This window comes from Stegodyphus dumicola, chromosome 7 (genome assembly GCF_044657685.1).
Source record: "Stegodyphus dumicola isolate Sdum_Otavi_A_Nest chromosome 7, ASM4465768v1".
In the NCBI taxonomy this organism is placed as follows: domain Eukaryota; kingdom Metazoa; phylum Arthropoda; class Arachnida; order Araneae; family Eresidae; genus Stegodyphus; species Stegodyphus dumicola.
Window position 1 is genome coordinate 157,451,727 of NC_140774.1, and position 124,900 is coordinate 157,576,626.

At 32.5% G+C, this 124,900-nt stretch overlaps 1 protein-coding gene across 10 annotated transcripts; it reads right to left on the reverse strand.

Moving 5' to 3' along the window:
- Positions 1-2,416: 2,416 nt before the first annotated feature.
- On the reverse strand, positions 2,417-112,048 carry LOC118204556 (uncharacterized). Of its 10 annotated transcripts, none has more exons than XM_085820964.1 (31): positions 111,854-112,048; positions 110,273-110,444; positions 101,233-101,483; positions 92,843-93,068; positions 87,406-87,752; positions 87,077-87,183; positions 86,828-86,983; positions 78,639-78,698; positions 78,319-78,556; positions 76,670-76,873; positions 74,827-75,048; positions 71,187-71,318; positions 69,499-69,799; positions 65,499-65,666; positions 60,845-61,004; positions 59,739-59,889; positions 57,369-57,529; positions 55,545-55,672; positions 53,350-55,429; positions 50,668-50,765; positions 47,727-47,869; positions 33,249-33,411; positions 27,549-27,892; positions 25,671-25,790; positions 25,211-25,345; positions 20,652-20,837; positions 17,660-17,853; positions 8,446-8,719; positions 8,057-8,350; positions 5,202-6,065; positions 2,417-4,740 (listed from the first exon to the last, which is right to left on the reverse strand). In XM_085820964.1, exons 2-31 carry the CDS (start codon positions 110,385-110,387, stop codon positions 4,441-4,443), a joined length of 8,322 nt encoding a protein of 2,773 aa, XP_085677090.1. In that variant the 5' UTR covers positions 110,388-110,444; positions 111,854-112,048; the 3' UTR covers positions 2,417-4,440. The 10 variants fall into 10 exon arrangements, with proteins under 10 accessions (XP_085677090.1, XP_085677089.1, XP_085677084.1 ...); XM_085820963.1 differs by having other exon boundaries at positions 20,652-20,879; positions 78,319-78,535; positions 86,828-86,980; positions 111,854-112,046; XM_085820958.1 differs by having other exon boundaries at positions 20,652-20,879; positions 86,828-86,980; positions 111,854-112,046.
- Positions 112,049-124,900: the final 12,852 nt, after the last annotated feature.

Sequence of the window (124,900 nt, forward strand, 5' to 3'; positions counted from 1 at the left end):
CGACCGCTGCTTTAGAGATTAAAATGTGAAATTTTGCAAGTATTTTCTCCTTAGCAGAAATCCCTCCAAAACTGCACCTACAATTCCAGTGGAAGTTTGAAGGATCATTTATTCAGTTCGATAACTTGACTGATTCAGATTTAATAAGATAATAACCAGATACTAGTTGCAAATGTTGCACGTAAAAACTTTAAAATCTAAGAGATCATCCAATAAATTCACCAAAACTAGCGACACATAATTCTAGTGTTCAAATATCCTTAATGGAATACAAAATAAAACTGTTACCTTTATGAACTCAATGCCACATAAATATGAATCTAAGTAGTGCCATACTACTCCACAATAACTTTATTGTGCCACCTTGACAAGTACTAATCTTGTAATGCTTTGGTTTTGGGGGATTATGGAATAGGATGGCGAGGGCTATGACACCATCACACTAGGGCACTTGCATGGAATTGCTTAACATAACCTTGTGTAAGTGGCACAATAATGATGAGCAGTAATAGTACAGTTAATGCTCCAAGTACTTGATCAGGACAACCACTTTTCTATGCATCTTGCCATTTTAATTGCTCCGAGATGTCGGCAAACTTATTCTACTCACCAGCACAACCATTGCAAGAAAATGTCATCTGCCTACACTCTAAGGATAAAGTGTTCCCTACACAATAATTGCTTTTCAAATGCTGATGTAACCTTTTTTTTTTTGTATCTACCTACATACATTTTTATATACATATGTAATAAAGGTAGAATATACAATGCCTAAAACTTGCTGCAAAATTTAAAACTTCTAAACATCCCATTTGCTTACTTTAAATGCTCTACTCACTTTCAGTGCATTTTTTAATTCAAATATACCTGCAAATAAGTTTTTATTATTTGACCCACTAATAAGCTGAACTAATTTTCAAGACACAAGAAACTATTTAAGAGATAATTTAAAAACCACACTATCTACAGTTTGGCTGAAACAATGAATGAGTCATAGATAATTAATTTTTAAGCCCTGAAAATTTATCTATTACATTAATTATATAGTTATCCTAGTTAGATAACTATATAATTATATATTTATATACAATTGTTAAATCAATTACTAACTGGCCTTCAATTTCTTTTGGTTATGCCTCACTAGCTTAACATTATTGGAACCTTAAAAAAAAAAAAAAAAAAAAAAAAAAAAAAGAGAGAGAGAGAGAGAGAGAGAGAAGAAGATGATCCCTGAAATAACATCTGAGCAATACCACATTATTTACTTTTTTTCTTTCATTAGGAGGAAAATAAATTTTAATGGCACTGAATATGTATCCATTCAGGGAAAAAAAAATCATTCTCAGAAATATGCCTGAGGTAAATAAAGAGAAAATGTCATGTTTCATTTATTTATAACAAGGTTAAAAAATATGCTGGTCATTTAGATAACATCTAGAATTAATTATAATCCTTACTGTGACTTCATTTTTTCTAATATGTTTAATTTATTCCTCTAAGGAAAACAAGATTGCAGTTTCTGATGCATCCTTGCTTGTTGATTATACACTCCCACAACAGGTTTGAATTTTAGGGAATACAACTTGAAGTCTGAGCAATAAAACGCATCACTTAAATAATTAAAATTTTCATTATTCTAATGGATTATGAAGTGAAATACAGTCAAATAATTAAAAAATTATTTAAATTCTAATAAATCAAATTTATTTGAAAAATTTTAGAGCAACGAGAATTTTACAATTGCACGATATTTCATATTAACAAAAGAAATGCATTAAATGAACATTTAAATGTGTAAAAGTATAAAAAAAATACGGCATGATAGCATATAACATGTTATCCAAAACCAAACTTTATGAAAATAGACTCATTAAAATTCACAGGCATAAAAAATCATGCCAGACATAAAACACTCACTAAACTGAGTATCCTGGATAGAAAAATCTAGTACAAAGCAAATTTCTTCACAATACAGACATATTGTAGGAATTAAATGTTAAAATGAAATATTTTGGTTTCATCTGCCTCTAAAAAAACTAATGATTTCTTTTTAGAAAATTCAGTTATTTGAATAAGTACTGCTATATGATTTTGTCAGTAAACTGAGAGCTTTTACACATGACAAACGCAGAATGGAAACTTTTACGCTGCTACAACTTTTTATTAAAAATAAATTTTCCCTTTATTCGATAATTTAATTACAATAAAAAGGTTTAAATTTCAACTGTGTAGACTTGCGATAAATAGAAATCAATTAATCTACCATTTTTAATATCAAAATGAACTGCAGTTTTTACAGAATGCATAAACTTTTTGAAAAAAGATTACCAATAAAAATGAGAGATTATTATCTTTCTCATACAAGAAGATATTTTAATATTTTGCCAAACTTTCTAAGTATTAAAAAGACTAAGTATATTTTAGACAAGCCTTTTTTTATTAAAACAAAAAAACGTATTTACATGTTACATACTTTGCCAGTTTACAAAATCATCACATAGTTAATATATATAATTTTAAAGTAAACAGTGAATTTTAAAAAATAAATTTCTAACAAATAAATGTAAAATGTGGTAGTCTTCCAATTTTTGCATGAATTTATGCATGCATGAAATAAATTTTTACTGAAGTCTAATATCTTGGTAGCAAAATCTTATTTTAAAATTCATTCTCAGTTTTTTTTAGTTGAAATCACCCTGGAACTATTTGCATTGTTTTCTGAATAATGAATGAAAAAAATCATACAGATTATTATATCTGAAACTTACTGCTGACCTTAAATCCCAATTGAACGTAAAGATATCCATATATATATTTCTACATGGCATGTGAAATTAAAATGTGTGTAAAAAAAACAAAGCAGTTACAAGTGGAAGTGTTAATGTTCAAGGCAAAAATTACACGCAAAATTTACATACTTTACAGTGCTTTATTGCAGCAAAAGTCAACTACATACAACAGTCTTCTGATGGGGGAAAGCAAATGTTTGATCTTTATTTCGAAAAATTATTCACCATACACCTCTGAAGGTTCATAGGTGCATAATGCACATTACAGTCAACATTAAAAGCATGCAACTGTAGAATGATTAAAAGGAAAATGAATCTAACTAAACCCCACAGAATTACTTGGCCGGCAGTGTCTCACACAATGTGGTATGTATACATGAATGAAATCTGATAAAGATTGCTTTACACAGTTCATGATTCTTAACAGTACCACTGCATTAAAGCACTGTCACAAATTGGCTGTGCTCCACTTTATACTTGAGATACAGGAAGTGAATGAATATTTTGTCAAAGCAGCCTTAACAACTCCCAATAAAAAATTTCGGGCACCTCTGCCTGAGAGTATATGGCTCAGAGCTTTATTTTAGTAGTAAGCAAAGATAAATAAGAGCTCCTCATGAAGTCATTCATTTTACATACAGGCATCAGTGTGCATCACTTCCCACAATACATACAAGAATTAAATAACAGTGTAAACTAAAAATGTTATTTCTCCACTGTTGTGAGAACTGGCATGCCAGATCACCTAAAGGAAGAGAAAAGTTCCCGGCATTACTGCATTCGACTCACAAGTATGCATGGAATTGCTACACGGAGAATAAATCACAACACACACATGGGGGGGGGAGAGAAATTAATAGAAGCAAAAGCATCTCAAACACTTGCAGTAAAGATTGTACTTTTGTTCGCCATTTTGGTCCACTTCTTGAGATTTCACTTTGGTACCTTTTATGTCTGACATCCATGAATCACTTGTGCCAAAAGCAAAGTTACTTAAGAAGGTAAGTATTTCAAGCAAAAATTAGCCCGGCCACTTCACATACCATATTTTAAAATTACTTATTACACTCTTGCACTCATAATATACAGATACACTTTTTAACTTCAATATCCCATCTAACATCAAAATAATACATCCCCGCACTGGCTAACTGGCCAGAAACTTATAACATACAGAGGACAAACTCCCCATCAGCTTTCTAATTCTTTTTTTTAAAATAAACCTATTAGCCATACCCATAGTCCAACACACGCATACAAAACATTCATTACTTACAATTTATAGTAGTGAAAACTTAAAGGTATCTTTTTATATAGAAAATTGAACAGTCCAACAAAATACTAACTACCAACTCTGAGATGCTATCAGTTCTTTGCAGATAAATGGGTTACTAGATATGCCACAGTTAGAATAACTTGAAAGTCCCTTTTGTATACGGAAAGATAAATACAGAAAAAGTGTCAATTTTCAAAGCTTGTTGGCGTAGTTTGCAGAACATTACATGCAATGTTGTGATAGTTAAATCTGAATGACAAACCCTCATTTAAGATGCAATAGCTACACCAATATCTGTGAGCATAACATCTTTTATTTTTGTTAAAGCCCTTAACAGGCCAAAAATCTCAAACCAGAGTATTATATTCTGTTAGTTCATTCTTCACTAGCAGGTAAGTCTCCTCCATCATTAGTATCCTTGCCTTCATTAGACACAGAAGTGTCACTTGCAGAAGATACACACTGCTTTTCTTTTTCCTCTTCTGAGCCTGTATTAGCCATTGATAATTTTTGTACAGAGCTACCTTGCATGTTGCTCTTCTCTTGTGAAAGAATGCTGGGCACATTTTCTTCATGTTTCCCAGTTTTAGACTGAGCAAAAAACATATGGGTTTGTTGAACTGCTTCAGCCCTTAGTTTAGCTTGTTGTGCAGATGTCAGTTTACCACCTGGAACCTGCAAAACAGAAACCAGTGTTCATGCAGTGCTTCAATATAATGTGAAACAAGTAATCTAATACACAAAACTTTCTTTAATAATGTTAAAAGCTGTTTTATTACCTAAATAAAAATACAAACATCCAAAATGGTAGAAATAACCGAAATAACTGATTTCAGACTTTTATACACTTTTTCAAAACTAATTACAAGGACAAAAGGACCATATATTGCAGACAACAGACACAAAGAATTGATCCCATTTTTTTTTCTGTAATATTTACAAGACACATATAGTATGAAATTTAAAAATTATTTTATTTTAAAAGCATGACTTACAATAAAAACATTGATTTGAACTCTCTGTCTTTATATGTATATATATATAGGGGGAAAACTATGTAATTTCAAAACAACTATGCAATTTTAAAACTGTGTTAAATGTGTAGTATACAAGTTGACTGGAAAACAGTCACATACCAGAACACTGCCTTGTGGTCTGATTGCCATTTTGGGAGGTGGTTGAGAGGCAGCTTGAGCCACAGCAGGTCCTGGTCTTTGAATAGGAGGAGGATAATGCAAATTGGAAGCAGCAGCAGCAACAGCAGGCAGTTGCTGATGATGGGAATTTCGTACCACATTAGGAAACAAAACTTGTGGTGCTCTAACCGTGCTTGATTGCACATGGCTGAATTTCTGCTGCCCAAAAGGATAATAGGGTTGCTGAGATTGAGGCAAAGAATATTGGGAAGTTTTTCCAGGTGCAGAATTGATTCGGTTAGTGGGCAATGCAGTTCCTTGTGGTTGACCTATCTTGCCCACAGCAGAACTGGACATGGGAGGAACTGCAGCAACAGGAGTAGTATTCATTGTAGTTGAACCAGCAGTGCTGACACCAAACATGTTCCTATTAGTTGCAACATCTATAGTGGGAGATCTAGTTGTTGATCTCAGAGAGGCAGCTTCAGGCACAATATTGTTCATTACACTATTAGGAGCTTTATATTGATGACTTCCAAAATTACGGAAGTTTGGTGTAACTGTAGCAGTCTGTGGGAGCACATTTAAAGCTGATTGCGATCCATAACTTTGATGCGATGGATATTGAGGTTGTTGTTGCATAGGTGAGCCAGGAGTTGCAGGAGGCTGATGATAATAATTAGCAGTTTGAGGCTGTGCAGATGTTGAAAAGTAAGATGTTTGTGGTGCTGGTTGAACCGCTTGTAATCCATGAAGATTTTGCAGATGAGGAGCAGCAGGAGAAGGACCGGCAGTAGGTCTAGTCTGAACAAGCTGAGAACCCAAAAGGTGAGAACTTGCAATGTTCTGCTGAGCACCCAAAACCTAAAAGAAATATCTTAATCATTAATAATATAACCTAAATGAATACAACTTTTAGCACAGATTTCTCTCCCTTGAAGATAAAGCAATTAAACACATGTTATGCTAAATTCAATAAACTTATTATATTCAGCTCAATATTCTTGAAAGAACATAGCAAACATGTAAACTCAAGGTAGCTTACTTAAAGGTATTAGATAGTATGATTTCTGAATAAGACCAGTACTTCATACATAAAGCTTTCAAACAATCTTAATCCAATGCAATTTGATTAAATATGAGTAAATATATTACAAACGATTATTTTAAGGAAATCAAGTACATTATCTGGTGGCAAATCTATATAACATATAAAAAGAAAATGAATGACTTAATGTTTGTTTTTAATTGGGTACACATACAAAAAAAGGGGGGCAAACAATCTTAAAATCCAATGCAATTTGATTAAATATGAGTAAATATATTACAAACGATTATTTTAAGGAAATCAAGTACATTATCTGGTGGCAAATCTATATAACATATAATAAGAAAATGAATGACTTAATGTTTGTTTTTAATTGGGTACACATACAAAAAAAGGGGGGGCTGCTGCTTAAGAGTAAATTGGCTTGTAATTATGCTATATATGGGAGAAACCATTAAAACAACTGCATATAAATTTAAGTCATGATTGAAATATTGAATTAATCAAAGTTCATTCTTATTTTTTAAGTGTAAAAGGTAACACCTTTTTGACTGAAAAGAGCTGGACACTTACGTTTATTCAACTGTTTGCAGTACATGTAAGCATTAACAGTTTGTTTTTAATTGGGTACACATACAAAAAAAGGGGGGGCTGCTGCTTAAGAGTAAATTGGCTTGTAATTATGTTATATATGGGAGAAACCATTAAAACAACTGCATATAAATTTAAGTCATGATTGAAATATTGAATTAATCAAAGTTCATTCTTATTTTTTAAGTGTAAAAGGTAACACCTTTTTGACTGAAAAGAGCTGGACACTTACGTTTATTCAACTGTTTGCAGTACATGTAAGCATTAACAGTTTGCTCTCAGTAGATCTCATTATATACCCTCAGGATGCAGTCCTTTTTTAATGTTGGAGGAGCAGATCCTGCTTTGTGAGACAGTCCAACATCTGACATTACAGTATCCATTTCTCATAACACATCATTCCAAAAATGATCCATTTCAGAATGACGCAGAAAAAACACAGGTACTTGTTCTGACACGCCACTGTTTTTCAAAAAGTTAATGTGGAACACAATGATCCCGCCTTGTAATGAAGTAAAGAACGTGCATTCATTTTTAAGCTGTTGCTTCGAATAAAAAGTTTTCTCTAATTCAAACAGTTGCATGCAGTGCTTGATATAGCTTACAGAATCTGCTAAAAAAAAACCAATGATGATGATCATTCAGAATGCTATTTGTCTTTACAGCTTCTGGCTTACATCTCTGGACTTTCGAAAACAGCAATCAATTGGATATTGCTTTAGCTGCAGTGCTCCTTCTGTCAAACCCATATAACACACAATGTCTAATATGCTTCTTATCCTTTGTCATTTTGTAATTTAAACCATTTGAAATTTTTTAAGAAATGATTTATGATTACAAGTATGTTTCTCTAGTATGCTATTAGCCTATGTTTTATTGACTGAAAATTCAATATTCATAGCATCACATATAGCATGAGATGGTATGAATATTGAAAATATGTCAAATTCACTAGCAATTTGAATTAGTAAAGGGAAGAGAACTCTGCATGAACCCAATACTGTTCTCAGCAGTCGAATCCATCTGCCCAGTGACTGGGCTAATTTAATTTTAAAGTTTTTACATATAGTTCTTGGAGAGGGAGGAGATTAAAAAAACTCAGCTGTTACCTCGACCTAGGAGACAGGACTCTAATATCTACTATAACACTATAATATATCCAAGGTTGAGAAAACGCTTTACATGCACAATGCATGCAACAAATGAATTAATTTACCTGATTAGAAGAAATATGCTGACTTTGGGGATATGGTGGTTGTACCCGATACTGATTTGATGAATATATATCTTGACCCTGGTGAGTGGCAGGAGGTTGGACAAAGAGTGATTGCTGACCATATGCATTGGACAACTGAGGATTAGGAGGTGGTTGGTGAGATAGACCATATGTGCCTAATGGAGCATAACCATGAGGTGATTGTGAAAACTGCACCATTGCTGCTGCAACAGCTGCAGCAGGTGTCTGACGACTATCCATTTGAAGAGGCTGATACATACCAGTCTGTGGCATCTAAAAAGGAAAATATATTATAGTTTTAATGAACTGAAATAACAATATAAAATACAAAATGCTACAAATTTCAGTTTCAAACCAATTTTACTTACCGGCTGAGAAGAGTTAAAGAGTACTGTTGGTGGACTTGGAATTGCTGGTATTCCAGCTACTTGAACTGAACTAGCCAGTCCTGCAATGGTTCGTATACCAGTCATAGTTTCCAATCCACCCATTAAGGGAGGACTAAGAGGCCCAGCACAATGAGGTCCTGCCATAGCATTATGTTGTGCAAGCTGAATATGGGACTTTACAGAAGAAACATTATGATCGATATTTTTTGGCAGTCCTGAGTTTGCACATGATTGCTGCAAAGGTGAACTTTCCCTAAAAAGAAAAGTGTTCTCAGTAAGCATACCTTTTCCCACACATTTGTAACAATTAAAAAGATATACTTTGGTATGCATAATTTTACATTATCTGTGAATGAATTTACTTAACTTGTAATAATATTGTATTTGCAAAAGTTAGAAAAATAAGTACCAAAAAACTACCGTATTTATGCAAATCTAATGCGCCATCGAATCTAATGTGCATCAATGGTATGAGGAATTTATTAAATCTTATTTTATACAACAATGGATTTGTATATAAACTATCAATCAATGGTATGATAATTTTATTTAAATTTAGATACCATATTTTATACAACAATGGATTTATACATAAAGTAACAGAACATAGAATTAACGTATTAGTAGGCTTTTGTTATGTGAAACAATCATTGTTAATTACCACTACCGTATATACGGTACATATCGTAAAGTATGAACATGAAATAAATCGTAACATTTCTAGCTAGCTAACAGTTTCTACAATCAGTGATTTATAGTAAACTTCTTTATTCACTATTTTGATGATAACTTTTTTAGTCCCCTTCTCCGTAATGGTGTAGTTACGAGGCATATCAAACCAAATTGGCGTCTCGTCAGCATTGCCAATTTGCCCCATTGAAAAATTCTTTTCCTTCCGAAGTGTGATGACATACCGCTAAAATGTTAGTAGTTTTCCCTCAAAATCTGCAGGAAGCTTTTGGCATATTGTTGTACGGCGTCTTAGAAATAAGCCCATCCGCTTCATAAACCGATCCACCCATCGACGGCTAGCTTTAAATTCTCGTTTCGGTATTCCAAGAACTTCAGCCTCCTCTTTTGCTTCATTTCTTATAGTGTCGCTAGTCACAGGTTGTCCATTCTTCCTCCTTTCATGTACAAATTCCAAAACTTTTCCTTCAATTTTAGGGTGTCTTCCTTTGCGAGGGCCAGTGAATTTCTTTCTACTAGTTTTAGTTGCAAACAGTGCCAATTTCTGTTGCCGCCACAAGCGAACATTGCTCTCAGCTACGTTAAACTCTCTCCCAGCCTTTCTATTGCCATTTCTTTCAGGATAAAGAATTACTTTACGTTTGAAAGTAGCGTCATATGACATTCTTCTCGGCTTGCCCTCCATTTCGTGACTACGTACTCTGCAGTATGCAATAACGTGTCAACGATAAATGTAGTCGAGAAATACAGTAATCCATTGTTACGATTTAAATTCTGTTGACGTCATCAGCGAACTTTGCACTCGAATCTAATGCGCACCCCAATTTTGAGTACTACATTTGGCCAAAAACGATGCGCATTAGATTCGTGTAAATACGGTATATATGTATGAAATTTGAAGTTGCTGAATTTGGCTGTTAAGAAGGCATTATAATATTCTACAGAAGAAATAAAAGAACAATTTAAAATCTTGGACAGCATAACTTGAAATAAAATTAGAAAATAATAGAATCAAAGCACTTTCAGCACAATGCATTGTAGGTTTTTAGCACCTAAATGTCTTACAAGTTTATCATGAAATAAGCATGACTTTGGTTTCTTGGTCTACCTTCAAGCTTTATTTAACACTAAATAAGCATGACCTTAAAATGTCCCGTGCATTATTTTCTTACAATTAAAAAAATTAAAATTTAGAGAATTATATTTAATTTTTTACTTCAAAAGATGTTTGGGACGAAAAGTATTTCCTTCAAAGTTTTCTGTAAGGTGAACTTAGTTTTTCCTCGATTATTTTGCTACTGAATAAGCATGCCTGTGCCTATACATACGAGGGTTGGAACTTTAATAGTGGCAACTATTTATTTACAAGGAATACAAAAGTGATTCATGTCACCATGTTTTACAGTCCTTCAATATAGTCGCCAGCATTGTGTACAAGCCGTTTCCAACAATGTGGAAGTCGCAGAATACCTGTAGCAGCACCTGTTTTGTTGATAGTTTGAATGGACCGGCCTACTGCCGCAAGAATCTCAGGAACAGTTTGGAAGCAAGTGCCACGAAGTGGTTCCTTCATCTTAGGAACTAAGTCATAGTCACATGGGCTTAGATCTGGGGAGTACGGTGGATGGTAAAGCACTTCCCAGCCCCATCGCTTGAACAAATCAGTCACAGCTTGTGCTGCATGCGGCCAAGTATTGTCATGCAAAACGAGAGGAGCGTTCTGCAGAAAGTGTCGCCGTTTTTTTTCTCAAAGCTGGTCGGAGATTGTGCTCCAAAAATGAGCAGTAACACTGCGCAGTGATGGTCTGCTGTGGGGGAATGGTATGCGTTAGTATAACACCATCACAGTCGTACACGAGAATCATCATAACTTTCACATTGCTGGGGTTCTGACGAAATTTCGAACGTCGTGGTGACGCCATTCGTTTGATTGGCGTTTTAGTTCTGGGCGGTACGATCGGGCCCAAGTCTCATCCAGCGTAATGATACGGAGTAAAAAAGCATCTCCTTTGTGCTCATAGCGCTCCAGGTGGGTTCGGGCAGCATCGTATCGTAGTCATTTCTGCATTTCCGTCAATTGATGTGGAACCCATCGTGAAGCAATTTTTCTCATGGACAGGCGTTCCAGAATGTGCAGCATAGTCGTATGCGCTAATCCTGTTTGTCCGGCCAGCTGATGAATCGTTTGGCGGCGATCACTATCCATTAGTGCGGCAAGAGCTTGCACGTCTGCATCGATAACACTCAGACGACCTGGCTGCAGCATGTCTGCCACGTTTTGGCGTCCTTCACTGAATGCTTTCACTCATCTTGCTACGGTTTTGTAAGGCAATGCAGATTCCCCGCAAGCCTCTTGAAGCCCTTGATGACACTCTCGTGCTGTACAACCTCTGGCACATTCAATTTTTATCTAACATCGTTGTTCTTGTTTTGAAAACATCCTGACAACACTTACTTTAGACCGCGAGCTAATACAAGGACCTGTTCTTCGCGTCACTCCGCATGCGTGTGACATAGGCAGGACGAGTCTTTTTGCTGAGAGGTAAGGTAGGTATGTAGTTCACTTGTGGTATACGCGATATTCTTTGGTTTTGTTGCATAGCGTTTTTTCAGCATTGTTGCCACTATTAAAGTTCCAACCCTCGTATGAGAACTAAATATTCTTTGTGTAATTCTGCAATTCTCTGACCATATAGCATAGGTGAACAGCGTGTCCTCACTTGTTATTGTTAAAATTAAATTCCTTAAATTAGTGTAACAAATATCAAATCACGAGGGCCTTATGTGGATACTTCTGTGACGTGTTTTTTCCATATTTATTTGCGGTCCGGTAGAGAGGAGATTCAGTGGTACTAATAAACTGAATAACTGTTATCTCTTGGAATTTGTGTGCTGTGGATAACATGTCAGTGAAACTACTACTAGGAGTATTATAACCTAATTAGTAAATCTGTTTTATTTATTTACTTTATTATGAAGCAATTACATTTACATAAACGTGTGGTTAAAGGTATCTTAACATGGCACAAAGCAATGAAATATTGGTTAGAGGTCTCAAAAAAAAAATAAATAAAAATAAAACCAATCAAATATCTGAAGAATTAAAGCAATTTTGATTTGACTGTTGCAAGCTGTAAAGAAGGATGAATTTATTGCAGACAGTGAAATTACTCAAGATATCACTGACAAAATTTAAAAAAACCTGGCAAATCTGAAGACATATTTATCCAAGAAAGAAAAGCAAATGAACTTTTTCTTAAATACGCATCCGAGATATACAGGAGATACGACTGCCATCTAAGAAATCACGTGAAAAGTAGAGAGAACCAAAACAACAAGCAATGAGAGATACCAGACTTTAAAGAGAAAGCTATTCGCATCACCCTAAGACTGGACTTCATACAGAAGTACACATGGATCTAATATATACAGAGAATTATGGAGATTCAAGAGTATGCATCAAAAGATATCTAACTGCTACACCATGTAGGGATAAAAGAATTGAATGCAATAACAAAATTAAAAAGTTATGGTGTGTCGACGAAGTCCTCGCGATATTTCACACCAGATGGTGTATTTAAGCTGGGTCTAACAGCAGAATAGCTATTCCATATTCTACTTAGATTATGCATATTTCCAATCACAATTTCTGCCAATATTGAGAAAATGCTTCAAAAAGTGAAGATATGAATTATCAAACAATTTTTGGAAAGATGATACATTAAAAGATAACAGATTAAAAGTGACTTATGGAATGCCATAGCATCATTTAGTTTTACTATAGATATTATACAGTTAGCTATTGATGAGGACCATTTTCCCAGTTTCAAAAATCGTGCAAAAAACAGATTTTTGCGTCGATGAACTCATAATTGATATGGTGATAGTAGATGATCATAGAAAGTTGAACAGAGAAAAATTTGTGTTAAGAAAGTGAATATTGAACGTTTTAGATGTGTTAATACATATTTCAAATGAACTGATGAATGCTGAATACACAATGGTCATACAGAAAATGCAATAAAAATCCAACAATACAACACAACACATAGTTTTTACAATTTTCATTTCAAATGATGAGGCAGTTACAAAAGAACTATTCTTACTGAAATAGCACAAATCTATGATCTTAAGGCTGACTTGTACATTGTGTAGTTTTTATGAAAAACAACTATGGAAGGAAAGATTCTCTTAAAATTACACTTCATGGAACAGACAGAATGCAATTTCTTTGCTGTGAATGATGAAAATTCCACAATTAATCACAGATCCCATTAAGTCAACTACAGAATTACGTGCATTGTGAGGAGTCTTATGTCTGATCAGTATCCACTTATTCCAAAATTACGGGAAAAAATTTTTAACTTCTAAAACTCAAGCAGCAAAACTAAAAATCCAATCTTTATCCAGATTAGAATTCCTAACTTACTGAAAATTGATTTTCAGTATTGAGATTCCAATTAAAGGAATACACAATTGGACTGACTCTGGAGTTGCACTATCATGGATAAACTCAGAACTTGAAGATCGCAAACTTCTGTGGCTGATGGAATTGCCCAAGTCTAAGTAAGAATCCCTGAAGTGTGATTGGACTTTGTACATGGAAAGGTAAGCCCCCATATCATCTCTAAACATCCTAAGTCTGCCAAAGGAAAAAAAAAACCACAAGGAACAAAGAAAATCCATAAAAAACGGCAATTGGAGTCACTAAAGATGACAGCACCTTCAGCAGATATTCATCTTGAATAAGACTGATAAGTGCATTTTCTTGGTATTAAGAGATTTAGGGGGAAAAGAAGTTTCCAGAACTCCTGTGCACAGATATATGGATTTCTTACCTACAAAAGAGCTGCATGATATTGGGGGGGGGAAGGCAACATTAAACAGCTCTAGTAGTTAATTTTTCCAGTGAATTATACTGTCCAAGATCAGAGAAGCCTGTACATATCAGTAGCAAAACTCCTTGCCTACTGAGAGTAGAAGGCAGACTGAGAAATGCTCACATTTTAGGGAACCAGAAACATCTAATTTTGCTTTCTAAAAATTATCCATGTCTGAATTGTTGTTCCTGAAGAATATGCACCGTTGTCATATGCTTCTGCAAGAATAAGTGGATTGTAAAAAAAACTGTGTGTACGAAGCAACTGCCTTCAAACTTCGCAACAAGTTATGGCTGACTTCAATCTAATGTATTCTAGGGTATAGGTGTTGATTTCTCTAGACCTTTTAGAGATAAATATTTTAAGAGAAGAGGAAAAGGCACTACAAGATGTAACATTTGCATGTTCGAATACTTTGCAACAAAGGTAGTTCATCTGGAATTGGTGAATGATCTTACATTAACGGAAAATGCCAAAGGAGATTTGTTTCCCGTCAAGCAAAGCCATAGGAAATCTACAGTGATTATAGTACAAACTTTTGTGATGCAAGAAGGTTGGTAAAAAAATTGCCACGCTTTGGTAAAATGAAACAACCTTTAATTTTCTAATTTATGAAAATATACAATGGTTAATTAAGCCGCCTTCAATCCTCCATTTTGATAGTTGGATGTTGAAGTGAGATCCCTGAAATTTCGTCTCAAATGTACAGCAGAGCCTTATGCATGAAAAACTTGCAACTACTAATGCAGATCGAGACATGCCAAAATTCCAAACTGCTTTCTCAAATGATCCTAAAGACCTCTGTTCTTACTCCTGACCACTTTAATAAAGTAGAAGGCACAGACATGGTGCCTGAAAAAAATCTCCTTCATGGTAACATTAATAGACTGTAGAATCATACAACATTTGGAAAAAAATGATTTTCAGAACATTAAGTGGCACAAAAAAATATAGAATGGATATCACTTGAAAAAAATATATAAAAAATAAAATAAATAATTACGTATAAAAATTTATCCCCTATGTAGTAGAAATAGGATTATATTATAAAAACATACCCTAAACACAACACAGTGCACGTCTAACAAACTAAAAATGGAAAACTGAAAAAATAGCAAAGCTTTGCTCATTACCAACACTTTGGTTGAGAACTAATACAAACTCTGAGACCTTTTTGATCTACAAATTTATGGACGTTTTTTAATAAATGAAACACTTGTTTCAGTATTGTATGTTTTGTTTTAACAACCCTTTTTTTAATGTTAATTTCATCTACTGACTAAAATTTGCACTTGGGTGTTTCAAGGGAGGCAATGTGTTAGATGTTGTTGTTTTTCAGCTTTGTCAAGAATCCCAAGAAGTTATGCATGTTAGTTCATTATAAGTAAAAATAATTTTTAAATTTATAAAGTTTAATTCATAAACTGTTAGTGAATAGTTAAGTTGGACAATGTGTCCCTAACTTGTTCCTGTGAAAACTATTGCCTTAAATTAGTACAGTCAAAAGTCATCCGGACCTCAAAAGCTTTCTGAACATGCACATATGCCTTTACGCATGTGCATTTAACGTATAACCAATGGTATAAGTTAAGCTAAAAATTATCTAATTATCTATTTCAGTTGTGTTATTACAGATTGCGTTGTTCCTTAATCTTCGAATTGGAAACTTTATAAAAGTAAGCTTGAACTTTCAATTATGTCAAATAGAATTTTTGATTCTGCAGCTGCCAACAAAAAGTGGAATTGCTGCAAAAAATGGATAAAAGCATGAAGTGACAGAGAGGTGATTTGCTTCTCTAACCATTCCGAAATCTGTTTATCGATTTCATGCTGCTCTGCTGCGGACTTTGGGGGGGGGGGGTTGCGACGCACAATGAACTGGAAGTTGATCTGTCAGCACTATCCTCATTTTCAGGGCAGTTGTTTTTATTTTATTCTGTTTACAATTCCTTACTAAATGCAGTGTTTCATCTCGATGTACTCCGATATGATTTAAATAAATTTCCTCATCATTATAAATATCACGAACACGCATAAAATAGTTTTTTGGTTGCAATTTTCTAATTTCGACTATGCGCAATGTATGCTTTATGCATGCGCATGTTGAAAGAAATGTTTAATAAAGCAAATATTAAGCTCTTTTTTTTTTTTTTTTTGTTAAATTCTGATACCCTTTAGAACACAACTGCTCTTTATTTCATAAATTAAGATTTCATATTTTGAAGTGTATAATTTTTGCATGCCATCTTACCAGATTTAAACTGATGATCTATAATCCGGAATCGCCGAAGTCCTGACGAGTCCGGATTAAAGACTTTTGACTGTATAACAATGTTAGAGTATTAAATAACCAATGATCTATGGAACTTTGACGTGTATTTTCCTTAACAACCACATTATTTGCTAAATTTCTCACCCTCAGATTTAACTATTCTTCTAAAATCAAGATGGTCATAGGGAATCAACATTTTCAGACAAAACTATTCAACATGTCCCAATGACTATTCTACAACATCTCAAATGCAATAGGATTATTTACATAATGACAAAGCATTCAAAGGCTAGAAGGAAAACTTCTTACGGAAAATAGTTCATATTCACATTACAATTGAGGAGAAGGGTGCTATGCACTATGAACTCCCATGCAGTCAGATGTTCAAAGGAATTGGAACTTGGGTCAAACTACCAATGTTCAGTGGTTTTACCTTTTGGCCGTGGTGGCCTATAAGAAGTTTTGAGAATTTTTTAATCACAGCATGATGATTATATGAAAACAGATAAATATGTGAAAAAACTATACCCATCAGCTGTTACATATAACAGCACACTTTCACCACTGACATTAGCAATTAATTAAAGAATTTAAAGAGGAATATGAATGCAAAAACAAGGGGGGAAATAACTGCAATTTCATTGTACCAGATGAGAAATTACAAACAAAAAGCCAAGTTCCATAAGCCAGTACATAAAATATTAATCAATATTTCCACAACACTATCGGTTAGCATCAGTCACCATTTGCAAAGAAAAAAATTATAATCTCATTAACAAATAATTTGAAGTTCAGATACTACTACTGGATTAATTCACAAGCGTTATCCTTTTTGCCTTGCACACATACAGATATATAAAACGGGAGAGGAGAAAAAGCACTTTGCCCACGTGTATGGCCATGCCTTAAAAACATACCTTTAAAAAGCCACTTAGCTAATATCTTTTTCTCAATGTACCAAATGTAGTACAATACTCTTGCACACATCCCACATTTGCTCCAGCAAAATAATAACTTACTATCCAGTTGCCCCTTTTCCACAGGATTAAAAATCATTAGTAATAGGTATAATTGCTACTTCATTAATGTGCAGCAGATGTCTCTGACAGTAGGTCTACCAGTTTCTGCATATTACCTTAAATGTACTGTGCTTTCTACTGAAAGTGAAGCAAAATTATCTTAGTTTTCTAAAAATCTATTTAGAAATTAAGTCCTTATTTAAAATTAAAAAAAAACCCTAATTTCAAACTATTTGTTATTTTAGGTATCCACATTTATTTCTTTTATTAAATTAAAAACAGATGATTATTTTGTACAATGATCCATAAAAATGTTATGCTGAAAAATTTACCTGAATGAAATCTCTGCAGATTCGACTGCATCTTTTCTTGTCTGAGAACTGGTATCAACAGAAGTATTATATACACCAGCAGATGGATCTGAACCACTTGAAAATGATCCATATGATGTAGGACAAGTATTTTCTTCAGATGCTGTTTGTGGATGTTCCATCACTGTTGGGAGAGGAGGGTCATTTTCCCACACCTATAAAATAAATCAAAATTAGGACCTCTACTTTTAGTTCTTCGAAGGAAAAATAGTAGTGTGCATCAAAGATGATGTTGGATTTTTTTTAATACTGAAAACTGTGTACAGAATTCTTTCAGCAGATTCCTGTAATATTAATGCATTCACATACATATATACTCCCTCAACCAAATGCAATATTAAAATACTTCTGCAATAGGATTTTCAAGCCATTACAACTATCAGCAAAAAACTGATACGATAAAACGATAAAATGAGCTTGCTTTATGATATTTATTTAGTCCATCTGTCATCATTAAGAGAGGAACTTTTGCACAAGCAGGAATGTATGCCAAATTTACAAAGAAATAAATTGGTATCCAATGCTTGCTGCATATTTCCTTTTTACAACAATCTTGGCCGATTTTGTCTCGAGGCATGGATTTCACCAATAGAAAAGCTTGCCTGTTTGGTGGGGGGGAGGGGTCACTGCTTTTATTCTTCCAAGCTTTAACTTGTTAGAAATGGCAAATGCAGATAAGACATTTATTCTGAGCTTTATTTTGACCATTTAAGGCTTCAAAACATACTGCATTTTGAACAAAACAACTCTTAAAATAACAATAAAGTATTCATGCCTCACACATCATAATGAAAAAATTTTACTCATTACTAATGTTTCTTTGACCCAAAGTGAACAACAAAATCCGTTCTTTGCCCAAGTTATTTCTTACATGATCACAAAATTTATATATATATATATATATACATATGGCAGAAAACTGAATTTGTTTACACATACATCTATGTTAAAGAAAAAATATAGATAACATTTCATTAATTATTAAAAATGGATTGTAATTTGCATTTTTGAATTTAACACCTCTAAACAGAAGACATGTAAATTAAATACACATATATTTGCTTGACAATTCACGAAATGTTATAGATGTGTTTATACGTCCCCCCTTAAATTTAGTCAAAAGAGGACATTTGCCCAGAAGGACTATTAATTGCGTATTGGCATTTTGTGTTGATTCACTTTTCAAATTGTTGCCACTAAATATTATCGCCCTGTATTATATTTAAAGAAATTAAATAATGAAGAATCTGCATAAATGTATGCTTCTTGCATTTTGATAAAACAACGGTACCTAGAGCCATTAAATTTAGAATAACAATCTTTCAACCTAATATGGGCATCTGGTAGCACTAATTTGAAATTTGTTTTATCGATTTCATACTTTGTAAAACTTAAACAAATTTTTGATTAACGAACTCAGGGATTTCAGAGCGAACAATGGCAACGTTGTTTACAAAAAATTTATTTATTGATTTATTATCTCCAGCGAGACTGTAGCGAAAATCCTAAAGATATGCTCATTTTAAAATTATTTTGCGATATTGCTGTTGAACTGAATTTTAAGGAACATGATATTTAATGCAAGTCACACCAAAACGTTAAAAAAAATGCCCTTTGGAAGTAATTTAAAGTCTTAAACCTTTCAGATTTTTTTCAGCATCATGTTTTAATTTTGCACTACAGAAACTGGAAGAGTTAAATAGAATTTCTTTTTCTTCCACCAGTAAAACGCATCAAATATCATTTACGGTATTTAATGGTACATGTAATACATGATTTTAATAACCACAGCCCATGAAATTCTAAATTTTTAGAAAAAAAAATTATAAAAAAGATTAAAAATGCACCATAATATTAAATCATACAAAGTCAGAAATCGGACCACCAGCCCAGAAAAATAAAGAAGTCCCCCCCCCAAAAAGTCTGAATGGACAATGAAATACTCAACAAAAGGAAAAAATGTATGCTGCATACGCAATTTTTCTCCTGACTAAGCGAGGTTTCTGCACGTCACTTTCAAACACATGCTGGCTAGGCAGTTGCACCATGGTCTATAAGATCACGATGATTAACTCTGTCTTAATGTTAGCTAAGACCACACTTTTCAGGGCAGACACTATGTATTTTGGTACAAGTAAACTTTAAGTTCTGCTGCCCGTTATATACCCAAATTAACTCTGAGTGGCCAGGGTTTTCGCTAAGAAACCACAAATTTCCCAAAACATGAAAACAAAAAAATGAGTACAAATTATTTTTTTGATTTGAATGTAAACTCTCCTGAAAATACATACCTGGATTTGTGTGCTTTTGATATATTATATTGCCTTGACTTCTTCGACATATTTTAATATGCACGTATATACACGTTCTTACAGATATCACAAAAAATAATCTAAGCTGTATATATACGGCTTTGACGCTTAGAGGGTTAAAAATCTGTTGCCAGCTATAATTTTTTTTTTTTTTTTTTGGCTTACTGGTCTTCTAAATTCTGACACCCATGCAGCCACACTGGCCTTGTGAGGGAAGTTAATATTTTTCTATAAGAAAAACAAATAAGTAAAGCCCCAATGTTGTCATGCCTATCTGCCATCTTATCAGATTGATGATCTAAAATCTGAAAACTTCGGAAACCCATAAACACAGAAGTCTTGACCATTCCGGATCTTGCATTTTGTCCTGTATGAACTTGCTGTGTGTAAAAATGATATATGACAATTTTCTAAAAATTTATGCAAAACTTTTGAAACAATTTTTGTTTCTATCACATTTTTTTCTTTTAAATATTATTTCTACTTAGCAATCTACACATTATTAAACTGAAATGGTAAAAACTAAATAATGCTTGGATGTAAAATTAAAAAAATATCAAGGGAAATTTTTTTTAAATATTCAAGTAAAATATTTTTCACATATATTGCACTAATATTTATTCCAAAAACATGAAACTTACTTTTTTAACAGACTGTATTTTTAAATTCAAATCATCAGCAGAAGGTGAAATTGGAGACTGCACTCCAACTGGTGTTCCAGCTGATACTTCCATAGATCGCCCAATATTCATTGTTTTATTAGGCAGGTGAGAATTGCCATTTGAATTTCTAGAGGCTTTCTCATCTGTAAGTTGCTCCAATCCAGACTGAAAATTAAAATCCAGTTTCATCTCTGTTCCTTCCTCATTCTACACAAAAGAAATTTCATTTTAAATCTAAATAAAATAACCAGATACTACTGTGACATATATGCTACAATCAACAGCCTGTTGATTACATGTCAAGCCAATAAATGGTCTGGCTCAGTGATTGAAGTGTAACTGCATATTTATGTATAAAGTAAAACTAGCTTTTACAAGATTCTGACAGATAATTGCAAATGATTCATTACCCAGAAGTGAATGAGGCAATAACACTTCAATTTTTGAATAAATGCTTTTTTAAAAATTATTACCACATTGAAGAAACTTGCAAAAAATACATAATCTTAAATTGTACAATTTTTTTTTTTTTTTTCCAAAAAGCCAAACTGCTAGAAATAGAAATACATAATGACTATCTAAAAATTTCTGAAAACTACAGTGAAGAATCACTCACCAGCGTAAATATTAATGTTATACACATATTTTCCAAACAGGGTTGGTAGATATTTCTGCACATGGAAATTAAGTACCATTAAGAATCATTAATGAAAAAATTGATGGACGTATCAACAAATGGAAACAGAATAAATTCAATTAAAGATATTACCTATGCTGAACTTTAAATTTTTCATACTATTCTAAGAATAAAATAGATCCGCAAGATGGATACATGTTTAAATTTAATAAATCATAATTATAAAGAAAATTTTAGAATAAACTCAAATTCATAAAATTTATCAACTAGCATTAAATATTTTGCATTTATAGTAGTTGGACTTAGCACATAAAAACAAGTCAACAACAGCTCGTGGTGATGTAATTAAACAGGAACAGGCAAATTCAAGCTAAGAATCTGGATTAGTATTCAAAGACTGCATAATTTATTTTTAATCTAAGCTGACTCAGTAACTATATCATCATAACAAATCCTAATGTTAATAACACAAAGATGAATAATACAAATTATTAGAGGAACTAATGCAGAACGCAAGAGGAAGCCAGAAACACACCCTGTTTTGCAACCCAAAAACCTCAGTTTAAAAACTATATAACTGCTTTGCATTCTGGTAAGAAAATGGAAAAGGCAAGTTATACTAAAGGCTCAAATTATAAACAACTAATTAATTTACACGTAATATTAAGTGTACATATTTTTGAAGAATAATTATCTTTCTTTTTGTTCAATCAGTTTCTTTCTTCAACACATTCCTCTCCACTTTAGAATTTTTTGACTTAATTAAAGATTTCTGCAATTTAAATGCATTTGGAATGTACATAAAAAGCTGCTAATTTTATTTCGTTAGTAATACGAACATTCACAAGCTGGTTAGAGACGATGTGAATGTTTTCAGAATGTAGTGAGACATCCAGCAACAAAATCTAGAAATGGCACATGCAAAACTCAGAAAAGGCATTCAACTGACATTATGTTTTGGATATATGTGCTGGTATTGGCATGGAGTGAAAGTTAAAAATTAATTGTAAATGTATGTGGTCTGGAATGGAAACGAAGTTTCCTTTCATGCAAATATCATACACGAACAACATTCTGAAATATATAGTTTGCAATAATATACCTATCTTGTAGTAAATTGATATAGTTTTACACCAAAATAATGTATATTGTTACTTATTTTGATTCACTTAATGCCACGCGCCAGCGCATAATGCTGCCCTGCAGAAGTAGTTTTACCTCAGTGCTGATCATGCGTGGTAGTAATATTCTATGCTTAAATGCTTAGTAATCAATGTGGTACATATAATAATCTTTTATTATGTCCTTTAAACTGGGTTGCCACTCAAACAGGAGAATGAAATTCCCTGACTTTTCCAGGTATGTTTCGAGAAAATTCCAGTCCATCTGCGTAATGTACGTTGGCTGTGCTAAGAGGTAAATTAATTATGGTATTACTTGTACTGTGTAGCAAATTCACTTAATTATTCAATAAATCCCAGAGGACATTTATTCTTAATTATTCTTGGTACACTTTGTTTGATCATTTTGTTTACTTTTCCACTTACAAAACTTAATTTAAGATATATACATTGGATAACAATTGTACGTTTTATTTAATTATTACTCATGATCATCACCAGTTCAACATAAGGCTAATCCAGTTCTTATAAATCACAACGCAATGCTAAAAGTTAGGTTAGATTTTAGGTAAATTTAATTTGTGTGAGATGTATTCTTAAAAGGCACCTTAACACTTGAAAACACAAATATAATTATAATAGAAGTTGTTTTCTCCACTGAAGATTGAGATTAGAATCTGCCCAATCTAGAATAAAATAAGGCTTTTTTTGCAGACATTCTGCAGCTAAATGAAAGAAAGAAACCTATTTAATGATATTTTTTTACTAAATTTAGGTATTTTGTATTTATTTCGCAGCATACATAAGGAAAAAATATGTGCATTAAATTTTTTGATGTCATCATACTGCTAGAATTAATTTCAGGATTATGCCAGAGAAAATTTCCTGAAATTTGGAAATATTATTTACTAATAATAAATAAATTTAGAGGTAAGAAGCAACATTAAATGATATGAATAACATAAAAATAAAGATAATTACTAAAAAACTGAATTAGAATAATCAAAGATATTTTAGCGAATATAGTTAGCCTAAATGACTGATTACTATTTTTTTATTTTACTGCAAAATGACAAGGTATTTATTTATTAGTATAAAAGAAAAGAAACAAAAAAAGATTTTGCGGTAAAATCCTAGTATTCGCATGATTTTGAAAATTGTCGCCAAGAACAAAATGACCCGTTTACTGCTCATAACCATGTCGCCAAATCCCGCTGTACCATACATGGAGATTATTCTAACCAAAGAACGTCTATGTAAAGAAGAAAAGGTTCCATATATGTAAATGCTATTACGCCGCTAGAAAGCGGAGGGAAAATTTGCCAAGGAAATCGGCGACGGAACCTGGCGGCCAGAATTTCCCTCTCTGCGATGTGTACAGGAAATTGAGAAACACGTGTTAAGAAGAAACTTTCTTTGCCAAAAAAGAAAACTACGAAAATCCGGTTTTAAATTATTTCGAAAAATCCAAAAAACGTTTTATCAAAGAACGTTTTTTCTTGGATTTTTCGCAATAATTTTAAAAACGGATTTTCGTAGTTTTCCCCCTCTCAAAATAACTAATCCATGAATTAATTTACTTGCGCGAAAAAATATTTTCTTTTCCTTTAGAGTTTAAAGAAATTTTAAATTATATTCATTTTATGAACTCTTGATAATGTGACCTTCGAACTTTGACACCGGTTTCGAGCTTTGGCGACAGATATATCGCGCATGCACAGCTGTTTCCCTCTATGATGGAATGGAGCCACGTCTGCTGCAGAGAGGTTTTCCTTCTTTACAATACATATTTTTTTATTCTAACTTTCATGGTACCGTATACTAGGATTAAACCCATTTTGTTTTGTATAAGAACAGGTACTTTCTTTAGTTCATGCACTGCACATGCGATTCTCGAGGTTACTGGAAACCAAAAGTTGCTGAAAACTTGCTTTGCTTTTCTAAAGGACAATCAAATTGGAGCTGAAAAAATTGGCTCTATGCCAGCTACCCGAATGACACTCACGTGATACACAATTCGCCAAAAAAGTGCTCTTCTGATGTTGGCGCAAAACTCGCCTTTTTTGGCGGGATTGTTGTATGAAATTCCCTGACTTTTCCAGATTTTGACTAAAACACTTAAATTCCCCGACTTTTCCCTGAATTTTTGGTCAATTTCCGAATTCCCTGACTTTTTCCGGTTTTCCAGGTAGCGTGGCAACCCTGTTTAAATCATATTTCTTATGATAAGTAAGTCAGCATATGGGTACAATCTATTTCTATAACAAAATATTAACTATCATTACCTCACATAGCCGAAAACAAAGGTGTTACGTAATTTTTATTGTCTTATTTTTAACAACTAGTTGCTTTGAATGTTCTACTATAGAAAATAAAACATTACTAATAAAAATATCTATCAAACAAATTATCTATAATGCATCAGAACTTTTACGGCCCTCAACTAAAGCTAAATTTTCTTTTAGAAGACATTACACAAGAACTTTTTTAATGTTAAAAAATTATTCTGATAGTCAAAATGTGCCTAAGAATAACCCTGCTGTCACGAGATACCAAAATTTATGGCTTTATTTTTTCTCAAGTATCTTGGTAATTGAAAGTGAAAGGTTTAACATGCATATATATCATAGGACAAACAAGTTTTTTTTAAATAAATAATTTTTTTTTTACATCTGGAAAACTCTTCAAAAAATGTACCATTATAAGTAAAAATAAAATACATTATTTCACTATAAAGAACAGCATTATTTGAAAACACTATTTGCAACAGAACCTAATACCTTTGCAAATGATTCTTTTGCTGGAAAGGGTACAGATAGGCGAGATTTTTCATCAGGATCTGGAGATGCTTCTTTTGATTTTGACAAATTACCTCCAACGGAAGCCATATTTTCAGAGTTTGTATTAGTTATATCCTATAAAATTAGAAAGATAATTAAAAAATCAAGAGAAGATGGCAAAACATTTTTACTTTATTATACTGTGCTGAATTTTATAAACAACTGCTTTTGTGCCAAAACTTCTATGGCATGAATAAAATTCTTGTAAATATCAAAAGTATAATTTAAAACAAAATGAAAATCTTAAACAGGAGTCTTTCTCTGTATTTCTGAATTAAAATAAACAAAAATTTTAAAAAATATTTTATGGCTATAATGTGAACTAACAAAAATGTGCCGTGTGAATTTACAATTCTTTCCTCTTAACAATTCTCAATTTAATTATATTCCACGTACTTACCTTAACTGACTGACTTTTAGTTTGGCCACCAAATTTATCAAGAACAGCATTTTCAGCTTTGAAATTCTTATTTTCAAATACCACAGTACACATGGGTGTGCATGTGTCAATTTCAGTCACCTGAAGAACAGTTGAAACTCAATATAATTTACATGTTTTAAATGATTTAAGAAAGCATCTGATGAGATGGAGTATCAAACATGAAAATGGCTGACAAGTTTACTGGAGTTAATGTGAAAACAAACCAGTAAGAAGTAATGGCATAAAAACAGTTTTTTTATCACTTGGTAGAAAAATAAGTGTTATCACAAAATAAAAAATTTAAAAAAAAAAAAAAAGTTTAAATGAAGATATTTCGATATCTCAAGATACATTTCTTAGTTCTAAAAATGGCATATTATTTATATGATTCCCATACATATAGATATATATACATATATCCTGAATTTTACCATTATCAAAAGGATAAATATTCTGCTAATTTAATACTTCATCATTCAGCTAAAAGCCAATGTATCTGCTGCATCTAACACAAAACCTCTATTACAAATTTAAATGTAGTCATTAAAAACTTTACTAAAAGCCAGTGTACCTGCTGACTTGTGCAAATTTTTTTAGCCGAGTCTACTTCCCACTAGAAAACTTTCTAAAAGATAAGGTTTCATTACCTGCTGTACATCATGATCACCAAAATCAGGCCAGTAACAGACTTCCAAGTTAATACAGAGATAATTACTTATAACTGTTTACTAAAAACATAACTTCTTTTCTACTAATCAGACTGATAATTGTTTCATACTGATAATAAAGGATACACTACTGTACTAATTGAAGATGTTTGGAAATTCACAGAATGCAACTAAATTAAATTTATAGCAAGTTCAAATAAATGTAATTTGTAATAAATAATTATAATATAAAATACATAAATTATACAATAAAAATATTTTAATTCTAAAACTTTTCCCTGGAAATCTACATAAACTACAATAAATTAAGGGTTTACTTAGTCTGCTTCTTTTTAATCTCGGATTAGAAACTTATTCACCAAATACACTCCTTTAACAAATGAAATTACTGTTAAGAGAAGAAAATTTAGTTCTAAAATTATGTTGAGATTACTTCATAAAAGTCTTGAATCCCATTGACCAAAAACTCACGCTGAAAGATTTTCTGTTTTGTGCAGCAAAAACATTCTCACAGAAAGTAAGGAATCTGGTATTTATCTCTTTGAAAACCAAAGCCTTCCCTAGTATGTTATAATATTAAGCCGCCCCAAATATTTTGAGAGTCACAGCAATTTTCTCCCATCTTCATCCTTTAACGCAATAAGAAGTGTGAAGATTTCAAATGACATCCTTTCTAATTCTAACAAATATAAATTACAAACCACAAATAAATCCTTTTAGGACATGCTGTCTGCAATAAACTGATAAAATGCATTTGGGGAAACTGCACTGATTATTGCTACAGCATACCTTAGAGGAGAAAAGAAAACATTGGAATTTCAGCTGTTTGGGGCCATTTGGGAGCTTATGGTCTTCAAAGAGTTAAGATTAAAAAAAACAAAATGGAAGTTTTTAAGTTTGGGTTAAACCTTTTCGTAATGGAAAAGTTTTAAAAATACAGATTTAGATTAACAATAATTAGCCACAATCAGAACAGGAATAAAAAGTATTCTTTGCTGCTGAATAAAAAGTATTCTTTGCTGCTATAAGGAGCTTCTGATGAGTCGAGAGGAGGGAGCACTGGATCTTCCCAGCTTTAAAGACTCATTTGAAACAAGGTAAATATTTTCATTGTGTAACACAGCATTCATTTTAGAAGCATTTGAAATTTGTAAAATGCAGTTTCACTTTATATATTAAAGAACCTTACCAAATCTGATACTTCTCCAGCATTACTCTTCCCAGAACCCGTCGGAGTAAGTATTTTACAATCATTGCTTGGTGAAGAACGCTGGGAAGATGCAGCTGATGCAGGCTGATCACTTACATCAATACCACTATCATGCTGATCACTTCGATCAAAACTACTTGATTTTGATGTACTTGCAAGAATTTGAACATCTGACGACACAACTGAAGTACCAGAGCTAGTAATTGTACTTGCACTACTAGAAGCAGGAGTGATAGAAGTGACAATTGGAGACTGAGATCGTAAGGAATGATTTATTGGTTTTTCCCATGCATTTACAGATGGTGGAGGTGCTGGTGAAGCATCTAAAAGTAAACATTTCAACATTTATATCAAAATTTATTCTCAGATACATGAAATTTTCATAAAAAATTAAACATTACTCTTTTAGTCAGGTTTATTAATTTTTACATAGAGAAAACTCAAAACAAAAATCAAATGTATATGCAAGAACATTATGAATTACTTCATCACAATTATATATGTGTAGAATTCGCTTACTGAGAGAGGGAGAAGATCCCCCTTTTTTTAACTAGCTATTTTTCTTGTTCCACAATGATTTTTAACTCCTTCAGGACCAGCGACATGTATACGCGACGCAATGATTCGGTTCCTACGAGCCCTACGTAACATTAAAACGGATTAATTTATTTGAAGTTTTGAAAGACAGTAAATGTTGAGTGGCAATTGTTTTCACATGGGTTGATTCATACGGCATTTGACCTTCATATATTGACATTAGTTTCTGTTTTGTGCTTCTGGTTTTGAGAGATTTATTGAAATAAACAAACTGGAAATTGTGGCTCTTTATAAGTGCACCTGTGAATTAAAGAACAACTGGCGTTTTTGTTTATTTCGTTGGGATTTTCTTTTTTCTTTTCTTTTTGTTTTTCTATTTATTTTGAAACTTAATATAAGCTTTCTTGGTTAATTAAAAAGTAATCTTAAAACATTATTAAAGAAGGGGAAAGACTTTCAGCTTTGTCGACATGTAATGCACCTTGCTCACATTTCTCAGGAAAGAGCCATTTTTGTTTTTCTTAGTCGATTTAATAGGTCATTATACATAATGCCTTGAATGGTCATTATATGTAATGCCACAGGCATTATATATTGGTATATAATGTATTAACTTTACATATAATGTATATATTGGCATGATCAGTAACACATATCCCGCCAGTGGTTGTCTTTTCTTGATCACTTCCCGGTCATCGTGGAAGCTGTTTTTGATTTTAAAAAAAAAACAGGAAGTTCTCTAATATAAACCCCGATGTCACACAGGGTGTGAGGATGAAATATTTCTGAATGTCTTTTGAATAAGTTTTGGGACAAGTGCTGGGATTATATTCAGTTTCATTCTGTTAGCCATGGTTAAGAGACCTTACTTAAAAACTTAAATATTTGTCCAAAATCACCTGACGCTCCACCTTTCTGCCTAACTGGAAGACAAGTTTCTGAAAATTTACGTTGACGGAAAAGGTACTAAAGGTAGGAGAAGATGCAAAATGTGCGCTAAAATCAAGGAAAAGCGAAAGCAAACATATTTTGAGTGTGAAATATGCAATGTAGGACTGTGTGTCGACGCTTGTTTTCAATTATTCATACACAGTAGAATTTTTAAATTAGAATTTAATTACCTACAGGTAATTCTTGTTTTCTTTTTTTTATTTTGTATTTGTAAATTTTCTTCATGTTTATAGTATTTATTTCTGTTAGTTACGATTTTAGTATTTTGCATTCAAAAGGTGACTATCCATTCCAGTGGGTGCGGTCCCGTGAATGCGCTTCATTTTCCCGGCGCTGGTCTCCTTAAAGGGTTAAACGTCGTTCAAACTAGCATTTATCTGAGCAAATGGAGATAACTGACAGCCTATACAGTAGCAAGTTCAAAAGTCTGAACTGCAGGCATAGCAGAGCTATTCGACACATGGAACAGACTATGTTAGCCCAGTGTGACTACTTTAGCCAGTAGCTGACTATGTGAATGCCAGTAGCTGACTATGTGAATGCCAGTAGCTGACACTGTGAATGGCCCTTTAGGAAACCAAAATAGGAAAAAAGAAAACCAAAATATATTTCTACTTGTTCTTAACATACATAAATTTCATGTACTTCCTAAGGCAGTAATAATTGCTGAATTATCAACACAAAGTGCTACAGTGAAACAGCTAATTTTTACACCTAAAGGTACTTTCTCACTAAAGCGGCTTCATTTATAATGAACAGGAAAAGAAACAGTATTTTTAGTGATATTTATAAACATGCAATATGAGTGATTTTCTGTACGATCATATGCTATTCTTTCCTTTCCCACTCTTCTAAAATTATGACTATTTTTAATTTTCTATGAAGGAGAAAATAAGCAGCAATTTCTTTGCTACAATATTGTCTATTCTGTTGCACCACTTACTATATTATCTCCAGCAAAGTGTTAACTATGCTTAAATTACAATCTCAACTGAAAATGCTCCACCACTTCCCCCAAAAGCATGGAATTTTGCAAACTTGGTAAAACAACTGAAACGGTCATCAAATGAAATTATTTATTGGGAGGCAAAGTATTTGGTACATTACAGTTTCTCATTTTTTAAAAGTGGCTGCTTAAAAAAAAAGAAGGCATTATATAAAACGCATAGATGAGAATGAACTCTGCATCAGAAAAATGTAATACATATTAACATCATACATGAGTATCAAAATATTAATGAAGGCATTGTTTTTAAATGGCTGACTCTGCACTAACACATGCTGTTGGGAGATAAAAGGAAAATTTCATGATACATAAAATGACTTTTAGCAAGCTGTTTGGATGATATAATCTGACGCAACAAATGACGGATAAAATTAATTCAAGCTCTTTAGATGAAATTGTGCACTAAAACAAAATATCCTTAATTTAAACTTCAAACAAAACAAATTATTTTTGCAAATTTTCTCGGCATGTTTTTTTACCTTAAAATATCCTTGCTCAAGATATTGCATACCTTAGTTTAAAATACAGAATTTTTTTTTATGTAAAATGTCACTATGGTACTCATTTTCTACTCTACAACACAACTATTGAATGAAAAAAGCCTTATTTCTTGGAATAGTTATTAATTTTATTTTAGTTTCATTATTTAACTGTTTTTTTATTGATTAATTTTTTAATACACATACAGGAAAAAGTCCGAAATTCGGACGTCCATCATCCAGAATGATCTAAAATCCGGACCTCAAAACCACCAAAGTTTTTCTGGTAGGCTTTACACATTCGTGTAATAAAACATCTGGAGAGTACCAATTCTTAATTTCACTTCAACACTATATTAAATACCTTGTTCTTGAAGAAACAATCATTTTAGCATAAATTTGCACAATGAGTAATTTGGCTCTGTTGCTGCATATCTGCTCGGCACCCATCTCTAACTGAAACATTCCACATAGATACATCGTTGATCTGATGGCAATCTGGCGAATCATTATTTTTATTATACTTTCCTTTCATCACTGCATGTTCATCAAAACATGACAACTTGAATAATGATTTATATACCAGTGCCTAAACTTTTTTTTTATGTTAGTAAATGAATATTAAAAGAGTATGGTAACCTTTTATGTTGACATTACTCTTGGCGATAATTAGAGATTTAAGTTAAATGCACTAAAAATGTTGATGAGGAAATATTTACCAAAAATTTCTTTCCATATGCTAAAAAAAGATTTTGCTAATAAGGGCTATTTTGAATTAAGAATAACTGATTTGTTATTCACATAAAACCAGCTCGTATGACCAGCGACGGGCTCATATGGCATTACCGAGTTGCAGAATTTAGAACCACAGAGACTGACTGCATCAGGCGGAAAGATACCTAGCTCCAGCCCTCAATAAGGCTTAAGTATATGTGGGAATTGATTTATTCAGAACCCTGATAAGCCTTAAGCATGTACAAGAAATAGGCATAAGTATAATAAATAACTAAACTAATACAATTCAGGCTTAATTGGCGATAGAAGCATGATAAAATTTAATGGAACAACTCATGATGCATAGCAAAATATGTATGCTTAAAAATGGCTAAATTTGATGATGATAGCCTCCAATTTTAAAGGTTTTTGGATATCGCAAAACCAAGGGCGAAATTTTCCAATCAACGGATTTTGTAAAGAAATTTGGAGAAGCGGTAATAAATGAAGGTTATATAAAAGAAGTTTTTCATTGTGATGACAATGCTTCTCAATCATCAAGCAAGTAATGAATGAATGAATGGCAAAATTTGTAGTATGGTTCTAAATCCAGAAAATATTGCTACCGATAGTGAAGAAAGTGACAGAGAAGTTCCTGAAAATGAGAAACTTTCGACTGACTAGTCGGAATTCTTGAAACAGCAGTTACAGGACTTCACCAATGTAACTGAACAAGAGATTATGGCTGTCTAACAGAATTAAAAAGAAAGTATTAGCACAAAAACGAAGCAACTTAAATTGAGAGAAATATTTAATAAGGTAAACAAATAAAAATTAAACTTTTTTTTGTAAATTTTGATACTCTGTAGATCATAAATAATTCATTATTTCATAAATTACGATTTCATATTTTTAATTTTATAATTTCTACATGCCATCTTACTAGGTTTAAACTGATGATCTAATATCTGGAAAAACGCCAAATGCAGAATCGACGAATTTCGGACTTTGTTTGTATGTATTTTGTTCTCCAAAACTTCATATTTTCAGAAGGCACACAATGCATGGAAGTACCACTGTCAAAAACGTATTGACGCAAGAGCAACATACCTTTAAGGGTTTTTAAGGGACTGTACCGATGTGATCTATAAACACTAAAAAAAATATTCTGATGAATACATATGGGACACACCTTGTAAATGCAAAAAATTAAATTAAAACTTAAGAAAGAAAGACTAATGAGACAGAAGGTAGAAATTAAGGGATTAGTACATAATAAATTTCAAAGTTCTTTCCAGAACACGAAGAGGTTGATTGGAAAAGAAGGCAGACTAGAAAAAAATTACTAGTACTGAACATTTTAAAATATCTGATTGTGATTTCTGTGTTAATATGAGACTAAACGCATATTATGATGAATGCCTGATTCCAATTTTTCAGAGAGGAGGAGGGAAAGGTTGTTTATCATATTAAAAATGGAAAAAATTACTAAACAAAACCATTAATGTAACAACTGTTTACAAAATTTTAAAAAAAGAAAGAAAAATAGATGGTTAACAGATGAGATTTTCCACAACAGTCACAATACAGAATATATCTGTTAAAAGTAAACTGTTCAACCTTAACAGTCATACATTCTCTGTTCCACATGGCTCTCTTATTTAGGGGGGGGGGCACAGGAATGGCGAAAGCAATTTTAATTTATATACCAATAAAGTGAATATATTTTTTCAGATTAAATTACTTGAAAATACAGGTAACTCAATTTTTTTCCACTAACTGAATTAGGTATTTTTCTTTACCGTATTTTTTAAAGATTAACCACAAACAACTGTGGACACTGCCCAAGTTAATTGTCGACTAGACACATATATAACATCTACTCACTTAGCAGGATAAATTTCATTTAGTAAATTGATGTTGTAACTTATCATTCTACATCTGTAATTTAATATGATACTAGTTCAGTAAAATAACAAGTAGCATGCAAACCTTTTGTATTAGCAGTGGATGTCTTTGATGACATATCCGTATTCACATCCCAAGTTATTCCTTGTGCTGCAGAAGCAGACTTTACAAGATTTTCTCTCTGTTTTGCAAATCTTGGAGGAAGCCTTTGTCGAGAGCGAGAACCACTTTTATTACGAGCATGTGGCTACATAAAAAAATAAAAAATCAAATATGATATATTGCATGCATTATATAGCATTTCATTCTAATACAGCATTAGTACAAATACTCTTTTAATTTAGATTAGTATGTCAATCATAGTCAACCAAGCCAGCATTCCCCTTACTTTGGGATACTACTACTGTGTTTACTTGAAAATAAGACCTTATTAAAAAAAGTAAGCCATAGTTAAGATAGTTAGCTAGAGAGGCCCCTTATTGTCAAATGACTAACTGCAGATGCAACATGCATACTCATTTGAAACAACAAGATACGGTTGGGACAAATTAGAAACTTCAGTATTCGATATGCAAAATAAAAAATTACAAGAAAAGAACTGTGGAAGACTCCAAGTATAAAAATCTTACAGCTTTCTGCAACGTAAAGGAATCTACGACGAAGTAGAGTTGGATTTACCAATGGTCCGAAAAAGCAATTAGAGTATAATAACCTCAGTCGACAAGTCAACGAGGGAAATGCCACGAAGCGTAAGTGTGGATCAGGTCTGCAACTATTATTTCCGGAATTGGAATGTACCATTTGTGAATAGATTGCAGACAGAAGAGAGTATCCAGATCGCAGGGCCAATTTTCAAGATTGCGCCCTTGCAATGGCACCACAGCTAGACAAATTCAATGGATCACAACACTCAGTGGATGGCTTCCTTCAGCACTATGAACTAAGATTGACAACATTAAGCAAACTGAAAGATTCTGAAGTGATTAAGTGTGTACTTGCATTCAAGTGTTTTGTTGAAAGCATGACTTCTATTCTTCTAACTCTTCGAACATGATTACTATGGATGAATCTGCAGGGTTTATGGGTCAAAGGTCTCAAACTACCATTGATTAAAAGGGTACCTCAGCGATACAGTACATTCCCTTCACAGGCAGCAATGAGAAAATGTGTCAATTTATTACTCTGATTTTTTTGCGAGGCAGCCAAAGAGGTATGCTAGTGTGGGATTCCGCCAGAATTAACTGCACTGTGAGCATGAAGTTATTTGCCGAAAAAAGAATCAAATAATGATTCTTGCAGGAGTGGCTGCAAAACTCAAACTCTTGATATTTCAATAAACAATCCATTTAAACACCAATCACACATGGAAATCAATAACTATAATGAAAATATAATGGAGAGAAATAAACAAGGAAATTAATGCAATAACGGATCTTATTTTCAGGGAAACATGGTGTAAATGCTAAAATTATTATGAATATTTCTCATTTCAAACAGAATTTTACAGCATTTACTAAACATAAACAGTATAAACATTTTTCAGCCAGAAATTTCCTCAGTATTACTCAGTTGGGGAAAGAATACTGTCATCATTACGCAAATATTTCTTCACTGCAATAATAGGTAGGGAAACAGGCTTAATAACTCAAGTTTTCCGAATAATTCATATACAACATCTCCAGCCACCATAAAAAAAGGGAATACATAATATGCATCTTTCAGATCACTTCTGAATTTAACATGAAAATCTTAAATGGTCAATTCTTAAATCTTTTGTTTTTGATGTAACCCACAGGCCACTTTTTATCTAGAAACACAAGCATCATGCTTTGACTGTAGTTCTGATAGTGCACTTACTATGCATATTATTTCCATATACAGGACAATGATTTCTCAGAAAATAAATGTCATAAAAAATCATAGGATTGACAGATTTTAATATTTTCATCAATGAAATCCATTTTGCTATACGTACTTTATATTAGCACTGCAGTACGTAAATTTTAAGACACCTTTTGCTGCTAAGTCTTATAATTAGCATTATAAAAATCAAATGTTACTCATCACTATTTTAACAATTTCTAGGAATAAAAAAGCACTGCAAAATTTTGACAAATATCTTCACAGTATTTTTTCAGAGGAGCTTAAAACAAACTTTACTAAAAGGCCATGCAAAAATTTTCTAAAATTATGTCAGTATACTCAATGCATAAACAAATAGATGTATTCGACTAAGGGCAAGAAGGAAATTAATATAAGATCAGGCCTTATTTTCAAGGAAAACATGGTAAATGTAAAATTATGAATATTTTTCATTTCAAACAGAATTTTATAGCACCTACTAAACAGTAAAAAAGGTTTCAGCCAGAAATTTCCTCAGTATTACTCAGTTGGGGAAAGAATACTGTCATCATTAAGCAAATATTTCTTCAATGCAATATTAAGTAGGGGAAAGGACTCTCATGTGACAAGCATAATTCAAGTTTTCCCAATAATTCATATATCATATCTCCACCAAAAATCCCAAGCATTATGTGGTTTAAATGGCACACAACTTGGAAAGGTTATTAGCATCAGACACATGTTGAGAGTACACAGTTAAAACACACAAAACAATTAAGCACAATCACAAATTTAACACAACAGACATATAAAATCAAAACAAGAAATAAAATGATGAATATTTAGATGAAGTTACTCACGATTTATATAAAAATATAAAATGTGAAGCAGTGACTCATGATTTATATAAAATATGAAATGTGTTTAAATTACATTAAAATACATGGGTATTATCAAATTAGATGATAAAAACATGCTTCTTTCAAATACTGAAATTAGTATTGACCTCTTTCCCGATTATTCGGTCAAGAGGCAAGCCAGAGTCATTAAAATACATGCAGTCAACTAAAAAGTGACACAATATCAGAACACTCACACAGAAAGAAAAAACAGGTTCACTCTTGGCCTTTTGAGTCGCAACTCGAAAACCCACGCATAACGCTCTAACATATACAGTTGCAAAGTTCATAGTCGCCACATAACAACATAATAGAGTATTAGGAGAAAATCAGTAATGACATACGAGTGTGAAAATTCAACTACCGATACTAGTGGCCAATCAATACACCCCGCTGCCTGTGGCTCCAGCCAATCAGGCGGGTACTAAGTGCAAGCAGAAATAGTACAAGGAGGCGAAGTACGATAAGCAGTAGAGTTAAAAAGAAATGCCAGTGATTGCTTTCAGACGAGGTAAGACGTGACGGTGTGACCAGTAAATAATAATATAAATAATAGCAAAATAACAGAAACAGCAAGCCAGCATTAATACATCAATAATTAAAGTATCATAATAGAAATTGGATGAAGGTATCAAATTAATGCAACGTGGGACTCCAAAAAAAAAGGAGGGGAACAAGGGATGATGCACAGTTCATAGAATGTATTAACTATAGGGAATAACAATGGTTGATGGTGTAATTAAAAGTGGGAGATTAATTAATATTTGAAAGTTGAGATAACTCCTCAAGAAGGAGGTGTCTGTGTGTGAGATGAGAGTAACTAATTCTTAAAGGTGTTAACAACACTTCCTCCCTCCAGTTTCGCATGGAGTCCCAATATTCAATTAGAGGTTTCACACTTTAAAGTTTATTGAGAAACTGAGCATCCTGCAATCACTGCCACCTATTTAGGATTTTTCTCTTGACAACCTTGATTTAATATCCATCAGAGGACATGCAGGCTGCATAAGTCAACAGCAGATTTGGCTGCAATGTTTGACAGTTCGGTTTCCCGATACCAACATTGCCAGGCACTCGGCAGTGCAGAATTTTATAACCATGCTTTTGCAACAATAACTCGAGAATATCTACAACAGGACTGTGAGCAGCTTCTAGAAATTTCAAAGCATTGTACAAGTCTGTATAAATTATGAATTTTTTATGGCATAGATTTGATGTGTACAGATGCACAGAACATATAGCAGATAGTTCTGATGTTAAGACTGAGGAAGCGTAGTGCAAACTTCTGCTCTCAGTGTGGTCTTCAATTACAAATATTATCCCAACATGACCACTTTACTTAGATCCATCTGCATATATATAAGTCTTTAATCCGGACCTCAAAGATACAAACTTTCTGCGCACGCATAGCGTTTACGTATGTATAACGGACGGTATAAGCTAAGCTAAAATTATATATTTCAGTTAATGTTGCAGATTGCGTTGTTCCATAATCTTTTAATTGGATCTGGCTTATTATTTTTTGCAGATTGTTAGAGCAATTTTATAAAAAGCTTGAACTTTCGATTATGTCAAAAAGAGTTTCCGATTCTGGAGCTGCCAAAGGATCTACAAAGCGAAAGCATGTTTCGATGTCCATCAACAAAAAGTGGAATTGCTGCAAAAAATGGATAAAGGCATGAAGAAAGTGACACAGAAGTTAGTGAAAACGAAAAAATTTCAATTGACAAGTTAGTCGGTATTCTCGGCGCAGCAATTACAGGACTTGAACGGCGGAACTTTGTAACTGAACAAGAAATCATGTCTGTTTATAGAATTAAATAGAAAGTATTAGCACATAAAACGAAGCAACTTAAACAACTTACATTGAAAGAAATGTTTAATAAAGTAAACAAATATTAAGCTTTTTTTGTAAATTTTGATACCCTTTAGATCATAATTGCTGTTTATTTCATAAATTACGATTTCATATTTTTTATTTTATAATTTCTGCATGCCATCTTACCAGATTTAAATTGATCTATAATCTGGAATCGCCGAAGTTCCGTTGAGTCCGGATAAAAGACTTTGTACTGTATAGGAACATAACTGCTATATTTATGCCTGTGCTCAGCAAACAGTCTCATTAGTGTTTTACGTGGTTGCGGAAAACTTCCAAGATGATCACTTCTGTACTTTCCCAAGGTGGAATTTGGAAATGCTGTACTGCTTGGGGGTGGGATACGAGACAGAGTTCCTCAATCAGACTCCAAGCATCATGCTCTCACTATATTTCTGATAGTGCATTTACCATGCATTATATTTCTATTTACAGGACATAATGATTCCTCAGAAAATGAATGATGTCATAAAAAATCATAGGATTGACAGATTTTTAATACTTTCATCAATGAAAGCCATTATGTTTTGCTTTACGTACTTCATATTAGTACCGTAAATTATGACACTTTAGCGTACATAAATATACAAATTTGCAACCAAGTCATATAATTAGCATTACAAAAATCAAATGTTAATACTATTTTAACAAAATACCTCCACAGTATTTTTTTCAGTGGAGGATAATAAACACAAAATTCATTAAAATATCTAACAAAAATTTTCCAAAATTATATGTCAGCATAAACAAATAGATGGATAAGACCAAGTATTATTTTTCAAGGAAAACATGGTTAATGGTAAAATTATTATGAATATTTCTCATTTCCAACAGAATATTACAGCATTTACTAAACAGTATAAAAAATTTTCAGCCAGAAATTTCCTCAGTATTACTCAGTTGGGGAAAGAATACTGTCATCATTAAGCAAATATTTCTTCATCTAATATTAGGTAGGGAAAGGACTGATGTCACACACTTAATAACTCAAGTTTTCCCAATAATTCATATACATCTACAGCCACCATAAAAAAAAAGGGAATACATAATATGCATTTCTTTCAGATCACTTCTGAATTTAACATGAAAATCTGAAATGGTCAATTTTTAAATCTTTTGTTTTTAGTGTAACCCACAGGCCACTTTTTATCTAGAAATACAACAGGGTTGCCACTCAAACAGGAGAATGAAATTCCCTGACTTTTCCAGGTGCGTTTCAAGAAAATTCCAGTCTATCCGCGTAATGTACGTTGGCTACGCTAAGAGGTAAATTATGGTATTACTTGTACTGTGTAGCAAATTCACTTAATTATTCAATAAATCCCAGGACATTTATTCTTAATTATTCTTGGTATACTTTGTTTGATAATTTTGTTTACTTTTCCACTTAAGAAACTTAATAAAATTTAAGATATATACATTGGATAACAAATGTATGTTTTATTTAATTATTACTCATGATCATCACCAGTTCAACACGAGGCTAATCCGGTCCTTATAAATCACAACGCAATGCTAAATACGTAGTTAGGTTAGATTTTAGGTAAATTTAATTTGTGTGAGGTATGTTCTTAAAAAGCACCTTAACACTTGAAAACACAAATTATAATAGTTCTTGTTTTCTCCATTGAAGATTGAGATTAGAATCTTCCCAATCTGGAATAAAATAAGGCTTTTTTTGCAGACATTCTGCAGCTAAACGAAACAAAGAAATCTATTTTAATAAATTGAGGTATTTTATATTTAGTTCGCAGCATACATAAGAAAAAAATATGTGCATTAAATTTCTTGATGGTATGTCATCATACTGCTAGAATTAATTTCAAGATTATGCCAGAGAAAATTTCCTGAAATTTAGAAATATTATTTACTAATAATTAATAAATTTAGAGGGAAGAAGCATCATTAAATTACACGAATAACATAAAAATAAAGATAATTACTTAAAAATTGAATTAGAATAATCAACGATATTTTAGCGAATATAGTTATATTACATGGTTAGCCTAGATGACAGATTACTATTTTTTATTTTACTGCAAAATGGCAAGGTATTTATTAAAAAGAAAAGTTTAAAAAGATTTTGCGGTAAAATTCTAGTATACGGTAAGGCTTTGGCACGATTTTGAAAATTGTCAGCAAGACCAAAATGACCCGTTTACTGCGCATCATCATGTCGCCAAATCCATACATGGAGATTATTTTAACCAAAAAACGTCTATCCAAAGAATCTCTAATTCTTTGGTCTATGTAAAGAAGAAAATTTTCCATACAAGTAAAATGATTTTACGCCGCTAGAATGCGGAGGGAAAATTTGCCAAGGGATTTGGCGACGGAACCTGGCTCTCCGCGATGTGTACCGGAAATTGAGAAACGTGTTAAGAAGAAACGTTCTTTGACAAAAAGAAAGCTACAAAAATCCGTTTTTAAATTATTGCGAAAAATCCAAGAAGAAACGTTTTATCAAAGGACGTTTCTTCTTGGATTTTTCGCAATAATTTTAAAAACGGATTTTCGTAGTTTCCCCCCCCTGAAAATTACTAACCTATGAATTAATTTACTTGCGCCAAAAAATATTTTCTTTTAATTTAGAGTTTAACTACTTGCGCTAAGACTAAACTTCACGGTTGCGGTGCAGTGCGCTACAATATAGCAAGTGGTAAAGTGTCTCATTTATGCCGCTCCGCATCTGCGAGTGCAATCCAGAGCTGTAACTCGAGAAATAAACAATCTCGTTGTTAGGCGACGTGTGCACCATGTTATTTTCATTTTTGCGATAAATGCTTATCGACGTGGTGTTCACGTCGCTCGCAGTTTGCGACAAAAACATCTCGACGTGCGCACGTCTTTTTAGCGCAAGTGGTTAAATAATTTTAAAGGATATTCATTTAATGAACTCTTGATAACGTGACCTTCGAACTTCGACACCGGTTTCCAGCTTTGGCGGCAGATATATCACGCATGCACGGCTGTTTCCCTCTATGATGGAACGGAGCCACGTCTGTTGCAGAGAGGTTTTCCTTCTTTACAATACATATTCTTTGATTCTAACCTCCATGGTACCGTATACTATGATTAAACTCATTTTGTTTTATACGAGAACAGGTACTTTCTTTAGTTCATGCACTGCACATGCGATTCTCGAGAATACTGGAAACCAAAAGTTGCGGGAAACTAAAAGGCAATCAAATTGGAGCTGCGAAAATTGGCTCTATGCCAGCAGACACTCACGTGATAGACAATTCGCCAAAAAAGTTATCTCTTCCGCCGTCGGCGCAAAAATCGCTTTTTTTGGCGGGATCATTGTATGAACTTCCCTGACTTTTCCAGATTTTGACAAAAATACTTAAATTCCCTGACTTTTCCCTGAATTTTTTGGTCAATTTTCGAATTCCCTGACTTTTCCCGGTTTTCCAGGTAGCGTGGCAACCCTGATACAAGCATCGTGCTTTGACTATAGTTCCGATAAACACAATTTTTTACAGGGTTCATAGCCACATTTTAGTTAAAAAAATAAGCACCTATAAGCACTTTTCAAGCACATTTTAAGGAAAAAATAAGCACCTGTCTAATTACATTATACACAACTGCATAACCTTAAAAGAAAAATTAAGACTTGTAATTTAAAATATAAGCAATGCAATATTTATTAAGAAAATGAGCATTACTTCACAACCATGGAAAACAATTTTTTTTTTTAAATTTTAAATGACAGTTCAATTTACAGAATTAGTTTACAATGAGAAGGAAAAAAAAAAAAAAAACTATGCAGAACTAAATTATATTACAAGATTTAATGATGAAATTTCAGTTCAAAATATAGAAAATAAATAATCATAAGCCATATTAATTGTATTCGTTTGGCACCTAATAAAAAATACAATTTATTTTTCCACTCATATTAATATTTAAATAATTTAACTTAAATCCAAATTCTGAATAATTTCTAAATTTTCATTGCATAACAGTTTTCCTTAACATATATTCCAAGCAAAGTAATTTAAGTAAAAAAAGAGGCACATTTCTAAAATCAGAAGACGGGATCATGCAGTCTCCTTTAACAGTAAAAGCTTAACTAACCCGCATACTCGGAAATTGCCAAATATTCCGGATAGTAACTGGAAAAAGAGGAGTGGAGGAGATAGTAGCCGTTCTTTAGATTTCTCGGCTAAATAAATGATTTTGACATTTCGATATGTGCATCATATAAAAACAGACCAACGGAACTGAGAAATATTCTGCTTAGAAAAACTCTTTTAAGTGTTCATAAACAAATCTCAGACTGAACATCAAAATTAATTATCTCTGCAAAATACCGCAAACGTTATTGCACAATACGTGCGGTGTAATTCTTCCACATGAGATATTACGCAATCGGAATCAACAGCTGTCCGTATTCGGAGAATAAAGAACTAAATAAAGGAAAAGAAAGAGACTTACTAATTTCAGGTGTTTCTGATTTTAAGTTTCAACAGACTGCATTAAATTTCCGGAATAGAATAAATCTTCGCTTAGGTTGGGTAGACCGCAAAAACTTTTAGTCCTATTCAATCCAAATTGGACAGTGGTGGGGGGGGAGAGAAATTATTTTGACTATTCGATTACTTTCCTTTTATTTAAGCCATTCTGAATATTATTCCCTAGAAAGCTAATCTGTGTTAAAACACACCCATTTTTGGAAGTTTATCTATACTTCAGCAGTTACTGCAACTATATTATTATAAATATTCATGCATATACTCATAATATAAGCATAACGTTCATAATAAACACGAATATGAACTGACCACGTGGAACGAGAATGCAAATTATTAAAATATTGATAAATTCAAACGTGAGTAGTATTTGGGTGGGAGGAAAAGAATACCGAATGTAGAAGAATTTTCTACCATTTTCGCAATTCTTTGACCAATAGAACGACGTGCACCTGTCTGTACTCTCGTGCGCACCATAGGTTACAGTAATGCAGAGAAAGGGGAGGAAAAGCAATTTCCGGGAGTATGATTCACCATCTGACGTTGCATATAAGGAAGAAAAGTTGTTTATTTAGTTTCGACTTTGGTACAGAAAAAAAAAAAAAAAAAAAAAAAACACCACATTCATTTAAAAAAAAAAAGGATAAAAAAGCACTAAAAGCACAAAATAAGCACTAAAAATAAAAAAAATAAGGGCTTTAAAGAAAAAGTAAGCACCTATAAGGGCCTTTATATTTTATTTTCAAATATAAGGACTTATAAGCACTTGTAAGGACCGCTACGAACCCTGTTTTAGCTAAGTCATATAATTAGCACTACAAAAATCCTCACTATTTTAAAAATTCCTAGAAATAAAAAAAGCACTGCAAAATTTTTACAAATTATCTTCACAGTATTTTTTTCCCAATGGAGGATGATAAAACAAATTAATGAAAATGACATTGAGAAATTTTCCAAAACTTTTTGTCAGTACACTTAATGCATAAACAGATTCGACTAAGGGCAACCAGCCAATGAAGAAGTGTGCCTCTGTGGAAGACTTTAAGGGTAACTAACTCGCCTGTTGAAGCTATATGAGGGATGTAACAATTTCTTAGAAAATTATGTTACAAAAAATCATGAGCCAGACAAATTTTAATATTTCCTTCAATGAAATTTAGGTACTATATTAATATTGCATTATGTAATTAAATAATATTTTCAGATATAACAAACAATAACGGAATAAATGGTTATAATTAAACACCACAAATCAAAATGCTAAATTAATCATCATTTTAACAGCTTCTCAAGATTAAAAGTCAACACACAAAAGTCCTCACAGCTTTTCTGAGTTAGTCGAGTTAGTGAAAGAAAACTGCCAGCAATAAAAACAAAAGTAAGTTTTATCTTTTTTTACTGAATTTGAGATAAAAAGCATCAAACAAATTTTCAAAGTTTTCCTTATATTTGAAAATATTGTTTTTTTTTTTTTTTTTTTTTCCTGTTGGAGAAAGAAAATTGTCATTATTTAAAAAATAAAAGCAAGCTACATACATTTAACAGATATTGAATTCGATACTGAAAGTATTTAACAAATCTTCAGACAAAACATCTTCATTATTTTTTTTTTTCAGTTGGGGAAAGAAAATTGTCATCATAAGAAAAACAAAAGTAAGCTTTATCCCTTTAACAAAATTTAAATTTAAAAGCCTCAAACAAATTTTCAGGCAAAGCATCTTCACAATTTTTTCAGTTGGGGAAGGAAAACCGTCATCATAAAAACAGAAGTTTTATGTTTTTAAATGAATTTGAGATAAAAAAAGCGTCCCACAAATTTTCAGACAAAACAAATTCAATTTTTTCTGTTGGGGGGGAAAAATGTCATCGTTTAAAAAAATAAAGCAAGTTTCATACATTTAACAAATATTGAATTAAAAAAGAATTAAACAAAATTTCAGACAAAACATCTTCAATTTCCACACCCCAGTTGGGGAAAGAAAAATGGCATCCTAAGAAACAAAAGTATGCTTCAGCCTTTCAACATTATTCATATTTAAAAGACTACAATAAATTTTCAGACAAACCATCTTCACAGTCTTCTCAGTTGGGGAAAGAAAATTGTCATCATAGAACAGAAGTTCTTGGATTGAAAAGTTTAAAAGATAAAAACGATTTGCTGGAATAAGCAAAATCAAAATTCATGTAAAATACCCCGACTAATAAATTGTCTACAAAAGAAATTATTAAAACGCATAACTTTTCCTTTATTTATTGCAAACTGAAAATTTTTAATTTCATTTTTTGATGGAGAAAACGTATATTTTAAAAACAAAAATTCTTTCAAAATACGAGAAATAATCTTTGAACTGATGTTTTTGTTAACTTAGGTGATACTTGCTATATGTAAACAATAATCCTGAAAACTAACCACACACTAACATATTTTAAGCTAAATTTACTTGAAAAACTTCTTTCCAATTGTAGATTCAACATGTTTAAGATGCAGCAAAAATTAACCTTTTTATCTTACATTAAGATGTCTAACCCATTAAATTATAAATGTAATTTCTGCATTTTTGCCTCACCCTCTGAGTGGTGCAGGTTTTTGGACCTGTCATAGACCTGTATTTAAAAGAAATTTTAATAGCTAAGTTTGTACATTTACCTTTTTTGTCTCTATTTTCATAAACTAACTTGTAATGTAATTATATTACATTTAAAATCATATTTATATTACTAAAAGAAATTTTAATAGCTAAGTTTGTACATTTACCTTTTTTGTCTCTATTTTCATAAACTAACTTGTAATGTAATTAATTATATTACATTTAAAATCATATTTATATTACTAACCCATTCCGAACGGGCATACAGCCAACACATCACCAGAGAATGCACATAAGGGATGAGTGATGCATATGTGCATTTTAAGCTAAAACATTTTTCAAAGACCATTAGATGGCATTTTGTGTCCATTACTTTAAAAAAAGGCTTTAGGATCCTGACCTTCACTTTGATCACTTTCTGCATAACAATGGGGGAGGGAAAGAAAGCATAATGTAAACAAACAGAGCTTCTTTCTGGTTTAAAAAAAAAAGGATAAAAGATTCAATGGGATTACTATGTAGGATTCTATTATGCTTTGCAATGTTTTATATCTTGCTTACTTCCCTTTTTATTTCCTAAAACATCAACTTGTTTAACATTGCGAGAAAGCATTATTTATGGGGAGGAAGAGATATCTCGCTTGGTAAATGAGCTAATTAAGGACTTGGATGAAAGTGATGATTCGTTTCCTAAGATCCCAATCACATTATTTTTCATCTACGTGGGAATTGACGGAGAAAGGGACAATTCTCAGAACCCGCACAATTCCAGGAAACCCACGTAGCTAGGTTATCATTTTCACTTACTACAAAAACTTGAATGCCACACAATAATTGATTACCGTTCATATTGGGATCATGTAATGCTTCAGAAGCAGAACTTTTATCTGATTGGTTGTCTCTACCCGGAACAGAGGTCCAGCCCAGACATTTTCGGCGAGGTTTGAAAAAATCCTGTACAACATTGTTTCCGTAGCTAGGTGGGACTCTTTTTTCTAGGAATTCTCCCGTTTAAACCAGTGCTTCCAGAACCTCATTTCTCAGTAAAGTCCCTATGTGTGATAACCTCTTAAAGCGATATTTCTAGCGATTTATGTATAAACACGGTATCAGAGACTGAACTCTGAACTCACAGAGTGTATACTTCTCATTGAAAGATTTTGTTACTGCTTGTAAATACTCCTTTCTTGATTTTTTTTACTAATTTTAAAGTTTAATGTAATTTGTCAGTTATAATTTTGGAATAATTTGAATGATGCTTGCAAATTATTTCTGAAGGCAAGCAATTTCTTAAAAAACATTTTCTTGTGAACTAAAAGAAAAAGATTATTAAATACTAATTTTAGCATATATGATAGCTTAAGTAACAATCTACAAAAATTATGATTTTACGGCATAAACCTTTTTTGGGAGGCAATTTTTTTTTAAACTTGTCCCATGGGATGATTCCTTTTGACTTTCCCAAGGGAGGGTCTTAAAAAAAGACCCGCCTTCTCGAAAGGGTTAAGATATGCAAGAAAGAAAAATATCTTAAATTATAAGCTAATATATATATCAAATGACAAAAAATCTCATGACCAAAAGACAGTGATGGCACTCAGAGGGTTACACAAAAGTCTATAAATGATTTCTCAGAAAACGAACTGTCATAAATCACAGGACTGACAGACATACTTTTATCAAATTTTTTAAACTCAAAATTTTGTTTGATGGCAACATTTATTAAAACTGTATTACAAAATAGCACAAATAAATAACACACAAGACTTTTCCTTTTTTTCTATTTTCAGACAAAAATTCTTCATGGTTTTCAGTTGGGGAAAGAAAATTGTCATCATCAAATAGCAAAAGATTATGGAGTTTAAAAATTCAAATCTACTTCCAGCACTTAACATTTCACAAAATGCAGGCACCTAAATTTTTAAATAACATATTTATATTATAAAATGAAGTGGAAATATATGTAGCATAATCTGCTCATTTAGAAATAAGACTTCGCATTTCTAACAAATGACATGATTTAATTTTTTTAAATTATGGAAAATTAAAGCATAGCTGCAAACCTTGAAATAAGGAAAACAGTTTCGAGGAGTTTATGCAGCACCATATAAAAAGAATTTCACACCTTCTCTTAAGCTTAGTGAAAGGGCCTAATCTTATTCCTTAGGGGGGGGGGGGGAAGACAACTTTTTCTATATTTTTATATTCAGTTTTCATGAATAAGAAAACTTTTATTCACGTTGTGCTATTTATAAATATTTTTTATACATTTCGTCTTTTTAATTTTTAAAAGCAACATTAATCTATATGTATTTAATGAGGTTTGTTAAAGTGAGGTTAATGATCTTGCAATGGTGAACGAATGCATTGAGCAAAAAGAAATTGAGAACCATTGTACTACCATGTTTAACCTACAAGCTGGATTTCATTAATAATATAAGTCTCTAGCTATATAGTGAAGTTATTTCAATAATTTCCTGAATTGCTTTCCATAATAAAATTATTCAAACCTAACTTCTATTAACAAATCAATAAAATTTTTGTAATATTTCAGCTCATTTCATATCAATAAATTTATTAAAGAATGAAATAAATTACAGGGCCTAATAATGAAACAAATTGACAACACAAGACACAACATTCTCAGCATTTCCTTTTTTTATCACTGGAAATCAATGGATTGACAGATAAATTCATCATGGAATGTCATGTTCTTGTTTACAAGAAGTGGTCAAATAGCATATTTTAAAAATTTAGTAAAACCTTTTATATGTTTGTATATATTTCTAACAAACATTATAACAACCAAATATTAATTAGAATGTAGCTTTCTATAAAATTTAACTAACACTAACTTCACACAAACACACTATCCTTACCTCTTTCTTCATTTTTTTAACTTCATTTTCTATCATCACTTTATGCCGTTTTTTGGATGTTACTTCTTGGAAACCATCATCAGTGCCACATAATAAATTAGAATCATCTCCTACTTCAGGATGGTCATCAATTATAACAACGCCTGCATCATAATAAAAATGTTAGCATATCCAAAAGCAAAATGAGGTATGTCACATAACCTTGTTATCAAAAATAATTAAATATATTTCAGTCGAAGACTTGCTTAACATTAACATAAAAATTTTTGTTGCTTTTCAATTCATAGGCAGCACTTGTGCCAAAATGCTAAATGTGGTTATTTCATATTACAAAAATTTTAAGTTGCTTTCTTGTCATAGTGCTCTTTAAAACAGGAAGCGAACCAACATGAATTATGTAACCTGTCAACTGCTAAATGATAAACAGTACTGATTAAATAAATTCTAACATAAAAAAACCACCTATATTGAAAAATTTGAATAATACATCAAAAATGATACTGCAACTAAAGATCATGCGGTAAGAACAAAGGTTTAGACAGCAGATACTACTTCAAAGGATTTGAACATTCCTTTTCTGAGAGATAGAAATTTATTTACCATAAGTACCAAGAGTTCACACACTGATAAAATTCGGTCTACTGAAATAATGAATGTATCACTGTACAACTGCCGACTGGAATAATTACATATCTTTAGTATGTCTTTCTTCTTTATTTATATTTTTATTATTTTCTTAATTCATAAATATAATTATTCATTTCTAAAAATTATGCATCATTATCATTAGCATTTCTATTCTTTCTTATACTTTATGCGAACATTTACTGCTGGTAAGTGGTGCCCCATTAACCAAAATGTATCGAGTTATCCAAAAAGTTGTGTCTCTGACGAAGCCCATTCAATAGTGACATGGGCAAAGATGACAGCCACGGCAATCTGCAAAATGCTATCATAGAGGTTCGATCTTGTAAACAAGGCCCAATTTTTTCAAATTTAGTACGGACAGCTAGACAATCAAAAGTGTGTGCAGTTGTCAATTTTGTGTCCAGGCCATGTATATCTACCAAAGATTCCATGTATATCTTCTGACTTTTAAGTCGCAGAAAATGGAGTCCTTTTGCTTGCTCAAATGAGAATCTACACATGCCAAGAGCTTTCAAGTGAAGTTAGAAACTATGGTTCCAGTGCCACTTTAGTATCTTTATCAAGGTTAAGGTGAACGTCATTCACATATAACAGGAAGAGAAGAACACTCAAAACAAAATCATGCAGAACACCTGCAAGGATTTTCTTGCCCTTAAATAGATATCCATTATAGCATACTTTAATTTTTCTACCCCTCAAGAAATCATTTATTAAGATCAGGGCATTTCCTCCCATAACCATAATGATGTACACGTTTTAAGAGTTTTTGTCTGCACAACAGTCAAATGTAGAAAACATATCAATAAAAATAGCAGTGGTCAATTTTGGTAGTCGTTCCTGGAAATCATTGAAATTGGTCTTCAGTGGCATGTTGTGTTCTGTTGAAATTCGGTGTTCAAAAATGTATTTTCTTGCTTTTTCCATGATTCTGGAGAGAATAACTTGTTCCTATCACCCTGCAAAGGATGCTCATGTGCATGATATGCCTACAGTTCTTTATTCTATAGCAGATTCATTTGCTTTGGGTCATGATGTGCTACAGATGGTCAATAAGCATTGTTGTATTTTCACCAAGATCCAACCATTTCTCCAAAAATAAATTAATTTTCTGGTGATTTATTTCCTTTCATAGTGTGGATAGCAATATCTAGTTCAACTAAAGTGACGTACGCTTGAACACTCTTGCCACCAGGAGCAATTTTTTGGGAGAACTTTTTATCTTCTTTCTGGTAATAAATTTTACCAACACTAGATATATGTAAAAAGTCCTGTAATATTTCTAATGATAAATACAAATGAAGAAGCATAAAATTATTTAAAAATTGTATTGATTTACAAGAACACGATTTTGATCTGCGACATTTTGACATCTCTTCGGCAGCCGGAAAATTCCTTTTTTAACAGATTAATTCATAATGAAGTTATGAGGCTTCCACCCATACTCAACAGCTCTTTGATATCCATTGAAATGAAGGGCTGAACACCATCATCTGGGAAGACAACACACCTTGATGACTGCTTAGTTCCGGGCAATTTGCTTTCAGTAACCCCCCAATTTTTTTCGATTTAATTGCAAAAGTTCAAAATACATAACTCCTTTGTAGCAACTTGTTTATTAATTTTAATTAATGCCTCACTAGTGTTCTGAAGAAAAATATATTAATGCATCTGTAATGTTCTTGTCAACATTTTGATTAAAAAAAAACTTTTGAACATAAATACTTAAATCAGTAGGGCTTGACAAATATCCAATCCTCTTTTTAAATCAAGCTAAAAAAGTAACTCTATTTTAGTGGTTTTTTGGGGGGGGGGAATTCAAGAGCAATGAGATATAGGTCCCTTTTCTTCAGATGGGAAAAAATAAAAACTTAAGCAAAACTATCAATTTCGATCAGTTCCTCTTCAAGAGTAAAAAATTCCGATTTTTGGCAGAATTTTTTTTTTCTGAAGATCACTGTGATTACCCCCAAATATACAGTCTTATTTAAATCTTAAAGGCAAAATACAGTTCTTTTTCGTCTAATTTCAGAATTTTGTTGATTTCATATACCTTAGTTCAAATGCAAAAATTTACAAGTCAAAATTTTATTGTTTTTTCTCTACTAAGAATATATAAGCATTTAATGAGACTCGTAAAAAAACAGAAACAGGAAGCTGCAACTACTAGCTTCAATAGAAAAATATGAAAATTATAAATGTATTCATAAAAACTAACACAAAAGTTTAATAAATCGGTTTAAAATGCATTCAACATAAAGGAACTACTATAGGTATGCAAAATTTTCCAACATACTTGCATAATTATTTAAGTCATAGCCTTCTAAACTACTGGACTTATCCTTTTCACTCTTGGAAACTTTGGATACTGCAACTTCTGCCTTCATATTCCTTCTGCAATAAGAAATTTATTATGCATAATTTTTAAAAAGCACAAGTTCTGCAAATGTGTCTATAATAAATTAAGTCAATTCAAATGAAATAAAATAAGAAAAATAATACTGAAAATCACTATGTGAAAAAATGAAACCTGCATAATTAAAAGTTTCATCAATTCAATAACCTTCATAAGCAAATGCTAAAAATTAAAAACAGGTAGAATTAGCAGCCATGAAATATTAACGAAATTACAAAAATACCTCAACAGACAGGCAAACTGCCCTGCTATTGATTAAAATATCTTAACTTTTGTAATAACTAAAATGTTCCATTGTATTATTAATAATCTATAACTATATACATAAAACATTACTCACAAATTTAAATATTTTGTTACATATTTGTATTGATTATTTATTGCATATAATGTTAATTAATTCATCTTAAGATATCACTATTTATACGTGATTCTCCCCCACTCTACATGTTATTAATGAATATACTTCCAAAACCACTAGCCTGCCACTGATACATAAAACATTACTCACAAATTTAAATATTTTGTTACATATTTGTATTGATTATTTATTGCATATAATGTTAATTAATTCATCTTAAGATATCACTATTTATACGTGATTCTCCCCCACTCTACATGTTATTAATGAATATACTTCCAAAACCACTAGCCTGCCACTGAAAACTTTTGTTTTTTTAAGAATTTGAATAGCTTTACTCTCTATACAAATTTTAAAATGCTATTTCTAAGCACTGCTCATGTGAGTACATTCTACGTTCTATCCCAAATAACAACCAACAGTTACATTTAGGATTCTATATAAAATTTCGTTTAAGTTATTTGATGAAAGTCGAAAGCATACTTGCTGAAAAAATGAGTATTACAAGAATCAAAGAAATAACTGAACAAATAACGATAAAATATATATTTGCAATGCGCAGTTATAAATTTGAACAAAATACTAGATATGTGAAATGTTAATAAATTGCATTAAAAAGTTTAAAAAAGCTTTTATAATGAATTTTCATATATTCCAGTAAAAATTAAAATATTCTAAATGTTAGAACTAATGTACTTCTAGGTGAAAAAAAATCAAATGATTCATTTTAAGGTTTGCAACACTTATCTATGCAACATGTCCATTTAATGACTAATGTAATTACATTTATTAGCCATCTGTATTACCACTGCTGCAGTGACACTGTAAAATAAGTTGCTAGCTCTGCTGTTGCAGCAATGGCAACATAAAATAAGCTGGTTAATTCTATTGTTGCCACTGCAACAACAAAATCTAGAAATAACTTCGCATTTTTATACCTGCAGGGAAATATTTCAGCACATGCTTGTTGCTATCAATATGGTAACCGGGGTGAGCTGCAAGTCTTCCAATCATACCTTTGTCAAAATATTCCTTATAAAATGGAAAGAAATAATAGTTACCCCCAGAAAGGGGATGGGGAGGTGAACACAAATTTATATTATATAGAGATAATTTGACTGAAAGTGATATAAATGAAAACTGATATGGCAATACTAACAACAACATAAGAGCGGCTCGAATAACACAAAAGACTGTTAACAACAGGATCAAAAGTAATAGGTCCACAAATTCAAATTTTCTCATAGTAAAATGACTTAAAATTGCTTAAAGATCACAGCGAAAACACCTCAGAAGAATAATTGCATATTTTCCTCCTGATAACTGCTTCTCTCATAAATGTCATTGGCCCACCAGCGGCCGGAGCGGTCAAGTCGCTGAACACTGGTAGTTCAGTCCGAGGTTCAAATCCTGCGGACGGGCTGGCTGCATGGAGTTTTCGTGGTTTTTCCCATGTGCAACATGTATTCGAGCCCGTTTCCCTTAGAAAGTCCTCCACAAAGGCATCCCTCCCCCTAGACAGATAGCCCTAGTGTGCTTTGCCATAATTCAATAAACCAAACAAAACAATGCTGTTATATTTTCATGGATATAATATTTTATAGCATTGTTAAAAAAGCAGTGATATGAGCGATTACACCTCAAAAATACACTTATTCCAAAATGGTTTTTACAATTTTGGCCAGTAGTGTTCTGTACGAATATTTATACATACAAAAAGGTATAAGAAGTATGAACAAAAATAATAAGGCAACAGTTATCCAGCAAGTTTAAGAAAAGCCAAACATTTCTGGTTTATAATTATTTCCTATCGGGCTTGGGCTACCTAAAAATAGCATATCAGTCGGTAGCCATGGCGATAAACAATTGTCATTTGCTATATCATCTGCATTTTATTATTAGTATTGAGGTACATTGCTCACTTGCGTTAAGTGCTTTGCTTCGTGAACTCCCGACTTTTTCACACACTTTTTAAAAAATTTATCATTCACAATGAGTGAAAAAATGGTACTAGAGAGTTTTAATTAGATGATTTATCAGATTGTCTTGACAGTTATTCAGAACAGGGAGAATCTGCGGCTGAGCGGCCGGTAAAGTGTTAATATATTAATGCTCAGCAGCTGCTAAACAATTTGTAACATGACTGTACAAAGATCAATTAAATATATCATTACACAAACAAAATTAACTATTTTATGTACCTGTTAGTGAGATCAGTTAAAGCTGCCTGCACTCCATTTGGATCTTGTAGTTTAATTTCATCTACTCTATATACAGCAGTTCCTTCACTTTTGGGCTGAAAAGGACCGGCCTTAGAAGATGGATTACCACTCCTCCCGCTACTTCTTCCACCAACACTACCAGGGTGACCAGCACTACTGGAAGGATGAGAATTAGTGTTATTAGTTATCACTCTCCTGTCACTACCATTACCATAGTTATTTTGTCTGCCTCGCCCAGAATCTCTTGTACGAGTCTCTCGTGGAAAATTATCCCTCTGGCGATTTCGATCACTGCTATTTGGACCACCACCACCACCACCCCGTCGGGATTCATTATTCACACGACGCCCTTGGTTGCTTTCATTAACAGGACGCTGGCTAGAAAAGCTTTTCCTGGATGCTGATGATGTTTTATCTTTAGAGTCTTTTTTCCTTGGTTCATCCTTGTCATCTCGTCTATCACGACGTTCAGCCACATCACTACTTTCTGAAGCAGTTTCCCATTCCTCATTTGCAACATCTGACAAGTTTTCTTTGCCAGTCTGTCCTATTTTATTCATTTGATTTACTGAACCTTGATAACTGCCACTACGTCCTCCTCTCCCTCTACCTCGGTATGACTGGTCAAATTTATCAAATCTCCTTTCATTCCTTTTTTGAAATCTAGGTGGTAAATGATCAAATCTCCCAGGTCTCCTCTGTTGTGGTCTTTCTAGCGAACGTGATTTATTAGAATCCTTTGGAAACACATTGTTAATGTTTTCTATTGTAGACATACTAGGTTTAAAATCACTCTGACTGTTTTCATTAAAGTTTTCTTCTACGATTTTTTGTTCCTCTAGTTTTTCCTGTTTATTACCACCAAAGCCTGCTCTTGATGGAGGAGGACCATAGCTACTTGGACCATGTCTAGATCCACCTCTAGAATTCCTGAAAGATAATGTACCACCTCCTCGCCCTCTTCTTGATGGTTCCCCTCGAGGTGCAAAGCCACCTTTATCATCTTTGGGTTTTTCATCATACGTTTTTGTTTCAATTCGAGAACTGTCTTTCTTTTCCTTCTTATATTTCTCATTCTTAACATTTATATCCTTTACAGAGTTAGGTTGGTCATTTATAAATGTTTTTTCTTCTTCCTGTGCTATCTCTGAGCCCTGGTACTTTTCTGCCTGAGCACTTTCTGTAGTTGACGCACTAGCTTCATCAACCGATACTTCACTGTCTTCATCTTTCTGTCGTAAATGTCCAAGTTTACCATCATCAACTTCCGAGCAGGATGTATCATCACTATGTTTTTCCTTCTTATCTATTTTCAATTTATCTTTGTCACGTTCTTTTTGGCGATCAAATCGTGGACCTCTCTCTACCCTAGACCGCCTATATTCTCGTTTGCCCCTGTAAGTATTTGACCCACTTACAGATCCACTTGATGGCACAGCTGGATTCCCAAAGGCACTGCTCCTACCACCACTGCCTCCACGGCCTCGATTTGATTCGTAACGTCCACTAGTGTTATTGCCACCAGACTGATTATTACTTACAGATGCACTTCCTCCTCTAGAACGGGAGTTAACAGCTCTTTCCCTTCCATCTCGGCGTCTATCTTTATTTGCTTCATTTCTGGAAGAATGGTCATGTTTATCTTTGGACTTATCTTGTTCTTCTGCTGAAACAATACTTTCTTTTTTTGTTACATCTGAAATATTGTCATTTTCTACTTTTTTGACATTTTCCTTTATGTAAGATTTAGTTAGCTTTTCAAAATGTGGCTGATCAAATTTCTCAGAATGCTTTTCACTTTCTTTTGAAACACTTTCACTTTTAATTTTTTCATTTTTCTCTTCCTTTGCTTCTTTTTCTTTCTTAGAACTGGAGTCTGCATCAGTCTTTTTATTGCTGCCATCATCTTTAATGATTTCCGATTTCTTTTCTGGAATGTTCTGAGAACTGGTAGTAGCATTTGACCTTCGCAATGGTGTTAAATTCTTTTTAGGAGGTCCAATACTTTCAAACTGCTTTGGTGTTATTGGAGGAGGATGATGATGATGCCATTCTCGTCCTATAATAAAAATAAATATTACTAAGAAATACAACCAACTCAAAAAATATACCCTAACTTGTTAGGCGATTTATTTATTTATTTATTTTCTATCAAGAGCATGAACAGTGCATACTTTTAGGTTCAACAGGATAAGGAGAATCACCCCAGTCAAGGGTAACAGCTTTTTCCTTTTTGTCATCTCTTAAATTTGTCCCTTTCCTTTCAGGCTGTGGATTTGTTTCGTGTCTTTCAGTGGTATGCCTATTTAAAAATAAAAATTCATATTTCTATCATTATTTACAATTTACAAACATTCACATTTTACAAGTTCTGGGATTCATTAAACTTACAGAAATCGTGGCATATTAATGTCATGTTATCCACCACAAGGGTATTTCTAGAATGGTTCAAATTACAGTGGCCTGGTTTATAATTACTACAATACAATAAAGTTTATATTTCCATAGAAAAATTTATGAAATTTGCAATCAGTACCATAATAGCAAAGTCATTTAAATTTCAGTCAACATAAAATAAAAACATTTTGCATCTACATACAATAGATTCTAATATTAAGAATTAGCAGTGGGTCTTGTTTTTTTTTGTTATTTAACTCCATCAAAATGGTATCCTATGCAATAGGTTAAATTGAAAATAATTTTAATATGCTTTAATAGAAAGTATATAAAAATATTTTATTTAATGAATTATTTCTTCACTAACCTATAAATTATTACATTTAAAAATATAAGTAAGGAAACATTTTACTGGTCTCATTTCATACATACAAGATACCAACATTTCCTTCTTTCTGCCTTTCTGAACCTATAACGGACTCTACATTATGCCCAAAGAGGCTTTTTTTTAATGCTTTGCGTGTTACCTTTATTTATTAAATATCATATTCTTTGCACTTAAACCATTAAATTCAATTCAACTGCAATATCACAAAATATTTTTTTAAATGAGCATATCTTTAAAATTTCTGATACACAATTTCGCATGCTGGAGATAAAAATGTCCCCCCCCCGTACAATGTTTACCATAATAGTTTTACATAATAGTATGAAATCGATAATACAATAAATTCCAAATTGGGGCTCTTAGATGCCAATATTCGGTTGGAAATGTACGTTATTCAAATTTGATGGCTCTAGGTACTGTTGTTTTATCAGCATGCGAGAAACCTACATACAGTTATGCAGATTCTTCAGTATTTTATTTCTTTAAATACAGGGCTCTAATATTTGGTGGCAACAATTTGAAAAGTGAACCGACATTTCAATGCAAAATGCCAAAACAAAATAGCCCTTCTGGGCTAATAATATACGATAAACTGTAACTATATTTTAATGGTTCTTTGACATAAGCATTTTCAATACATTTTGATCCTAGTTATCTGAGATGTCACAATTAAACCCCGTACAATGTTTAACATAATAGTTTTACATAATAGTATGAAATCGATAATACAATAAATTCCAAATTGGGGCTCTTAGATGCCAATATTCGGTTGGAAATGTACGTTATTCAAATTTGGATGGCTCTAGGTACCGTTTTTTTATCAGTATGCGAGAAACCTACATACAGTTATGCAGATTCTTCAGTATTTTATTTCTTTAAATACAGGGCTCTAATATTTGGTGGCAACAATTTGAAAAGTGAACCGACATTTCAATGCGAAATGCCAAAACAAAACAGCCCTTCTGGGCTAATAATATACGATAAACTGTAACTATATCTTAATGGTTCTTTGACATAAGCATTTTCAATACATTTTGATCCTAGTTATCTGAGATGTCACAAACTCAAGATATGAAATTTTTCCGCTACCAATTCTGTATCATTGCACACATCTAACAGCCTATTATTAGTGATTAAATCTGTATACTTGAATGCAAAATAGAAACACATTTAGCTAAAATAAAAGTTACAACATAACTCGCATCAATTGTACCTCTCATCTTTGCCAGAGTCTCGGCTTGCTCGTGAATCTCTGCTGTCGGGTCGAGGTGGTCTTTCTTTTTCCCATCTTTCTTTTTCAGTACGTTCATAACGATCTATCTTCTCCTTTACTGGTTTATCTCTACAGGTTTCATGTGGCTCTTCAAATGGATCCTAGCAAAATTCATTTACAGTATGCATGAGTTGTAATGAATTAACAGTTTTAACATCTACTTCCCGAGAAGTTCATTTAGTTACATTCAAATGTAACTGCTGATGCCATAAAATTATACATTGCTGTCATGCTTTTTTAACCCCTTAACTGCCGCGGAAAACGTACAAGATTCATTTCCCAGTGCTACGGTTTTCCATACAGGCATGCGTACTTATGCAATGTATTAGAGGGAAAATAAATGCAAGTTTTACTTTCACAAAATAAAGAATAAAAGAAAAAAATAAATGCACAAAATTTAATGTTTTGAGTAAAAGTATAATAAAAAGATGTATAAAAAATTATGTTTTTATAATAAAAAATATCCCTAAAATGGAGTTTCGATCAATTCATTTTTAGACCAGTAAAGTGTAATATCAGGTTTCAGTGTTATAATACCTTGTGAAATCAGTATGCCTAAAAAAAAACATATTTCTTCTAAACATCCGTTATTTCTTTCTTTATTCCTGGAACCTATTACAAAAGGTAAACGAAAACGGAAGATACAGAATAAAAAAAAATTGCTCATTACTTTCACTGCTTTAGACACTCTAATTTCTCCTTCTCTGAAATATCCTCCTCCTTTGCATACTTTGTCAAGGTCATTGTGGTTGCTCCATTCCAAAGCTTAGCAAATAATTTTACAAGTAGCAGCGCAAAGCAAATAATAGTAGTCGTGCACTAGCTGAGCATGGCGTATGTATACGCCCGCGGCAGTTAAGGGGTTAGCCCTCAGAGCAGGTGTTTGGATCTGTCACAAAGACCTGCATTTCAACAGCATTTATTAGCTAAAATTATATAATTAATGAATTTACTCTCTATTTTCATAAACTTACATTTATTTAGATGACTTTTACATTACTAAAGAAATTAAGGAAGCAAAATATCTTAAATTATAAGCTAATATACACCGACTGATAAAAAATATGTATACCAAGCAAGAATCTTGTGATCAGATAAAACTGGTCATGCCATTCAAAGGGTTGAATACAACTACAACGCTTGCAACTCATTTTACACCCAGTTTTGTAGTGTATTTTCAATGTTGAATACAACTGCTCACTAATAATAATGTATGTAACAATTGTTTCTCTAGTGTATGTATTTTACAGTGATATATATGATATGCTTATAATCAGGCCATTCAATCATCAAGTCAATGAAGCTATTAACACATTTGCTACCGTGTTTGGCATTATTGCTGAAGAGCCAATCATGCTGTGGCACGTAGTGTGGGGCGATGTCTCAACGTCAGGCACGTGCTGGTGTGGGAAAAGCAGCACCTTACTGTTTATTTTCAAGTTCAATTGACATTACGTTTTACATACATATGCTGATATTGGCATGGAATGAAGGTTAGAAACTAGTTGTAGATGTATGTGGTTTGGAATGAAAATAAAGTTTCATTTAGTGCAAAGATGAATAACACTCTGAAAAATATATTTGCAATAATATTATTGTAACTATCTTCTAAAAAATTCATTTGTAAAATATATCTTTTGTGATCTAGTTTCATACAAAAATAATGCATATTCTTACTTATTTTGATTAATTTTAAATGTGGCATTATAAAAATAATTTTACATCTAGTGCCAATCACACGCTGGCAAAGCCATAAAATTCTACACTTAAGGCTGAGCAATCAAAACCTTTTATTACTTCATTTAAATCATAAGTAAGTTGGCATATAGGTACATTCTGTTTCTATGGCACAGCATTTACTATCAACACAACCTCAGATGACCCGTAACAAAAGTATTAAGCTGTCACAGAATGTAATGAAGAAATTTTCCACATAAAATTTGTCAAGTAAGAAAAGTAAACAAATTTTAATCTAAAAAGGATAATTCTGAAATAAATTTTAAAGATAAGTGATATCAGTATTAAAATATATATATATGTATATATTTATTATGCTGCAGTTCAAGTGATCTGGACATATTTTGAAACTGGTAATACATCAGCAAAGGTAAATTTTCTTCATCAGCTAAAGAATATTTTAAATAAGCACAGACTGCATGCCATTTACTTCAATTTTCATAGCAAAAGATTAATTATTTTATGTTTCAAAATCAGCAATTACGCAATTTTTCAAGGTGAAGACAATCCATAATGTGTTAAAATCGATGAATAATTAGCAAATAGTAGTTTCTAATTAAAAAAAACACTTACCGACATTCGTTCTTCATATTCTCGTGTGTTTGCCCATGAGTTAGACTTTGACATTTTATCTTTGTTATCTCTGCTCTCATTTTGCTTATGGCTTTCCTTAAATGAATCCCTACCCTTATACCTATAATCTTGAAGGTCAAATTCTTTTTCTCTGAAAAATAATAATAATAATAAATAAGACGTCACCAGAAATTAGAATTATTTTTAAGACTAAACAGTCATCTCTCGTTCCCGTAATTTCGGGAGACAAAAATGTAAAAAACCCTCATAATTCTGAAATAATTACATCCATATACATAGCAAATTTTGGAACAGCACAAGTCAAAATCTAATAGATTCTATTTATAATCCTGTTAATTTGATAATTCTATCAGTTTTAAATATGAAAATTATTCACACTTTAAATACTTTCTACTGAAAAATGCCAAGTACACCTTCAGAAAAAGTTACCTTGTTAATAAAAGTATGTTGATGCACTTAGTACGGTGCATAACAATCACAGAAGCAATGCCTTAAATTTGGTAAGAAAGATAGGGCAAGGAAATAATAAATTGACTACTGAAGGTTACAGGGTTTCTATGAACATGTTGAAAAACTAGTTTCATGAACTGCACTAACAACTCCGATGTTGCAAAAGAATAAAATAATACAGTCAAATGATCTTCCAATCATACCATGTTCAATTACAAAATTTTTACAATGCATAAGAGAATATGCAGCAAAATATAGCCTATAAACAACAGGACTTAAGCATTACTTTCCTATTTCTCACAGTAACACCTAGTAAAATAATAACCTAACTGAATTTAATTCTAACATGCAGCTTATTTTATATAGGTAACAAAACATTTTTAACACTATGCCACTAAAAAAACCTTTTTGAAGGATCTAACTACAAATAAAACAATATAATTTCTATTGTATCTAAATAATGATGTATGATCAAATGCATATAAATAGAACAATGGCATTTCACTGTACAGTAAGCTATTCACAGTAAATTTGAATTTAATCTTTAAATAAGAACCTGGGATAGCTTTTAATGTACGTAACATTTTTTTTTTTTTAAATGGATGTAGACTTTATGAACGAGTAAAAATAAATACCTATATTCAGGTTCTCTAGAATATGTATCAAAAGGCTTTTCATCTTTATCAGATCCACTTCTCTTAAATTCATGCCTCTGGTCATAAATTTTATTACCTTCTAGCTTCTGATCATAATATCCATCATTTGAACTAGGTGAATGCCAGTTTTCATAACCTGCTTTAAAAAAAAAGAGAGATTTAATTTGAAAGTCAGAAAACGGTACCTTGCATACTTCATTTGATATACATAATCCTTAACTTAATGATATAAGAGAAAAATATTGCTTACTTCCATTTTAAAACTATTCATACAAAAGTACATAAATATGTTATTTGTTTTTCATATACTTCTAGATGAAATATACAATATTTTCATAAAACCCAAATTTTATACAAGAAGTACGACAACTTTATTATTCCTTTATAGCATTAAAAGCACACTAGCACTCAATCTGCAAATACACAGAACACCTGAATTATGAGGAGTTTAAGGATGTCAATATCATAGCAACTGCAAATCCACATACAACTTTTGTCTCTCTCCCAAACTTTAGGTACTTCTCTTTTTAGGCTTATGGTTTCCTTCAAATCACTGTATATCTACTACTGACAACAAAAATAATTTATCGTAATTTTCTTTACTAAAGGATAGCTCATAAATTAAGACCCAGTAAAACCACATTCATAAAGAAATACGGACCAGTCACCAAATAAATAATCTTTTCCACCCATGACTTCAGTTTTTTTTTCGGGGGAAGGGGGGGGAGTTCAGAAAATATACCACTGGTCACAGCTGGAAAATTTATGGAGCAGGGGCTTCCTTCTCTCTAAGGAGGCCTCTCATACTGATTTTTTTTAACCCAGAAATTGTCTCAGAATGAAAGACCTTAAATGTTTTTTATTTAAGCATCCCATTTATCTCCCGTGACAGTGCCCATGCTGCACACATAAAGGCCAATGAATTGTGTGGTTGAAATTTTGATCCAAATCTTCCTTATTCAGAAATTACTGTGTTTCCTGAATTAAACAATACAAATGCTGAAAGAATATTTTTACATTACATCAAAGGTAGGGTTTCTTTGCTTTGGTGCCTACATTTGTAGAGACATTAGGATTTTTTGGAAGCAGGCAAGATGAAAAATACACAATGCCTTTGCCAGAAATCGAACCACAGACCTCTGGAATACATGCCCAGCGTGCAGACCACCATACCACGAAGGCAGGCCAAGAAAGTGGGAGAAACACTTTATAAACTGTGCATCTTGCTCCACAAAGTCTCTAGTAAGCGATTCTCAACCTGTGGTAGGCACACCCTACAAGGTTGAAAATGTGAAATAGTCCAAGGGTATACACAGAAAAAAAATAAAAAAAAAAAAAAAAAAAAAAAAGATGTAATGGTGGTCACAGATGGATTGAATGAACATACCAGAAAAGACAAAAAGCTGCTGTTAGAACTAGCATTTCTAATCCAAATAAATTTCACAATGAAAAATCAAAATAATTAAATTGACTCTGAAAAATTTTTTTATTCATAAATGTTTAAAGTTCAGTATAGGTACGAGGCATATTCGGAAACTAAGTACCATTTTGAAAAAAAAAAATAGTAAAACAATTTTTTCGAATCCAATTTTATTTTTACATGAAAATACATGTCTTAAACTATTTGTTTCCGCCAATGATCAAACACTTGTCATAGCGGGTGACCAGTTTTTGTATACCATCGTCAAAGAAACTTCCCGCCAGTTTCGATAACCACGACTCCACAGCATTTTTTGTGTCATTGTCAGATCCAAAGCGCTTGCCACCAAGCTCGCGCTTCATGTGCAGGAACAAGCGATAGTCAGACGGCGCCAAGTCCGGGCTGTACGGCGGGTGATCGAACTGCTCCCAATGAAACTGTCGAATTAACGATTGAGTGACACCAGCAGTATGGGGCCTAGCATTGTCATGGAGCAACACAATTCCTTTACTGAGCATTCCTCCTCGTTTGTTTTGAATGGCACGCCTTAGTTTTGTTAAAGTCTCACAATATCGTGCTGCATTAATGGTTTCACCTCTAGGAAGTTGTGTATAACTCTTCTTTGTTCATTCTTTCGTAATTTACAAAATATCTCTTTCTTAACCCCTTAACTGCCGCGGGCGTATATATATGCCTTGCTCAGCCGATGCGTTAACTGCCCCAGATGCACAGCCGATGCGTTAACTTTGTGAATAATTTTAGGTATAGCAGCGCAAAGCAAATGATAGCAGTTTGGAAGGACGTATATATATATACGCATGGGGCAGTTAATGCATCGGCTGAGCAAGGCGTATATATACGCCCGCGGCAGTTAAGGGGTTAATTTGACTGCATTACATTTTTAATTTTTGCCCTAATTTATTTTAGGATTGACATGGCTCATGGTTTATCGAACAGAAAAGTACCAAAAGTTAAAAGCTGAAGTTGAGAGACAGAGTAAACGACGTGAGTTGAGAAATCTAAAAAAATATTTTTTTAATTCCATTTATTTTAAATATTTTATCTTTTATGTTTTTTTATATTATGGAATTAAACTGGATGGAGGTTTACTGTTAAAAGATTAATCTTACCAAATAATTTTGTCCTAAGAAATTTAAGCATTAATAGAGAACAATTGTTTTTATTTTATTAAATGATTAAATACTTATGTATTATTGCAACCACCATAGCAAAACTGCCAAATTTTCAAAATATGTCCATTTCTGGCAAACATGCAGATAATTATTTTTCACACAACCGTGGTTATAACAGTTCTTCAGTAACTGAGGTAATCTGTCTGCATAAATGCAGTATTTTACCTCAAAATTGCTAAAGGAAATAATGATGGGATGTATTTGGTAGAAAGATAGTGTGCAATGCCATGTGTGCACAATTCTCTGTTTATTTTAAGCGGAACAGGTTGATGTGTACATGGAGAGAACAGCGCAAATATATGTTGTTTCGATTCTGGTGTGAAATGACACACCCAAGTTTCATCACCTGTCACAATTTGGTTTTCTCCCTCGTCACTGTACCGCGTGAGGAATGTCAGGGCACTACCAATTCGCTTTGTTTTGTGAACATCAGTGAGCATTTTTGAAACCCATCGGGAACACAGTTTGCGATAATTCAAGCGGTCAGACACAATTTCGAACAAAACAGTATGTGAAATTTGTGGAAATGCCTCTGAAAGAGTTGTCATTGTGAAGCATCTGTTCTCATGAATTGCTTCATCAACTTTCCTTACCAAATCATCGGTGACAACAGAAGGCCGACCACTCCGAGCCTCGGCGTGGACATTTGTTCGACCTGCATTAAACATTCTTACCCACTTTCTCACCGTTCCATCAGTTATCGCATTATCAGTTATTTTCTTTACAACACTGTTATCATTAGTTATTTTCTTTACAACACTGAAGACTCTCTCGCACTCAGCATTACTGCGTGGAATTACGAGAATAGCACATAAAAACTTGCTAGTCTATCACATTTTGGTGTTCCATGAACTCTTTTTATTCTTTTTAAGGCACCAACGAGGACATCAAGTCTATCTTCTCCAGAACTGGCAAAGTCTTCAAACTGTGCAGCAGAAAATTGGTTCTGTAATTCATCTAAATGTAATCTAAAGCATCATTATGGCATTCATTTTCTTTAATTAACATGCTTCACAATGTCGCTTCTTCCACCGTGACTTATTATGAAAGCGCACACGTTGCAAAAATGCATAGTTATTTCCTTTGAAGGATTCTTTAATTGTTGGAAATTCGGCTTTGTAGGCAGGCCGACACTATTGAGAATACGGATTTTTTGAACTCATTTTGTAACAACGACGTCTTAAGAAAATTCGTAGCACGTGCAAGCAAGCAAGAAAGAAGGGGGGAAAAAAAACAGAATACGACAATCCACGCTCGCTCAGTCTGAGCTGAGTAATTCCCTTGCTGCTGAAGCGAACACGAAAAAAAAATAATCTGGTGCCCACAAAGAAAAGTGTGGGAGAAACAAGTTCAGCGCATTGTATTGGCTGGTTAAGCGGCGAGTTGGGAGAAACCGCAGGTTACTGGATTCGAAGTAGTCGGTAGTTGGCGGTAAAACACGATGCAATTGGCAAAAATCGCTGAATTGGTGAAAATTCTAAAATTTCGACCAAAAATCATTAAAAACACTTGAAAAAGGAAAAAATCGTAAAAAATGGATTACGATCGTAAAATCTTAAAGACAAACGCATTTTCGTAAAAATTACGAAAAATTCGTAAAAGTTGGCAGGTATGAAACAGTACTTAGTTTCCAAATACGTTACGTATATATTTCAACTGCAGGACCAGTAGTACCTGTTGAGAGGGAAAGAACCACCAGCCGATACAGAATAAAAGGTACATTTCAAGAATCCTTACACAAGGTGGGCTGACAATTTGGCATTATTTTCTGTAATAATTTCCTCCCCTGCAAAGAACCTTGTTAGAATTAGGGCTTGGGTATGTGCAGCAGTGATGATTCATCAAAGATAACGGAAGTAAAAGAAATGCAATTTTGTAAGGCATACTGCTCAATATATCCGAAATTACTTACACTATGTGCCTTTGAGTGTTACTGCTACATTTTTAATCATTAAAGATTAAAATTCAACTTCTAAATTGCCAATATACTTTTAAACATATTACTAAAACCTAAAACTACCTGACGCATTCTGTCGTCTATCACGATTCCAATAGTTTTCCCTTGCTTCTCTGTCATACACTGCACTTGATTCTGGAGCACAACTGTCACTTTCATAACTGTCAGTTCCCGATTCCTGGCTATTAGATCGCTGCCTGGAAACACTTTTAGAAACAGGAGGAGGCATACCTAAAAGGAGAAAAATGACTATCAGATAACTCTTAGCAGTCTCTTGGTTCTAGTATGAAGGCAGCATTTATTTGCTCTGCAACTCTGGTGGCTCTGCTGCACAGCCAAATGTTTGTAATATGATCACTTTTAAGATGCTATGTAATTGTAGGTGTTGGCAATTGTTACCTACAAGTTAAAATATGCCAAGTCACACTAAGGTCAAGTTATTTTATGACTTTTTAGTTTCTGAAGAATGCAGATGTCAATAAATTTATACTTTATCTATAAAACTGTACAACACAATTAAAATAAGCACAGACTCAAAGGCTAATGGAGAATTTTATTCAATCAGCTCGCAGGAAATTTTTCATCAGGATACAGTTGCATCAGGAGCTTCTATATCAGCTTCTAAGACAAGACTAAACAGAAAACTGCACATAATTTGGAAAAGTGGGAAAAGGGACTGCATTGTGTTCAAAAAGGCAAGAGAAGGATAATGATGTCAAATAATGAGTACTATGGCACACACCCCAGTAAACTCTGAATGCACATGGGGAACTGTTTTTAAGATAAAACATGGCGAGTTACAGAATTTTACATTTCATTTGCATGAAAAATATGCATATTTTTAAAATAAATAAAACCAAAAACATTCACAAGCAAATGCAACTCTCTCAACCCAAAATAAGACTTCTAAAATGCTTTGCTGCAAAAATGTACATAGCGCTTAGGGTTAGTATAACTTTTTCTAATTAACTATTTTTATTGCCACTCTCGGCAAAGATTAAATATTTATTGTTAAGTAAATTTTGTACTTTTCCATTTTGCCAGGGCAGGCGATAAAGTACCAATAATGGTACTACCGATGCCAAATGGAATATCCTCCCTGGTAACCTTTTACTCCTCATTTTCAAAAGAAATGCAACCATTTCTTATCAGATTGATTGTTTCTTTCAATACTGGCATACAACTAAGTATAATTTTTACCAATTAGTTTAATTTTAAGCCCTAAGATTACGATGCAATCACACGCTCGCCTGAAGGCGAAAATATAGAAAAGGCAAAGTCAAGGGTTAAATTATTAAATCCTAATGAGAATGCCCTAGCTAAATAAAGCACTGCGGTTTTACGTAACTTCCGAGTAAGCCATTAGTACGAATTGAAATAATTCTTGCATTTAAACTTTTATTCCAAATTAAGATTTTACTTGAAATTAATGTAGATAATTATCGAGAGAATTACATTTTTGTAGCGTAGTTTACGTGAGATGAGACAACTTGGGGTCACGTGATATGAAGCGGAGAATCAGGATGTTGAATCATGAAAGCATGCTAAATTCTTGAATTAACGAATTTATTGTCTTTATTTATTTTTATTTTGTAAACTTCGAGACAGACATCTGCTTGGATATCCTTACCCATTTATTCAAAAATCTCGCCACTGCTACCTCCCCCGCCCCGATACAAGATATGCACATTTTTTAGAGCTCATTATACAAATATATAGCTGTGGTTGGGAATAATCTCAGTTGTTCACAAAATGTCACTGGCATATTTTCCTGCCCAAATACAAAGGAACATCTGCTATGAATAAGATATGGCTATTTTCAAACCACTTTCTCATTCTTACAATGTTTCACATTACATTTCAATAAAATTTGTTCATACCCACAGAAATACAATTTCACAGAACTGATTTTTCCATTCCTGGACAAAATGCCATACTTCTGCCGATGTATAATGCTTTCTTCTTCAGATAGTAAACTACACAATCCCATCATTGTTCTTCATTACAAGAAAAACAAATGAACTTAATGCAAACAGAAACACAAATCAAAAGAACGAGAACTTAATTTCAAAAGTGCAAATCCACTTAGACACACATCACGATTATCACATAATTCTTGTTGATATCATAGAGTGGCACATAAATAATTTTAGGCAACGTCATGTGCTGCCCCCATCAACACATTTAAGCGAATTTTTGGTAGTGGTGCAAATAATCAAGAAGTACCAAATATTCTAAGTCTGTAGGCTTCTTTGACTTCCATAAGTACTGTTAAGAATTTTGACATAAAAAGTCTTCACACTTCTTGCATAACTTATCAATCTGCATGACTTAGCAATCTACCCCTCTTTCATTAGTGCTTACAGATGTTCAATAAACTTTTCAAATTATAACTAGACACTATATATCAGAAATAATAAATATTACATAATAATAAACAAATAAAAAGGTATACACACTTTCTACATAATATACTACTTTTAAAAACACATTTTATGCATAGTGACATAAAACTTCTTGTACAAATTTAAAACCAAATCCAGCATACACAAAATAACCATGTTCATATAGGAAAATGCACAGTCACAAAAAAAAAATATGAGCACAGAGAAGAAATCGAGCCACAATTACGAAACTCTGCCAGAATGTAGTCTGGCAAGAGAAATGCAGATGACTTAAATTTAGACACCAATGAGACAAGGGCAAGCATGCTATGTGCATACGAGATGGGCAGCTGGGAGAGTTTAAAAACATGATTGGTCGTGCTGTTGGCCTATTCAAATAACTCTTCTACTTGGTATTGTGACTAGAGATGCCTTCGAGACTTAATCGACGGCAACAGTTGTTGTCCCAACAGTTGTTGGGACTTTAAGAAGGGGCATATAATAGGCATCGGAGAAGCAGGTTGGTCAAACAGGTGTATCAACCATCACCGAGCAATACTGTAGTTGCTCTCAGTGTTGCCGGATCACGGGAAGAATAGTCTACCGGCGTAGAGAGTTAGGTTGTTCCAAGAACACAAATGAGTGCGAGGAACATGCGATTTCGTACCAGCAACATCACTAGCATCGATTCTACGGCATTTACCACATTCCAGGCATCCAATGTTATCTAGGAAATCCATTCGAAGAAGCCTAGCTGACAGTGGTATGTGCTGCCACTAATTACACATCCATAGGCAATTTCAACTGGATTTATTCTGAACTCGGGCAAGCTAGAGGCATGTGACCTTCAGCGATGAATTCTGATTGTCTCTTTTCTGACGACCAATGCACACACATGTGGAGGCGGTCAGGCAGCAGTCCGATTCGATATCTGATGTTGAGTGGCATATGGCGATTACACATGGTACATTTTGTTGGGATACATGAACACTTCTAATTGTCCTTCAAGGCACTATGATACATTGCGTTTGACATTCTCTTTTTCGTTACATATAACAAACAACAACCTCATATGCAAAAAATACCCAAGATAAATGAGGAATGGAAAATGGTCCACTTAACAATAATTTGAGTACTAATGCTTTAAAAATGGGAAAAAAATTCAGAACTAGCAATCCTGTGATTGAAGCATTACTCTAAAAATAAGGAAAAGTTTAGAAAAATACATAATCTACTACACTGCCCTCTTTTTCACCCAACGTAATACTTTATGCAGAAAATTAATCTGACAGAATGTGAAGCTAATTTTAATCAACTTCTGAACTTAATTATTAAGATTCCTTCAACTAAAATCTGCAGCAATAGAAGTCTGAAACTTTTTGTAAATTCCTGTGATTTAAGATTCATTTCTGACTTCAATAAAGCAAGACTTTCAAAAAATGACAAATGCCCACCAAGTGCTCTTTTATTTATTCTGTTGTCCCTCTCAATCATACTGGTTTTTCTGGGGAGAAGGGGGGCAGGAAACAGTCAGTTCAGGAAAATCATCTTTTTAACATTCCAGTAAATTTGAAAGTAAGAACAAAATTACATTAGAAGAAGCACTTGAAAATAATTGAGGGGGGGGGGAACAATTCAGATGATGAAAAAAGCATTAGTGATCAAATTAAATTTCCTACCTGAAACTTGATTAACATATGAAGGATGAGATCCCCATCCAGCATCATAATTCACACCCATAGACACGGGAGCAGGCGGTGGAGCACCATGGCCACTATTACCAGCAGATACAGATAAAGAGCCTGAGCTGGAACCAGATGACTGCCCAACAGACTGAGAACGCATAAAATGGGCTTGTCCACTTTGAGGTGAGACCAAAGGAATTGGCTGCTGTGTTTGCTGCTGCCTCATGTATTCTGCAGCCTGCTTCTGAAAACGTGGTGGAACATTTTTTTGAAACTGTCGTGAAAAATTGTATCCCTAGAGGAAAATTGTTATATATATATAAAATATTTAGTAATTTTTTCACACATAAACATGAATAAAAAGATTTAAAAAGTGATGAAATTATGAATACTACTACTGCATTACCATAATTTATTAGCCCTCCACTAAAAAAACTTAGCTTTAATAGCTATATTTAAAATGACTTGAACACTAACTAGCACTTAGCACTAAAACTTAGCAACTGATTTGGGTACTTTCTATAAAAATGCCATATTTCTAATAATACATACAATCAAACTAATGATATGCTATTATTTTATCATCATATCAATAATCAGTTTTACCTCAGCACATATTTTTGGAGGCAGGTCAGAACACACCGTGTAATGATATTGTGAAATTTAGAAACTGATAAGGCTTAAATTTCATCAGAAATATGTTTTTCTGCCTATGCAGTTACGATGTTTCACTTCAAACATTTCCCATATGCTTTGGTTTGTTTTGATTATATGGCAAAGCATTCAAAGGCTACCGGAAGAGGAAGGGTACCTTTGTGGAGGATTTTCTTAGGGAAACTGACTCATTTGCACGTTACATACGAGGACAATCACAAAAATGTCCATGCAGCCTGCACGTTCACCAGGATGTGCACCTTGGGCTGAACTACCAGTGATAGCCACTTAACCGCATAACAGTTGGTGGGCCATTTTTAAGACTGAATTTTATGAAAGTGCAGTCTCAAAAATTGGCAAACAAGCATTGGAAAATGGTTCAAAATATTTTTCGTATAAAATACTCATTATTATTACCTAGAAAGAGAACACCTATTGACACGACAATAAACAAAGGTTTTTCACCAAGTTACAAAATTTCCGACCTGGCTACTGGTGGGACTCTAGAACAGACAAGTGTCTCTTCCTTCTCAAGGCGGTAATTTAATTAAGGAGTACCATAAACTGCACAGATCTAATACCCATTTGTTTAAAATATATAATAATCATTGAAGGAAGGATATGGAATGGAGTATCATAGCTCATGAACAGTAACAACAACAAATACACTCCACATTCCTGATAGAAAAGCCCAAAACAACAAATAATATTAGCATCTGATGTTTTAACAAAAACCAATCACATTTTTCCCCTCACCACAGAAATAATCAAGGTACATCAAAAGCATCATTTAAGCATCTTTGGACTCCATGACATGCAAATAAAGCAAAAAATAGCATCTGTACTACTTTTCTACTGAACATATGGCATGCTCTCTGATGTCTCTTATAAAACCTTTTATACCAATGATAATATATTTATTAGGAATTGGGCATATTTTTACATTAAAATTTTTGCTCATATAAAACACTTCCATGATATTCCATAAAAAGTAAATGCTTAATATGCCATACATGACTAATACATACTTGATAATTGGGTTGAGATCTATCTCTATCACGTTCTCTCTCTCTGCCATCACGGCTAGGTGGTTTGTCTTCCCTACTTTCACTGCTATGTCTTGATCTGTCTGGTTCATCAGTATCTACACTTTCTTTTTCCTGAATATAAAAAAATACATTCAATAAATACAGCTGTTCAATCATTTTCAAAAATTAAGAAAGGCACTTTCTTTATTAATGTTAGATTTATGCAGTAATGCACTGCAAGCAATTACATAATCATATACAGAAAATTATTTCAAACATAATGACTCCAACTCTAACTCCTGGAATTTTAAAGACACGAACTCCATATATACACGGGTTGGACAAAAATATGGAAACACCTTTCAAAAAACATGTTTCTTTGCTTAATATGGTGTAGGAAACCTGTTGGCATCCAAAACAGCTTGCAGTCTTCTCGGAATGGATAAATACAGTTCCTGTATGTTTGCCAAGGGAATATTATACCATTCTTCCTGCAAAACTGTCCTGTATGTTTGCCAAGGGAATATTATACCATTCTTCCTGCAAAACGGTGGCAAGTTCAGATAACGATGTTGGCGGTGGATAACGAGAACGCACTTTCCGTTCCAATGTAGACTACAAAGGTTCGATAATATTCAGATCTGGTAACTGTCGTGGCCAGGGGAGATGGGACAACTCATCCTCGTGCTCAGAAAACCAGTCCCGGACAATGTGAGCTGTGTGAACAGGGGCTTTGTTGTCTTGGAAGACACCATCACCATCGGGGAACAAAGTTTGTACCATGGGATGAACATTTATCGGCCAAAATGTTCACATAAGTCTTGGCAGTCATGTGCCCTGACACAGTTATGGGGCTAGCAAAGAACCACGATATGGCTGCCCAAACCATAACAGAACCCCCGCCATGTTTCGCTCTTGGCAACAAGCAGTCTGTATTATAGGCTTGAGATGGCGTTCTCCAGATGTAAACTCGGCCAGAAGTGGGAAACAATGTGAAAGAAGACTCGTCAGACCATATTACTCGCTTCCACTGCTCTATAGTCCAGGCTTCATGACTTAAACACCACCTTTTCCTGTTACGGGCATTAGCGTCACTGATGAGTGGCTTCTCAATTGCATCACGGCCAGCAATTCCCTGTTTATGAAGCTCCCTTCTAATTGTTTTGGTACTCACAGGGTTCGGTAACACAACATTCATTTCAGCAGTAACTTTTGCAGCTGTGGTCTTCTTATTTTTCGTCACAATTGCCCTTAATGATCGTCTGTCACGATCACTCAGGACACACTTTCGTCCGCGCTGTGATTTAGCAGATGATGTTTTTCCGCTTTTCAAATATGCTGAATAAATCTTCGATACAGTACCTCTTGAAACACTAAACACCTCGGCTACCTTGCTTACGGAAGCACCTACCATACGTGCTCCAATAATTTGCCCACGTTCAAAGTCTGTTAACTCTGACATAATGCAATGACAACCTCACATAACAGTACTCTGACAACAACTGAACTGTTTAGCACATTTACAAAGTTGTATAGGTGGTGTCAGTAATCAAAAATACCAGCACCACCTACATATTTCATTAAAATCAATCTTTCTTTTCAAACATGCATTTCACAAGGTGTTTCCATATTTTTGTTCATCCACTGTAAATATGTAAACATATACACAGTTATTACAGCTTATTTTTTTAATATAAAAGTAATAGATGCTATAGAAAAAAATTGATGACATAGCAAATTATTTATATTAACATACTTGCCAATCTATGACACTCAAAAATCAGGAGACTTTTCACAATGTTAAAAAGACTTCAAATGATAAAAATATATTAGTTTTTAACAATGAATTAACTTAAATAGCTACTAATTCTTAAATGCAAGCAACACAAAATACCTTACACATAAAAAACATTTTTATTACTTGCATTGTTTAAGAAAACAAACAAAAAAGACACTAAAAAAGACACTTTAATCAGTTTTCGTACAAATGTTATGAACAATGGCAGATTTTGCTTTCATTAAGAAACTTCATAATTTTGTTCATAGCAATTGCCACGTAGGCCTGCTTTCGTGAATAAAAGTTTTTCTAACGTGTCATCACTAATAAATATTAGATCTAAATTTAGTTCTTGTTTTCACAACACTGAAAATCGTCTTGCACTCTGCATAACTATGGGAAACTGTCAAGATGGCCAACATACTTCTAGACAGTTCACTATATTTTAAATTCCTTCTGCACCTTTCAGTTTTCCAATTAAACTCCACAGGGTATCAATCCTAACTGATTTTAAACTTCATCCAAGTTTTCTAATTGTAAACCGCAAAATTGAGACTGCAATAAATCAGTGGCAACATCAATATCATAAAACTGTTCAAAAAGTACCTTACATCAGAAAAAGATGCATTTGTTACAGCAGAAACATCAGCAACTTTAGCATGCAAAATCACTTCATCGTTGACTGGAAATTTATGTAGTATATAATCACATACTCGACAGAAGTAACTTCTAACATGAAAACTTATTTTTGTCTTCTTATGAAAGTTCTTCCACTACTTTCATAGCTGCAGCTACAATATAATAATTTCAATATATTACCAATACCATGCATTTTATCAATGTTACGGTGTTTTTAAAAAAAATCAGCGAAAAGTTCTCAGATCTCGGAATTAAAAAGTTTCTATAGAAACTGATCTTAAAATCTCCAAAATGTTGAAAAGCAGCCAAATTTAGAACTGTTTAATAAAAAAAATTCACATCCCCAAATGCAAAAAGTTGTTAAGAGCTCTTTGTTAGAAAAAAGGAATTTCAAAATACTATGTTTCACTTCTTGCTTAGAAACTCGAGTATCCCATATAGCATATTAGAAATAGAAACAAATTATAACTCATAAACCCATTCAAAAGATAACCATATACACGTCAGTGAATCGCCAAAACTTTTCCTCCAAAATGCTAATTTACACTCAAAATGGCAGTCCTAAAAACAGAAATTTCAGATGATTAAAATTAAGGACCTTCTGCTGATTTTAGCCAAAATTAAGGACCAAAAACCGATTCCAAAAAATCTAAGGACTCCAAGGACCATACGAACCCTGATTTATGTCTTTCAGTTGATTTTTTGCAGAATTAAGGCAAAAATCAGATAAGTTGCATAAATTTTGTACACTTGTGCAGCACATACTGTGCATCTGATGTATTCAAGTTTTCTATTTCAAAACACAGAAATAATTTTAATAGGTTACATTCTAGTATTAATAGCAATGCTTTACCTTTTTTTTTATCTTTATCACAACTTTATCGCACGGATTTATATAAAAAGAGATAAATTTTAATATACCTCAAAATAACATTTTGATTAAAAATTTTTTTTATGAAAAAGATTAATCTCACTGCCTCCAAATGCTTTGGAGTATGACACAATTCCTTCCAGAAATTGATGGAATGGGAATGTGTTTACATATTAAACAACTGACATTACACCTATTTATGATCATAAAAATAAATGGCATGTACTAGATTTTTATGTAATTCATAATTTGTGCATATTGAAATTTAAATTGATGAAAATGCATTTTTTGTAGGCATTAATAATTCTTTTTAGGTAACTAGCTGATTTTTGCAAAAGATAAAAAAGCTATACCTTGTCGCTTTTTTCAAAGCTTTTAGCTTTTTCCTGAGCACTCTGTTTACTTTGTTCATAGTGCTTCTCTTCTTCAGCTCTTCGCTGTCTTGCCCTTTCCACAGTTATGGTCATTTCTTCAGTATGTTGTTTTCTTCGTTGTCTCCACAGTTCATCATCATCAGCAACAGAAGATGAACGTGGACCAGGGCGAGCGGGCCTAGGTGGAGGATAGCTACCATGCTATAAGACAAAAGAATTATTTCAAGACTTTTAAAAGTAACTTTATTAACAAAACAAAAAGTCTATACTCAAACTAAGAATCAAAATTAGCTTTTTAATTGTATGTGCAAAAAAGAGGGGGGCTTTGAATTTAAGCAATTTTGCTATAAAAATATTTTTTTAATTCAGCCATTACTGCTCTAAGTACACTGACTGAGCTGCCTATTTTTTCCCTTCCAAATACATCAAAAAAGATAAAGAGTAATTCAATACTTTATACTACAAACTTCCACCGATTCAGCAAAATGTTGATATCCGAATCCTAAAAACTGCACTGCATATTTCAATTCAAAATGATATAATGTAAATTTTTATATCTGAGCATAAATGATCTTGATTACAAATATCCATACAGAAAGCAATTTACATGGGTCAGCTGTCCCTAATGAACTTGAAGGGATTAGATTATTTTAATTATGGATCACACTACAGCCTTTGCTAATGGGTAAAGATGTTTTAACTCTTTTACATCGGTAGAAGCCACAATCTGTTCCTCTAAAACACTCATAAATACAAATTTTTGTTGGAATGGATTTCCTTCTCCAATGCCACAGCATTAACAATAACCTACATAAGCGAAGAGATTACTTCTCTCTTGTGGAACTTTGTGCAGTTTCCCTTTGGACATGGATTGCAAGATGCTAAAACAAAAGTTAGGGAAGGTGCATTGAAATAAGAGTTACTTTCAATCGCTTCAAAAGAATGACTAGCACATCATTTAACTTAATGATGGGGAATGTACCAGGTAGATAGATATAAGCAACCATGTACAACCAAATGGCTCTCTAACCTCAATGTTAAAGAGTATTCGAAAAGACTGATGTCTATAAGCAGTACAAAAACTTTAATAAGGTGAAAAGTCCTTCAGAGTAAAATAAACAAATCTTCAAACTATAAAGAAATTACATCCTTTAGTGATGCTTTGAAGAAATCAATCCTAAATAAAAATAACATTCTACAGTGTAACAGAAATGCACAAAAATTAAAATATGTAACAAAACAAGACTGATCTTTTACCTAACTTTTTTTGAAAATCAATTAATGGCAAATACTATCTATACCATGAGTGAAGCCAGTGTGACTGTCCAAATAGCTTGATTAATTAATTTAATATCAAAAGAAAGAAAACTTTATATGGGACTTTTCTACGGAACATCATACATAAATAAGAAAAATCAAGAAAAGTCTTAATTGCCAATAAGTTACACCAACAGGAACTGATTCTAAGATGCAAAAGTTCCAAGGAAGCAACCAGTCAATGATGGGGTCTCATTTACAAGATAGAAGCTGTTTAATTTAGATGTTAGAGAAAAATAATGTAAAATTAAAGAAATTTTAAAATATCAAAGAAAAAATATGCATGATGCAATAGCAAGCACCTTTCACACAAAATATTACACTAATATCAGATCATTATAAAGCAGTTTTTTGGTACCAGAAAAGTGCTCTTTAAGTGCTGTTTATCAGCTGTAGACAGTGGCATTAACACTGCATGCATGTTATTTTAAACATTATGATTATTCTTTGTGATTTGCTTTTCAAGTACATAAAATGCAGGCAATGTTAAGGACCATGTCCTTACTTGCATTAGGGGTACTGGACCAGCTGCTATCCTCGTATGAGGTGAGGCATAGGCCGACCCTGGAGGCTGTGGTGGTGGACCCCTGTAGTCGAAAGGCCTCTGGGGAGGCTGTTGAGAAGGTTGCCACTGTCGCTGCATTTCCATACCACCAATGGAAGGAGACCTACCCTGAGGAGGTTGAGTCCAAGATTTCCACCTTTCGTCCTAATTGAGATATGGGGTGGGTACTCTTATAAACCCATATAAGGCAAAAACCAATGATTTTTCACATACGAGTAAGGGAAATGCATTTTCCAAAAATTCAAATTGAATACTTCTAACCTTTCTGAATTTCTAACAAGCATTTTTCTTGGAAACTAAAACCATCTGAACAATGGAGATAATAGGAGCTTTACATTATTAAAACATAATACATTACGCAAATAAAATTTCTCCTCTTGGTTATTTTTTATCACTACCTAAAATTTTAACCATAAGTAAAAAAACCCGGGAATATGCAATATATCATTTTAGTTATTACAATCATATTTATTGCCTAATTTATCACACTTTGAGAAATCTTTTAATGCACTACCGCTTTTGTCTTGTCACCACAAGACAGATTTTGATTGGTTCACAACAATTTTTTATGGCTTTTCAGGCAATATTTTACTCTTGCAGCATTTAAGTTTTTGGATAAAAGGGATTTTAATGACAATTTTCTACATTCAACATTTTATTTTCATCTCATATCATAGCTGCTTTTCAGTAATCAATGCAATTTTAAAATCTTTCTATAAGTGCACCCACAGGTATGCATTTGCAGACAATTTAAAAGTTTTGAATTGGTTTCAAGTTTTAAAAGAGATTAATGCAAGTATAAAAAAATGCACACTCTTAATAAATACAATTAATATTTGTACTACTTTTAAACTGCAGTACTAATTTCATAAGTACTGAAGTATTTAAGGTGATAAATGTAATGCAGAAATTTAATAATTTTGAATACAATATAAATGATGGCTATTCTTATAAGTAGGTCTTAATTTACAAATGTAGGATTATTATTTCTTACATATGTAGACACAGCCTGATAAAGTTTTACTCTTCTCATCATGCAATCTAAAACAACCAAGAGAAGATACTGATTTTTTAAAAAAACTTAAAGCTTGGTTTATGATATTAAAAATTAATGAGTAGTTTTCCCTTTTAGAAAAATCACATTAAAATACATTTCAATTATCTTAAAGGCATCATTAAATTTATTGAATAAAAATTTACTTAAAAATATTATTATTGTAATTAGTATTAAGACTGAAAAAACAAGTTGTATAGTTACAGTAGCTAAAATACAGAAATTTAATAGCAGACATCAAAATTTCATTTTATAAGATCCCACAATTTCATAATTTACAACCAGACTGAACACAGAAAGTATTCATTATTTCAAAAAATGTCTTTACAAAATGAAAACATATAATGCAGAAGGAAGAAGTTGTTCAGTTCTATACGTAGTTATATTTGTTTAAAAACTGCAAACAAATCTTCATTTTTTTAAACTAATTGATCCATCCAAAATCACTACATCGAAATACTTTTTGACTTAAAACTATAAACGGAAAAATTCTTCATCAATAAATCTTTGATGATTATTAAGAAATTTAGCTTACTCTGTCACGATCAAATCCATCCCCTCGTTCTACACTCCAGTCATTTTCTTGCTCATTCTTTTTATCAGATCTACTCTCTCTCGACCAATCAGATTCACGAGGAGGTCTGCTTTCCCGTTCACGGTCTGAAAGGCTACGTTCTCTCTCTGGTTTTCTGTCCCTATCTTTGTCACTTTTTACATTACTGGTAGCTTTTGTAGATTTTTCATCTGTTTCTCTGCTGTGAAAGAAAGTATTACTAAAAAAAATACATTCAGATGAATTATGTTTCTAAAGGTACTTTTAAGAACTCTAAAAATAAAATCAAAGTATGTTAATACCTTTTCTCTTTTTTCTGGTTGACAGGAGACTCTTCATCATCACTAAAAACTAATTTTGCACTAGGGAGGAAACGAAAAAAAAAAAAAAAAACTTGAAAATCCAGAAAAATATAAAATGAAACATACCGAATCAGTAAGATTATTATCCTCAAAAAATAAAGCAGCCATATAGAAAATGAATATACAGACACTTTACACAATTTTGCTTTGCTGAAAAAAAATTTTTTTAATTGCAACTATATTTTTAAAAATATAAATTGTTTCTACTTAACAGTTTTGTCTTCATTCAAAATGTCACTTTCACAGAAGCAATGGATGGAAGACTTTGTGTTCTTGCCAAAGAAAATTATTCCTATTTAGTTATTTAAAATAAAACCTATGAAAATCTCTCTCTATCTATCTACAGCTATGATAGATAATACTGTCAGCAAGAAAGGGAAAAAACATTCAAGTGGACAAGTGGAAAAAAATGTTCCAAATATATACCCAAGGGTAAAAAATGGAATGTTGGAAACATAAGATATTTAATATTACAAGAAAATTCGCTAAGTCAAAAGAAAACAAGCACAAACTCATTAAAAAACTCAATGTCAACTGTTAAGTGACTGATGCTGAAAGGTATCAATATGCATCGTCTTTCTCCTCACATATCACAGAATGCAGAACACAATGCAGTTCTTTGTGAAGTCATTTATAAAGACAAAAATGAAAAAAATGTTGCTACAATAGACGAATCTTGGATGTACTTGACTACAATAAAAAAGGTCCATTTATTATTATCAAAGAGGAAAAAAATGTTAAAACATAGTTAAAGGAATCTCAAATTTTTCCTAAGGGATTTACAGGGTTCATACACTTTTCTGCACACGGAAATTAAGGACTTTTAAGGACCATTAATGAAAAAAATTAAGGACCTATGAGCAAATGGAAATTGAAGATATTATCTATGCCTGAATCTCACTTTTGTAATACGATCCTAAAAATAAAATAGATCCCTAAGTAGTACGCATTTTTACTAAACATGAATTAATTAACATAATTGTTAATAAGTTTGAGAATAAAATAAACCATGCAATTTATCAAGTAACATTAAATATTTTACACTTATGATAGTTGGTCATATTTGAAAGTTTATATCGATTTCCTTCTTTTTTAAGCATCTTTTCTAACAATTAGAGATTTGTCTCAATATGGAAACCAATGCTCTCACACTAGTTTCTGCATACTTCATCTCGTAACTTGTCAACCTCTCCATAATGTACCTATGAGGGTTTAATTGATCTGGTAAAAGTTAAATAGTCCAAAACCCCCGACAGACTGAAGCATATTATCGCTACGTCTGAAATTAACTACAATATCAGACAAAAGTTTAAATAAGCCTCTTATTTAAAAAGAACTTGGAACATAAAGGCATGTTCTGATGCTAACAAAATCAATTACAGCTCACGGTGACATAACTAAACAAGAACAGTCAAATAATAATGTGGACTCGTGGTCAAAGATTATACAATTTAATTGTAATTTAATCTGGCTCAATAATTATCATATGAGCAAATGGAAATGGAAAATTATAGTAAAGGTTGAAATCATAAACAATTGGGTTATTTACATCATAATAGCTGCACATATCTTTGAAGAATAATTTCCTTTATGTACTCAGTTTCTTTCTTCAACACGTTTACTTTCCATTTTAGAATTTTTGGATTTAATTAAGGATTTCCATTATTCTTAAAAACACTAAATGCATTTAGAATGTACACAAAAAACGACTAATTTTATTTCTTTAGTAATATGAACATTCGGAAGCAATATGAAATATATATAGTAAAGGACGGTTACAGAGCTGATGTGGCACAATTTCTAGAATTTACTGACACACCGAACAACAAAATCTAGAAATGGCAAAACTTTTAGAATTTAGAGCAAGCATTGGAAGCAGAATTTAGAAAGGCAATAGGCAGCAGAACTTAGGATCCACAGAGACTGCATCACGTGGGAAAATGCCTAGTGCCAGCTATGCATATGATGCATTAAGAAATATTAGATGAATCTTTTAAATTGTAAGTTTTCAATTTCTTTATTAATAAAAAAAATCCCTTTCTATAATGCCTGTCCATGTGATAAGATCAGAAGCATTTTTGATATTTTCCATGCTTCTGTCTTGTGAAAAGTAGAGAAAATAAAGAGAAGATCTTCCCTTATTACTTTTGATACTAGAATTATTATTACTTTTGATAAAGTAATACATTCAAATATTATGTTTTCATTGTACTTCCAGGTGTTCTCCCAAAATTAAGAAATTCATTGTAAACTTTCTCTAAAATACATCCACTACGTGTTCAAATCATGGAGACGTTTTTCATTTTGTCACATATTTCTCGAATCTTCTAGAATCGTGAGTCTATAAATCTTGCCTTTAAATCCTTTTTTTTAAACTTTGCAAGCTGCAATGTCTAAAATCCTAAAGAAAAATTATCCCCACCATTTCTGTAACAGAAAAAAGCCAGAAATATTTCGGAAAAAAGTAGGAGGGAAAAAGTATAAAATTAATTTTATACAGAAAACTGATGCACATTCTGAGAATTTTGAATATTCTGAGACAATTAACATGGGAAAAACTCTTACTATGAAAAAATTAAAAACAAGACGTTTTTATTTCATTCATAGCTAATTTTGCTTTTGCTAAGAGCTGTTTCGTAAATTGTGCTTTATAACATTATACCTTGTTTATTTTTCAGATTTAAAATATTGTACAAGTTGCCAAAATAAAACTTTATAATATGACAGCGAAAAATAAAAATGCTTTATTTTAATGTTATTTTTTAAATATAATTTCAATATATTACCATTATTTTAATAAAATTTATCAATGTTACGATGTTTTAAAAAAAATCGTTGAAAAATTCTCAGCTTTTGGAATTAAAAAGTTTCTATAGAAACTAATCCTAAAATCGCCAAAATGTTGAAAAGTCGCCAAATTTAGAACTGTTTAATAAAAGAATTCACATCCCCAAAAGCGAAAACTTGTTTAAGAGCTCTTTATTCGAAAAAATGAATTTCGATATGCTTGTTTCACTTCTTGCTTAGAAACTCGAGTATCCCATCATTTATATTAGAAATAAAAACAAATAAAACTTCATAATATGACAGTGAAAAATAAAAATGTTTTATCTTAATGTTATTTTTAAATATAATTTCAATATATTACCATTATTTTACTGTAATTTATCAATGTTATGATGTTTTAAAAAAAATAGTGGAAAAATTCTCAGGTCTTGGAATTAAAAAGTTTCTATATAAACTGATCTTAAAATCACCAAATTTAGAACCGTTTAATAAAAGAATTCACATCCCCAAAAGCAAAAAGTTGTTTAAGAGCTCTTTATTCGAAAAAATAAAACTCCAGTATCCAATCATTTATATTAGAAATAGAAACAAATTATAACTCATGAACCCTTCAAAAGATTACCATATATACGGCAGTGAATCGCCGAAAATACTCCTCAAAATGCTAACTCGCACTCAAAATGACAGTCGTAAAAACAGACAAAAATTAAGGACCTTCTGTTGATTTTGGCCAAAATTAAGGACTTTTTTAAGGACCAAAAATAGATTCCAAAAATCTAAGGACTTTTAAAGACCGTACAAACCGAATTATGATTGTTGCTGGTTTTTCGTATTATGGGAAATTAAAAAGCAAAGACAGTAGAGAAAAATATTAAGAACAACAACTCCATATATTATCAAAAACATATTTTATAGAACCGGGTTTAGGCCGTAGCCTTCATTCATATCCCTACTAATTAATTCTCTTGAACTATCAACAATGATTTCACTTTGTAAAGCTTCGAGGGCAATTGGAATAAAGTACCTCTTCCAAAATTAAGAAAGGCTTTTTTTTATTGTCTTCAAAGCCATGGTATATAAAGATTGTGAAGAATAATGGATATCAAATATAAAGTTTAAAATTTTAAAATATAAAAGAATTAGGCATTATTACAATGAAAATCGTCTAAAAAATACAAGAACAAGCCTCTGTATATGGCAGTGGATGTGTTAACTTACAATTTATGGATTAAATTTTATTTTTTCAGTAAAGCAATTAAGAATGCTATCAGATAAGTGGGTGGTGAGGTTCTGGTCATCACAGAAAATCAGTAACCTATGAATCATCACATAGCATTGTTAATTCAAAATTTCCTTTTAAGCATTATGAACAAACATAAAATCTGAAATGCAAAAAAGTGGAACATTTAAAAGAAAAGGCAAATGAAATTCCAGCTACTAACTCTTTCGCATGGAAGTCGCCCCAAAACGCCCAAACATTCAGACATTGGCTGGACACCCGAAATGCCTAAATAATTTCCTACCCAGTGCTTTCCCTCATTGCGTTACTGCATTACTCATTGCTTTCAGGTGTTGTTAAATCACATGTCAATCATTCTTTTGAAGCTACTCAAAGTAGCTTCCTTGTTTCCTTTGTTCCTTCATTTCCCTTTGTTTACTGTCAATGTTTAGCTTTTGATGCCCGAAGTTGCAATCCTGTCCCAAGGGGAAACTTCACACAGTGTCAAAGCGTCGACAAAAGAAGTTCTCCCTTTACTTAAGTAAGGCTATTGTTAGCGCTGTAGTATTCAACTTGTCATGGGGGAAGGAAAAGCATTCCAAGAGAAATTCTTAGATACGGGCGTTTTCGATTCGGGAATTGAGATTTTGCCCTCTCTGGATGCGAAAGAGTTAATCTAAAAAAGTACTGTCAGTTTCATCTCATAAATTTAAGACTAATTAATATTACTTATTTTAGATTTAGGACTATAGCTGCCAACCTTTAAATTCTAAAAACAGGAAGGTTTTTCATGCAGTGGAGCGATACCATTTTAAGGAAACTTTAGACTGACTGTAATTCACTTTAAAATGCATGGTTCACGTTATTGAACTAATTATCATCTAGCATTTAATTGGATATTCTAAATTTTATGTTTTTGCGCGAATTTCATTTTTTAATTTCCTTACACTTTTATTGAGAAAATACCAAGTAGTGAAGGAAAAATTTAATTTTATTTATTAAGTGCTTTTAAATACAATGAAAATAAAATTAATAATTAATGTACATAGTATTTTTTGTGGATAAGCTTAACAATATACTGTATACTGAAGCAAAATAAAATTAAATACAATTATTAACTCATCAAACAGTCCTTGAATCTTCATATAAAAATCTACAAATGTATAAAGTAGAACTAGATTTAGATCAAATGCAATTTAATAAGAAAATACTATTCAGATGAAATTAAAATTTAATATGAAAAATGATACTAAAAATCATTTGGAATGGATGAATGGAATTTGCATAATTGAATAATTTCATATACTGCTTAAAAGCACTTATTTAATGGCTAAAAATTAAACAAAAGAGAGACAGATGTTATGAAAAACTACGAGTCTTCCAGTTTTATCAGGGAAGTTGACAGCAAAGTAATTACCTTGTACAACTTATTTTTGCCTCAGAGCCTAAAAAAGGCCAAAATGCACCAACCAACTTGTTTCAATTATTCCACTTGCAAAATCAATGAAATAAAAAATGTAAAGTATTTATATTAACAGTTGTGATGCTGATATGAATGAGAACATTAATTATTAAAAATATACAGCATTAAAACAATATATTTAAAAACAAAATGAAATAGTAAAATTCAGTCTCCTTCAATTAAAAATATATATTAAAATTGACCTCTTTTTCGATTAGACAGTCTAAGTTAAAATACATTTGACGAAGACTTATGATATGGAACTCTGTTAAAATGTGTAGCACCGATAGATCAACATGACAATCTGGGCTGATTAGAACGTTACAACTGTTGAAATACTTTTAATGAAGAATTAAAGTACGGAACTCTTTAAACGTGAAGTACCAACATGACAATCTGAGCATAAAGGCTCATTCTTGATTTGATTTTTAGGATTTAATTATGAGCAACATGAAAGTGACCAATTCTAAATAAGTTAAAAGAACTTCCAGTTTCTATTAGACTCCCATATTCTATTTTTGATTTTATGCTTCTCAGTTATTCACTTGACAGTCATTAAGTCGCTGCCATTCAGTCAACATCTGCTTGATGACAATGTTAATATCTCTAAAAAGAAAAGGCTGACTACACATTTTAACAGCAGTTTGCTAATTTCTTATAATCCCTACAAGTCTGGGGATCCAGCAGCAAAGAATATGATACCCATAGTCCCTTAAGTTTAATTTTAATCTTAGGTCTTAAAAATGCACAGATTGTGCATATCAGAAAATGTTTCTACAGCTACACTAAATAAATCAGTATAAGTAATAACTTTTTACTCCCTTAAATATGAAGCACATGAAGTATATAATATATGGCAATTGAACAAGCACCATGTAAAACATCTGCCATCCACGTACTCATCATTGCAAATGCTGTATTCACATGACCAGTGGCTTTAGAGTCATCTATATACAGAGGAATGCAACTACTATATTTATGTTCAAGAAAATTAATTCATAAACGTCTTGTTACTGTTTCTTTTGGCATGATGTTAGAAAACACTAAGAAACTGGATTTGTGTATACTCCCAAGCACAGATCTTAAAAAGGATTTACTGTCTAGGTATACCAGCATGCAACATTCAATATGATTTATTGTCTTAGGAAATATATTATACAGGCTTCCTTCAAACAGATTACAAGTAACAGAGGACAGTTTGCAAGAATGGTCAGGCTGTGATAATACTTGAATAATGATAAAATACAACTGCTTAAGTCTCAATCGGAGTAATAGTTCGCAGGAATCAACATATAAATACAGGGTAGGAGACATTTTTAAGGGCCCAGAATTAATCCGCAGAGCCTACTGATAAACAAGATCCAGTTTCAACAAATTTAATGCCCATGCAGATTCATAAATGATTACGCACAGTCCACTTTAGAGTGGACAAGTTCTCTAAAAACAAGATTCAGTGTTTCCTCCTCAGGTATAGGAATATAAAGAATATAGAGGGTGTACCATAAATGTTGCAACAAACTGCTAGGGGAGGTAGGGCACATAAGAATTGCACAGGAACCCATGCCCAGAAACGTCACTATATCCCACCAGGGTGTGCTCTACAGAAGAGTGCTAGTGGAAAGTGAGGACTGCCTCATCTGAGTAGTAGGCACCATACCAAGAGCATGGAACACTATACGAACAGAGAGCTTACAGACATGCACTTAATGTATGGAATAGCTGACGGTAGTGAATGCATTTATTGAGAATGCTTCTCCGACAGATATCAGCCATACCAGTTTGTTTGCACGTCTGCAGCAAAATTTGTTCGACTACGAATCATTAAGAAGTGGATTCATTTTGGACGATGTTTGCAGCCATTTGATCCAATCATTCCCACATCGATGGATTGGGCATGGTGGACCAGTTTGATTTCTTTTTGTGGGAAGCCATCAAAAGTGCCGTGCATTACAATCCCATTCCGTCTGAAATGGATCTCGACGCAAAACTTGCCTGCTACAATCGATGAAAACCCCGGTGTGTTTGAATATGTTCGGCAATCAATGTCCGTCGGTGTCAGGCAGGCACGTTTTGTGTTTGATGGTGCAAACTTCAAACTGTCGAAACACCATTTTTATTCATGTCCAATAAATGTTTACACTTGTTTCCTTTCTTATCTTCTACCTCTGCTACTACTTACCCCTGACATTTCTGGGTATAGGTTCCTATTCAATTCTTAGAATGTGCCCTACCTCCCCTAGAAGTTTATAGAAACATTTATGTTACACCCTGTATAACTATATGAAGGAGAGGTCAACTTCTGTTTAAACATGACCCCTAAAAGCTTCACTTTTGAACTAAGGTGTGCACAGTCATCTGTTTCTGAAACAAAAAAACCTCCTTTGCCCGAGTTCTGGATCCTTTTAATGGAGATCTGCAACTGTTTCTCCAGATCTGTTTATATGCTGTATAAGTGTTAATGCAATGGGCGCTTAACACAGAATTATTTCCCCCCTTTCTCTAATGGTCCATTATAATAAATAATCTTTCTACAATTCTCTCTTTGGTGATACATACAAAATTCTAGTACCTTGCCAGAATAAACCTCTGTCCAGCTACAAATTACCAGAATGCTAAAAAAACAAGTAATTTCAAAGAGTTTATAATCAATGAAATACTTACTTGTAATCAATTTCTCCATGTGATGTAGCCCAAGTATCTTGAGTATCATTCTGTAGAATCTCATCAAAACCTTTTAAAGCTTTTTCAGTAATTATAGCTGCAGGACGCTGATAGGCTTCTTCTTCTGCAAGAGGACGAACTGGTTGTGGTCGCCTACTAAGTATATACATACCAATTTAATAATACATATTCAGAATTTATAAGATATTCAGACTATAGAACTATAGAATATATATAACAGATAATTACCTATTCTCTGAATATGGGTAAGGTGGCCGGGCATTCTGCTGAGGTGGTGGAGGAACATTAGTGTAGTTAGATGGATACCCAGAGGAATATGTATTTCTTCCAAACATCTAAAAAATATGCAAATTTTTTACATGTTTTTGAAGTGCCAAATTTTGCACAAACTGCTTAAAATACAGCATGAAATTACTTTCAAATTAAACAAAAATTACTTTTAACAGAAAGATCTTCAACACGTGAACACTCATTTAAATTATTATAAAAGTATTATAAAAGTACAGCAATGCTGACATTGGTTTAAATTTTAATCAAATACAAAAAATAAAGCTTACGAATGAAGGCATCATTCCTCTGAACTGTGGAGGTGGGTGGAGGGCGGACCCAGGTCCCATCTGCCCACCCATGCCAGGACCGTGTCCAAGTGGAGGTACTGGTCCCATTGGTGGTCCAGAAGGCGTTGACCCTGAAGTGACGCTTCCAATGTTGCCACTTGTTATAGGGCCACCTCGAGATGTGGAATACTGTCGCTGATCTCGCATATGTGTCTGAGAAGATAATGGTTGGGTTTCTGAGGTCGCTTGCGAGCCGTTCACGCCACTGCCACTGCTCTGTTGCTGGCCGCCTGCCGATCCAGCAGGAGGCTGCTGCTGCAATGTGCCTCGACCCCAGCTTCCTTCGGCTATTAAAGAAATATTAAATTGCATTTTTTGAAAATTAGTTTCTACCTAGATCATAAATTTTAAATTTTTAATTTTAGGAATATGATACTAAGCAAAAAAAAAATTTTTTTTGAAATAATAAAAGATGCAAATAAAGAAAAGTAGCAGTTGAGAGTTAATTTAAAATTATACAAAATACAAAAGGTTATTTCAAGCTTCATTGTATGCTATAATGCTTTTTAACTTTAGGATACATTTTTAACTATTAGACAAACATATAATCTAAATCAGCGGTTCTCAACCTTTTGACTAACATGTATGACTTTAACAAAAACTGAAAACTTTAGAACCACCACTACAATTTACACCAATTATTTTTCAATTTTGCAATAGAAATATTAAAAATATATTTTGTCATTTGCACAACCTATTGACTATTTGTATTAGATATTCATACATAAAAAAATGTTTAAAAATTTGTTACCATTTTAATTATCAAAAATTTGTATGAAATTTCTGCCTGTTTAAGAGACATCAATTTCTTTATGTCTGGTCTTATTTCTTTTAGTTTTAACCGCAAACCAGGAATCCTGGTTAAGTTAATTTTGTTTTGTATTTATTTTTCAAATACAACAAGAAAGAAAATTTTTGTTCACACAAATAGGTTCTGAAAAAAGGCAATAAAAATTTAATAGATTTATTTGAAATGGCTTTTTTTCTCCGGTTCAGCCAAAAGTTAACAAGTGTGTTACGTTTGACATTTTTAGAGTTCAATCACGGGAAATTTCTATTAATTGTTCTTTTTCATAATCCTCTGGAAAATAAATGTTGAAATTATTTATTAATGAAAAATAATGATTTTTAAGTTGGATGCTAATTCTTTCATTTTCAAATTATTTTCGGTTAGAAACTTTCTAAAAGTAGTAAACTTAAAATATTACTACCATTTCTTTGATTATTAGCTTCCGTTTTATTTCTAATGATAAACTAATTAACATTTTTTCCTCATAATCTTAAATTTTTAATTCATTTAACTTCCCAAAAATATCCTCTAAATATGCTAAATGCCAACCATAATTCACTAAATAAACAATTCTGCAATTCAAATACAGAGAAAAATACACAATGTTTTTCTTTTCTTTTCAATATTTTTAATGCTAGCAGATTGTCTTGGATCCATCACCTGTTAATCATCACTTTTCCACTTAGTCAATTTTGCCTATTTTTCCATTTTTAAAATTTAGGTCTGTTTTATTATGTTTTCACAAAAACATGCACAGTATAATAAGAGGTTTAATCTTCGGATTACGGTAACTTTGCGATTTTTTGGCGACCAACCCTGTTACATAGGCATGAAAGTGCAAGTTGGCAAAAAAAGCTGAAGAACGCACGGACACAAAAACTAAATGCGAACGCGCGACTCAAAAAAAACCACATTTTAATAAAATATCAACTTTTTAACATAAAAGTATTAAACATATAATTAAACTAAAATAATACTTGTACTTACTATTTTGCTATCAATTTTATCATCCACTTTCAAAAAAAAATCAGTAAATCACAAAGAGATTGTAATGAATTAACCTTCTTTAAGATGCTCTTTACGTAACTTATTTTAACAGCTGATACATGAATACTGTACACAACATTACAACACACCGATATACATATTTATGTTATATATTACTGCTCATTTTCAGACAATGACAAGTTTTAGAGATAAATATCATACCTGCCAACCTCTAAAGATAAAAATTCAGAAGGTTTCTCCAAAATTCAGAAGAACACGAAGAATTAATATCATGCTTTGATATTGAAAAATAACAATTTATACAAATAGAAAAAAGAAAATTATAATTACATTAGTAAATCTCAGTTAAGTAGTAACTAAAAAATTTATTAGGAAACATAAAAACAAGAACTTAATGTTACACAAAAAAATAATTGCAATGAATTTAGAGTGCATTTTTTGGCTTTGGCCAAAAATTCTTTGGAAAATTCCTGTCATAACAATCAGTTTCCTCATAACATTTAGCAATTAAAATGTTTTCTTGAGTTTTTGGTGAAATTGAAGAACGAAACATAGTTTTGTTTTTCTTTACAACACTGAAGACTCTCTCGCACTCAGCATTACTGTGTGGAATTACGAGAATAGCACATAAAAACTCTTGCTAGTCTATCATATTTTGGTGTTCCATGAACTCTTTTTATTCTTTTTAAGGCACCAACGAGGACATCCAAGTCTATCTTCTCCAGAACTGGCAAAGTCTTCAAACTGTGCAGCAGAAAATTGGTTCTGTAATTCATCTAAATGTAATCTAAAGCATCATTATGGCATTCATTTTCTTTAATTGTTAACAAAAGTGGAAATTTATGAATAAAAAAACGAATCTTTTCAAAAGATGAATTTTCAATTTGTCAAAAGATGAAACATCCATCTGATAAGTTGAACGGCATGATCGGCAGCTCTTAGCGGCATGTTGTGTTCGATGAGGAATGCAGTAAACAAACACTCTGCCAAAATGACATCGGCATCCGAATTCGTAGCCGAATTTGACAAAAAATCATCCACTTTCTTTGACGTTGTCAAAGCCGAAGCATTAACTTCATGATTTTTAGTCTTAACATGCTTCACAATGTCGCTTCTTCCACCGTGACTTATTATGAAAGCGCACACGTTGCAAAAATGCAGTTATTTCCTTTGAAGGATTCTTTAATTGTTGGAAATTCGGCTTTGTAGGCAGGCCGAAACTATTGAGAATACGGATTTTTTGAACTCATTTTGTAACAACGACGTATTAAGAAAATTCGTAGCACGTGCAAGCAAGAAAGAAGGGGAAAAAAAAAAAAAAAAAAAGAATACGACAATCCACGCTCGCTCAGTCTGAGCTGAGTAATTCCCTTGCTGTTGAAGCGAACACGAAAAAAAATAATCTGGCGCCCACAAAGAAAAGTGTGGGAGAAACAAGTTCAGCGCATTGTATTGGCTGGTTAAGCGGCGAGTTGGGAGAAACCGCAGGTTACTGGATTCGAAGTAGTCGGTAGTTGGCGGTAAAACACGATGCAATTGGCGAAAATCGCTGAATTGGCGAAAAATTCTAAAATTTCGAGAAAAATCACTAAAAACACTTGAAAAAGGAAAAAAATCGTAAAAAATGGATTACGATCGTAAAATCGTAAAGACAAACGCATTTTCGTAAAAGTTGGCAGGTATGTAAATATACATAACTGTTACTATAGCTTTCAATTATCTTCACTTTTAGTTCAATAAACAGTTCTTTCTATAACACCAGAAAAAGTAGTCATATGAGATAATATAGTTACAAAATAACATATAGTTATAAGAGGAATATAAAAAATAACTATTTTGTCTGTCTCACTCGATCCTAATTAAAAATTCTTAGGGAAAAAGCTTTTTCTTTTTGGCTACTTTTGCAGCCAACTTTTATTTCAATTTGCGAGCTAGTCTCAATTTCTTTTCAACAGCTTTCATACAATCCATTGATACTTTTTTTTATTTTCTTCTTTACTTCTGCAACGTTTAATAGCTTTTTTTTTTTTTTTTAGATTCTCGCTCTTCTTTTATCTGTAGCTCTTCTTTATACAGTTTATGAGCATTCCTTAAATTTTTACATAGAGTTTTGTGTACTGGAGAATGCAAGTGGTTATCCGTATGTCCGACAGATGGCGCCAGCACCCATCGCTGAAATTATTGAAGTCAGCTCTTGTTTGACGCTTGCTTGTTCTTCTTTGATTCGATATTCGTACGCATCTATTTCCGCCTTTCCACATAAGCCCCACCTACTTCACCTTGACGTGAAACAACGTATTTCGCGATCTCTGGCATCATGTAAAGTTTTTTTACAAAGAATAAAGGAAGAGAGAGAGAGTCTCCTCCGCTTAACCCCCTCCTACATTTGCCTGTCGCGATTTCTCAACGGTTCTGCATCGATCTCAGAAACAGCCCGGGCGGCGTTCAAAAACGCGGGAAAGTTTCGTGCCTGGATACAGCAACCTGCTGGGTTTTTTTTTTTTTTTTTTTTGTTTTGTTTTGTTTTTGGGACGCGATTTTGTTTTTACGAAGTCCGCCCCCCCCCAACAATCTGCTAGCCGAATTACACTCATGCTAGAACTTTTATGGAACAAAAGTGCTTAATCCTGACAAAGATTAGGTGCGAAATTGGGAGAAAGTGCAGAATCGCCCACTGCTTGCCGCCTTTTTAAGAATTGCTCAAACACGGTATCCATGTACACCTTGACCTATTTTCACTTAAAAAAATGTCCTAGAATTGCACAAAAATGGCATTGCGCACAATCTTGACTTTATCCATGTACACTGCTAAAGTCCTAGCTAGTAACCTTTATTGCCTTACCAAAATTTCACCAAACTACCTGTTACCATATTTCAAAGATTAGATAAAACAAACATCGATATTCTCAAATCATGTAGAAAATTAAGGAATACAAAGCAATGACAAATTACCTCCCATTACAGACAGCAAATCGACGTAAAAAATGATTCTAATTGAAAATATGAGCCTGGAAATAGTGGTGGCATAAAGTGCAGTCATGCAACCAAATCAATCAACTCTAAAAGAATTAATGAGATACTATTATCCTTTTATAGGAACTCCTTTGTATTTCCTATTGAATACAAAATCCATTTTTATTACTCCTCTTAAAACATCATTTTTATGAAAAAAATTTTATGGCTATGGCTAAAATATTTAGTGGCTACTGACCTTGAACAAAGCTCGGATGGAATAAATTTAAGAGTGTTGGGAAAAACTTAAGCAGGATGTTGGGTTATTTAATTTTGGAATTTAATAGTTAAAAATACTTTGTTTCTTTGCATACCACCCATTTTACTCTTGCATACTATCGGCTAAGAATTGCTGGTCTACATAATTAATTTCGTAAAACTTAAAATGATCTTACAAAAAATTCACAGAATAAAACAAATTTTAGCAAGTTGCTTCCTACATTTATTTTACATGAAAAGCCTACCATTACACTGCACATAATTTCTCATGATTCATATTGGATCCACTTAAGATAATCTAATCATACAAATTATTTTAAGCATAGTTACAGATACGAAGGAACATACTTTGTGGTCTTAGACTTGGTCCTGGTCCATACTGAGTATCTACATTTGATTTCTGGTTGCCTTCGGTTGGTGCATCTCCACCAGCTAACTTGGGGAATTCCTGAGGAAAAAATGGCGACTGCTGGCCCAAGAAGTTCCGTTCTTGACCACCATCCTCTTGGTTTGATGTGACACTGCTCCATGTTTTGTTTACTCCAGATGTTGCAACTGTGCTTGTTGTACTTGTCTAAAATTTAAAGAATCAATTTTTAGACATGTCATATGGATATGACAAAACAAACTATATACAAAAACTGATAATAATACTAACATAATATGCTTTTTCACACTGTTATGCAAGTTTTATATGTAACATTTATTTTTACAAATATTAGAATATAAATAATTCTTAGAAATATTACTAGTTAAGACTTTGGACAAATACTTATAGTACTGCAATGAGAACAATAAGAATGACCGAAAATTTTCTACTGCTACACTCACACAAAAGCCCTTCAAAAATGCAAATGAGCTATTATGACTGCAAGGATTGTAACATAAGACTGTGTGTAGTTCATTTTGAAATTTATGACACTAAAAATAAATTTAAAATGTTTACTGCCAATTATATAATGTCAAAAATCACCAAAAGGGAAGTAAATACTAAAAAAATAAATTAAGTGCAATATAAAAACAAAAAATGAATCGCACAAAGTATGCAATTAAACTAGAGTATAAATTTTACACAACATATATACTCCACAGAACATTATCCAAAATATTCACCTTTTTGCAATTTCATGGATAACCGAGCAATACATGCACGTTTGTGCCTTCATCCCAAAAGGGTTAACAGAACATGATACAGCACTTAACTGCAGCTGTCCAGTCATTGATGGCATAACACAGACACTTAAAAGCAACTTTTACCTTAAAGCTTCATTTAGATGAGGGCGTAAAGGGCATAAGTGGTTAAAGCCGATCTCCACTGCCAAGGCAACCAGTCTGTCTTATATCACAAAATCTGGTTTAGTGCTCGTGGCATAGGGTTCAAAGTTTTCAACTTTATGCCGAGTTTGGTATAAGCATCGACCAATCAGAGCGAAGCTAAAACGAAACGGCGTTCTACAGAAGATTTCGCTGTCACAAAACAAGCAGAGCAAACGCGGGAAGTCAATTGAGCAGGAGAATAGCGCGGGGAAAGTTGTAGACACATTCACGCATGCGCAATTTTAGCTTCTCCCATTGGCCACAGCTTGTACCCCATTCTCACAAGTGTGAACAGAATTCCCATATTTTGTGCCCTTATGACTACGCCTCTATGCCCTTTACGACAACGTCTGAATGCCGCCTTAAAATAGAAGAATTTGCCCAAAACGAAGTATCGGCACACACCTTTTTACCAACATTCATATATTTCTATAGTAAAGGATTTGGTTTTTTTTAATTCAATAAACACTTCTTATCAACAAATCTAACTAGTTAGTATATACACATTCATAAAAAATATTACACCGTCTCACATCCAAAAATAAATGCAAGTATAAAAATATGTGAATATGAAATGGATTTTACCTGACTAATTGCAAAATATAGATGAGGCATGAGGCTGCCGATTTGGTGGCGCCAAAAATATTAGCATCTTGTCATGCAATCGATGGTCATGAATTTCATTCAACATAAATTTAGATGGTGGAAGGCAGTGCTGTACTGATATTTTCTGATTTTCACTTTCATCGACTGTATATAGTAGGCATGGCCAAACTGCTGCTCTCTTGACACTTTAAATGCGGGTCGCAAACTTACGGCTTTTTGGAACTTTAAATGAGACTTGCTCTCAATAAACAGAAGCTTAATTTTCAAAATACAATTTCATTTTGAAATATAAATAATGCAATGATGCTCTTTTTTTTATTAATTACTTATTTGCTATATATATATGTAACAATTGATTTCAAGATTTACCGCAAATTTATCGTCAGAATAATAATTAGAATTGCAACAAATTTTATTTCTGCTAATTGCTTTCACACTCATGTTAGTTTTAGAGCAGATAATGGCTACTGTGGTAACACATAATACATTTATACGAGGGGAATTTAAAATTAATGCTCTCAATTTTTTTTTTTTTTTTTTTCCTACGGTTAATTTTATTTCAGACAGTTCCAGCTTACGTTCTTTCTGTGTGCCTTGCTTCTACTTCCAGCTTACCTTGCTTTACGACAATCATTATCTACTGCCTTGAAAGATTTTCTATTTCTCCTAGGATACTAGTTTTACTCAAGTTTTTGAGCTAACCGAAAGAACCTCTTTCTTGACGGGAAATCATTGTCCATATGGGACCTCTTTTAATTTTGGGAAAATTTTGAAAACTGTAGATTTTAAATTCAGTCCTTTTTTCAGTGAGCTTTAATTTCCCAACCTTAAGCATGTTAGTTCAGTTTTATGCAATTTTCTTCATATTTTTTGCAATCACCCGCACTAAAATGCTGCAATTACACTCTTTGAACATATTTTTTCCATTTCACAACTTTTGCAATAATGCTTTGATAATCTTAGGCAAAATTCATCATTTATGTAACCAGTGGTCGAGTATGATGAAATTTTGAGGATCACAAACACAATGGACTTCACTTTATCGATTTCAATTATAGTCAAATTTTTAATTTGTATTTTGTCAATTGCCATTACTGGCAATAGAAAGCGTTCACCTTTATCATTAAATAGCTTCAATAATGCTGCATCAAGTAATGAGTGGCCAACCGGACACAAATTTCTTTTTCCTAATAGACAGCCTCTATCAAGATACAGAAATCACTTTAGCTCATGATTTTTCCTCGTATATTTACTTGATAAACTTTTTCCTTGTTAGCCCTCCAAAAATATTACATTAAGTTACAGCCAGTGTTGTGCTCTACAGCAACCGATGCTTTTAACATTTTTATCCTCCTTATCTTGCAATCCAGTGCAGCTGAACCGGTTGTCCCGATTCTGGTGCCTGCACTACAATTCTTTAATGAATTTATATTTTTTTATCTTCTTAATCTTAGATCATGTCTGCTAGGTTGCAAAGAGCAGGAAAGCTGTAGACACAATCGTGCATGCATAAATATATCTTCTCTAATTGGCTAATGCAGGGGTGTTTGTGGGACTCCAAAAAATCCCCTGAAACTTTTACGGACTTACAACCGACATTTTGGAGTTTCGAGAAGGGGAGGGAGAGAAATGAAAAATTACAATTATGAAGTATTGAATGACCTAATTATAAAAGTTCAACGAATTACTTTTTTTGTAAAATTAATAACCATAAATTTTACAACATATAAACTACTACATTTTATGTAAATATTTTAAATTACTTGAATTAATTCTTTAAAAAAAATTATCTAATTTCTGCTGCTTTTTTTTAATTTTCTGATGTTTGTGGGCTTGTCTTTCTTTTGTGGTGAACTTCATAATTGCAGGATATTTCAGCTTCTACTTTTGACTTTTCATTATCACTAAAAATATGGGACATAAAAGATGATAATTTTTCAAAAGCTAATATTGGACTGGTTTTACCTCTCAGCTCTGGATCTAATGCTGTAAAACTATAATTAGATATGAATTTTTAAGGGGTAATTTCTGTTTCATATGCTGTGCTGTATTAGTATAAGCTTTCATCAGAGAAATTTGGAATTCTTTTGCTATTGGATGATTTTTTGATAATTTCTTCAGGAGAGTGGAAGCTTCTGCACCAGTAAATATTACTTTGCTAGGTAGATGGAATTCTGGATTTGTGACATCAACCTTTAATAAATCATTATAAGATGTGCACTCTATATTTTCTGGCTTCATAAAAAAAGAGAAAAATTTTGCCATCAATTTATAAATACTGGAATGTATTAAATGAAGCATTGTTTTTTTTTTTTTTTTTTTTTTTTTTTTTTTTTTTTTTTTTTGTTTTTTGTTTCAAATAATTTAATATATGTGTTGAACTCTGGTAATACTGCTGAATATAATGCCATATGCAATAAAGTAACAAATAACCCATTTAGTATTCTTTTTTTCCCGAGCTAAAGCATCCTTTGTGAGTTGTTGGGAATGCAAGCAAGAATATACCCCTTCAACAATTTTTTTCTGAGCTGCAGAAATATTTCTTTTATTGTATACAGTTTACACATAAGAAAAATAATCCCCTTTATCAGTTTTATCCAAGTAGTGAAAATAAAATGCAATAAGAGCATCCCACAGATCTTTGATTCTTTCTAAAACACATAAAATTGTACACCCACCTATGGTCTGGTCTCTTCAAGGGCTCAAGTTTTTTTATGGCAAGGGATTCACAGATTTTGAAAAAATTTTCTCTTTTACTGCAGCTTTTCATATCAAAATAGATGTCATCAAACAAATCTTCTAAGTATCTGCAAATTTTTTTGCACAGTTATTAGCTGTGTAACATGAGTCACCATCAATATCTAATAAGTGGGGTGCTTTGTTTGAACGTAGTCTGGTTTCAACACCCTTTTTTTTTTCCACGCATGGTGCTACATGAGTCCATTAATACACTAATTAAGTTTAACCATGGAATATTATTATCTTCAACAGTATTAACAACTGCTTTAAAAACAGCTTGTGAATTGCAAGATTCCATCTTTAGAGATGCAAAATGATGAACTACAACTTCATTTTGATTGTTGTCATAAAACTGCACCAATATTGCCAGTATACTTTCTTGAGCACTGCTAGTACTTTCATCCAAATTTAGAGAAAATAGAGTCTCCTTTAAAGTTTTACTGATATTTTCCTTAATAGTTTTTGCGAGCCCATATTTCATCTTATAACATGCAGTAGTCCTGGACATTTCCAACGAGTTTAGTGCCATCTGATCGCGGCTCAACTGTTTGCAGAGTTCAATTAAATTGGGAGCTACATTGAAAGAAAGAGAATTCTCGGCGATAAACGAAGTTATTAATACCTCTTGGCGTGCTTTTCTTGTCACTATATCCAATGGCTGAGCATTAGTCTCCAGTAAGTCAGCAGTATTTTTTGAATTAGCATAATTACTTAAAGTCATTGAATGGCTAATGCACTTAGAATATTTTATGTGCGTCACAGTTTTAGAATGATTTGTGAAAGCCTTGAATCATTCCCCACCATACTTCAGCAGTGAGTTACAAAAAAACACAATATGCTTGTCCAGCAACATTTATTTTCTTGCACCATGTGCCGATGGTATCCCCATTACCATCTCTCCGTTCAATCCAATTCCACTTAAATGCATTCGGACACCTTCTTCTAATTGTATAATATCACTATTTATATCGAGAAATTTCATAGTGAAATTCTCTTGCATACATAAATAAAAAAATATTTCAATAAACGAAACGAAAAATTTACACGTGCATCAATAAATGAAACGAAAATTTTACACAGCGGAGAAAAAAAGTTGAGAAGCGATCAATGACAAATAGCTAATACCGCGAAAAATCCCCCTTCTCTACTTTTTGACGCCACGCCAGGAGATATAAGACCTTTGAATCCAGAGTCACGTGATCGCACATCTGGTCGAACGAAGTCTCTCCCTTTTTTTTCTGCCCCGCCTACTTGCCGAAAAGAATCCAGAAGAGAGTTCGTAAAGCTACACTTGCCCTCTTAATTGCCCGGAACGGCGTTCTTTCTATTGACAACAAATTACTCATTTATAAAGCCATGTTACGTTCCATCATCACCTATGCCTGCCCTGTCTGGGGGTATACTTATGATACTCATGTACAAAAACTACAAGTTCTGCAAAATATTGTGCTAAGGCAAGCGGCGGGTTGTCCGTGGTTTATTAGAAACGCGGCAATCCACCGTGAATTTAATATTCCATATCTGAAAGAATATATGGCCACTCTGTCTCTCAGATTCTACAAAAAAATTCCTAAAGTCTGTAACCCTACTATTCCTGTACTGGATTACAATTACAATAGCCAGGCCTTCAAAAAAAGGCCTCAGGCTGTGCTCAGACATCTCAATTAACTTATTGATATGTTTTCCTATTATATGTAATGTCTCTTGGTTTGCAATTGTTACGTAACCTCACAAATTGTCACCCATGTATAATATATTAATTTTTCATTTCTGCATTGATTTACTCAAATTCCTACCATTGCTTGTATATTTGTGTGTTGTCTCCGTATGTATATCAATATCTATGTGTGTTACACTGGACTTTTTTGGACTCGGTTGCAACTGGCATTTCTTTTTCTACTCCGCACTTGCCCTCGCCCGATGGGGCGTGTTAGCTACTGCGGTGGCTCAGTCTCTTAAGATCACATTGGATTATCACCATGAACTTCACATCCACTTCATGCATTTATTCGTACCTGCTCCAACTTAGGAACTTTACGTGCTCAAAAATCGTCTAGAATAATAATCTAGGGTAGCGCACCATGCGTGGGCACCTGAATGCAATGTACTGATGTACTGACGCTTGATCCGAGAAGGGGGAATGAGTCATAACTCGCAATAAGGAAAGAACAAAAAAGAAGTTTTTTCCTTTTCACGCATTATCACTGCCTTTGGAGAAAGAAAGGAAAAGTTTTCACCACACACACTGACCTTGAGTTTTCTGCTTTCAAAGCAAACAAAGTTTCCCAGATCAAAATAAATAATTTATTATTATTCCTATTTCCTTTTGAACGACGATCTCCGGAATTTCCAGGTAACAAAGTTCAAAATCCCCGGAGCACAAACACCCCTGCTAATGCTTATACCTTGTCTTGCAGGCGTGAACGGATTTCCCGCATGACTAAGCCTCTATGACATTTTATCATCTGAATATCACCTCTATGACATCCACCATCTGAATGCAGCTTTAAGGACTGTACGAACCCTGCTCAAATGAAAAATCTTTTCCAATATGTATTTCTAAAAATTAATACATGTTCTTAAGACTTTAGTTCAGTTTTACAACAACTACGAACAAAGAGGTATAAAATAAACCCCCAAATAATTTTTGCTTTTTCTAGAAAGAATAACGTTTAGATGTAGCATAGAGTAGTTTCAAGTTTTAATTTGTTGGGATATACGTTTCTGATCACAAAGCAAGAGTTCCGCATTTTTATGAAACCATATTAATTACACAAAAATGTGAAATTCTCATAAAATTACTTGAAATGTTTGTTTGCTAAATAATATAAATATGAATTTGTGACTCCAAGAAAATCCAGCTGTGGTTCTCAAGGTTTCACAAAATTTACTATGCGGCTCTTATCATAATGAAGTTTGGCTCCCACTGGTATATAGCATCCTATATCGGGATAAGTTGTACTTATAGTCAATTTGTAGATTTCACATCTGGCAGCTGCTAATTCATATACCTTATATCCTTTCTAGCAATATGTGTTATTTCTGCTATTTTTCTTGCACTGCTACCAGGAAATACTCTTTTGAGTCACAGTAGATAGTGTTGAATACCAAGTGGAATTAAAAAATATAGGCTATATCATATTTTCTACAGGTAAAAAGACTTGTCTGCTTCTTATGATTTATTAGAACCAGTGACCTCTACTGAAAGCCAAGAAATTAACCAATAAGTCCATACTGCTCATATGTAATTCCAATCAACAAATGTATAATTTCATGGATAGTTACGACAGATCACCAGTTTAGCTCGATACTAGAAGTAAGCTGAAAAGCAATAAAAAAAGGAGAGAAAAAAAAGTAAAAGTAAGATGTGTAAACCAGTTTTGACTCCATAAACCTTAGTTTTCTTTGCAGTGCTCTGATATTCCAATAGAAGTAAAATAGCCCCCTTCCTTTTTTTTTTTAAATGTGTGTGTGCATGTGTGCTTTTAACTGCTATCAGCGAATCAACAGAATCACTCGTAGATTCTGGACAAATTAGAGCAGAGAATCAAAATGTAAAAGTTATTAAATGTTTTACCAAGTTATTTTATTTCTATTGCACAAAACACAACTGTCCACAATATCAAAATGTAACACTATATAACTTAATACTATGTTTGATTTGCCGACCACACCTTGGTTTTTTGGCTCGTAGGTAGTATTTTTATTTCCTGCGAGATGACATTCTATTTGTTGTCTTTTGACATCTTGGGTCAGATGCCATCCCATCAAGTTGAGTAGTAGAGAGGGTTTGTCTTGGAAAAATTTAACAGTTGACTTGCCAAATGACTAATTGTGTAATATAAATTATTCTTTCTTTTCCCCTACACTCAAAAAAAAAAAAAAAAAAAACTTGGATTCTATGTGGAATTATTACTGAATGTTCATTCTTCCCACTTATTCACAACTTTAATGCAGTTATTTGAACTGTGATATAGCAGAGTACGTTTATGTATACTTGCATGTCTTTAAAATATGTATACACTTCACCCTAGCGTTTGCATACACAAAAAAGGAGGGAAGGGTGAAAAACTTACTTTCTGTGTAGTTTGTGATAGTGAAGAGGCTGGCTGCGATTGCGGTGATTGCTGCTGATTTCCATTGGTCTCTTCTGTTTTCCCTTTTTCTTTGGTGGTACTGCCCCATCCTTGACCTCCACTTGGAACTAGGCTTATATTTGGATTATTACCACTGTTTTCACTTTTTAAACTTGGTAAATTAGCAGGAGGAGGCATACGGCGCCCAGTGCCGACTTTCCCCAGTGATTGTAATCCATGCTTGGGTTGTACTTTAAAAAAAAATCAATGAAATTTTAATCAATACTCGTAAAACAATATTAAAAAAGTAAACAAATACATTAATTTATTAGAAAGAATTCTTAATACCTGCCAAGCTTAAAACAACAATAATCAAGAATTTTTTTTTTTTTTTGTACAACAACTTTATAAAAGGATTGTTCAAACTCGAATTGAGAACCATGACAGAGAAAAGTCACTTTCCAAATTACAATTTCAAGTTATTAAATTTGATTGTAACACGATTTGGTACTGTTCTGTTATCAAGACTGGAGGCAGAAATGTATGGACGTATGTGCTCATGCCTGCACGTATACATAAGCACGAATGTGTGTATACATGTATGCATATGCCTATACATTTCTGAATCTGGTCCTGATAACAGAACAGTACCTATGACTAAATTTTTACAATTCTATGTTATTTTTTCTGCTTTCATTTCATTTAGTAATTCTGCAAGATTTTATGCTGGCGAAAATCCAAGTAGGAACAAATTACAGTTCTCTAAACGATTTATATGAAATAAAACTGAATGAGAAAATTATGCTAAAAAAAGCACTTAAAAATTTCATAAAAAATATGACAGCATAATTGGCTTAGGTTTCTCCTTCTCAATTTGGCATCAAAATTTTCTTTATAGGATTTCCTTTAAACTTTTCAAAACCAAGTCTATCAGAACTACTTGCTTCAGAGCTGATGAAGCTTAATTTTCTAACAAACAAAACTAACCTACATCAAGAAAAACATTAAAATTTAAATTCCTTTGAAGTAATTTACTTTGCTACTCTTCTGTTACATTTTTCCATTAATATAGTAATGGCGTTTGATTTTTATTAAAATATACAGCAACTGCTTTCATTTCTACCAGTAAAGAGTTAAAAAAGTACTGTTTTTAGTTAAGAACATTGTCAGAAATTGGTTGAAAACACAACATTATTTGCAACTCAAGAATATATTCATCTTTAAATAGGCATATAAGGCACATACATATAGAAAGTTCAAATTAATTGTTATCAAATTACTAGAAAATAGCAGGGTTGCCACAAAGAGGAAAATGAAATTCCCCGACTTTTCGTGGTGTGTTTTGAGAAAGCTCCAGTCTATCCGCAAAGTGCGTATTGTAATTAATTATGGTACCAATTGAAGTCGAGAGGTAAATTAATTATGGTACCACTTGAAAACACAAAAATTTGCCAATTACATATGACGTATATATATATATATATATATATATATATATATATATATATATATATATAATTCTGAAAGCATTACTATTATAGCTATAATAACAGTTGTTTTCTCCACTGAAGATTGCTCATCATAATGTTGCCAAATCCCATGTGTACCGTGCATGGAGGTTAGAATAAAAAAATATGGGTGCTACTTTGGTAGATAGTTGCACATATTTTAGCGATTTTTTTGGGGGGGGAGCGATACGACTTACAGTAAACCCATTGCTGGACAACTTATTTATGGTAACCAATACTCTGTTGTCATTTTATGTAAAAAATAATGTGTTTTATTATGCATAAATTCAGTGTTTTAAATATTATTTATGTCTTCTAAATATTAAAATCAATTTAATTTTGTGCATTTATTTGAAGTAAAAATTTTGTGATATTTTATATAATTTTATGTTGTGGATGATGTAATCAATGACGTCACCTTGCTTTAAAAGTAATTGGTTTTAATATCTATAAATTTAATGTTTCAAACATTATTTATGGCTGTTAAATATTAAAATACAATTTAATTTTGCATTTAAAAATGATTTTATTATGTTATGATTATTTAAATAATTTTAATTCTATGCGTGATGTAATCAGCTCCCTGATTGGTTACAGAATATATTTGTGCATTAGCAAGCTGTAATCAGCTCCCTGATTGGTTACAGAATATATTTGTGCATTAACGAGCTGTAATCAGCTCCCTGATTGGTTACTGAATACTTGTGCATTACCGCACCATTTTAAAATTTTATTTATCTTTTCGAATTCCTTAGATTTCATAGGGAACGGATATGTCCCTTTCAAAGATTTATGTTGTTATTGGTAAATACCAAGAATTATTGGTATCGGAATCAAAAAATTGTCCTTTGAGACCTTATTTGAGCCAAGCTGGCTTTCCTAATCAAAGATTTATTTATAAATTGTTACAAGGGTCAGAGAAATTTATTTTAAATTTTTGGAAGAAACCTGGCTAATTGTTTCTTCAATGAAGTGCGAGAAATAAGGATCACAGATGAAGATTGTTAAAAGAGCCGATTCTGAGGACGGCCCTACGTGGTACACGGTGGAAGAAATAACCGCTGTAACGGTAAACAAAGTATTAGACATTCCTCCTTTTTACCAGCAGTAAACTTCTAATTGCTTTCATTTTACCTCTAGTGTACGAAGCGTTCTTATTTACTTAAGGTATTTAACTAATTCTGAATTTTGAAGAAATTTTTCAAAAAAATTTTATTACTTTAATTTAAAGCTTATAATTTTAGCTTCTAAAAACTATTTTTGTTTTGTCTCTCCGGTGATTAGAAGTAGAGTTATTGCTTTTGTTGTTTTACACCATGAACCGGAAGTTGCTGTTTAAAAAGTTGGAAGTTGCTGTTTAAATGGCCGGAAGTTGATATTTAAGGAACACAGACAACTCTAAGCAAGAATATTTTATTTGAATACTGTTGGCGATATTCAAAAGATGATTTTGAAACATATGTATTATTATTATGTGCTTGGAAGCAAGATTACTTTCGAAATTTCAGTATCATATTTGGCAAAATTTCCGTTTGTCTTTACATTTTGATTTGATTACACTCTGATTTTGCGTGCTTGCTGTTATTCAGTATTATTTTTTTATCTCGTTCTGCTTTGTTACTTTAACATTGTGATAAAAATATTTTCACTTTATTATTGCAAACGTCGTAAAGGGTCGGCGTGGAACTTTTCTTTCTAAAAAACGATGATTTGCTGGAAAAAGATATACTGTGAAAAATTCTGCCAGTGAATTGAAACTAGGAAACAATAAAACATTTTCTGAAAATTATAATGAAGCTAATAATGCTGCTGGTAATGAAGCTGGTAATAGAATATTCGATATTGAAATTCTAAAATCTGTATTTTCTGCATTATCCTGTCCAGTGTGTTTCGAAACTCAAAACAATGAGAGTTTTAATAACGCATCATACCAAAACAAGTGTTTCTTGAGTTGGCAACATTGTGTCTTGGTTCCTATATCGGAGTAATATAGTTTAATAATGGATTTTTGGGTATGTTAAAAATATTGGCAAAACTTAATATGAAACATGGACAATATACTGTCAAGGGATATAACTGTATTGATAAAACTCTGATTGTCAATTCAAAACAGCATTCTTTACATTCCGCAAAAATCGCAAGAAAAAAATTAAGAGCTCCTTTAAAGAAAAAAAACTTCTAAAATAGAGTTAACAGAAGGTGTAATATACAAAACAGGGCGGTTTTAGCAATTTATCAATTTCTAATATATTTTCTAAAGATAAAACTTTAAATTTGTTTTTTTAAAACACTTGTTTTCGTCAACATTTCTAATATGAAAAACACCGTAACTTAAAATATTACTATAGCAATTTTATGATACTTCCCACAAATATTCTATAGAATATTGGGAATTAAATGGACTAAAAGTTCAGGTTTATATACATATTTAAGATTTTTGCAGACAATTTTGTAAATGAAGAGAGAAAAATTTCTCGAAAAATAGCTAGTGTGTGTACTCAAAACAGGTACATTTAATAGACTTTTTCTTTATGACTTCAATTTTAGTCCATTTTATTCCTTATGCTTTAATAAATATATGTGAAAAAAATAAAAGCAAAATATTGATAAATAATTTTGAGAGAACTAATCCCGTGATACTGAAATTTGAATACATTTTTTATCCAAAATGTGAGGAAAAGTAAAAATTACATTTTAATAATATGTTTATAAATTGTTTTTATCATTTTAGGTAGCATTCTGCTAATTAACACTAAAAATGAGTTTGTTTGTAGACTTTTTCAAAATTAGAGTATTGAGCGTAGTCGGATACCTTAAAGTATTTGAATTTAAGTAATATTTTAATTCTTTGAAACATTGGTATGATGGTTTTTAATTAGATATTCAGTTTAAGTAATATTTTAATCCAATTAAACGTAGGCGCAATATTTTATAGCGGTGTTTTTATTCTATTTCATTGCTATATGAAAGTAATAATTTAACCTTTAGTATTTTATACTCGTAGTAAATGTATTTATTTACATTTGCCTGCCATCTTAAACAAGTTTTCAACAAAAAATTAATCCATTAATTTTAACAATTTATTTATTGACTACTTTACTATGGGCAAAATACATAAAAACAGCGTCTTTCAAGATGACTGACGACTTAAAACCGCACCAAAGTAAATCGCAAAAAATCCATGCAACCGTCTACCAAAGTAGCATGAAAATATGTATTGTTAAGATAAACTTCTCTGCAACAGGAATGGCTCCATCCCAACGTAGGCGGAAACGGCTCTGTATGCACGATATATCTGTCGCCGAAGTTCGCTAAGTTCGAAGGTCAAGTTTATCAAGAGTGCATAAAAAGAATATCATTTTAAATTTTCTTAAACTTTAAAGGAAAAGAAAATAAAGAAAATATTTTTTGTGCGAGTAAATTAACAGATTAGCTATTTTGGGCAAAAAAGTACGGAAATCCAATTATAAATTATCGCGAAAGTCAAAGAACATTTCTTTTTAACACATGCTCCACAATTTCCTGTACACATTGCGGAGGGGGAAATTCTCGCCGTCACATTCCGTTGTTAAATCTCTTTGCAAGTTTTTCTCTTTGCTTTCTAGTGGCACTATAGCAACTGATTTACACTACATCTATAGAACCTTTCTTTCTTTACATAGACATACATTAGAACAGAGTACATGGGGGCTATTCTAGCCTCCATGGTACCGTACATTAGGATTAAACCGATTTTGTTGTGTACAAGAATGGGAAGGTATTTCCTTTAGTTGAACATAACCTGCACATGCGAGTCTTAATTCTCAAGGTTACTGGAAACCAAACTTGCCGGAAACTGGCTTTGCCTTTCTAAAAGACAATCTGATTGGAGCTGCAAAAATTAGCTCTATGCCAGCTGCCCGAATGACACTCATCCAATACATAATTCGTCAACAAAGTGATCGCTTCCAAAGTTGCCACAATACTCGGTTTTTTGGGGATCGCCGTATGACATTTCCTGACTTTTCCCGGTAGCATGGCAACCCTGTTTAAGAGTACTAAATGCTCTATTGAATTTCTTTTGATGATGAATAAAATAGCAGTTGTTTATACATTAAAGTTCTAAAGTTTTTCTTATAACCCCATTCATAATAATTTCCAATAAGAAACAAATCAGTCAATGAAACTTTCTGACCCCGCCCCCCAAGAAATAACTCATCAGCTATTGTTATGGCTCTCAGGTACTCTCCTTTCTTAAATCACAATAAAGAAAAGCAGTTTATAAGAAAAAAATTACAAAATAAATCTATACAGCCAATATTAAAATTTTTTACAGCCAGATGTCCCTTCATCCTCCAATAAAGTGAATTACCTGCCACAATCATGTGTAGTATGTGCATGTCTAGATTAGCACTGCCATGAGTACATTAGAATATAAAGACGGCAACTTTACCAAATGCTGAAACAGCAGGTGCAGATAAAACTGAAAAACTCTTTGAAGAGTTCACTATTTTCAGTTCACAATAACGCCACATTTGTAATACACACTGTTGTCAATGCTAATGCAAAAGAACTCCCACTTCTCTTTCAACATTACAAAAGTGCATTACTCGATTACATTATGAATGTAATTTGTATCTGAAAAAGCATTTAAAATTATTTTTAAAGGCATGAAGTTTTAAGATGCTTGGTTCAAACAATTATTCACCTGCTCAAGTTTTGCTAGAATATTTATTTGATAATAAAAATCATTTTGAAGCACTTAATAAAATGAAAATCCAAATAAAAAGTGGATGAAAAAATAGGTCAAAAAGTGCAAATTTCTAATAATAATATGCTTAGTTTATATACAAAGGAAAGAAAAACATAGACATTAATTTATTACAAATAATTCTTAATAGCTGCCAACCTTGAAATACTAATGGGAAAAAGCAAGAGAACCAGAAATTCAAAAACCAGAGAAATTTTTAATCGTGTAGCAAAAACTAACAGAATTGTTCAAACTCAGATTGATAAACATGACTGTGAGAAAAGTGATTTATCAGCTAGTTTCTTTCTTCCTGTGACAGACATAAGAAATAGGAAGAAGGTTCGAAATAAACATAATGAAGGTTTTATAATAATGCTTTTCTTGTATACTGAAGACCGTTTAATTCATTAAGTAACCCATCTGTTCTAATATTTACAAAATACCGTCTGATGCACTGTTACAAATATGCAATATATGTGCAAAATGTATAAAATACTAGCCAGTCTAACATACACAAAATTTATAGACTTTAAAAACTGCTATGCTTTGTTTCAAATTTTCAGTACACCTGAACATTTCTATTACTAACTTATTACTTACAAAAAATCACAGCTTCTTGTAAAACATTCAAAAATGAATCAGAATTTTAAATTTATGAGACCTCCATACCACTGTTTACCCACATAGAGATGATTTCTACAACGCTTTTGCTATGGGCAAAACACTCAAACCATCTGCAAAAAACGGTAGTCAGTTCTGCCAAGATAAAACTGGTTTATTTTATGTTCTGATCAGATTTTGCCAGTCTCTCCCTTTTTGAATACTAAATGGAACAAGTTAGTTCTTATTATCTGCACACACGCTCTGAAAATGATTCGCAAGACAACACACCATGTTGCAAAGACAGATGACATAAGGTCATTACAATATGAAATATAGTGGCTAGTCTATATTTGACGGTGCCCTTGCCAAGTTGTTGTTTCATTTATGGGAACTTGAGTAAAGGGTGCCCGTTGGATTATCGCCAAGTTGTTTAATTTATGGTAACCTAATTAGTTGAATGTTATGAAAACCCTATTATGACGTAATTGGTTGCCTGAATTTTACTGATGGGAAAAGATTTGTAATGGCTTGATTGTGTGTTGGATGCTGGTTAGGAAGTTGCTTATTTTGTGATTTACACTATAAAAAGGCTGAATGTAGTAAGATTAATTTGAAATTCCTATAGTTTGGAACGAAGGGGGGGGAAGCATTAATTGACTGGTGTGTAAATGGTTGACTTAGTAGCAATTATAAGTGTCCTGTTTGTACAAAGGAAATGCATATGGTTGAACGTAAAGATCGTTCAGATGGCTTTGACACAAGAAAGGTTCAAATGGTCACTATATAAAGTGTTCTGTTAGAAAGAGAACATGGAACATGGCTTGAGGAAAGTTTTTAGATGCTGTTTAGGAATTTTGTGCACCACAGACTGAAGACAAGAGAAATTTCTAAATAAGGTTGGTAGCTATTTCTGTTGTGTAGTGCATAGTGCTTTTTTATGTTATTTCATTGTTTGATTTGAAACGCAGTTTACTGAGATTTGCACCATCACAAATATAGTTTTACCAATGTGGTAACCTAGAAAGCATGCAAGATACGTGCATTTCAGTACATGCAGATTTTATCTCCCAGATTCGATGGACATTTTTTTCCATGGTATTTGATTTTGCACAGAGTATATTTTTATTTTCTCGTAGTAATGAGACTTGAGTTTAACGACTGATGAAAACAAAAGCCCATTTTTCGAGAAATATACAGTATCGCCCAACAGTAGAGAATGCAAAAATTAAAATTCCATGAAGATGAAAACGGTCCAGGGTCCAGATACACCCAGGGAACGGTCTGCTCTCCTTCTCAAACGTTTAAATTTTTTGGAAACGCAATGTGAAAAATTATAACTCTCAGAATACCAGTCAAATTCATTTGAAGATAGCAAAATCTTGTATAAAACAGATATTTGTTTCATTTATTACTGAAGAAAAGAAGGCAAAATTTTAGTCCTTTTCAGCACGATTAATTAAAAATTATGATAACCCTGTTATTTACAGTTTTATTTAAGGTAATCTTTAAGCTGGAGTCTGCAATTTCAGTTCAGCATCTCCCTTCTTTTTTCTGTGCAGTGAGCATGGAATCATTCGTTTTGGGGGTTTGTTATTTTCTATGGTTTGTATTTCAAAGAAGTTTTTTCTATTTTTCAGTACGTCTTTTGTTTTAAGTATGTTAAGTACTAGGGTTTGCCAGAAAGTATGGTTAGTTGGACTTATTCAAATAATAGGCCAACTTTGGAGAAGCAGGGGTTTCTATATAGGAATTTTGCTACTACTTTGTGTAACAACACGGATTTATTTTGACTTTTTGAGGGAAGCTGATACAGTGAATGGAGATTTAACATACTTAAAGTATGGAGGACTTATGAAGCTTGGTCCTAAAAAGACAGTTTCAGATAGCTGTGCTTAGATATGCAGGAAGTTAATGAGGGAAAGGTTTGCAGGGCCCAAAAGTCTTACAGGTATGGCTCTTGGTTTCTGTGCAGTAAGCTGAAGCTGCAGGAGATATTTCATTTAACATTTGAAAGAATGAGGGGGACGAGGATGTACAATATTGCTGATGATTTTGGTTTCTCGTCAGCTACTAAAGCTTGCAAAATCAATACACAGTTAATTTTAAACTGATCAATCAGAGACAGGACAGATCATAGAACAAAAAGAATACTTCAGTATTAATTTTATGCACTATTTAAGACAGAAATAAAAGTACTTACTAGTAGCTTTAGGGTTTTCTAGACTTTTTCCCTTATAAAGGCTATTTATGTCCAGTGCAACATACTTCGACCTTCCTTTCTCCGCCTTTGGATTTAGCCCCGAAACTGCAGACATGCTGATCAGAAGAAGTCATTGAGTACAGAGCACTGCACCCAGGGAACGGTCCGCTCCCTATTTTTATAAAATTTATATTTTAAAAAAATTCAACAAATCTGAAAATAAATAAATCGGTTAAGGACTAAAAATTATTTAATAATAAATATAGCTACTTTTCAAATTAAAATTCTTGCTTTTTGTTAATGAAAAAATGTAGCACTTTAACAGCATTTTAAACAGAAATTAAAACCTTATTGTTTCATAATCAGATCTTGTTGCTTGCAAAGATAGAAGTACTATAAGCTAAAAACACAAAATACGATTCAAGAAAGACTTTACAGTTGCACTAAAGATTAGCTTAAGCACACAACTAAAATCTATTACTTTATAAGGTAAAGAATCAGATGAGAGTACAAATCTTCCAAAACATTTGTCAATAAACAAACAAATAAGTAATCCAGAATTTTAAAAGATTAATGATTATACTCAATAATTTCAAAACAAAACTGAACAAAAATTAAGTTTCCTTAATGGAACCGTTACACAGTTTTAAACTATCAGCATGACAAGGTTGCACATTTTTTAAGTTACGAGGTCAGCAACCTGTCACCTTCAAATTTTTTCCATCAAATATAAAGTAACGAATACACGTAAAACTAATGACTCGGAAATATAATGGGCAGAAAACAATCGATCTAACTACGCGAACCCTCGACAACTACAACATGACAAAATAAATTACGTAAATAAAAAGAGTTCTATTCCAAAACAAGTAAAAGCATGCTCATGTATTGAGATATTGAAAAATGATGTTGATTAACACCAAATGGAAATACGTACAACTAAAATCTACTTAAATAGTTTTTAACTGTACGCCACAGCTTCGAAAGTCTGTAGGAACTGTGTTCACGAAAGCACGTCAATGAACGAAGTTAACATCAGTTATGGGCGTTCATAGATAAAACAATTGACATTATAATAAAAATGTGTTTTATTTGTTTACTTGTTCAATACACATATATTAAAGGAGAAAAAATGAACTTTTTCCCAAAAATTCTGAAAACCAATTTATAACGAACACAATAAAACTTGAAATAGTGATACACCAAAAAATTTGTTAGTGACAAAAACATACTTCAAATATCTAACTCATATATGCAATAATACTTACCTGGATTAGAGAAATGCGAACGAAAAAGTTTCTTTCCTCATTTTATTTAAATCTGTATTATGCGCACTCTGTATTATGTTATCATGTAATTTTGATATTGCGCAGTATCTCGCTCGAACACAACTTCAATCATTTTTAAACATTAAAATTTAAATTTACTGCATGTGCTTACCTCAATATTACCCTAAAAAATTTACTTGTACATTCAGCAACGAAAACACACAAAAGATGGAGACGTCCGATCACTTTCACCGAAACAAAAAAACTATTAACTATTTTTCAAACTTGGTAGCATTATAAAATAGTCACTTACCTCGGTCCGTCCAAATGGGTTACTTTTAAATTTAAGAACGATAACGCTTTGGTTAAGGTACAAGGGATGGATGGCGGCAGATTATGACAAATAGTTCAAATAGGTCCAATTTCTAGGGACCTTTCCAAAATGGCGAACAACAACTCTCTTTTCTCCCGTAAGCGTTTAATAACCTGTATGCTGACGTCACGGGAAGCGCCCTTCTCATAGGCCCTTCAAAACGTCAACTACGGTTTTTGGATGTTTATAGCAGATCGGTCTTGTACAGAAACTTGTGAATTGAATATATTTCTAAACGCTTTCCTTTATATTATAATATAAATAAGAAAATATCTTTTTTACTTGCAAAAATAAAATTTACATTATCCGTGCATATTTCACACAGTAACTTTAGAATCAGAACTTTAGAAGTTATTTGTTGACAGAATTACAGGTCTCAAATTTCTTACAATTTAAATTATACCCAAATTAAAACGTGAATTTTCTTCTAAAGAGAAGCATGATCACGAGTTTCCCAATTTCTCATGTCATAGCTTATTGCCAGATTCAGGAGCAAGTGAAAAGCGAAGCCAAAAAGAAAAGGAGAACAATTAAAACAGCAATAAGAATTAACGGAAAAAAAGAAAAAAACAATTTAAAATATAATTAATATCCGTGCCAAATATTACCTATGACATGAGGAAGTCATAATATATAGTATAAATTAAAATGAACTATATTATTTCTAAATGCGTGATCTGTTTATTTAGCAGTTTTCAATCCACTAAAGCACATTTTTTGTATTGGATTAACATGAGAAATTATAATTGCGCAAGATGTTTTCTTGACCAAAATTGTTATTACTGCTTTGCTTGATAAATTATTTCTTTTTCGCAGCTATTAGCGCAAAAAAGTGTCATTAAGTTCTGATATATTCAGTTTTTCAGGTTTTTGAGCTTTAGCTTATAAGTTGCCGGGAACTGTTAACAGTTCCACTTTCACGATAGGTTAGTCTTCCACTAAAACACTGTAAAGCACTGTAAAGCAGGCTAGCTCCCTCTTTACTTTCAATCACTGGCTCAGATAAATAACATAAAAATAATTAAATGAAGCAACCAGCTTTGAAAAACCTGTAAGGCTAATGCTACTCCACTTCCTTCTACTGCAAGTAAAACACAATCACTTTGAAAGACATACAATTGCATCTACCAGATCACCTGTAAAGAATGTTCTCTCGCATATATAGGTCAAACTAAAAACCCTCTCAACCTCAGAATTAATAACCATAGATCTCATATTAAAAGATTTAAAAATAATAACAATAATAGCACCAAAGATCATCAACTTACAGCTATTCTTGAACATTATTATCAACATAATTTTGATCACATAGAAATTAACGTGCTTGATATTGTTCCTAACACCAAACTTCGACTGTTTAAGGAGTCGATTTACATACTTCAAAATAAGTCACTTTATCCTTACGGACTGAATGCATATCTCAGTAATACCACTAATAGGCAGCACGAGATTTCTATATATGGACAATTCAGATTTTTTAGCACTACTACTAACAGAGGAACTAGAGGAGGTGATGCTAAAAACAAAAAGTTTTTTTCGTCACAAGATCTGAAATTAATTATTCATAATCTTAATTCCTACCTTGGACATCAAGATTTCGTTAAAAATGCCATAAAACTTCTTCATACCTTTAAGAATACTACCTTATGGAATCTGATTAAAACAGTAAATCAACCGTCTCAATGCTCCAAAATAGTCAAGGATCTTATTTTAGACTTCTGCAATTTTAAACTAAAAAACAGTAATTTCTTTCGCAAAAAACTTTTTTGCACTATTCAGTTCAAACACCCTTCTTACGATAAGTTCAAAATTCCTAGCATTTTCAAAAAATATCAGCACTTGCTTCCTAACCAACCTGTCCAGATTCAACCCTGTTTTAAATTTGAAAAAAACCTTGGGTCAACTAGTTATAAACCACCACGTTATAAAAGATAATAGCACTTGTTACTGCCAAATGCCTGTCTACAAAAAATATGTCGATCCTTTCCACCAACATATAGTCACAGGAGATCTTAATATTATAGAAAATACTGAATTACGTAACCTTATGCAACTTGGCACCAAGTTTCGTCCTACTTTCAGTATTAATAGACACGTCTGCCTCAAACAATTCAATAATGATCTAGATAAATTTATTATTATTGCTAGTACAAGATCCAATTTACCCACTACAACTTTTCTTGAATGGAAAGCTGCACTTATAAAAGAATTTCAATGTTTGCTCTTCAAGGCGCCTAATTTCAACTCTTTACACAATAAAAAACGCCTGGAGGATCTCATTCAAAAATTGCAACATAACTTTATCATCACGAAGATTGACAAAGCAAGCAACAATTTTAGTATTATTTGACAACACTTCTACTACAACCTTCTGCATAAAAAGTTAAATAACACTTGCACTTACCAAAAAATAACTTCCAATACTCAGATTCTTCTAAATAAATTTAAAGCACTACATAAAAGGCTTAAAATACAACCCCAGAAATATAACAACAGGTTTGCAAATCTCTATGCCTTACCGAAATTTCATAAGTCTCCAATTAAATTCAGGTTCATAGCTAATAGTACTAAAAGTTATCTCAAAGAAATAGATTATCTCTTTGCGCAAAAACTTCGTATGATTCGTGAACTAATCAATAACTATGATTTTAAAGGTTTGCATTGCAACTGGATGATCTCTAGTAATGAACAAGTTATTAAAACTCTGAATTCCCTTCAAATAGAACATATCCAATGCTACGACTTTGAAAACCTTTATACATCTCTACCACTCGAAGAAATTTTTACAAGTTTACTTGCTCTTCCAGATTTATTTCCACAAATTTCTACCATTCTCAGCAACGAAAAATGGCAGCTATTCCTTACCAGCGTTCTCTTCAATAATTTTATTCAGTTTGACAATTACATCTATAAACAAGTTCAGGGAATACCTATGGGCGGGAATTTTTCAACTTCAGTTTGTGAATTATTCCTGTTCACTAAAGAACTAACCTATGTACGTTCACTCAGAACGGAAGAAAGTCTCTTTTTCCAACACATCTATAGATATATTGATGATGTCATAGCATTTAATAACTACAACAAAATAGAAAACGCTAATATCTACCCTGCTTGCTTAAAACTTAATAAAACCAATACAGAACAGCATGATATAGTCTACCTTGATTTACATATTATTGATTACCGTTTTATTAAAGTTTACGATAAAAGGAGAGAATTTAATTTTTCCACACTAAAACTCACTAACTGGAATTCAAATATTTCCAAAAGAGTAATAATCAACACAATTTATTCACAGCTACTTAGAATGAAAAGAATTTGCAATACTGCGGATCACTTACAAGAAGAAATACTATACTTCGTAACTATTTTAAAAAGTAACCAAATACCACATAAAATAATTAAAAATTCCCTGACCAAAGCTGGCATTAACCTTACCTAATTATAGATTTTTTGAGTTAGATAATGATTTTTTATACCTAAAGCTACGGACGGTTTAAGAAGGATGACTAATTCAGAGAATCTATTGTAAAAATGTACAGAAAATTCTTGTTTATTCATTCTCTTTCCTCCTAAAAAATTTTGGCACTTTAATCTTAAATACTATTATGTACATATTTTTAAATTTAAATTTCTTTAGTGGCCAATTTTACTGCTTTTATTAACAAATCGGGCTTTTTTCATTTTTCATAGTAGCTTGATCGCCCGCTAGCTTGAAGAATTACGACTTTTTTAACAAATTACTGTTTTTTCCTTTTTCTCATGCTTTAATGGCCAAGTTTTTATAGTTTTAGCTGAATTTGCCATTTTCACTTCGAAAAAATTTTTTCCATCCTTCTACAAGCCAAACGCCATTTTTTGAGCTCTTCACACGGTTCCCGAGGTTTCCGGCCCCCTCCGATAATAGGAGACGAGTTACAGATAACGAAAATCACTTCGCATTGGCTAAACGCCCACAACTCTTCGCTCCCCCCTACCTACGTCATCCAAAAATAAGACGCTTGAATTTAGCAGCCATTTTTCTGCATGTTTCCAGAGGGACAGCTTTACATCGCCAAAGGTCAGTTTTTTGTTTCTTTTGTTACAACTTTTTCTTGGTCTTAGCAAGACCCACTGAGTTGTTCTTTTCTCAATTTTATTTTATATTGATTATTAACTACAAGTTTTCTTACAGTTTCATAAAATCTACAGTTTTTGAAAATTAAATTGTTAATCTTTAAGCTTGCAGGCCCAGCCCGAATATACGAATATCGTATTTGTATTTTTAGGACTAATAGCTCATCGCTATTTATTTTCGTTTTGATTTTAATTTTAGACTAGATTTAGAAAGTTTGATTTTGATTTACATATTTTAACACCTTAATGTGTCTTTCTGAACGGACGCGTCGGGAAATTGGAACAGAGAATTGGGACTATTGGAATTTCCAAGACACTTTGTCAAAAAATTTTTTAGCGAAAAAGTTTCAATTGTCTGTTTCGGCGAAACGCGTAATGGGGTTAGCTTGATTCGACGTTCAAATAATTGAAACTTCCCTTGAAAAGCCTGTTTGGATGTCGAATTGGGCTAATTTACCATTTTCCGCTTACTTTTTAACTTTTTCTGTTATTTAATTTTATTGTATTTATGTTTTACATGTCTAATGATTTGCTTTTCATGTGTATTAATTTTTGAAAACGTCTTTAACCTTTTGGAGCAGCAGCTCTTGGTAACTTTTAGGCGAGCTTTCTACAATTTTTATTTTTTACTTATTTTGCAGCATATTGCGCAAGATGTTTTCTTGACCAAAATTGTTATTACTGCTTTGCTTGATAAATTATAATCTTATAAAATATACAGTGTCTCACATTTGGTTCACTAAGAATACCTATATACTTATACTAATCCATGTTATTTTCATTAAAGACTAAGTTTCAGATTCTAACAGCAGCGAAACATCCAGAAACATTCATTAGTAATACTCTCATTAATAAGTTACTCATTTATAAATCCATTCTGCGTCCCATGCTCTGCTACGCTTATCCAGTCCGGGCGTATTCATCTAAAACTCTACGTAGAAAACTACAAACTGCCCAGAATGTTCGTATGCAGCAAATTAGAAACGCACCGTACTATATTAGAAATATGCAATTCATGCGCAGCTAGGCATAATTCCACTGAGAAGTATTTTTACCCTCTGACCAGACAGTTTCGCATTCGTTTATGGCCCTAGTCTGGACACCGTCGAAATAGAAGAACGGGTCGCTTTTTGCGATCTACTCGACAGAGAGCGAGTCTGGTGTCATCGTCTCGATCATTACAGAGATCGACGCGTCGGAAATTTTTCCGTCAACTGGACAGCTGCCGTTTAAGTTTCTGACTCGTTTTAGAGCTAAACTGAGGACGGCGGAGGTCACGAATTGTTTTCGAAAGTGCACGTAATAGATATTTTAATTTTTTAAGATTTGTGAAAAACTCGAGTATTTCGCCATAGAAATAACGCATTTGATGCTGACGATTCTACAATATTTATTTATTCTACATTACCAACGCCTTAATTAAATTTTAGTGAAAATAATATATTTGGTGTTTTCCTATTTCACATATAAAGAAGGGGTGCATACTTTTAATTTTAAATTGTAATTTTTAAACTAATGTATATATCAATGTACTTAATTTCATGTTTTAAATGATAATGTATTTCCCTCTACTTTTATTTGAATTTGTATTGTATAAAAATGTAATACATTAGACATGCATTAAAGAATATGCAGTATATAATTCAAACTATGCACATCCTAAATTCAACATTTACATTAAATTGCTTTGAGTTAAAAAATTTATTTAAGTAGTTTTAACTGTACCGATATCAATGTCAATTTCCAATAGTTTCTAGAATCTCCTGTATAAAACAAGTTAAATTCCTGTGCAATTTTCGGTTAAATTCTTGTCAATATTATAATGCAAGATTTATAATTAGTTATCAGATTTTTTAATGTGGTCTACTTTTAAATATTACATCAGTTTTGTGTATATTTATTCAGATAAAAAAATGCTTAGTTTTGGTTATGTAATTACGGCAAGGCCTCGAGGGCTATCTGCCTAAAGTGAGGGTTGCCTTCGTGGAGGACATTCTAAGGGAAACTAGCTCGTATACACGTAACACATGGAAAATCACGAAAACGTCCATGCAACCAGGCCGTTCGCGAATTCCAACCTTGGACCGAACTTCTAGTGTTCAGCAATTTTACCGGCCGTTGGTGGAATCGATTTAAAAAGGGTATAAATATATATGTACTGCAATTTCTTTCACTGCATCTGTTAATATATTTATACAGTTATATACATATATATATATATATATTTAAAACAGATTTTCTGTACTTTAAACTTCTATGCTTCCGGAAGTTACCAATGATATATCTGTCATTACCAATGATATATTAGTAATGACGCCCATGCGTCCAGCCCGTTCGCGGGATTCGAACTTCGTACCGCACTACCAGTGTTCGGAGATTTTCCACTTCACTTTCCGCGGACGGAATTTGAAGGGGCCAGACTCGCTCTCCCTTATGCTGTCGAGTGGAAAGAGAATCCCGACTGGTTTTCCTAAGGCTCCTATATACCAGGCTGAATCATCAGGCATTCGCGCTCCCAAGTGGGAGATTTAATGGCGGCTGTGTGGTTACGGTGCAACAATTTTTTGTGTAAAATGCGCGGATGTACAGCTATTAATTGTTCAAATCATTCACGGAAAGGTCATACATTGGTAAAATTTCCTAAAAATGAAGAATGAAGAAAAATATGGGTAAATAATTGCCGAAGAGACAATTGGAAACCTGGTCCAGGCGCTGAACTTTGCTTAGTAAGTATAATGTTAATTACGCCTTCATTTAGAGTTTATATCTTCTCTGATGTTTATAATGTGCAAGTAAAGTAAAATTCTTGTGTACAATAACCTGAGTATCTGCTAATTTCTGTAATAATAGCTATAATTAAATTAGTCTAGGGTTAATGTACCCGTCGCCAAACATCGCCAATGTAGATGTTTTGAATGTGGAAAAGAAGTTTCTCTTCTAATATAAAGCGCGAATTTTTTTTTCCTGTGCTAATTGTGGAATTTATACTAATGTAACATGAAAATCATTAGCATATTGAAATTTATTAAAATATAAATAATAATTTGGAAAGTCAAGATAAAATCTGAATGTTTGCTAAAGATATATGTAACATTATACTATAGTTGCAATATCGTTGGAATGATATATAATTTTTTTCTTTATTTTATAATCACTATTGTTAAAAAGTTAGATGAGTTGTTTATGCACGGTGCCCACTACTGTTTCTTGGTTAAAATAACTTCCAGAATTTTGACATTGACATCTGAAGTCAATGGAATAAATTGAATAGTGTGAGACAAAATATATATAATCTGACTTCAATAATTGCAAGGATTGTGCAAGTTTATTTATAATCACAGTATTATACAATTTGGCAATGGAGTAAAGATTTAGAAATGAATGCAGAACATTCAAATTAGTATTTTCTTGTTTCTAATATATAGAAATATAGTCTATAGTCTATTTTCCAGTATAAAAGTTTTACTTAAAAGTATGGGAAAGCAGATTTGTTTCATGCATGCTCTTTATAATACTGGTATGAAATGAATGAATTTTAATCTGTAAACAATTTTTTGTTAATATTGAAATGCATTTCTTTGGGTACATTTTTAGGCACTTGTGGATTATGTCAGGCAACATGCAATAGAAAAAAGATGTCCGTGTGCATAAATTTTCTCATTGTGTTACTTCATTTTATCTAAATTTCAAGGATAATTCTTTTCATTTTTATATGGCATGTTATCAGTATAAAGGCTAGTGAAAATAAATTGGTATGTGTATCTGTTTTTGAAGTGTAATGCTTAAATAAAAAGATGGTGTGTGTTTCTTCATTTAAACAACATTTCAAGGATAGTATTTTTCAGTGTTGTACTGTTTGTTATTTCTCAATGTAAAGGGGAAAAAAAAACTGGTATGGTATATCTGTTTTTTAAGCATGATAATTTTATTTATTTCTTTAGTGATGCATATATATATAGAGAGAAGGTGTTTGGTCCAACTGAAGTTATAATAAATCTAATTTTACTAGATCTCTCCCTCCCCTCAGGTGTAGAAAATTTTCAAGTGCAGAAAGTTATGCAGAATTAATTCATTTCTGATAAACTTATTATCATTAATTTTTTATATAACATGTTATTAAGTTACACATTTGACTACTGTGTAATAAAATTGTATTTAGGGCAAAAAATTAACTATAATTTTGCATCTGGTGACTAATATCATATGCTTCTAAGAATATTACTTTAACTTTTTCCATAATTTTTGTATTTCAGGAACATGAAACTGTTATTTTGATATACTTAAATAATAAAAGTGTGTATCTGAATCAATTAATGGATACAAATATTTTACAGTTATTTTTAGAAGATATTTGCCATATCGCTTCTAATAATTCATAAAGTATGTTAAAATATAGGTAAATAATTTGGTGCAGAATTCAAATTTAGGGTTTAAAATATAGTGAATCATAAGACTAAATGATTTTTATTGTCATGATTTGCCTGGGCTTAAGAATGTACTTTTCGCCCGGTGGAAATTGTCATCAAACTGTCCTGAACAGGCCTTTTGTTGATAACAACTTCCAGGCTTATTCAAATTACATTATCAGTACCTCCTTTTGAGTGGAGGGTATGCAATTGTAGTGCCTAATTTGAATTACATTGTAATTGTAATAATATTGTAATATTAAATAAAGGATTATAATTACAATTTAGGTAATTGCATTTTATTATATTACATTGTATCTGTGAACCCTTAATTTCATTACTTTGGGCAATTATGTTGTAAGTGCATAATCTAATTGTAATAATATAATCGATTCACAATTACAAAATAATTATAAATGCAGTTACATCTTAATTAGAGGCCATTTTAATACTTTTAAATTTTCGTAAGATAACTTCCCATTAAGGTTCATTTGGAGGAAACTATGCAAATACTAAAAAAGAAGTTATGCTAAATTTACATATTTTGTACAGTACTTTCTTGTTATAATGCTGTTCAATATATCTTCAATACTTTTGTAAATTTAACGACATTCTTTGCAATCACTGTGGTGCTTTAAAAAGAAGTTTCTTAGTTATGCTTTCTAATAAAAATGGGTTTAAAATTAAGTATTATGTATAATAACTAGCAGTTAAAAAAAACTTGACTGCATGAAAATGCTGTTGCTGTGTAAAATAAAAAATAAGCTTTCTTTTATGCTTTGAAATGAATTACATGTGGTTAAGTCGTCCTTTTACAATTTAAGAATGCGGTTAACACACATTCTTAAATTGGACAGGTTTTATCTAAATTATTAGTATAAAATATATAAACTATGAATTATTTTGTAACATAACCCAAATTACAAAATTCATTCTATATACGTTCAAAGTTATTATCTTTTATGGAATAACTGTTTTTTAATTTAGGTAAAAATTGGATTTTTAGAAGTATTACAAATACAATGCAACACAAAGGTGATCTGATTGAAGAGGAAGGACTTTTTATTACGGTTTCTAGTTCGTATTTATATTACATTTGATGAAAAGCATCCAAAACACAGAATGCTGTACTTTCTTCTTCCATATATGTTATGAAATATTTCACACATTTAAAAGAAAGTGTTTCTTCAGAATCTTGCACAATTATTTCCATATACCTCAGACTTAAATGACAACATATTCTTAAGTTATTTTTTTAGTATGAATTTACAGTGTTTTTATTGAAATTTTTGTTAAAATGTCATTAAGATAAATTTATTTGCACGCTCTACGCTTTAACTATTTCCCCATTTGACACTATTGAAAGTTTTTATTCATATCTTATTTATTTTAGTCTGCTAACGAAACTGAAACATCTAAAGAATAAGTTATTTTGAATATGTTTACAAAATATACGCGAAATTTTTATTTAAGTGAAAACGTCTATATACTATTCGAGAATTAATAAATTATCCGAAAAGTTTATATGCGCTGAATGCCGCGCGTCTATAAAATAAATCTTTAAAAAGAACAGCAGACATTCAGCCAGCCTGTGCGATAAACGTGCCAAAATTGGCAGCGCGTTCACTCCCTCGCCAAGAGAGAAAAGTTGGTGATTCAGCCTGGCTTAGAGGAGCCTTAGGTTTTCCGATATCGATCTCGACCGGTGTCCAGACTAGACCCCTTGATGTTATCGCTTTCAACCAAATGTGCCAAATTTCAAGACGCGCCAATTTATAAATTCACGTATATCTTCCGAAATTCTGAATAAAATAAAACTATTTTTTTGCAGGCATGCCTAGAAATTGTCTATTTTAAGATGTTGGTAAAACTTTTATAGATTATGATTCAAAATTTTTAAAAATGATTACGATTTTTCAAAAGTTTAATTTCGTCAATCGGCCCAGTAGAACGAGAGATATAGAGCTTTCGCATTTTTAGTTCAAACGGGCAATTTGCCCAGAAGCACTATTAATATCGTTTTGGCATTTTGCGTTTATTCACTTTTCAAATTGTTGAAACCAAATATTATCGCTCTTTATTATATTTAAAGAAATTAAATAATGAAGAATCTGCATGTACGGGTTAGTGATAAATTAAATGCACAAGTCCGATGAAAAATGAATAAAATTTAATTATAATCACAACAAATAAAAGAAAATGCTTAAATTTCCTCAGATATTCGCGCAATATTACAATATCTCATAGTAGTTATCTTTTAAACTACTCAAATGTTCAACAAAGCTTAATTCAAAACAAAGAAAGCTAATCTGATTTCACCGCGAATTCGCTACAGTAAAGAACAACAGTTTTCTAAACAAACTGAATTGAGATGTTTTGATCCAGCTTTTTAAATGCACAAGAATTTTCTCGATTTTTCTGGATAGCAAAAGAGTACAATTACGAGATATTTATTCATTAGTGCGCGAGCTCCCGTATTTGTAATTTTTCCGGCGTAGCTTTCGTCTCAAATTAAGTCTTGCGCTGTATTGCACGGTAATATAAAACAATTTTAATTAATTCTATTTAAAAATAGCTAATTCAATACAAAAATCGTAACAGTATGTATGTTTCTCGCATTGTGATAAAACAACCCTACCCAGAGCCATTAAATTTTGAATAACGTAATCTTTTACTGAATATGGGCATCTGGCAGCCCTAATTTGGAATTTGTTTTATTATCGATTTCATATTTTGTAAAACTGTAACAAATTTTTTATTAAAAAACTCAAGAATTTCAAAGCGAGGAACAGCAACGTTGTACAGAAAAAAAAGGTCTCCAGTGTCTGAGACTGTGTATCCTAAATTCTAAAGATATGCTCATTTTAAAATTATTTTGTGATATTCTTCTTGAACTGAATTTTATGGTTTAAGTGCGAAGAACATGATATTCAAGAAATAAAGGTAACACATAAAATGTTAAAAAAATGTTCCTTTGGGCGTAATTTAAAATTCTGAAACCTTTCAGATTTTCTTTTATGTTTTGTTATTAATTTTTTTGGGGGGCAGTGTACCTAATGAGGTTTTCCTTGATCTTTGAAAAGTTAAATAGTCCCGAACCCCTGACGGATGTGAAGAATTAGCGGTTTGCCTGAAAGTAACTGTACAATCAGATAAAAGTTTAAATAAGCCTCTTATCTAAAAAGAACTTAGAATATAAAACCATGTTCTTATGCTAGCAGAAACACTATCTTTCAATAAAAAGATATCAGTTTAAAAACTATTTAAATGATTTGCATTCCAGTGGGGAACCAAAAGGGGAATTTATAGTCAATGCTGAAATTATACTAGTTAATTTACATAATAATAATTGTACATATTTTTGAAGAATGATTTTCTTCCTCTTTCTGTATTGGTTTCATTTTTCAATATGTTTCCTCCTCATTTTAGAATTCTTGGGTACTTTTCTATTTCGCCGGCGCATATCTCGCCAAGCAGACTTTATTGGCGACAACACACAGCGTACACATAAAAAAATGTTAGCAAATGTTAGTGCTAAGAAATTTTTATTTTGAAGGCATGAACATTTTAATATCATTAAAAATTTTGTAAAAAGACATTAATTTAAGAAATTACTATGATTTGATGGTACTGATTCGCCGTTTCATATCACATGACCCAAAGTGATCTCATTTCACGTAAACTATGCTACAAAAATCTAATTGTCTCAGTAATAATCTACAATAATTTGAAGTTAAATCTTAATTTGGAATACAAGTTTAAATGCAAGAATTATTTAAATTCATATGAATAGCTTACTCAGAAATTATGTAAAACCGCAGCGCTTTACTTCACTAGTGCGTGCTCATTAGAATTGATGAATTTAACCCTTGACTTTGCCTTTCCTATATTTTAGCCTTTGAGTGAGCGGTGTGATTGCATCCTAACTAACTTAATAACCGTGAATCTTTTAAATTGCCAGTTTTTAATTTCTTTATTACTAGAAAAATTCATTTCTACAAATGCCTGTCCATGTGACAAGATTAGAAATATTTTTGATATTTTCTACGCTTGTACCTAGTGAAAAGGAGAGAAAATAAAGGGAAGATAAACACGTTAAAGAAAAATAAAAGAGACTTCTAATACAGTAAAACATTCGAATATTATGTTTCCATTGTTCTTACAAGAACTCTCCAAAAAGTAAGAAATTCTTCTAAAACTTTCTGTAAAATATATCCATTACGTGTTAATATCATGAAGAAAGTTTTTCATTTTTTCGTATTTTTCTGGAATCTTCTAGAATCATTGCTCTTTAAATCTTGCCTTCAAATCCTTCTAAATTTTCAAAGTTGCAATGTCTAAAATCATAAAGAAAAATTACCCCTACTCATTCTGTAACAGGAAAAGGGAAGAAACGTTTTGGGGAAAACAAATAATAATAATAAATATGAAGGCCTTCAGATCTTATATTACGCCTAAAGAAGCG

Excerpts from the sequence above, each read along its gene's own strand:
- LOC118204556 (XM_035376868.2), bottom strand. The coding sequence starts at position 110,387 with ATGTCTGCAGTTTCGGGGCTAAATCCAAAGGCGGAGAAAGGAAGGTCG. Across the intron at positions 59,890-60,844 it reads TCTAGAGAACCTGAATATAG|AGAAAAAGAATTTGACCTTC; the intron begins GTATTTATTTTT and ends ATTATTTTTCAG. Across the intron at positions 17,854-20,651 it reads AAATACAGTCTGTTAAAAAA|GTGTGGGAAAATGACCCTCC; the intron begins GTAAGTTTCATG and ends TTTATTTTATAG.